A 144179-nucleotide genomic window follows, 5' to 3' on the forward strand; every position below is an offset into this window, starting at 1 on the left:
ATAATTTTTTATGATTGATATATAACAGGGAGATGGCACATTACATTACAATTCGGCTCTCCTGCAATTTATTTTAAAAAGCCCTATTAACTTTCAAAACACCACATCTTGAAGCTTTGAAACCTTTATGAATCTTTTGTTTTGAATCAGTAGGTCGGAGCGCGTGTCAAACTGGCCAAGTCATGTGACTTCAGCAAACGATACTTCATTACGTCATTCTGTTTCGAAATGTTGATGGTTCGCCGCTAGGGGGTGTTGATCTCCAGGTGAACCAATGAACCAGTGTTTGTTATCTAAATTATACACTATTTAATATTTTTTTTAAACACTAATTCATTGTGGCTAATAGAGTGCAGTGGATGTAACAACCTGCACGTGTGATATTTATACAAGTGATATTTATACCAGCTTTAAATAATGCTTATTGTTAGGTAATAGCTAGTTAGATTCTAATTACAGTTAGCTAGCCTGAGCAACATTTCACTACCTACTATGTCAGTTGGACAACATTTATCTCAAATTAATTACAGTTATTGGCATTTGTTAACAAAGTTTATATTCTGTGATTAGATTTGTTGTTAAAGTTGGACTGTTGGTTTTAGCTCGGTGTACCTAATAAACTGGCAGTTGGAATTGCAGCCCAACTTTGATTAGACTGATAAAACATTTATATGTGTACATAAAGATTTTGTTGAGTGCAACCTCAAGAGAACAGTAGAGCTTATTGGACCAACATCCCTTAAGTATTTGGATGACATTTAATTTTACATTATCTTAAGATGTTTTCTTATATCTTTATTTTATTTAGTTAATACAGGCAAATAATACAACACAACCACATGCACTTCTACATACATCAGACTTATTTATTTTTTGCATCCAAATGCTGCACAGCCAACCATTGTAAGACCTTGATCTATAAATGTTTTTTTTTTTTAATATATTTTTATAACATTAACATTATTTTTTATTGTTTTTGGCATCAAAAGAACATAGTCATACATACAATAACGTTTTATAAACATTTATAAACACAACCCCCACCCCACCCTCAACATTGAACATTCAGGGGGGGAAATAAATAAATATAATAATATATAATAATAAACGGTACAGTATTTTTTGTCACTATTACTAGTATTGTATTTTTCTGTCACTTTATTTATCAATTTCACTCATTCATTTCAGCCGAATCGCTTTCCAGGAATTGCATAAAAGTGGCCTGCTTTCTGCCATCTTTCTCTCACTGTAGGAGGTGGACTGAGTTTCAAATATAAAACTTATATACCCTCTCCCTGGATATATTATATAATAAAATGTTTTGCTGAATGCCATTATTCACCTTGTTTATTTTGCACTATTGACTTCTTGGGTTAAAATGAGCAGTTACTTGCATTCATTGATATTCACTTGGTGTGCATGCTTATGTGAATGTCTTAACATAAGATAACATTAGGATGTGAGTAATTATGCCCACAGAAGCAAGATAAAAAATATTAATGCATACATACTGTGAATGTATTCTATGTTATGGGAGCAATTCCCTTTTCCTCCAAAAATTAACACAGAAAATTGATTAATGTTGTCTTTCCATCACTCCCCAGAAAAAAAAATTTAATTGTTACTGTAGTGTAAATGTAGTCAACGTAGTAAGCAAAGCACATTATGTGTTAATATTTACCGAAAACTGCTTCAAATACAGTCGCTGCTGCTGTCTGTCCCCTTTAAACGAGTTCAAACAGGTTGACAGCGCGGATTTGTTTTGAACTATTGAGAGCTACATGAACCACGTGACTGTGCTGCGGCGAGATCAAAGCGTGTCGCAACTCTTTTCAACAGCGCTGGCACATGCGTAAATGGACCAATCTTAAAACAGCCAGCGGAATCAACTCAACCAATAGGATACTTCACATGGTGGGTTGTGCCATGAAGCTAATTTCCTGGTTTTGATTTTTTTTTTTATTGTACCCACATTCAGATAAATCCTGCCCCCTATGTTTGTATTGGCTAACAGTCGAGAAAGCTGGGCGTCATATAGGTTTCCTGTGCTCCGATTGGCTAACTACTTTGTGATTCTGAACATCGCTCCAACCGGTAAAGCGATCATGCTAGGCCTGCAGGCTTGTACATTTCAAGACCGGCAGGAAGGTCGAAAGTAGAGCGAGAGGTTAGACATTTGTTTGAGCAGGTTTATGACTGGTTTGCTTGACTAGACAAGACACTCACCTCGGAGAGCTATCTCGGGGGGAGTAACGCGAGTATTGTGTCGTGTCGGGCCCTAAACACTTTAGTTTGTTTTTAAGCCGCGGTTAAGGAGCAGTGATCATGGCGTTGGTAGGACTGAGAGCCTCCTATCACAGGGTTCTGGGCCAGATCGAGCATTTTCTGCCTGCCAAACTGAGACCTATTTACAACCACCCTGCAGGTAACACAAGAGCTGTTCGTGTGCTGAGTTTTCATGTCTTCCTCGCCGCATTGTGTGTTTGTTTACCGGCCAGTTTAACCGCTTTTTTTTAACCTGCTAACACAATTGCAACTTCCGGAAGTATATCTAAGCTGGAGCTGAAAGTTGAGTTAGAAACTGAAGAAGAGAGGTTCTATACAACCCAGATCTCGAGCAGTATGATTATGACCCCAGAGTCTCTGGTGACTGGGTTGCTATGTGAACAGCTAATGAACAAGAGCTAGCTTGAATTAGGTGAAATGGAAACGACCTTGGTGCCTTTACCTTGCGTCAGTTAAGTAAATCAGCCGTTCAGTGGCTTTGGGAAAACGTATAATCTTATAATAACCTAATATTTCTTAGTTTTCAGTATAGTTGTTACGGGAGGTGTGGATTCGAGTCAACTTGTACTCAATAATACATTCAGTGGCGTTAAGACTTGTTCTCACCTCGGGGTAATACTGCTATTACTGCCATGTAAGAGACATTACGTCTAAATATTCAAGACTGCAGCTCATTTAATAAATGCAAATATGAAATAAATGGCGCCCCTGTTGTAGACCATCTTATTCTCAGACTATGGCTCTGTCGGAGTGCTGACGTGTTTACTCTCATTGCATGATGTTGGATGTTAGCCGTGCACTAATTTAATTCCCTAGAATAAATATTGCAGTATTTATGCACTAATGTCGACTGACCAAAACTCAACAACGTTTGAGATGTTCCTCCTTGTATTAGTTCACAGAAAAATATCAACAGTTCAGCGTGTAGAAACATGAAACTCCTAATCAAAGCGTCACTGGTAGTATAGAGTTGTCTTTTGACTAGCTTCTTATGAAAGAAAGTAATGCTGTTATAGCCTTGAGGATCAGATGAAAACACTGTCAGAGACACTGTATGTACCAAGCTTTAGAAAAATGAGAAAAGAGACAAGCCAGAGCAAGTATAAGGTCATCTTAAGTACTAGACTAGTATTTCTCGGTCCTGGTAATCAAGCTCCCTTGCATTACAGAATTCTTTGTCTAGTTCTAACACACCCATTTGAACCAAAGGGAAGGTAACAAAGCATTAAAAGGTGTCCTGTATGTATGCCTGGTTGGGTATGGTGTATTCATCTTCTGTACTACAGTGCCTTCCAGAGGTATTGGCATGCATTAAAAAAAGAGCAAAAATATAAAACATTATAAAATTAATATTATGATTAATAATGCAAGTTTTCAATAAAAAAACAAGAGACTGTATCTTTCATGTAACAACCTCAATTCTCTCTCTCTCTCTCTCTCTCTATCTATCTATCTATCTATCTATCTATCTATCTATATATATATATATATATATATATATATATATATATATATATATATATATATAATATAATATAATATAATATAATATAATATAATTATATAAAATCTCATCTCACAAACTATATTTGTGCCAAAATTACTCACAAACTCCAGTCATATTTGAAATAAATTCAAACAAATTATCATTTTGGGGGGGGGTTTGGATTTTATTTATTTATTTATTTATTTGCTTTCAGTCCCCAGAAACTCTGTTGCTGCATTTAACCATGTCCTGTTCTATAAATATAAATGAGGTTACACGTGTAAAATATTTATGCCATGCATTACCTTGAAGAACACCAAAGAACTTTAAAAACAAGAGAGTCTGATAATTTTATTGTTTGCCCAATATCATGACAGCACCAGATGTCTTGTGTTAGCACATTGTTCATAGGTCCTTTATTGTTATTCTTTATATAGCATTGTCAATTAGGGATGCACTGAATGTTCGGCATATGTCTAGGACAATTAATCAATTAATCATTTGTTGTGGGCCCATCCACTTTTTTGCACTCTTGTCAATGTACTTTTTTGTTGTAGGCTGCAGAGTGTTACATTCTTTCAGCAGTCTGTTATAGGCCTAACATACATTCTTTGAACCCCCTATTCAAGGGGGGTTCAAAGATGACCACAAAAAAATATTTTTATTTTACTAATTTATTTATTTAAAGTTATATTGTGCCTTGTTGGTAGCCTATGCCTGCTGGAATGAAAAAAAATGTTCAGTGTTAAATAAATATTTTGAAATTGTAGTTTTTGTAATTGATTTTTTTTTTCTTTGAAAAGCAAGACAAAATAGTAAAAAGCGCATTTTGACTATTGAATTTATGCAATGGTGAAAATGGAAAAACGTGAAAAAATGTGAAAAAACGCATTCCGCCTTCGGAAATGAATTTTCATTTCGGTGCATCCCTATTGTCAATGTTTGTAGCAAAGATTTATCAACATGTTCCACTGGCCTTAGTCTGATGGCAGTAAACATTCTGTTCATTGTGTAATTACACTGCATACAATGAGCACTGTAAGCATGAATTTATTAAATGTCTCTCTCTTTAGGTCCCAAGACGGTTTTCTTCTGGGCACCAATGTTTAAATGGGTACGGGCCATATTTCTTGATACAACTAATGTAGCTCTTTATGTTGATTGTATTTTATGGCTGTTCCATTAGTGATAAAAAATGAATGCTTAGAAAGAGCTGAGGATTTACATCAGAATGTTCATTTTCATCGTGCTCTGTTTCCTCCCAGAGCCTGGTGATAGCTGGTTTAGCAGACATGACCAGACCAGCTGAAAAACTCAGCGCATCGCAGTCTGCAGTGCTGACAGCTACAGGTGCATGATTTTCTCACTAAACAGGATGTTGATTGACAGATTTTCAATTAAATTAAATCATCTGATATCCTGAAATACCTGTTTAAGAATATGTCTCCCAATCTTTCACCTGTGTTTGTAGGTCTTATCTGGTCCAGGTATTCACTGGTTATTATACCAAAGAACTGGAATCTGTTTGCTGTCAACTTCTTTGTTGGATGTGCAGGTGGATCTCAGCTCTTCAGAATATGGAAGTGAGTTTGGTTTACTGGAAATCTACTGCCTTCTTTTTTTTTTTTTTTTAATAGTAACAGTCTTATCAATAATCCCTGGTTTGTAATCAGTGCACCCATTATTTGAAGTACTTGTTGTAGAAGGAGCATGCTCTTTCTGAACATACACAACTTCTATGGGTGCAGAATATGTAAAGAATAACAATAACTGTGCAGAATATGTAAAGAATAACACATGCCAGATCACTTCATGATGGCAGTGGCAATCTGCTTCACGCCCTGCCTGCCGTATCACACCACCCCAGCATGGATGCTTTTCATAACACTGGATGATCCGGAGGGTGTTATTCTGCTTAAACCAGCGCTTATTGCCAACAATTAAATTTAACTTATTACTGAACGACATGTACACTTATAGTTAAGTTGATTGTTGTGGAATATCTCTCTCTCTCTCTCTCTCTCTCTCTCTCTCTTTGTCATTTTATTGTGAAATTGGAAACCTTATACTCTTCTTTCCTGAAGATCTTTCCATGCTGGGAAACTTTGCAAAGCACCATGACTGTTACAAAGTGCTTATAGCTGAGACTCCTTCCATAAATGTTAATTAAATATCTCCTTTAAAAAAAAAAAAGGAGATTTTGTTAATCCATTTATTATTAGTCTTAAATTATGTTGGTCATCTGCCATACAAGTCCCTGTATGAGCTGTTACTATAGAGGTTCTAATGTATTAGAATGCGCATTAATATTAACCTATCGTTCATGCTCCTGACGGAACTTCTGTCCGAGCTGTGCTGGTGCTCAAAAAACATGCACACCCCCTGACCAATCAGATTTGAGAATTTAAACCCTCTGTGGTATAAGCAAAATTAACAAAGTTAGCACAGTGTGTTAGATTGTAAATTACTCAAGAATCTGTAGTTTGCAATGTGCGGAATCAAAGCAAATATTGATGAATAATCCTCATACAATTGTAATGTTACTGATATGCAATTCAGTGTTTATATACTGCACTATATCGACTATGCATCAATGCAGTAAATAAACACAACAGCTTGTTTGCAGGTACTAAGTATATACAGTAAACTGTAGAACTTATTTTGTCAATATCAACCTGTTTCTCCAGGTTCAACCAAGAAAAGAAAGCAAAGAAGACTGCAGAGGCTTAATACTGCTAACACATAAGTGCCATATGATGGACTGAAAAGGAATCCAGGCTAAGTTATTCCTCAGAAAACTATGGCCACCTTTTTTAGTGTGTTACATTTTAATCATTTAGTGTAATCCATTGTTATTTAGTAAACTCTAAATGCTCTCATGAAACAAATGTCATTGACGCACAATATATACAATATTAATACAGATAAGCAGTTTTCTATATAGTAGTAAGTTCTATAAGGGAAAGAGTTGCTGTTCCTAATACTTTAGAAATTCAATCTTGGTACTTCCTCTAGACTATTTATTAATTAATACAATGCAAGGAATAGGTCAAAATAAATTGGAATTCTTGGGGAAAGTTTGTATAGCAGTTGTACACATTAAAAATGTTTGTTTTAATTTGTAAGTCATATAAGAAATAAATTTGTTAGTACTGATGCATTTCATCATCCACAATGAGTAGAATTGTCAAACTGAGTTCAATTTTGAGTTAGAAATAAAACCACATTAAAGTCAACATATTCCTAAAGCACAGTGTACTTCTTTTATAGTTGCTTTTATAGCTTATTCTGAAGCAGTATTACTAGTGAAACATTTTTAAAGATACCACTATAAAAATCGAATAAAGGAATTTTTTCCTTCAACTTGTAAAAAGAAATACTGAAAAGCAAATGTATACAACAATTTTGCATTTTGAATGTCATTTACGTTAATTCCTGTGTTCCTGTTTTGAAGCAGTATAATCAGCTCCATATTCTTCATCCATCAAACCATAGAGAAGGTGTATAACACATGTTTAGATTCAAAATAAGTTGGCTGAAAAGACATTTTGATCCTGAAGTATTTAAAATCAGGATGTCTAAGAGCAGTAGCGTTGTCTGATAAATAAATAAATAATTTAGAAGTATTTATATGAACTAAACAACACTTTCATGTAAAATACCTTTCTTATCCATCAATTAGGGGAACCCCAAAGAGTTTAACACAAAAGATAGATACAAATGGATACTGAGCTGGTTTTGGGGGAAAAGGTGTTCCATTTCAGAAACCAAGCTGAGTAAGTCTAGGTTTAGTTACTATGGGCAACTTATGCTGTGAAGCTAACCTGCTTGTATTGAGCCTAAGAAATTGGCACTCGACAGATGTCAGAACGGTCATGCCTTTTTCCTAAATAATTCAGTAGATATCACTAGCATCTACTCACAGTTCTACATTGATTCGAGGTGGTAAGCTATTGTTTGTGGTAAGCAACTGATAACTGCTTTTCTCCCATGTATGTATAGAACAAATGTGTAACAGTGAAAGCCATCCCTTGATCAAATTGTAGATTAGAGCAGAGCAAAACACAAGCTTAATCACACCAATTTGTAAATTATCTAATTACTGTCAAATGATCTGTGACGCACACGTTCTGTTGCAACTGTAGAGCTGGACAGAGTTGTAATGTTTAATCTCGAACTCTAAATTGGAAATGTAAACAATTGAAGCAATAATAATAATAATAGTAATAGTGTCAAATGCTGTGACAGTTTTCCATAGATACAGTCTACAATACTCGTTATGTAACTTTTTTTTTTATTTGCTTCTTGAAATGGACTTTTTGAACTTAAACGAAGTGACAATCAATGACATGCTTAAGCACAAAAGTAGTGACAGCAAGATGAAGCTTCATGAATCATTACAGCTAACTGTTTAAAAAAAAAAGTTTTTTTTTATTTATTTATTTATTTTTTTTAAGCTTCAAGTGTCCAATACAGGCCTCTAGTGGTCAAAAAGAGTCCTGTATCATGCATAACTTTTTAGATTGTAAATTTCAATTTACTTTAGATCTCAATCTGCCTAATTTTTTATTTGTAACAATGCCTGTAGTTGACCTTTCTGTAATATCAACTATGCAAAACTAATTCCAAGCTTTAATTATGTCATATTGATTATTGTAATGCTTTCTTTTTTGGGCTACCAGATTAAACCTTCAAGTTTCAACAAATTTCAAGAGACTAGTTGATCAGCTCATATCACACATCATCTTGAAATCTCCTGTCCACTGGTAACAGAATGCTTGCAGTAAGATACAATATTGCATAAGATACAATAGAAAATAAAAGCCTTTTTTATTTTCGTAAATGATGTTACTTTGTGTTAGGTGTGTGTAAAGTGAGGCACTATACACAGTTGCCCCAAAAAGTATTCGGACACTTAAGTCACTCTTCTAAATTTCCCTGCAAAAGAAAATATGTCAAAGACAGTGGAATTTATTTTAAAGAATGGTATACAAAGCAAACTTTATAAGTTGGCGCTCTCTCTCTCATTCATATATAAAAATAAATTACACACACACAGAGAAAAGTATTTGGACACTAAAAAGTAATTTCATTAAAGATCACAGTAACTGTATTTGAGTATTTAGTTTACCATTCTTTGTTTCACAGAATGTCTGGGCATAGTGTCAGCCAGTTTCTGTAACAGTTGCATTAGACAGTGCAGTTTTAGTTAATCTCAATTCTAGGGCTTTAAGCTATGAGTACATTTCAAAAAGGAACTGGAGATAATACAGGCATTTCCCAGCCAACTACAAGTTGAACTATGACATTCGTTCATATCGCTCGTGCTGCAATACTTGACTTTTCCAGTCAAAACCAGTCTTGCCATTCTTTGTGGACCGCTCTCATCAATAAGGCGTTTATGTTCGCAGAGCTGCAGCTCATTGGATGTTTTGTCTTTATTGATGTTGATGTGAACATTACTTAAAATTGCTGTTGTGGAGCTGCACAATTTTGTGCATTGTACTGCTGCCACATGATTGGCTGAATAGATAATTGCATGAAGGAGCAGGTGTACAGGTATTCCTAATAAAGTGCTCAGTGAGTGAATAGCATTCATTCATCTTCAGTAACAACTTTATCCTGGTCAAGATTGGGGTGGATCCAGAGCCTTTGCTGGAAACACTTCACAAAGCCAAATTCAAGCCACTTCAGTTAGTACCTAAAGTAAAACTAGGTGCTAGCACCAGGAGCGGAGCAAAGGTTTTGTCTTGGGAGGGAATGTGCGAGAAATGTTCAGGGCCCCCTTATTATTAGCATCTTAATTATTAATAATAAAAAAGTGGCAGTATGTGCAACTTCATATGAATGGACACATGTAGCCTATCTATTCAACAGTCTGGATCGGCAAAACAATGTAGGCTAGGCTTAGGTAGCCTACTGTGTTCAGCAATCTTTCAAATCACACACATAGTACACACAAACGGTCAGTATCGTGGGTTTATTGTTTTTGTAAACAATACATTCCATTTAGGGTCAAAATAGTTCACAAGAAACACTAAAGGCGTTCAGCAAAGGTCTACATTAGACCAAAACACAACAGTGCAGTATTACCAACTACAAACAAACAGGTAACTTAAAAACCCATTGACCGCTCCAACCTGTTGTTATCCGACCTAAACAATCAATCAGACAGTTTGATTAAGAAAAACGAGCAACTAAATAAACTCATTAAACACGTTCAAACAGGGGAAAGTTTTTTCAAGTGAGAACAATGCATTACTGAAGCAGGTTATAGACTACACAACAAATGCCATTTAGACTATTTAAAGCTTCATCTTCCTCGCCTTTTCTTTGGCAAATCTGGCAACTTCCTTGTCAGTGTCAATTTCCCCTTCAACGCAAAGGAGTGCTAAATTTGATCGCTGCGACTCACTCATGCTTGACCGGAAGTAACTTTTGGTGAAAGGAAATGACGCATTTGTAAACAAATTGTAACACACAATTTAGTAGCCTGCGAGCTAATGGTTTTTTTGGTTTTTTTTAAAAAAAAAAAAACAATTTAGTAATAAAATTATTTGGAATGGACATTTGATCTATACGGAGCCCCCGTAGTTTCCGAATCTGAGGGCACGGTTTACACATGGCTGTATTTTTTTTTTTATTAAATGAGACTTGGGGGCTCCGTTGATCTATGTTCTGCTCATAAAAAAGAAAATACATTTACAAAAAAATCTTCGCGATCAGTAGGGGCCTCCCCTAGAAGGTGGGCCCAGGGTTGTTCGTGCCTCAGATCCCCCAAAACTCCGCCAATGGAAAGGTCAGTAAGAGATGTGTATTTAAATCTCTTATTTAATATCACAATTGGAAACAGAGCAAATTCATAAACCTCAAATCATAAAATAAGTAATGAAATAAAAATAACAAGTGAAGTAATTTGCTTCAAGTTACCTCAAATTGTTCAGATTCCATTCAAGTATCAATTGCACAATCATTAAGCAACAGTTCAGTGAAAACTTTACTGACAAAAACACATATGTTTGTGTGAATTTGGCATTAGCAATATTAAATATGTTTTCAAGCCTGTGCCATTCATACAAAACTACTCTATGCTATGCACACTTCCATCTGATGTAAGCAGATAACGAACGTTAACTGTTTAACTAATGGCTTTTGTGCCTTGATCTAACAGGATAGTAAGCTGGCTAGGTCTGATTTACCCAAATCTAATTATCTAGATAGTTTGATCGATTATCCAAGCTACTGTATAAAACAACAGCGTTTTGAAGGCTCCATGAAGTAAACGCTTTTCATCACTTCAGTTTGGAACAACCCTACAAACGATGCCCCTCGCACCCGGTTCATCACTCCGGAATGGAACACAACAGGAAAGAAAACACACAACTACTGAATCCTTCCGCCGATGAATCGATTCACACGAGTCGGTTAATAGAATCGTTTGAAAGACCGATTCTTTGGAGAGTTTTACCCATCACTGTGTCGTATTAAAATAAACGGTAAGGCGACCGGTATAATAATGTAACCATACTGGAAATAATCACAGCCAACAGCGACAATGCCTGCCATCATGGGAGCCATTTGCTCAGACTGGGAGATTGGAGACAACACGCCAGGTAGGAACAAATCATGTCTCCGTTTGGCTGATTAAGATCACAAAAGGCCACGTATTTTAGAGTATCTTCTCCAAAGCTCTGTTCCCTGAATCGTTTGAAAAACTTCTCTGTCTTCTCTGGTGGAGATGCAGGCGAAAATCGCGGCTCCTTTTGGCTGGATATTTACGTCAGTTCGGAGTAACGGAAAAGGATCCGTTCAGACACCGAAATGACGCTAGCGCGGTGTCCTTGTCGGATTACAGCAGAGAAAAATCATCTCACACACTGCCCTAATGTGGAAGCGTGAAACGGAGCTTCTCTATATAATTATGGGCAGGTCGTGTTGACCGTTACTGAGCCTGCTTATTGTAGATTTGCACCTCATGATCGGTTGCTGACATGGCGGAAGTAAATGTGCATGGCAAATAGTAGCCTCAGTGCATTTTGCAAAGTGTAACTTTCATATATTCTAGATTCATTACACATAAAGTGAAATATTCCAAGTCTTTTTTTTATCTTGATGATTACGGGTTACAGTTTATGGGGAGTATCTCAAAATATTAGAATAAATAATTTATAGTACAGAAATGTCGACCCGAGAAGAGCTCTAATCAACTAATTAACTCAAAACACCTGCAAAGGTATCCTGAGCCTTTAATCTCTCAGTCTGGTTCAGTACACACAACCACAATCATGGGGAAGATGAAAGTACATTTTGCATTTCATTTGGGAATCAAGGTCTCAGAGTCTGGAGGAATAGTGGAGAGACACAGAATCCAAGTTGCTTGAAGTCCAGTGTGAAGTTTCCAGAGTCAGTGATGATTTGGGGTGCCATGTCATCTGCTGGTGTTGGTCCACTGTGTTTTCTCGAGTCGAGAGTCAATGCAGCGTCTACCAGGACATTTTAGAGCACTTCATGCTTCCATCTGTTGACAAGCTTTATGGAGATGCTGATTTCCTTTTCCAGCAGGACCTGGCACCTGCCCACAGTGCCAAAACTACTAGTAACTTTTTTGCTGACTGCGGTATTACTGTGCTTGATTGCCAATCAACTCGCCTGACCTGAACCCCATAGAGAATCTATGAGAGACACCAGACCCAACAATACAGACGAGATGAAGGCCACTATCAAACCAACGTGGGCTTCCATAACACCTCAGCAGTGCCACAGGCTGATTGCCTCCTCCATGCCACGCCGCATTGATGCAGTAATTCGTGCAAAAGGAGCCCCGACCAAGTATTGAGTACATAAATTAACATACTTTTCAGAAGGTTGACATTTTTGTATTATAAATTCTTTATTTTAATATTTTGAGATACTGCATTTTTGATTTCTCTGAGCTGTAAGCCGTAATCATCAAGATTAAAACAAAAAAAGGCTTGAAATATTTAACTTTGTGTAATGAATCTAGAATATATGAAAGTTACACTTTTAGAATTAAATTACTGGGGTGAAAAATAAACTTTTCCATGATATTCACATTTTTTGAGATACACCTGTAGGATAACGTTTGATTTGAATGAGCTAAGGAGAACAGTTGTTTGACTGTTGGACATTCTCCAGACATTCTGCAATAAAGATCTGTTTGTTAACAATAACTAAAATGTACACAAAAGTTCTGTGATGAGTGAAACATAAGGAGAAATGTAAATCATACACAGTTAAGCACTTGAAACATTTGACTTGTGAAAATAGATTATAGTTAGGATTTCCTATATATTGCGTTATATGACCTCTAGAAGATCAAGCTATAGGTTAGATATAGAAGCATCTTATTTCGAGATACATCAATTTGCAGCAGGTTTAGGACAAAAGTTTTACGTTTATTCATTTAGCAGATGCTTTTACACAAAGTGACTTACAAATGAGAAAATACAAGCTTTACTCGAACACCACCTAGCCTGGAGGGTGTAACAGAATGAGGTGATCTTACAGCTCCAGGATGTCTTGCATTTACATCAGCATTTTTTATTTGTTTAGTCTCTTAATCCAGTGGTTCTCAAACTGGGGGCCATGGCCTCCTAGGCGGGAATTCTACAGTCTGTATGTTCTTAGGCTAGTTTTAGGAAACTAATCACATGATTCCATATTTTTTGCTGCCTGGTTATACAGTTCATATAACCATTTATGCGTCAGTCTGCGTTGACATGGATTTTAAATAGGAAACCTTTTAAATATATGCATAATTTATTATCCCATTTTAATAGTTAATATATCATGACCACTATAGTATTTAACAGCTGTCAATGGATTTATAAAGATATTTTTACATTTATAGACCTACATTCCCCTCCAATAAAGGCTAATTCATTTGTTTAGATGAGACATATGACTCTTGAAAATGAGAAATAAACTCTGATGCAGGTGTGGCCCTCTTATGTTGTATATTTATTGTGTTTTTCTTCCTGTCAGGTTGTAATAGTTCTTTTTGGGGTTCGCTGATGGCTAACTGGTGCTGTGTCCTGTAATGATGAGAATGGCATCCAGCCATGGAGAGACACATGCCCAGATTTGTGACTGCCTTTTTTCTCTTGGCACTATCAGGGTTTATAATACTCATCTGCAACATCACATCTCTGGAGGTGAGTAAAGCTGTTTCAATGTCACACATGTTCACACAGGCAGCTCTTTACCAGTGGAAGTGGATGCTAAGTTCCTTTTATGTCAGAGAATTCAGGTATCTTCTATGCTTCACAAGGAGATGACAACAAACGTATCTACATATGAATCTGTACATTGAATGAATGTTTCTGGTATGGGCCATATTTCCGGATAACCTTATCTCTTTTACAGAATCACTTTACTTAAATGGGATTCCTTTGCAAAGAGTATCCTATTTATGCATGGAAGAAAAACATAACGTTTTTAGCTAGATGTATTGAATCAATAACTCCCCTGCTGTGATTGTGATGTTACATTTTTGCATTTTATGTCATTATACAGCAAATGTAATTCCAAATATTCTGCATTTGCTGGTGAGTTAATATAAATTATGGTATATTTTTATAATTGTCAAATACTGAGGTACAATTTCTAATTTGTATTGCAGATCCTTAAAGCTAATATTAAAATACATGCACAGATTCATGATTGTAAATGTCACAGGAAATATTTTTTGTGAAATTTTCCCAAAATAGCAGAGGACACATTCATGTATAAATTCTAATTTACAAATAACTAGAGCTATTAAGCCTTGATTTGTGACTACTGCTTTGATTGTACATGCAAATTCAAATGTCCCTTATTTCTCTGCTCTCAGAAGTTGAGTGGACAGGTTATAGCTACCTTCTACCAAATACAGAATAGCATCCACTCAGCGTTGAATCCCCCTGGAATCTTGTGGCCACTAGAGTTAAACCACACATACTGTGCACACTTTGGCCAGGAGCCCACAGCAGAAGAGGCAAAAGAAGAGAGATATCTGCTCAATTCCATTGCATGGCCAGGCCCCTTGGTGCAAGGCTTGCCTGTGGAGCTTAGCAGTGACCCTTCAAAGAGCTACTTTGTGATTCAGGGCCCAGCAGAGCAACGCATAGGTGGTCAGCTTGTGGTTAACGTTCATGTGCAGAACTTCCTGGGTCTGCCTAAGAAGCATGGTGGAGATTTCCTTATAGCTCGGTTACATTCGCCTGAACTCGGCGCTGGCGTTGCAGGGCAGGTGCACGATCATCATGATGGCAACTATACAGTGCTGTTCCCACTGTTGTGGTCTGGTGTAGTGTGGGTGGAAATCACCATGGTGCATCCAAGTGAGGCAGTGGTGGTGCTCAAGAGGTTGCAAGAGGAGCAACCCAACCGGGTGTTTTTTAAAAGCCTGTTCCGCTCTGGCTTCTTGTCAGAGACCACTGTGTGCAACCTGTGCCTGCCAGTCAACCAGCAACCACTCTGCAACTACACCGACCCTGAAACCAGAGAGCCCTGGTACTGCTACAAACCCAAAATGCTAGGCTGTGACACACGAATAAATCATTCTAAAGGGGGCTACAAGAAGAACCTCATTACTGAATATGAAGCACAATTCTTCCAGAGGTGAGATGGTAACTGGGGTCTGTTTGGACAGATCTTTTTAAATAGAGTACTGTGCAAAAGTCTTAGGCACATGTAAAGAAATGCTGTAATGCAAATGTGCCTTTAAAAATATTGAAATAAAAAAAATTCTATATATACTATTTAAAAACAGTAATATTTAAGGAATATCGCACAAGAGTGTGTTGTTATACTGAATATTGGCACAGCTGTCATTCGGCCGTAGGCATGAGGCCACAGGCCAAGCTCTGCAGGTAATCACAACCGTGCTGATATTCAGTATAACCGCATGATTGCATGTCAGTTTTTTCATGTCCAGTAAATTGATTGGACGAGTAGCATTACGAGTGCGCATATATTTACTATAAGCACACTGGGATATTTCACTGTTAGTATCACACTACTCTTCTGTGTTCCCCCCATAAAATTTCAATTCTAGCGATAGTTTGAAACTATTACTATAATAGAGTTAGAAACATCATCAACGGACATAAAAAATGATACGTTTTTCATGAATATAACTTTTGACTTAAAATATCAAAGCCCGTCAGATGAAGATGAAAAGAAAGAAGGGAAGCCAGTTTCACCACGAGCACCTTTAATGGGAATGTAGAAATCGGTGTGAGCTAGCTAGCCAGCTGATGGGCTATAAAGTGAGTCCTTCTTTAGGATCTATTTCTTCTAGCAGAGCCATATTGTGTCTGAAATGTCAGTTACTCTATGAATTTCTTGTTTATGAAACTGTTGTATTAAAGCAGCATCACACTCGCAATCGTGTGGTTAAACTGAGTATCGGCACCTGCGGCCTCCTGCCTGCTGCCAAATCACAGCCATGCCAACATTCAGTATAACTGCACTCTTGCTTGTGTGATGTTGCTTAATTATAAACAGTAATAAACTAAACAGTAACTGGTGTGACAACCCTTTGCTTTTTAAAAATGCACTTTGTGCAGTATAAGAAAATTAGCTGGTAAATTTTTCTAAGCACCTTCCAGATCCTGCCTCGGTTCTGCTTGAGACTTTGACTGTCGCACTTTGCTCTCTGACGGCCTTTAGTTTTTATTATGTTTTCAGCTTGTCCGTAGTTGAACGTTTGTAGGATTTATATAAACTTATCATTGTAACCAGCAGATAAACTGATTAGATTTAGGAATTGATTCAAACATGGTCTACGTAACAGCAAGGTCAAAAGTTTTTCTTTAGTAGCTTCCTTCATGTTTGAGGTCTAATTTAGGGGTAGTTCATGCATACAAGTTAGTCAAAAGAAGGACTAGGCTTGGTGGTAGAGGTAGCCCTGTCAGCACTGTTGGCATTGAGTCTGACTTCTAAATCACTGAAAAGGGCTTTATTATGTAATGTTACTTTCTTCACTGACATACAAACATTTTTTCTGTAATTGTTTTTTTTTTTTTCTTTTCCCACCTTGGGCGGGGGGGGCTGCGGGGTGTTTGAGGGGGAAAAAATTCTCTGACTCAAAAATTAAGAAGTCATAAAAATAACATCTATGATAAAACTTGTTTTAACATTTTTAAACAAAAAATAAAATAAGACTTTTGCACATTACTGTAGCCTTTTTATAGTTTGCTTTAATTAATCTGTTATTAAAGAAAATTGGAAAATAGAATTTCAGCTCAAAAAAAATATCCTGAGAATTTTGTATGATTGTATTTTTCTTACCCTAAAAGAATAATAAAATCATGCTATGAAACAAAATAATTATCCAATTGCTTTGGAGACGATTATGTATGTTTTATGTTTTGTTTCAGTGATGTAAATATCAAAGTTCCTATACATGCATCAGGGATGGACAATGTGACTGTATTACCTGCAGAAAAAGGTAAGTTTTTTTTTTTATATATTAAATTTGTTTGCTCATAAAGCATTCATTTAAAATTCAACCCACACAGTATTATGTTACTAATGGTTTTGTATATTAGAAAATATAGGTGAATACCAAGCTATAATGCAGGAATCATGCTTTCTGTAAGCCAAGGTACAGTCATCAATTCTTGTACCTGTTGTCTCGCCATTCTTCATCTCGCCCTGAATTGATTGCTCAAGTCTACAGCAATTAAACCAACTGTGATGGAACTTATTGAAACTATACTTCTGGTAGTGGGACAGTTAGGCCCAGACACGGTGTTTCTCTGCAGACTGGTTTTTGGCTGGTACCAGGTATGGTTAGTGCAGTTGTCGCTGCCGGGTGTGTGCAAACCTACAGAACCTGACTGATACCTGACCTACAGAAGATACCCCCTACAGAGCCTGTCCTTAATGGACAATGTCTGTATTTGATCAGTCGGCTCTGTTGACTTTGTCACAGAGATACAACCTTCAGTTCTGCCAGCAGCCCCCAACTTTTTCAGGGCTCCTGGACTTGTTAATTTTAGATCAAATATTCCACTATGTTCTAACAGGCTTATTACCTCTTGGACAAAGTTGTAATTGAGAGGGTAGATCCCACTGTCCAAAACAATGGGTTCTAATATATTTGTTCATATATTTGTACATTATATATGCTCATATATTTGTTATTTCAGAAAAGGACAGAGGTTTTTCATCCGACTCTACATTTCAGAGGAATTCGCTAAATTCACTTAAAGACCATATCATTCCATATGTTGAAACTGAAAGTTTTTTTCTGCGGTGTAGCCACAGGTTCGTGGCAGTGGATCTGTGCTATGCATATTTTCATGTCTATATTGCTCTGGAACACAAACATTATTAAGCTTGAATAAAAAATTTGGGCAGGTGTGGTTTTCGGCTCCTGCTAAGGATGTTTGAGTTGTTAAATGCAGCTGCAGCAGTAGTTCCCATTAGGGCTGCTGGAGTTAAGAAACCTTCAGAAATGGGCCTACTGCTAAACCCCAAATACCACAAATCCAAACATGTTCTCATTTCAATGAATAGGGGCACAAGCCCTAACTCTGGACTGGCAAAGCTCATCTTCAAGGCTCAGGGAGCATTACATCATAGGAGAGAATTAATGATTGCAGATGTTTCAGTCCTTGGCTGGGGAGGATTGTGGTGCCACAGACTCACAGGAGTCACATGGTTCCCTAGTGTGAGAATGGAAAAAAATCAGTCAATTGAAAATGTGGGAAGCCTATCTATCCTTCAGATTCTTCTTACCAGTTCTGAGACAGCACTCCATTTTTGTACGCTCAGACAATGTTGTGTTGGTTAAATATATCATCTACTAGAGTTACATGAGAGTGGATGGTGAATGGCATCTACTCCCAGACATGTCACAGATCTGGGAGAAGTTTAGGAAGGCACAAGTAGACCTCTAATCCAATGCTACAATAACTCAGTCTGTTAAGCCAACATCCACTGGCCCATACATGACCTCAGTGCATAATGTGACTGCAATGTGTTTCCACCATTGCCATTTATTAAGCCAACACTACACAAAATTTAGCAATCAGGCCACAGATTCCTGCTCGTGGCACTGAAGTGAATAGCAGGGTGCCAGTTTCCCCCTCTGCAAGATCTGTTATCTAAATCAGATGGGACTTGGGCAAAAGTGTGAGTGCTGCATACTTAAGCCCATCTTGCATACACTGGTGGGCAGAAACTGGTCTGAGGCTGTTTTTCAGGGTCTGGGCTAGGGTTTAGTGAAGGCTAATATTAAAGCTACAGCATACAGGTACATTTTAGGCAATTGTATGCTTTCAGCATTGTGGCAACAGTTTGGGGAAGACCCTTTCATGTTCCAGCATGACTCTGACCTGTGCAGAAAGGGAGGTCGATAAAAACATGTTTTGGTGTTTGTTTGGTGTGGGGGAACTCCAGTAACCCACACAGAGCCCTGACCTTAGCCCTTCTGAACAAAAAATACATTGTATTTTAGTACAACAGTTTTAACCCAGTGCAGTCAAAATGCAGTAGCTTCATTATTTGTGTTTTACTGTTGAAATTTTCTAAAACTGTTGATGCATTTTTTTCCCCTTTATTTTACAAAGATAAAAATCTGGGCCTTCATTTATCAGCACTGCATAGAAAAGATCCTAAATTAGCTGTGTAATTAACACCTCAGTTAAGAGTTAGTTATAAGAGCCCTTTACACACACAAGTCAAACATTGAAATCTCCCTTACACACAATCATATTCTCTGATGCCGTATCAAACACCTTCACACAGTCATACTGCTCTCTCACAAACTACCAACCCTCTAACCTTTGATAGTATGAGAGAAACTTTGAGTGTGTGTGTGTGTGAGAGAGAGTTTTAGTTCATGAGAGAGAGACTTTGATAGAGCGTAAGAAAGATTTTGAGTGTGTGAGAGTTTGATGTTCATAGTTTCTGATTGGCTTAGAGAATCCAGTGCCATTTTCTCTCCTGCACTGGGCCCCTCCCCCAATCCTCAGTCAGATGGGATGCAAATCAATGGCAAAATGAGACCATGCAATGAAGTAAGCCAAGCAATCTGTATTTTGAACAATTTTCAGAATTCGCCAGAGACCAATATATTGAACGCTCTCTGTCTGAAGTAGGGGTAACTGAATATGAACGCATTATTCAGATTGAACAGTTAAAGCATACTAAACAAATACAAATACCTGAACTGTACATAGATTATTCTGGGTGTTTTTAAAGGATTCAGACTAGGTGTGTGCATCAGAATCCTGCAGGACAAACAAAGTTTAGTTGTGCAAGCACAAGGTTTTTACTTTAACTGTGCAACAGTAAAGAACAGCTTGCAAAAGCTCGTGAGGAGGGTTGCCAGAAGAATGTTTTTTTTTTTTGTTTTTTTTTACATTGCTCAGATATGCATTTTTCTGTCAGTGTATTACAACTTTATTCCAGAAAGATTGCAACATTTTTTTTGTCACGAACTAGTCATCAACTCTGACCAAAAAAAATTAAGATAATCAAACTTGAATATCATACGCAGGTGTGTAAGTGTAAGAAATGAATCTTAATTGCCACTAATCATCTGCATTTCACTGCTCATTTAAATGCAGACATGCCCACAATTAACCATATATGGTATGTAGGCATCACTTCAAAAGGTACTTAAAAAGGATTCCCTTACCCTAAGCACAAATGTACATAAACATAGTTATCTATGTTTATGTATAAAGTTTGTACACTCAAATTACATACAGATTAATGAATATGCACTGTTGATAAATGAGGTCCTGTGAGCAAATTAAAGTTGTATATAGTGGTATGATGAACAGTTTTTACACCCCCCTTCCCCTCCCCCTCCCCCTCAAAGGACAAGCCAAGGTAAAATATAATTACAATGTTGCTGGCTACTACTTTCACAATTCCTGGAGGCCTTTGAGTGGTGCCATCATCCAGCAGTTCAATGACTCCTCAAGCATAACACGTTGTCTTAGAGGGAAGGTCATGTACATGTTTGGAGATTCCACTGTGCGACAGTGGTTTGAATACCTCACTGCTTTTGTTCCTGGTAAGAGCAGGTTTATAAACTATTAATTTCATTTTGTGAGTTACAGTGGCCCCAAAAAGTATTTGGACACTTAAGGCACATTTTATGAATGTATGAATTCACTGCATTAGAAAACGACCTATCAAATCAAGTGGATATCTTTTTTTTAAAAGATACGACAAGCACACTTTTTAAACAAAACATTTTCTAAAAAAATTCATTACGATTAAAAATATTAAAATTATACATGTGCTGTTTAAAATTAGACAAAACATATTTGGACACTTAAACCTATTCTGATTGTCACAGGTAAGCCATAATTAATGTGATGAACTACAGTGCACCACATGTTTACTCTGCTAATAATATTAAAGGTCATTGATGTATACACCAATGAGACAAAACATTATGACCACCTGCCTTATATGTTGGTCTTCCACATGCCAGAAAAATAACTATCATGTTCCTTACACTGTTCCTGAATAATGTGTGCTGCGGCAGGGCGCATTATCCTGTTGAAAAAGACCACTGCCATCAGGTAATTTCATTGCCATGAAGAGGTGCACCTGGTCAGTAAGAATGTTTAGGTAGGTGTCACATAACAAATTGATTTCCTAATGAATGCCTGGATCTAGGGTTTCCCAGCACAGCATTACAGAGATGCTGGCTATAATGATTTAGCACTTGTCAAAGTCACTGTGGTCTTCACTTCTGCGCAATTCTCCCACATCCAACAAGTATACTATGAGAAGCAAATGTTCACTTACTGTTTACACTACAGCACGGTTTAATACTTGATTCTGATTGGTTGACCGACATATGCATTTATTTTTCAGTTAATGCACAGCTAAAGTATTTCCAGGCATTACTGCATTACAGTTCCATACAATTACAGTTCCATATCACTTTGTGGTGTGTATTATTTATCTAAAAATTCAATGGCCCGTCATCAGTTATTCCTTACCCAATATTATCCCAGACCTTGGCATGCACTGTTATGAGATAATCAGTGTTATTCACGTCATCTGTGAGTGGTCATAAGGTTTGGGCTCATCAGTGTACATCTACTGATGCAGTTGTGGCTTAATGGTTAAGGTTGGGTTACTGATCAGAAGATCAGGGGTTTAAGCCCCAGCACCATGAAGCTGCCGCTGTTGGGCCCTTGAGCAAGGCCCTTAACCCTCTCTGCTCCAGCGGCACCATATCATGCCTGACCCTATACTCTGTCCCCAGCTTTCTAACAAGCTGGGATACGCAAAGAAAATAATTTCACTGTGCTGTAATGTATATGTGACAAATAAAGGCTTCTTCTGTAGATTACATTAGAACCAGCTGGTTAAAAATATTTGCAAAAATGACCAATTTTTTTTTAATTATTATTATAATTTTTTTTTAAGCTTTGACAAAAGGTCTAGCGTCATCTGTTTGCACAAAGAAGGCCACTCTAGTCACCAGGTCAGAAAAAAAAACCCTTAAATCTTACTTCCTCCACAGTTGGATATTTAAAAAAAAAAAAAAAAAAAGGTGAACAAGGAATGACGTGAATGAAAGAAAATATACAGGTATTATTGTGAGTAGCAGATTGTCAGGGCTCTAGTGTGGATTAACTGAAATGTTTCTAATCTAACTAGCGATTAATTTCATAATTGATTAATCTATAAAAAAAAATAATAATAACCACATAACTTTCAATACCATTTTTTCATTTTTTATTTATTTTATCATGGTGTACAATTCACAAACTGAGTGTTACAAATATAAACTTCAGACTAAACTTGTATATAAACATATTTATATAAAGTTTATATTATTTAATAGTATTTATGCATTTTTTTATGGGTGCATAAAAAAGCACTGATAAACTACAGTACTACATTAATAATAAAAATCTCACTTTCACTGCACCTCATGGTTTCTGTTCCTCACTGCATTGTTTGACTTATGTTTACTTTGATTGTACCCTTTTAATTTGACATTATAGATCTTACTTGCACTCCCACTGTTTATCACCATGTCTACACTTCGAGTGAGGAGCAATGTGGCCTCGTTACTAATAAATCGCTCCCGTTATATTAAACAACAGAATTTACACTGCAAGTGCACTAATACAGCATATAATGACAGTAAACTTGAATTAAACTAAATCTTTTAAGCAACTTGCACCAGTTTCTCCTGCCCCTTGCACACAGTGGACTATTTTGGATATAAACACAAGTTAGTGCTTTTCTGCTAAAGCTAGTGGCATCGCATTACATGTGTTTGACGTCATGTGCCATCAACTAGGAAGCGGCAATACTTGCGGTTATTAAAAAAATTCTCCATTTGTACAGAAGCCCTAAGCTAATGTTACTTCACCAGAAGTAAAAAGCTAATGTTATAAATGAACTACACCTTATAACACATGACTTCACCGTCACCACTGCTACGCTTCTGACAACTCTTTTGATATTTATTAAAAACACAACTGGAAAATAGTATAAACTGATAAATCTACAAGTTGGAAAGTTTGAGTTGGAATAGTTTGCAAGAGCGTGAGTATGAACACGACGAGGGTGTAGTAGATGAGTTTTCCTGTTCGGCGTAATGAGATTTAATGTCCCTGACAAACTCTGTAGTACCATTTAGCCACGTGTTAGCAACCGTCTTTTTCAAGACACATAAAAGCTTAACAAAATCACGAGTGGGGTATTACTGATGTATTTTATGTCATGGTATAAAAACGTGAACATATATCTTGAGAGTGTGTTAACCACAGACCTTATTTCAGGCATTTAACCAAAAACCCATTCAAAAAACGCATTGACTTCGGGGCAATAGATGTCGAGTGCACAGAAAAAATTAAGTCGAGATCATGAGAAAACAACTTTTGTTATGTCGAGATCACGAGAAAATTAAGTCGAGATCATTAATACTGTATGGTCGCTTAGGGCTTCCATACATTTGAGACTATACTACACTTAGAGTAGAGTGGATAATGTAAGTGTATAATATGTCATTTGTGACACAACATTAGTATTTACAAATTTGGCTGACTTCCTGCCCAGATGCTGAAGAAGAGTTTTCGTGAAACAAAGGATGGCAAACTAAATACTAAAACACTGTAACTAAAACAGACTATTGAGTGTCCAAATACTTTTTTGTGTCAAATTATGACCAGCCAATCTATTATTTTTATATTTCTAATCATAGTATTTTTTTTGTGAAATGTTTTGCTTGAAAAGTGTTTTTGGTATCTTTCTTAAATTAAATGCCACTTGGTTTGATGTGTTGTTTTCTAATGCAGTGAAATGCATACTTTTGAAAGTCTGGTTTAAGTGTCCAAATACTTTTTGGGCCACTGTACCTTGGTCATTTTTTCATTTTATACATTTTTCTTCTGTCATACCTGTATCCTGCAGAACTGAAGGAGTTCAATCTTCACAGCCCTAAGAATGTGGGACCATTCATGGCTGTGGACAGCAGAAACAACATTCTAGTGAGCTACCGCTGCCATGGGCCGCCCATCCGCTTCACCTCAGTGCTTTCCTCTGAACTGCGCTATGTAGCAAATGAGCTAGACAGGATCAAGGGTGGGCCAGACACAGTGGTTCTGGTGAGTGTGTGGTCTCACTTCAGCACCTTCCCTATTGAAGTATATATACGGCGCCTACGGCACATCCGCAGGGCCGTGGTGCGGCTGCTGAACCGTGCGCCAGCAACCCTGGTGGTGATTCGCACTGCCAACCTGCAGAAGCTTGACCCGGAGAGTAGTCTATTCAACAGTGACTGGTTCTCTCTGCAGATTGATGCTGTTCTGCATGCAATGTTCAGAGGACTCAATGTGAAGCTGCTGGATGCCTGGGAGATGACGCTGGCCCACCACCTACCCCATCTTCTACATCCACCTCCCACCATCATCAAAAATATGATGGACCTGATCCTCTCTTATGTCTGTCCAGTTGGGAGAAAAAAGATGAGTCATTTGTAAGAGGAGACTAAAATATAATAAGCATAGGTGAGGGTCTGACTCTTAAGCATTTGCCACAATTCACAGTTGACTCATTGAATGACTAATTCCACACCAATGTGATTAAATCTTTGTTTATATATATGTCTAGAGAGTCAACTGTCTCTGTGGCCTTATCTAATGCTGTTCTTGTACAACCCCAAGTCTGAAAAAGTTGGGACAGTATGGAAAATGCTAATAAAAACAAAGAGGCATGATTTGTAAATGCATGAAGCGCAAACAGATGAAGACAAAGGTATTTGATGATTTACCTAATCAACTGAATAGTTTTTTGAAGATAAATGTTTATTTTGAAATTGATGCACGCAACACGTTCCAAAAAAGTTGGGACGGGCAATTTAGGACTAATGGTGATGTGAAACAGGTGAGGCAATCATCTAATCATAGTATACAAGGAGCCTTCAAAAAAGGCCTGGTCCTTCAAGAGCAAGGATGGGTCGAGGCTCACCAATCTGCCAACTGATGCGTCAGTGAATAATCCAACACTTTGAGAACAACATTCCACAAAGACAAATCGGTAGGATTTGGGGCATTTCTATGGAGTTAAATTTGTGCCAAAACTAAACAAAAATGTAACATTTCGCAAACAATCTGTTTTGCAAAGGAAAACTCAGCACTCAAACAGAAAGCGATTTTATCACAAATGCATCAGTTTAATTTTCTCACAAATGTGTAGGCTTGATTTTCTCACAAATGCAGCCAAGCAACTTCCTCTTTCAAACCAACAGATGGTGCTATCGGTCAATTTGCACTAGTCTTCTGAGAGAAGCATTACAACATGCATTAAATTACACCACAATAGAGTGCAGTAAATAGTGTTTTTTATTAAATCCTGAAATAAGGTCTGTGATAATCACAAGCTCAAAGTATTTTCATGTTTTATCCTACGACAATAACAAGTTTATGCTCAAATTATCCCCGTTTCAAACCTCAATTACCCCAAGAGGAAATTTTTATTGGAGGTCTCTTATTGATAGATTCGGTGGAGGAAAAGTTGGTTGTTGCCATATAAGTATTGCATCCCAAATAAAATTAAGGAAGTTCATTTTAGAATCCTGCACAAAATCTACCCATGCAATGCACTATTATCAAGATATTGTGATGTAACTGATACATGTACTTTTTGTAATAGTAAGCGTGAAAACCTGAATCATTTGTTCTTTTCATTTAAAGTGTCTTCATTTTTTTTTGCTAATTGAGTAATTACTGTTTGTCTAAAGTTAATTGAAGTTACAATTTAAGCATAAACAAAGTTATTTATTATTTTGAAAACAAAAACAAGGTGCTAGAAGCTAGGTTGAATTTCTTTATTCTTGGGCAAAATTTTACTGTCACAAGCAAAGATTTCTTAAAAAATTACCAAGGTTTGTGCAATTTTTATCTGAAATGGAGTATTTCATTTAATCCTTGAGGTGACTTGATAACAAAAGATGTGCATCTGTGAGGGCACCATTAATGCAGAAAGATATGTACACATTTTGGAGCAACATATGCTGCCATCCAGAGCAGGACAATGCCAAAGTACATTCTGCCCGGATTACAAACACATGATTGTATAAGCAGAGAGTGAGGGTGCTAGCATGGCCTGCCGGCAGTCCTGACCTGTCTCTGGTTGAGAATACGTGGCGCATTATGAAACCCAAAATAAGGTAATGAAGGCCTTGTACAGTTTCGCAGCTGATGAAATGCATAATGGATGAATGGGGAAAAATTCCACTTGCTAAACTTAACCAACTGGTGTCTTCAGCACCCAAACGCTTAATAAAGGTTATTAAAAGAAAAGGTGATGTTACACAGCCACAAACAGTCAATTGTCCCAACTTTTCTGGAGTGTGTTGCAGTCATCAGATTTGAAATGAGTGTATATTTTCCAAAATAAATTAAATTCACAAAGTAAAACATCAAATAAAGTGTTTTCAATATAGTACAAGGTGAACTGAATTTTCAAATGATTCTTGTCTGGGTTTTTGTGCATTTTCCATACTGTCACAACTTTTTCAGAATTGGGGTTGTATGTGTGTTATGGAAAAATTTGCTTTATATCAGAAGTTGAAGCAGAGTATTTTCTACTATTTTAGAATAATATTTAAGACATTATGACATAACATATGGACTTATGCAGTGACCAAGTAGTATTAAGTAAATCCATTTTAAATTCAGTATTCCTGATGATGCACACTCTTAATATCATCTCAGTCAGCTTCATGAGGGAGCTTCCCACAGGAGGCCTTTAGTAATGATCCCAAATAGACTGAGGACTTGTTTCTAAGTAATTAAAACAATCTAAATAAAAACTGCTTGCTTGGGGACAGTGTAAAATATTATATCCTAATAATCTCTGCAGAATCACACACACAAAGCAGATATGTACACACACCAACCACCAAGTAGTGCTGTGATGGTGGCCATGACAAATGCACCACGCAAGTGGAGTTAATGTTAATGGTTAATTTTTCTGCTTGAGTGGGAACTATGACAAGTACAAAGTAAAAGTGATTGAGCGCAGCAAAATCCAGTCATTGCAACAACAAAACACAACCCAACAAGGCTGTATTGAGTTGTTTCACAGACAAAAGTGCACGTTTTGTTATGAAACAATGTCCGAGCCTCATAAAAAACAATTTGTATTTGGGTTTTTATTTAATGTAAACCTTTAAAAGTATATATATTATTATTGTTATATAGATGGATATATCTATCTATCTATCTATCTATCTATCTATCTATCTATCTATCTATCTATCTATCTATATATATATATATATATATATATATATATATATATATATATATAGTGATAAAATCCCCCCTTTCAAAACACAAAGCACTCTTTTTCAAAATATAAAGAGCACAACAACAGCCACTGACTAAGCAATTTATGTCCATTTCATCTAATTACCTTACAAAATGAAATGATCCACAAAACAAACATTTCTCAGAAGCTGCTTGCATTACAAAAAAAAGTAGTGCAAAATCAGAGGAAAAATGTAGCATTGGTACTGGGTGTAAAGTTTGCATACACAAATATGATCAAAAATAAAGAAAACTTAAGCATCATCTTGTCACTCATAAGGATTTGGCCACAAAACCTAATCTACAACACTAGTTATGTTCTCCCTGGCCAAACAGCAGGGTCTTGTTAAAACTAAGTGGATAATTATGGTGAATTGAGTTTTAACAGGTGAGGCATGGTTTCATTCATTAGTACACTCAGTTCTGATTGTTGATTCCAGTGGTTAGTAAAATGAGACCGTTGTGTTCCCAATGAGATGTCCATAGTGCCTTGAGAAGTGCGTATTGAATTTTGCTAAATGAATGCAGCAGAACTGCAAACTATGTTGAATCAACGAGAATGAGTTTACATTTGTGAAGGAATATTGTGTGATTATGGGATGTTAGCATAATGAATCAATTATTTGGTCTGTTCATTCAATTATAGTGTGTATCCAAATGAGAAAAACTGTAACCGCAATTAACAGAGAGGGCAGGGTGTTGTGAGTTGAGCACAAAGCAGTAAATCAAGCATGCTGAGAAACTTGCACAAATGTACATGAATGGGCAGGCAAACAACTCAAAAGCTGACCCAAACTCAGCTATGCAGAATACCTGCGCGACCCACTGGGTAAAGTTAATGTCACACATACAGCAACAAAGCAACCACAGACCATCCATTTTCAGAGAGCTGGCCACTTCTAGCAACATGAGTGAGAGTGACTTGATGTGGGCGTGTCCAGCGCATTCAGGCTATGGGGAGGTCACGTGATGAGCGAACGACTAAAACCCGAAGACTCAAGAGGTGAAATAATCAGTTCTGTTTCCAGGGAACAGACGTGACAAATGTGAAGAAGAACGACTCGGATCGGGAGGTGAGGTGAACTAACAGACTGCATAGCCTGAAGACCCAGCTAAGCTATTAATGAATCATTTCTGTTTCTCATAATCCGGCCTTGGTTGCATTAGCCTATAGTTTATTTTTTATTCCAAATGTGATCAACATTTGCATAAGTACTAGATGTGTTGGGAATTTTAACATGTAATATTTTAATTATATTCTGCTGAAATTAATTAAATGACTTGGAAAAAGATTCGTTCATTTTGCTGAATTAATTAATTTTATTTTATTTATTTATTTATGGGGGGGGGGGGGGGGGGGTGTCTTAGTGGCGGCAGGTCCTGATTTTGTACAGTGAGCCTCATTCCTGGGTCAACAAGGGTGGTGCTTAAGGTAAAATTGTTCAACCAGTGAGAGTAAGCATGTGTTTTGCACCAGTTTTAAGTTAGCGTTAGTAATTATTTAATTGTGAAATTTAAATCGGTACATTATGCTGAGCAGAGAATGCAGCACTTTACAGAAATGCCCTTACCTCTACAAAATGATTGAGATCAGAGGAACTTTGATGAGATGTGATTTGAAGGCTGAATGTCATGTATCAGAGAAGGAACTGTGGACTACAGTTCCCAGCAGCCACTGCACCTTTACTACATCACAGTCACATGACCACCTGCACCTGAATAACGGTCTTGTTTACGAGCACTCCTGTGTATATAGCCACAGTTTGCACTGTGCTCCTTGTTTTACGTTTGTCTTTCTTTGCCGTTGTCTTTGTCACTGTGTTTAGGTCTTTGGTTTATGTTTAGTCTTTGCTATAGTGTTTGCCACAAGGTCTTAGTGTCTTGTGTTTTTGTTATGGTCTTTATTAAACTTACTATCTGCACTTGCATCTGTCTCAGTCTCCAAATCGTGACGCTGAAACTCAAAAATTGGCACGCAAACCAGTTTTGTCCACGTGACAAACCAATGTCACGTGATTACTCTGATACTCTCATTAGATGCAAAATTGTAGTTGTTTGAACTAAAAAGGGTATTAGCACGGGTTGGACAAAAGACGGGGTTTGGTATAATATGATTAAATATGCAGATGAAGCAGTGGTCAAAATTGTTTTAAATCTCTTCAGTAAGGTATGGGAAGAAGGAAGGCTTCTTAAAGATTGGGAACATGTAATCATAATTCCGATTGTTAAACCAGGGAAAGAGCCGTCAATAGCAGGGAACTATAGACCAATAGCCCTCAAATTTAACCTATGTAAATTGATGGAAAGAATGATGGCAAATAGATTATATTATATTTTGGAAAGCAGAGGTTTATTAGCATCATATCAGTATGGTTTTCGGTTTGGTTATTCCACTATAGATGCTCTTATAAGGCTGGAAAGAGATGTTAAAAAAGCACTAGCAATGAAAGAAGTTCTGGTGGCAGTATATTTTGATATTAAGAAAGCTTAATATCCACATGATGTAGGAAGAAGGACTGGTATAGAAGCTGCAGAAGATTGGAATTTGGGGAAAATTATATAATATAGGTTATTGAGTTTTCTATTTGGCCAGTTCTAGTACAGGTTGGCAATGTCCTTTCACAAATTACATATGTGGAGAATGGTACAACTCTAGGAAGTGTTATAAGCCCTATTTTATTTAATGTTATGATTAATGATATTTTTGAATGAGTAAATTCTGGAGTTAGAACAGCATTATATGCAGATGATGGAGCAATGTGGCAAAGGGGAAAAATGTCTCTATTATTATCCATAAAATCCAGGAAGCAATAGGGAGAGTTGAGCAGTGGTCATTAGAATGGGTTAGGGTTCACATTTTCTACATCCAAGTTGTGCTGCCAGTTCTTTACAAGGAGGAAAATAGGACAAAATGTTCAGTTACTTATGTATAAACATCCACTGAAACGAATGACAAAGTTCAAATATTTAGGAGTATGGATGGATAGTAACCTGGCATGGAAAAATCATTGAATATATTGTAAGGAAATGCAACAAGGTTCTTAACTTAATGAAATGTGTAGTAGGACAGGTATGGGGTGCAGGTAGACAGTCATTGATGGGCATATATTATGCACTTATAAGATCTGTTTTAGATTATGGGTGCATTGTATATGGGTTTGCATTGAAATCCTTAAATAATAAACAGGATATAATTCAAACCAGAACATTAAGGTGTATCACAGGAGCCATCAATACAACTCCAGTAGCAGTATTGCAGGTTGAACTAGCAGAAATGGCATTAAATATTAGGTGTCAGAAATTATCAATGGCATATTGCATAAACTTAAAGGGACATAATGAACATCTCACAAGTAAGAAGAGAGTTGGGAAACCATTCATTTAAAAGGATCAGGATTTGCATGGAAAGCCAAGAAGTGGGCAACAGAAATTTTATTAGATCCTAAAAGTTTTGGACCTACAGTTATAATATTCCCAGTGCCCCCTTGGATATTTAGTCAACCGGTAATTGACCTTAACGTGCATAAGTGTATTAAAAAAGGTGACAGTGGGAATGAAATGGAACACGTTAGAACTTCCCACCATATCTTCCTGTATTTACTGATGGATCAAAAAACCCACATACAGGACAAATAGGTGCAGCATTTTATGTCTCGGAATTTATATAGGAAACTACAACTGATAGGTTGTTGGTTAACTGATAGGACATCAGTGTATACTGCAGAGTTGATAGCTATACAGATGGCACTTGAATGGTGGAGGAAGTGTTGCCAGATAAAGTAGTAATCTTCTCCTCAACGGCATTTCTTCTAAACTTACAAACTTTGCAGTCTTGTCAAGGGGATATTTGAATGGAAATATTGGACAGTTTATACAGATTAAGACAGATAGGAATTTCAGTACATTTGATTCCAGCACATGTTGGGATATTAGGAAATGAGAAAGCAGATGAAATGGCTAAGGAAGCACTTAAACTAGATAATGGAAATATTTCAGTTAACTTAAGCAGAGCAGAAGGAAAAGTATTTAAGGAGCCTGCTATAACAAATGGCAGAAAAATTGGGATTTCTATCAAATATAAAATAAAGTGAGACAAAATAACATTACTCGTGACTTAAGTAGAGATGATGATATCATGCTAACTCGGTTAAGGATGGGTCATACCAAACTTAACTCAACACTTCACTTAATGGAGAAACATAATATAGATATGTGACATCTGTCAGGAAAAGGAAACTGTTGAACATGTTTTATTAATTTGTAGCAAAACATGTTTTATTAATTTGTAGCAAATAATAATAAATTAATAATTTAATTTATAAGAGAATTACAGGTGTAAGAATGTTCGAAATACACAGTAGATCATTTATTGAATATAAGATCAGGTAAAGGAAAAAATATTAAAGAATTTTGAAATTCATTAAGAATAGTGGGATTAAACATAGAATATAGGGAAACAATATAAGTATACACATATACGTCATTCTCATCATACTCCAGCACAGTAGGTGGCAGAATACAGCGTTTTAGCTGCTTGCAACCTGACAAACAAACAAAGAAGAAGAGACGTGTGTAAAGTGCGTAATATTTTTCTAAAATCTATTTTCGCGAGCATTGTTCCACAAGACGTGGCAGAATTCACCATAGACAAACTTTATGGGAAATCCTCATGTCTGACAGCATGTTTGAGTTGTGTTGATATGACATTTGTGATTACTGGGTAGAAGTCCTGCTCGACCATTGTATCACGATTAAAAGCGGAAGTTTACGCCCTTTAGAAAAAGAAAGCAATCCACGATGGTGAACGACGGCCTTTCTCTTCTGGTATACTTTGTAATTTTTAGTGTCGGTAAGTTAAATCCTCAGTATATAAATGTATTCAGTGTTAATAATGTAAACGAGATATAAATCGTTATAGCTACACCGAATAATTTTTGCTAATCTTAGATTAGATAGATTAGCATAGCTAGTTTTGGGTGGGGACGGTCAAGTCGAAAAACAAAAGAAAGTAAGAAAAGCCATTTTAAACTCCTCAATTATTTTCTGTCATATGTGTCTGGGGAGTGTTTTCTTTTTTTTCTTTTCCTATTTTGTATACTATAGCCAAGTAATCATTTATAGTAAATTTCGCATTGGTCTGTGCCAGTTAGCCGTTTAGCTCGCGCCTGTTTGTTTTTTTTTTTTTAAGAAAAAAAAAATCTTAATTTTTAACTTTATCAGTATGTAGTAATGTACATAATGTTTTGTAATTTGATATTTTGAAATGTATTATGACCCATACACATTTTCATTCTGTATTTTTCCTTTCATTCTGTTTCACTCTTTGTTTCGGTAGACTATGTATACAGTGAAGATTTTAAAACTGGGACAAATCACACTTTTCGTCCATCGATACAAGGACCAATTGAAAGAATTGACTGGAGATATAATGGGAATTTGGTGGTTGATTGGGATAGTGGCAGTGATCCAACGTGGTTTCGACTCAAAGAACGAGCAAGTCTTGACATTAAGACTGGAGACTTAACACTTCAGTTGAAGAAGGAGGACAGTGGTTTATTTAAAGGTCAATTCCAGGTGAACGGTATTCTACACTATTTTGAACGTACGATTACAGTGATCGGTAAGTGAGTCTCATTCTGTATGTTGGTTTTAGTTCTTGAACTTTATACCACCACAATGCTGTTGAAGTTTTCTGTAACAGTGCGGCTCTGACAGAAGTTTCTACTGCAACTCCTACTCTCATTCGTACCTTTCTGTAGTAACAGCTCATTCACAGGAAACTGTCTGATCCTATTAATAAACCATTTTAGAAAAATTTATAATCACTGATGATGTGATGTTTTCTTTAAGTAGAATTTTATTTAACATTTATTGAAGGTGTTACCAATTGGTGACGGTCAATAAGTTTTCAACCACGGGAGAGTGTTCAGGGTCGAGTACATTGTGATTTGCGGTTTCTCTATAAAAATAAAAGTGGCGTTATTTTTTTCATCTTATTAATTTCATGAAAGAAAAAAAAGAGAGGCTGTGAGGAAATGAGTGTTTATAGTTGCTGTAATGTAAGTGAAAACAGGAAGTAACTTTTGTTGCAGAGGCTATACAGTTAAATATAACTGTTAAATTCAGTAATCAAAAAGCGGATTGCCGTGGTGTAAGAGCAGTAAAACACTGAGGTATGAGAGGAATAAAACACTTTGGGGTGTGCTGTTCTAAGTAGCACAGTCAATCATGTTCTATTCTTTACACATCATATTTGTACATTTTTATACAGTTTTCAATTGGGCTATGTTTTACTATGTTGTATGTGGCCCAAAAGTACATGCATTACAGTATAAGTTGTTTTAGTGAAAAGATTTTACGCCTTTTACTCTACAGATCCAGTCCCTAAGCCAAAAGTGACTTGTGAGCAGAACGGCGTGAACATAACACTTAGGTGTTCAGTGGACCCTTCAGTGCAGGCAGAGTTTACCTGGTCAGGACCAAATGGCTTGTCTCAGTCTGGGAATAGTCTTCATATCACCAAAGAAAGTGAGGAGAGAGTCTATTTCTGCACTGCAAAAAATAAAGTGAGCAACAGCGAAACAGAGTTCAGTCTTAAAAGCTGTCCCCCCCAAGGTAATGTTTATTTTATTATTATTTTTAACATTTTTTTTTCTTTTTGTATAAAAACAGTTTGCTTCACTGTTTGCTAACTAAATATAATGCTTTAAAGTTTCATTGATCATGTATTGTCAGTCTTGTATATAATAATTAAGAAATACCCTGTTCAGCACAAAGCACTTCTTTGGTATGATTGCTAAAGTATATTGAATTTCAACATTTTAGTGAAGTTAATTTGATCATTTCCTTACCATTGTTGTTGTTTTCAGCTGAAGATGATGAAAAAGATGCATTTCCCATTGGTGCTATTGTTGGTGTTCTCATTGTACTGGTTCTTATTGGTCTAGTTTTTGTTGGAGTCTTTTGGAAAAAAATAAAAGGTATGGCAGATTCCAAACAGTACTCAGTATCCAAATGTGTGTTTAATGCAATTTTGCTAACCTTGCATGGTATACACAGATAACATGTATTGTTTTGTTCGAGAAATAAGACTCATGCTTAAACTGACTTTTAATTTTTTTTTAATCAGTACATTTACATGGACAATAACATTCCGATATTAACCCGATTAAGACGATACTCTGATTAAGAAACTACCGTGTAAACCGTGATTATTGATTACCTTAATCCAAGTAAAGTCATACTCGAAGTAAACACAAATCGTGTTAAGACATGTGGAGTATTCCTATTTTAGAGTTTTCACCGCATTTTGCGACAGGACACGTACACACACGGCAGTGCTCAACCGTTTGACTGCAAACAAGAGAGCATGGCTGCGTCCAAAACCACGTATTTACCTACTGTATAGTAGGTGAAATACATGTATTTCAGCTACTATCTAGTAGGTAAATATGCGATTTGGGACGCAGCCCACAGCTTCAAGCAGTCGTCTGTTTGCACGTATAGCATGACAATTACCTTCACTTTAAATTTTTGGAAAACTAAAAATGAAACTGCCAAAGCTGTATATGGTACCATAACGAAGACGAACTGTATGTCGATACGTGAAATTCTGGAGGGAAAGTCTGACGGCGTGGCGTGGAGACGTAATGACGTGTGCCGTTAAACGATCTGTGTTCTATAACATGTAAGGAATATTCTAAATGCAACTCATGTAAACACCTTAATCACAATATTGTATTATTCAGAATAAGGTCAATAATTACATTATTGCTGTCCATGTAGATGTTGATCAGAAACATACTATAACATACATGTTGTAATAGGAGTTTAAAAGTGAAGCCAAAATATGCATCTCCTTTGGGAATAGAGTTCTGTTTTTGCAAGTTCAGTTGGCCTTGATTATGCCCTTCAATATTTTTCTTATTGAAAAATAAGAAAATATATTAAAGCTGTTCTTGAACCATTTGGAGTACATGCATGGTTTTGGTCTCTGAAAGGTGGACTAAATATTTTTACATAATTAGATTGTTTGGATCTTTGCCATCTTTGATCTTTGGCCATTCACATGTCATCTGTGAAAAAAAAACCTGTCATCTGATAAGAATGTTTTTGTGTAGTGGATGAATAAGCCATACGAGGCTTCATAGTCGGGTTCCCTTTAAGTCATTCTATACTCTCCCAATCCCATCTAAAATCCTTTTTTAAAAAAAAAAAAAACCCCACACACAAAAAAAAACCTTCTCAGCTTATTCTTGCAGATAAATCTGCACTTGTCTGTATGTAAGTAAACACTTCTGCAGCACTGCTTGCTGAATTTTTACCTATGTATTTGTTTGTGCTTCTTTAGTTTATTTGCCTGCAGGATTTCCTGGAGGTACCGCTGGTGAGTGATAAAACTCTATCATACTTTGACCTGATTATTCTTCTGTGTATGAGCATGTTCACCTAAGTGCCTACCATTTATAGTGTACATTACAAACTTTCTTATAATTCCAATGTGGGCACTAGGGGATGTTACTTAATAAACAGAAGGTGCAGAAAAAGAAAATTGTTTGCACACAAGGCTTCTGAGTAATTCAATTAGAAAGCATCTTTTCAATCATTAGAAGCTCAACCTGATGATGCATCAGTGATCAGGAGTCCCAAGAGAGCATAATTGTCCTGTTGTCTGGGTGGGAAGGATGGTGTCACTGTCTGATCAGAGAAACCCTAGCAGATAGTGCATGTCTGAGCTCATGTATGTAGAAAAGGAGCGTTCAGTGCTCTCCTTTGTCTGTTTAGCTGCCCTGTGACGAAGCAGGATCAGCAGTTTGAAAAAGATTACGTTGCTGGTTTCATATGTCTACCATCCTGGTTGTTAACTGTTGTGATAATAGTGAGTGTGAACTGGCAAAAAAAAAAACACCAAAAAAACAGTGGTATGGTGAACAGAGGTAGTAAAGGACTGGGTTTGATCTGGTTGTTTAAATTTTACTTATGGATAATGTATGCTAAAATATGCCTTTTTTCTATGTCTTGCCTTAGTTCACTAACAAAAAAAAGTTGTTTAGTTTTTGACTTGAGGCCATGAGCTGGATAGAGAGAGAAAGAGAGAGAGAAAAAACACAGTCGAGATAAACCACACATTTTTGAGCTAGCATTTCTGGATCTTGGTATTTTTTTCTTCTTGAAAGCAAAGGTTACATAGTCTTATTGTTTTCTGTCAGTTCATGATTTGGAAGCTCAGGAATTTATGTGAAGTTTAACCTAGATGAACTTGACACGAGGAGAAATAAATTACAAATATATTACGGGCAGGTATTAGTAAAGTGTGCCTGGGCTGAAAAAAGGTACAGAGGCTATTGGAAAAACTTTTGGCATTTGCCTGACTCACAGCACTGCAGAATTGCACAACACATTGAGATTTTGGAGGTGTGCATGTAACACAGTTATACATGTATGCATCAACACACAATATTAAATCAGCCTTTTTTTTTTTCCAAAGCAGGATTTGTAATAAGTCATCATTTGTTAAGCTTACTAACTCTACACTTATTAATTGTATTAATGATTACTTATGACAATAACACAACTAATTTCTTCACATTGTTTAGGTGAAATTGAAGGAATAAATCATGTTTTTTCCCCCCTTTCGACAATGCATCGTATTTATATGTTCTATGCATGCTCAAATAAGTGACTGTAAATGACTACAGTCAATAGTGAATTACATAATAAGTAATCTATATTCATCATGTAGCTTGCCTTTACTTACTTAATTACTTACCTGCTAACCAGGTGGAACTTCAAATGAACCAATGTCAAATGGGGAATGTGATCAACCTTTAACTGCAGGAGTACTGAACCGTAATGTTGATCCACCAAAATAGGACGAAGAAAGTGAAGAAGCATAAGTTGACAAGATTTATCTGCATTCAAAGGAGGAACTACGTGGAGTCAACCAAACTGAGCTACAGTTTGTTCCACTATTCCCCCCCCCCCCCCCCCCCCCCCCATTTTTTAATGTTGGCTGTGGGCCAAATGACAAAAACCTCTTTAGACATTTTAAAATGTGTCCATGTGCACCTGTATTAATCACATGTATTTTATGGTGTTTTAAGGAATTTATTCTTTGTATTCTTTTTCCAATGCAAACTTGTTTTTTTTTTTGTTAAGTTATCTTTATTCCAAAACTATAGACTGATGCTTACAATAGCTTGATACTCACTAACTAATAGTCTGAGAATTAAATGTAGAAATAAAGCTAAAATTCTTTTCAGTCACAGCCTCTGAAATCTCTCGTCGTTAGGGATGTGTATGTGGACGTTTGATGCCCACAGAAAGAAGCAGAATGTTGTCATGCAGACACTGAAAGTGCATGAAGCAGACATTTTAGAAAATGTGAGGTGGCTTGAATGTAGGTGAAGACTGGAACATTTAGCTCAAGACATTTTGTTACCCAATTTGGATATTATTACTGTGAGGCAAGAACTAGCCAATACTCCAGGACATTCAGAATTGTTTTCTTTTTATTCTCTTTCCTCAGTAGTTTTCTTTAGGCACAAGATAGAAGTGGTTGTGGTGTGGAATGTTCATAATTAGGCTTTGTTAAGAAACAGGGAGATATGCTGCAGTACAGTACTTGTGACAGTATGTGCTTACTGTACGTGCGGCGCCAGATTTTTCTAACCACATGCAGTTTATAGCAGGTCACACATGCACATTTAATTCTTTTGCACTATTTAGTTCTTCCACAAGGTGGCAACAGGGCAGTTGATTCACATGGTAGTTGAAGAAAAAATGGAATAAACTGAAGGGACAGAAACGCATGCAGGTTAGAAAGAACCTGCATTTGTATAATTCTAGTCTTAGTGTATAAGGATTTGTATATGGGTGGTAATTGTGGCGTGAGATTGCCCAAGCATAATTCATGTTTTTTGATTCTTCTTCGTTGTCATCCTTCGCACCAAAAGACCTGCTTTACTGCTTTGTACTAACTCTTGTACACAGAACAATAAAACATATAAAAGTTAATAAGAATTACAATGTTAATAATAATAAAAGAAGACATCATCAGCAGTCAAATGCAAGTTTAAAAAAGTGTCTTAAGTTGAGCTTTAAAAATGCCAAAGGTCTGAGCTTCCCTGAGTTCAGGAGGAAGAGAGTTCTAAAGGGGAGGAGCGTAGACAGAATTTATAATAAATTTAACAGCTTTGGATAAGACTGATGTATATGTACATGTTAATTTCCAATCAGGAGGATCTTGGGGGTAGCAAGGCCAGGTGGGAAAAAAAAACTTCTTGCATTGTCCTCATGAGTATGAAAACTTCTCATTTTATTATTGTCCAGTAAATCGTGGATTAAACCAAACAAACAAAAGAATCCTGATCAGCAGTTAGATGATTAATTTCTTTGTCTAGCTTACAGATTTTTAGCATAGTTGCTGATGTATCTCGTATTATTGATGTTACAAGCAAGTGCATTGCACTGACCTGTAGTAGTAATGACCAAGGTAAAAGGCCTTAGGAGTTATGTATACTTCATCAGCTGTACAAAGTGCTTCTGACACCATATTATGTGAAACTATGTTCAGCATGTGTTAAAGTACCCTGCAGTTACTCCCTGGATTCTTCTCCTCAGAGAATGTGCTGTTAAACCTCTTGACCACTGTAAATTTTGCAACAAAACTTTAATGGTGGTTTTCATCTGTTTTCAAAATAGTAAATGGTAATTGCCATTTTAATGTATGTTTATTGAGTTTAAAACAGCTTGCAGTGTATGACTATAATAAAGTAAACTTATGTGCAAATTCATTGTATAAATTGTAAATTTAATAAAGATGCTACTGAGTTTCAAATACCAGTTGCACATGTGCATTAAATCTGTTTACTTTTGTCTTATCCTTTGTAGCACTACTTACATTTTTAAGTCTTACATTATATGCATATAATGTTTATTTGCTCTATCTAGGGTATTTTTAACACTAGACAACTATATTTGTGAATTTAAATTTTTTTTAAAGAATTTTAAAAAGTATTTCAGTCTTGTTTTTAAATGCCTTGTAGGGTTAACTAATCCAGCTACTGAATGTGTCAGAGAAGGGCAACCCAATTTGCAGAAAATAATGATAGAAATGGATTGAGTTCGTTTGAACTCCTTCAATTTCTTTGTCTAAACCTGATCGAGATCTGTTCTAAATTGAATGACCTCCAAAAGCTAGTAACATCATTCAAACATCAAACTCTATTGATCAGGGACTCAGTCAAGAGCTGCCAAGAGAAATCTACAGAGATTTAGTCCAAGGCCTCTTGTCGGCTCAGTGGTACTCCAAGGTTAAATAGAAGCTAAAACAATGATGGAAAATCTTTTAACACTATTGTTTTACTATACAAAAAGAAAGCAGGACTGTTCAGTAAAACATTCTTCTGTTTTAGCTAGTTTTGTCAACTTCTTCCTATTCAAACTGTTCTTAAAAGAAAAAAGACCAGAGTTGCAGAATTTATTCACACTTAATACATTAATGGGAAATATTCAGTAATCTTGTATTACCACTAAGAATGTTCTAATTGACACTTAAAAGGTTCATTTAAAAAAATAATAAAATACTTCTCAAAAATGCTCAAGAGGAATGCTGTGGTAGCTCCTGTCTTTCATGACTGATTGTTGGCACTGACTAATGCAATAGGCGGAACTTCTGCAAGGCGGAAGATTTCATCCAGGATGTGATGCCAGTTCATTGCAGGGCACCATGAACACACATAGTCACACCTACAGTTTACCATAGCCAATCCACCTACCTGCACGTTTTTGAACAATTTGAGTAAAACAGAGAACCTGGAAGAAACCCACATGAACACAGGGAGAACATTCAAAACAGTGCAGACAGTAACCAGAACTTAGGATCGATCCCGACCCTGGAGCTGAGGCAGCACTCTCCTACCAGTATTTTTTATCAGATACTATATCATATTTTCAGTCATTTTGTGACTTTTTTTTTGGATAGTCTAGGTTTGCAAGTGCACAAGAACTTATTTTAGTGAATCTCCCTGCCCTTGCCAGTGGCATTTTTTTGGTGTGCCTTCTGCTGGTTCAAGAAACAATAGAAACTTTAAAAAGGGGGAAGTAAAAGAGGAAGTAGATACATCACACATGAGGAAGAATACCACAAATATAGCACACACATTAAAACAGAAGCGCAAAATTCTGAAAGAAATCTGCCTCTTACTTCCCACTTCTGGTAGAGACTTACACTGGTTCCATCCATCCATCCATCTTCTACCACTTACTCCTTTTCAGGGTCACGGGGAACCTGGAGCCTACCCCAGGGAGCATCGGACACAAGGCGGGGTACACCCTGGACAGGGTGCCAGTCCATCGCATGGCACAATCAGATACACACACACACACACCCATTCATACACTACGGACACTTTAGACACACCAATCAGCCTACCATGCATGTCTTTGGGGACAAGACCAAAGGGGAGGAAACCGGAGTACCCAGAGGAAACCCCCGCAGCACGGGGAGAACATGCAAACTACGCACACACAGGGCCCCGGCAGGAACTCACATTGATTTTAGAGTGTAAATCAATTGTTCAACCAAAGCACTATTTGGACGGGACTAGTTTTCCAGGGGAAAATTCATGTTTCACAGACGTACTTCACGATTTTAATCCCGTCCAAATCTGCCAAATCTGTCAGTACATTTACATGGACAACAATATTCCGATATTAACCGGATTAAGACGATACTCTGATTAAAAAACTACCATGTAAACAGTGCTTATTGATGACCTTAATCCGATTAAGGTCATACTCGAAGTAAACACAAATCGTATTAAGACATGTGGAGTATTCCTGTTTTAGTCACATTATCGAAGTGTATTACAGACATGTAAACACCTTAATCACATTATTAACATCGTGTGAGAGATTTCACCACATTTTGCGACAGGACACATACACACACTCCAGTGCTCAACCGTTTTACGGCAAACAAGAGCACGGCTGCATCTGAAACCGTGTACTTACCTACTATATAGTCGGTGAAATACATGTATTTTGGTTACTATATAGTAGGTAAGTATGTGGTTTTGGACACAGCCCATGGCTTCAATCAGTCATCTATTTGCACGCATTGCATGACAAATAATTAACTGCACTTGAAGCTTTTGTAAAATTAAAAATGAAAACATCCAAAACTGTATACGGTGCCATAATGGAGACAAACTGTATGTTGATACATGAAATTCTGGAGGGAACGTCGGACGGTGTGGCATGGGGACGTAATGACATGTGCTGCTAATGGATCTATGTTCTATAACATGTAAAACAGGAACATGAAAGGAATATTCTAAAAGCAACTCATGTAAACACCTTAATCACAATATTGTCATTCAGAATAAGGTCAATAATTACATTACTGCTGTCCATGTTAATATAGTCACAGTTTTTTTCACAAAACCGCTGTACAAATTCCAGAGCAAATTGTCTAGTGTTTTTCGGCTAACTCAGTGACTACATTTACATGGACAGCAGTAATGTAATTATTAAGGTAATCAATAATTAAGGCAATCAATAATTACTGTTTACATGGTAGTTTCTTAATCTGAGTATTGTCTTAATCCGGTTAATATTGGATTACTGTTGTTCATGTAAACGTACTGAGTGATCCTCTGAGAAATCTAATCCCGTCCGAATGCAAATGCCTGTGATATGCCGATAATATTTTTTCACAACGCTTTTCCTTGTGTTTTGGGAAACGTCAACTAACGTCGAAGCTCTTACACTCAAAGTATGTTTCACTTTTTACAACGTAACGCAAATTTCGTCATCAGCAGAATACGCGCGTACTGTACGCGCAGGTAGCACATGCGCATTTAATACTTTTGCACTATTTAGTTCTTCCACAAGGTGGCAACAGTAACCCAGGGCCGTTGATTCTCAAGGTAGAATCGGTCTGATTTCGCCGTCCCTCGCTCTTTTCTGGTTGAGTGGTCGCACAGACCATCTTCTCTCTCTCTCTCTCTCTCTCTCTCTCTCTCTCTCTCTCTCTCTCTCTCTTTTATTTAAATTTCTTCTTCTTCCAGTAACAACAAGTGAAGCAGCATGTCTTTCTCTTCCACTGTTTCTCGTGTGCACGCAAAGGTCTCTGTGAGAGAGCCAAATCACGCAAATTGTTAAGACTGGCCAACGTAATATCAGTGTCAGGTGATTACTCACCTTCATTTCTGCGCTCAATTATATCATATTTTAATTATATAAGTAACCACGTCTTTATTTCAGTGGGTTTGTTACAAGCAGCCAGTTCTATGCAATCATGTGTAATTTATTTTAGTCACTTTTTAAATAAGTGATTTAAATACATTAAAATTAAATAAATAAATTTAAAGTACTTATGTATGCAATGCACACATCCAGAGCATGCGAATTTCTGCAACGCCCAGATGTACAAACCAGAAACTCCCACCTAACGGAGACGTTAGTTCAGTCTGAATCGGTACAGAGAACCACAGACGTCGGGTGATAAGAATTGTAACTCAAACTACGTTTAGAAAACAAGTCACGTCTGAACTGTGATACTGTGATACAGAAATGAAAGACAGACCTAAGGCTTAACCGCTATACTCTCAGTCTTTCAGATTTCATTGGGGATCCACTGCTGTCACTGCACACAGATTTAATGTCTTAAACTGACCTAGATGCCGCCCCCCCGTGGTGGCTAATCTTAATACATCATAGTTCTCCAGCAGCTTCTCACCATATGTTTGTGTATATGAACATAGTGTTCAACATTGGTTATAGAACATGTTCACCATGATTATTAATTGCATGAACCGAATGGTCAGTATAATTTAACAGCAAATTAAGTTGTCTTACTCTATAGAGTCTATTAAAACTCCATGAATAGTAAAAATCTACCCTCTAGATGGCAGCAGGAGACTAGCACACTTGTTTATATTCTTTGAAGTATGCAGTTCCCAAGGGGCAGTGAATTGCCCAAACACAATTTATTTATTTAGAAAAAAAAACAAATTTCCACACACCAATGACTAACCATTTTCACAATAACACTAATTTGGGGGACAAAGTGAAAGCGGAAATAGTATCATTTGTTTAATTTTTTAAATATGTGATTAAACCTAGTTTCATTGTACCTCATATCTATCAGGTTACATAACGAAGCTTGAAACAGGCCTATATCTTCCATTCTTATGAACACAGTCAAAGATTAAACGCACAATAGGGAAATATGAACAAAAAGAATTTCACAAAGTTTTCATAACATTTCCATCCAGCTGGGTGTGCCTCCTTCCTCTCTCTCTCTTGCTAACTCACTCCCCTTCAGCGAACTCCACAGGAGGTTCAACCTCTTCTGTTCCCAGACTTTAGACTGGTGGGAACTTGCTGCGGGTAGTGCTGTAATTGGGTGCTATTTTTACATTCAACATGCACAATCTGTCAAGGTCTGCTCCTCAGGGATGTGCCACCAGCAGTATACTTAAGCTGCGGAATTTCACCCAGGACAGCATTCCAGATGTGATGGAAAACATCTGGTCCCAGCTGCTCTTCCCCAAGATTAAGTACTCCTTAGTCTTTAGTATGAACAATATGAGAACCCCCATCTTGCTTTGGATTATGATTTTTTAAATACAAATGGTGGATTAAGAAGTGCTAGGGTGGGGAGGAAGATGGACCAGATGCTCACTCACAAGATGTGTAGTCCACCCCATTCAGCTCATAGTTAATATAGTTCAATGAAGTCTGATCTATGCCCCCCCCCCCAAAAAAAAGTGACTGAATTTCCATTCTTACCCCTACATACTATCTGATAACAAGTATAGTGATAATCAATGACCGTGACATCAAACCACATTGATTTGCCTAACTTATTTATTTGTTGTTGCTTTAATTTAAAAAAAAGCAAAGAAAGACTGCTTTTACTTTGTTGCATGTAATCATTATAGAAACACATCAATGTTTTCTTGATACACCAGGTTACATTTAGACATTGAAAACATACAAAGTTCTTTTCTCTTGAACTTCCTGACACAAAAGAGATTAACTATAGTATACTGCATTGAAGACTGAAACTGTACACAATCAAAGAACACAAGTAAATTTGCACAATTTCCCCATGCATCCCTCATGAAAAGGGAACAATAATCTATTCGTCTTGACTATTGTTTAGTGTAAAATTACATAATCATCTTAAAAGCTTGAAAATCATTAAACACCTGCAGAAGCAAATGTTGAACCTTCTCCCAGGGGCTGTGTCTTCAAAAATGTCTGCCAAGACCTTCATAAATTTAACAACACAAAATGTACACTGAAGAATAAAGAGGAAATATTATATTAAGTATATTTAAAAGCAAAGCACCCACTTTCCTGATCAGTGACTAAATCTTAAACTGAACATATAGTTTACCTGTGTTTTGCTGGTGTAGATCATACTGTGTTAGCATTCAGACATTTGAAATAATTCAATGTATAGTGCTTTTCACTCAAAAACATCTGGATTAGTCCCAAGTAAATCACTGCATATACAATTTGCCAGCTAAAAAAATAAAGTAAAACCACCCATCTTCAAATGGTGAGAATGTGAAAAAATAAGCAAGAAAAAAAGAAATAACTAAATAAATATCAACTACTATTATTAGCCTTTTACATACACAAAATTGGGTTTCCTGAAAATCATCCCTGTTGATTTATGAATAGGCAAGTGTACATGCAGTTATGAGTAATTAAGCCAGATGAGACGTCCTTTTTTGGGGGGGGTGCACAGCTTAGTCTCTGGTGTACATGGATTCCTCTCAGTCATTTCCTCAAGCTAGACATCAGATTAACTAATCTATTTCCCTTAAAATCAGTTCAGCAAGCCAAAAGTACTTTTCAGGTACCTCAGTGAGGTTGACAATGCTCTGTTCAAACAACTGAGAATGTCAATCAAGCACATTGTAGGAGATATGGTGGTACTCTGCTTTTTTGCTTTTCTGTCTGTTTGTGCATGAGTTTAGAAGCAGCTGTACTGCATTTTGAATGCTGGTAATGGAACAAGTGTTTATAGTTGATCCACAAGATCAAAGATCCACATTTGAAAAATAAGTAGTAAACAAAATTATTTTCTATTTTGAAAAGGTAGATTTTGATCAAATGCAAGACTCAGAAGGCCTTTGGGTTTTCTTAGTTTACCTTCAGGCTGTAGAGATCACAAGTTATTTGGCTTTGTAAAGAACAAGGGTAATATATTATGAAATAAGGTCTATCTGAACGGATCAGTTGTTACAAAATTATAAAAACTTTGGCAATTCAGCTAAAAGATTGTGCACTGTGAGAATTAAAAAGTGTAGGGGACAAAAACAAGAAAGACAAGACAAACCAATCAAAATGTCTTTTCTTACCCTTGTGTAAGCAAAACAAGTGCAACCTTAGTTTAGATTTTTTTCAGCAGAAAATTATCCAAAAGTCTCATTTGCAATCTGTGTACAGCACTTCACATGAACATGATGCCCAGACATTGCATGATGTCAAACATCTACAGCATCATAATTCCAACCATTAATATTAATGCCTTGATTAAACAGGAATTTTAAAATGTATTCCACCCAAGACAGTGAGGAAAGCATCACCTCCCATCTCTATCCCAAGGTAAATATGTGGTATGCCTTATGTAGCCAAATACTGCTGTATGGAATATTTGAGTCAACAATGCACTGATTAAGTCTTTAAAAGTATAAGATTTGGCAATGACAAGAACATCATAATTGTACAATCATTTGGTAACCGTCTTTAAGTTTGGGTTTGATGGTGAAGAGTCACAAAATGGCACCCTGAGAGGGAGTGAAGATGACTGGTCATTATGGGGATGGAACAGACACTTCCAGAAGCCGGTTGTTTTTACGCTTGCAGGCGACTTGATTGCTGCTCTTGGGTCCGCCTTGGATAAATTTGACACACACTTTATCCTGCTTGAACTGCACAAGGAATCTGCAAGCAACATTGGGAGAATCAAGAATTACTAAAGTACTACAGTAGTTATGCTCACTATGTATGCATAAAAACAGTGTGAAGAACACTTACTCATCTGAGATGTCAACACTGATTGGTTCCATGTCAGCTGAAGCAGAACCTGTGCGATAGAGCTTGGTGATGATCTCTATTAATCGATCACTGCTCAGCAAGAAGTCACCTTTGGCTGCTGACGCAGTGCCCTACAGAGAGAGCATTAGAATTCTAACGTTAAGATAAAGGTAAATCACTAAAATCACTTCATACACTGAGGCGAATTTACATTTTAAAACACATTCAAACCACAAAATGTTGGAGTACTTTAAATGAAAAATCCAACTTCCATATTAATCTTTATAAGTAACAGTCTTCAATGGCATCCAAGATTTATTTTAGTTTAAACTTGTTTCATTGACATGTTGACTTCGCTTTGGTTAATGGTTTCCTACATTACCCGCAAATCTCATCAGATCAGGTCAGGTTACAGAGCTTCAACTTTCATGCTAATACAGCCTTCAATGGCATTATGCTTGTCATTTCGCAACGGTGTCCAATAACTGCATTGTGTTTTTGGATCTTTAAGTTCAACATTTACTGTCGCCATTACTTCTACGATGATTTCTCATTAATATGATACTGAAGGTCACTGGGAAATGGTAACAGAAAAGAAGCGCTCACTCTTATTTTTAGGAGATAATGAAACCAGACTGTTATCCCTTATGTCTGAGATTGTTGAAATTTGTTCTCCTATAAAACACCACTGTAACTGCACTAGCAAAGTCCTCCTTTGACAGAGTGGCACACAATGGCTAACCTCTCAAGGGAATAACAAAAATACAGCACCAACCAACAAATTAGCATCAGAATTGCGAAGCACATCACACATATTTCTACATTAAACAATAAAATGTCCTTCAGGGTGGAGTTTTCCTTTAACATCATATTTAAGATCAGTCATTGTACAAAAGCATGATGAGTCAGGGCTTTACCTCTTTGAGTTTGAGAGCAAAGAAGCAATCATTCTGTGTGCTAACAGAGACACTGGCGAGATCAGGAAGCGGGACACTGGCTTTTAACTGACCAGACTTCTGATCAGCCAGAACAAAGTTTTTCTTGGTGAGGAGGAAGATTCTGGAAGCACCCTTAAAATGTGACACAGCAGTAAACGGTTAATTAAGCCTAATATTTGTATGAAGCTCTGACTCACTGAGCTGCTATAGCTGATTTTAGACAGCTCTTTCTGAAGCTTACCTTGCCATTGGCCCTGTTGATTTTATTGACCACATCTGCAAGAAGCACCTTCTCATCTACCACGCTGTTTAGCTTCTGGTACTTAGGGTTTTTGTTAATCTCCAGATAATCTCCTTTGAAAGGCTGTCCCACACTGTGGAACAAATAAGAATCAACTTGTACAGTATTAGACAAAAAAATGTGATACACATGAATACAGTGTAAATGTTTGCTCATACCTGCTGGGGTACAGAGCCTTCTTGTCTTTGAAGATCTTACTTGCTTCCAGTTTCTCTTCATAGATGGCTTTCTTCTCTTCTGTGAACTGGCTTCTGTATTTCTTGCACTGAATTTTAGGATGTAGTGGGGAAGATTTATAGAGGGTTAGTAGAGCTGTCCCCGATTAAAGATTTTCTTGTTTGACCAAAAATCTCATGCAGACAAATTATTCCTGGCAAAAGGCTCATGAATGAACACACTAAACACATTATGTGTATTATATAACTTGTTAAACATATTTCATATGAAAAATATGCATCAAAGAAAAATGGGCATGGGGTAAGCTACATTATTAGTGCACTTATTGGTTATTTAAAATGGAAACTAGCATGGCTAGATGACTTCTACCATGCTAGTATCTCCAATGTCTTCTATAGTATTAAAAAAAAGTAGTACATCATCTGAATTTGTGCAGTGGAACACTATTAGCAGAGTTTACATTCCACCTTGTTGGACTAATCAATGCCTCCCCGTGGATGTGATACAGAACGCATGCATGTGAACAACGGAAAGAGAATGATGTTTTCAACTTGTACAGACACGGATTACATGGCTCATTTGTAGATTCACAGACACATTTGCAGATCGAATTATAAATATAAATGTTAAAAACATTTTATGTTTGGTCTTAGGTGCAGCTCTAATGGCTAGATCAATGTTTTCTAAATAAAAAAATGTTGGTGTTGATTGAATAAGAGGACTAACCCTCCATAGATGGAAAATCTTTCGGAGCTCCTCATGTGTGCCCTCCAGGAACAGGTAAGACCTTGATGGCCAGCTCTTATCAATTGGTGACATTGAAGGCAATGTCTTCTTCAAACCAAGGAAATACTTCTGCATCTATAGATAAATATATGTATACCAAGTGTGTGTTTAAACATAGCCATCTCTCAATAATGCAGAAAGTAAATGCAGGACAATTATTAACAGACTTACAATTCTCTGAATGGTGAAGTCATAGATCTTCTTGCCAGCATTCGCTCTGAAGAACTTCCTGTATTCCCGTCGGACCTGAAAATGAAGAGGAACCTAATCTATCACTTGCAATCAATCACACTGATGTTTGTTCGACCATTCTGATGAAAATCTGTGCAATGATCCTTTCAGGAAACAAGGTTAGTTTTAAACATTTGTTAGTAGAAAACAGGGAGATACACATACAAATGAATGCAGGGAAAAAAAATGTTCTGGATCCTGTAACAATGAGAGAGGAAATTTTGCTATTCCTGTTGTTATAATATATAATAATAATAATCATAATAATAATCATAATAATAATAATAAAAGTGTTAAAAATACTAAGAATACAAAGACAGTGGTCTCCTTTTTCGATAAATCATACAACAGCTTCTCCTCCTAAAAGATTGAAGACGCTGCTAAAGCAAAATAAACTAATCATCATACAAAAACATAATACCTACAACATTTAGGAGAACTCAAAACCAAAATGCTAAAAAGCAACATATAGCAAGTTAGTTTGTTAGTTGGCAAAGCATGCACACATCAGGCTGGAGGACAAATACATATACAGATGGAAAGAGACAGGAAGATAGGTGGACAGATAGACAGACAGGGAAAATCTCCAGGCAAACACAGTGGTGTCAGTGAAGGTCAGACTTTCTGAAGATTCAACATATAAATTGCACTCTTATTTGAAGGGCAAAAAATATCTGCCTTTCTTCTATCCAGAAGTGGCTTATCTAAAGCCCTGGATTATGAGAGCAGATTTGAATCTGTTTCATGAAGCATGGCTGACAGTGCACGCTCAGGGCACATATCTAAAATCTCATCCTTACTTTCCACACATTAATCCATGTCAGATCAGAGGCAGCATGGCCCTTCGTACTGTATACTAGGGATTCCCAACCTTTTTAAACAAAGCAGACCAGACTGCAGCCCACAACATTTTTGAGAGAGAAATGTGTGGGATGCGGGGCATAGGTTAGGGTAGGAGAGGCATCATAGTGCAAGAGGAAATGATATTGTAATGGTCGAAGTTTGTTTTGAGATACTTGCTGAGGCACAATGTGAATGGAATTTTATAGTAATGTTAGTTAACTAGCTTAGTGTTTGCATATAGTGCTATGCCTGGAAATGCTGATAAGGGTTAAAAGTTTAATTAACAAATGAAACTGATGTTAAAACCTGGAACTCATTAATCTTTCAGTTTCAGTTATCAGATTTATTTGTTTAATGGCACACTTTACCCTTACATAGTGCCCCTACTACTGCATTGTTACAGCTTGGTACAACCTCATAGCCTTGTACTAGTCTGCAACCCAGTGGTTAGGAACCTCTGCTGCATACATTCAATGGTTTATTTTATATTTGGTCATTAGTCAGAGGCATGCAGAAGATGGTTTACACTGGACAAAATTTAATTTTATTAAGCAGACATTTGCTGCAGAAATGAATGGCATCGTTGTATGTTTTATGGCTAGCTTCCTCATCTGACAGTGACACCCTGAGGCAGGATGTTGGTGTTTCATATCCCCCCTTTGACAGAATGGTTCATGATGGGACAGGGCCAGTGCACTAGTTGGCAGGTACCTTGAGTCCCAACCAGTAGGCCCAAATGACAGCGACAGCATGCTTACGCCTGGCCTCCTCCTTCAGCCGTTTTAGCTCTCTGCGTGCCTGTGAGAAAAGGAGGGAGAGGGACGAGGAATGCAGAAGAGAGTGAAGCTGTTGAAAACAGTAGAGCAGTATAAAGAGGAGGCACATAACCAGCCTAGAGCAGGAGCAAACGGGTGGGCACTCACACAAAGATACACTGTATTTCCATTACCAGGACTCTCAGATAAGGTGTTAAGCAGAAGTTATGCATTTAAATCAGTGGGGTTATCCCTCTGAAATCACAATTTCATTTCAGGGGACTGAGGGAATGGAGAGAAACATAAATCACGAACAGACTTTCAAGCTGCTCATCACACACAAATATACATACACACACTCAGAAACATGGACACCTGGTAAAAACCAAGCAAGGCCAAACAAAGATGTTTGGTCAGATCATGAACAGAAATGTGGTAAATGGAATGGACTCTTAGATATGCTAAAATCATATATACCTCCTCATATACCTCATGCTTTTGTTCTTAGTGGGTGGACATTAATCAGCCTGAGAAGCCCAAAATAGTTCTTGCCTGCTACATGGCAATTTGCCCATATACCTGGAAACATGTCTGCATGAGATTAAATCCTGCCAGAGCAAAGAGGCTTAAGATTGGATCCTTAAGCTACAACTTCATGTGCTATAGGTTACAGTTAGGTGAATGTGAGCTATGATACAACACTCTTAGCATGCATTAGATGAGATGGGATGGGATGGGTTCCAGGGCAATGAGGCTCATGGTCCTCTCAACCTCAGTGCAATGCGGAGATGAAAAGAAAAAAAAAATCATGGACAGTAGCCTCTCACACTTCATCAATACCTTAGTTCCTTGCCAGCCGGCCCATATGATGGACACGGCGTGTTTATTCCGAGCCTCATGCTTTAAGCACCGCAGTTCTCTCCGAGCCTTGTTTTTTTAAAAAGGGATTTTAATGGAAGGTAAAGAAACATGAAGAAGTTAGAAACACAGATCAGGTAAGGCTATTAAGAGAAAGCAAATGAAAGCAGACAGCATTAAGCATTCAGAAAACCATAAAGATGTATGATGCAAAGAGTCTACATTATAATGTAGACTGTACATACCGTTTACATTATAATGTCTTTGATTATAATGTATGTTCAAGCAGGATAACACTGGCAATGCATGACTATCCTTGCATAATACTGCAACTCAAGATAGTCAAGCATTAAATGTGAGTAAAATAGTGTTTGATGCTTATCTGAGGGGGAAAAAACGGTCATGGAGCACAGAGATAACATGCTGCTGCAAAGGGCAAAGGATGACAATAATAATGCCTTTGTCTGTGACTAAGATTTGTCAAGCTTTGTTTTGACTATAACATAAATGTAGGCACAAAGCTTACTCTGTGTACTCAATACATACAAGAAGTAATTATAATAAAACATCAAATAATCTGATCCTTTAAATTGAGATGGCATTATCATTTCACCCAACATATATGTTAATGCTACAAGAGTCAAGGTTTGAATAAGGGGTTAGTATGTTCCCAGAATCCAACTCAAAATGTAACCTACGAATGAGCAAAACAAAATTAGTCAGACACCCAGCTACAGGAAGTTAGTAGATGGATAGACAACACAGTTTCACTGGACGGATGCTCGGAATGTCTCAGAAACTAACTAGCCGGCTGGTAAAATACCTTCATTCCCAGCCAGGCTGCCCAAATGGCAGACACAGCGCGTTTATTCCGAATCTCCTCCTTCATACGATGCAGTTCCCAGCGAGCCTGCAGAGTTTAGCCGATTAGGCCAAGCAGCAGCACACACAGGAGGATAAAGATTAGAATAAAGAAGAGAGGAAGGACTCACTTGAAATAAGCACTGAAATAAGCAATAGTGAGTTTAAGAAGGAAAAGCAGTGGCGCTGCTCTCAAAACCAACAGTGTAATGTGTTGGCATAAGCCAGTGGCGTTTGGTGGATGTTGACCTGAAAATGAGATGTTTGCCCAACTGGTGGTTTCCCTTTGTGATTAATTTTTTTTTCCAAATGCGACTCAGTACCTGTGTTCCATGCCAATAGGCTGCAATAGTGGTCACTGCCTCTTTGCATCTCTTCTGGTATTTCAGTTCACGCAGCAACTTGCGTGCCTGTGAGAGACAGAGTGATGAAGGAAAGGGAATAATGGCACAATTCTCAGAGACATGGTGCCCAGAATTAACTGAAGAGAAACACAGAATAATGCAGAGTTTTATTCCTACCTTCCATCCTCTGATGAAAGACTGAACCACTATGGAGGAGCTCTTAATCTTCTGGTATTTCTTTTGTTGCTGTAATGAAAAGTATCAAGAAAACACTGTGCTAAGTGCCACGGAAGTGCTGCAAAACAGCAATACATTTACTAATAAATAAATCAAAGCCAATAAGACAAGAAAAGGCAATTTGTGCATGGAAAGGAAGATGAACCTACAGCATATCTACGGTACCAAGCAGACACCACCACCTGGCTCTTCTTCAGTAGCAGGAAATGTGTGCGGCACTTCCAGCCACGATAGATCTTCTGGATGAGTGTGGCCAAGTCCTCCAGACACTGCCTTCTTTTCTCCTCCAGGAAAAAGAGCTGAGAGAAAACAAAAACCACAGTATGAACATGAATGCCAGCAGAGAAACAACGTGACAGTCACCCAAAATCATGGGAGCCTTATACTAAATAACCAGCATGAGACTAAATTATTTATAATGATTTCGTGAAGCAAATAATATGTCACAATGGTAATATCTATTAAGCCCAAGAAAAGCACCACAATGAACATATTTCATTATGATAAAAGAATATTAAGGCCTAGAAATTAAAATGCCAGTGGATGGCATTGCTGAATCGCAGATTCAGGGGCCCAGGTTTGCATGTTCTCTCCATGTCTGTGTAGATTTCCTCTGGGTTCTCCAGTTTCCTCTCACATCTCTAAATCAAGCTGGTAGCTGAATTGGCTATGCTAAATTGGCTGTGTGCGTGCAACAGTGACTACATTTACATGGACAGCAGTAATCTAATTATTGACCTTACTCTGAGTAAGATAATAATGTGATTAAGGTGTTTACATGAGTCGCTTTTAGAATACTCCTGTCATGTTCCCATTTTACATGTTATAGAACATAATTAGATTAACAGCCCGCGTCATTACTTCACCGCGCCACGCCGTCCGACGTCCCTCCAGAATTTCACGTATCAACATACAGTTAGTCTTCGTTATGGTACCGTATACAGTTTTGGGTGTTTTTATTGAATTTTTTTACGAACACTAAGTGCAATTAATTATTTATCATGCTGTATGTGCTAATAGACAACTTGAAGCCGTGGGTTGCGTCTCAAACCGCGTACTTACCGTCTATATAGTTAGAGATACATGTATTTTTCCCCACTACAGGCAGGTAAGTACGCCGTTTGGGACGCAGCTGAACTCGTAAAACTGCAGTGCGTGATCGTGTCCTGTCGCAAAATGCGGTGAAAACTCACATGACGTTCATAATGTGATTAAGGTGTTTACATGTCTGTAATACATGCCCATAATGCGATTAAAACAGGAGTACTCCACCCGTCTTAGTTCGATTATTGTTTCCTTCGAGTATGACCTTAATTAGATTAAGGTAATTAAAAATGGCTGTTTACATGGTAGTTTCTTAATCAAAGTATGGTCTTAATCGGGTTAAGAGTGGATTATTGTTGTCCATGTAAACGCACTGAGTGTGTGCAGGTGTGTGTATGCATAGTGCCCTGTGATGGACTGGCATCAAATTCAAGGAGTATTCCCTGCTTCGGGCCCAGCGTTCCTGGGATAGGCTCAGGATCTACAGCAACCCTGACCAGGATAAAGTGGTTACTGAAGATGAGTGAATGACAGGACCTGCAGAGGTCTTATAATTCATTCAAACTCTGGACCTGCCTCATCACACCTGGGGCATGACTATAATTTATCACAAGCTACCATCCAGTGTCACCCAAATGAGGATGGGTTCCCGTTTCGAGTCTCCTAAATGTTTCTTACTTATGCCATACTATGGGATTGTTTTTCTTGCCACTACATTTGGATTGCTCATTAAAGGATCATTAATTTTAAAAGTGCGAAATAGAACTAAAATGTATTATCATCCCAATGAATATGCCTTTCATATATTATTCAGTATATATTACTGAAAATTACAAAAAGTTTAGCAACCAATATCATCAATCTAGGCCAAATAGGTGCTAATATCCTAAGATTAGACCAATACTGACAATGGCTGCCAAGTATACTCTATTCCTGGCATTGGTGTTCAACAAATAGCTAAATAATACTGTTTTATCAAATATCTGCAGAGTTGGAAGCTCTTACAAGAAGAATCAGAGGAACCTGAATACAAATCACTTACTGATAGAGTTTTAAAGAACAGTTGGAGATAAAGATTACAGAGGTTGACTGTGCATGAATAAGATCACATTCTGAATATTTTTCAGCCATTTATGATGTTGAGGCTCAGCACAAAGCCATTTTTTTCACTCCATTGAAGCCTTTTAACTACAATCTGCTTTCCCATGTTAAATGGCAAACAGGAATGTATAAATGAAACCATGTGTTTGACCTCATCTTTTTTTGGTGGAGGGCTGATAATATTAAAGAAAAACAACTTCCTGTCTGAAAAGCTGTTCAAAACTATAGCATGACCACACATTTTGTAAAAGCCTTTTACCTTAGTGATCTTATTTCTAAATCTTTTTCAGCATAGATGTTGTCTGTGTTTTCCTATTAACCATCTAATTTCTGTGATTTCTGTGATATCTGCTTATCACGTTTCACAAGCACAGTGAAGATAATTTAAAGAGTCCAACACTACTCACGGTTCTTGGATTCCGGATAAAGATCTTGGAGCGCCCGTAGGAGAACTCCTCTTCAGGTACAGCCAAGTTTTTCAGGAGAACCTCCACACCTTCCCTGCATTCACGAAAGCCAATATTCACTCCCTCATGGTTTTGCTCAATGTATCCACACCAGTAGGCATGACAGTAACAGGCAAACATCAGCAAGAGACAAAACAATGAAGCAACTAGGGGTACTGGTAGCATGACAGGGCAAAGAAAAAATGCAGCAAACACTACAATCTGCCCCACATCTAAAGGTAGCACAAGAGAACAAAGATGTCAGCATACCACAGAAACTACTTGAACAATTCTAACATGTGATATGATTCAGAAAGTTATCTTCGTTTTCAATGAAACTTGAATGAATTCCTGGTGGCAGTGATGTGTGGGAATTCTGTCCCAATATGTCTAGATATAGCTGAGATCTTAGCAGTCCTGTGTCTGGATATGAACTGTCAAATTGTTGCCCTAGATAAATCAGGAAGGACATGTTGACATAACTCTCTATCTGTTGGATATCAGAAGGGTTTTTTTCCCCCTCAAAGCAAGAACAAGACATAGCATGTTTGCGTCAAAGCAGACAATGCCGATCTTGCTAACAGTGTGTAGCACATTTTAGCCCTAATTCATGAAGCTGTTCCTTCCATCCTCATATTCTTGTATATTTTTGCTCAAACCAACTGGCTGCTTAACTGACGTGTTCTTTGAAAATAAATTACAGCAGGGTTAAATTTAGACACCTAGCAGTTTTATGGTCATTTTGTTGTTGAAGTCAGGAGAACTGTATGCCATGAGAACTGTGAACAGTTCTCACATGAACAGTGGGCATCTGCTCCATTGACCTAAAAAATTCTAACACTTGTAGCTGGTGGTCTGACCTGGCAGGGCCTTTCCAACGGGGCCAGGTCTGCTTGCAGAGCATCTTATAGCGTTCCAGGCAGGGTTCGTAAGCTTGGCGAAAGGCATATCCTGCACGTCTAACACGCACATTCTCCATCAGGCCCAGGTAGTGCACTTGGTGGCATACCAGTGACTCTGTGAAGATCTGGGCTGACTTCTTGTCATTGGGTTTGATGCATCTGGAGTCACAAAGGACAACATAAGGAGGATTACTGAAACTTTGCCTACGTGTTTAACAGCAAGCTTATAAAACAAGTGTCTTGACTCAGCCACTTATGTGTTGGGGTGCTGCTATTTGCTGTTCTTACCTAATGTAGTTAGGGTTCTTGGTCTGCAAGTTCCTCATGAGTGTGCTCACTGAGGCTTTGAACTGGAATCCGGCTGTAGGAGGCCTCTTCAGGTTGACTTTGGCAGGGTTTCCCTCTGGGAAAAGTAATTTCATCAAGCTGTGTTTGGCCTTGTACATAGCTTGTGACAGGTCTCTGTATAGCAGGTCATTGTTTTTGTCCACAAAGCCCTCAACCTGATACAGCACCTACATAGGGAATTAGAAATTAGTCATTTAGACAGATTCCCATGGTTTGGTTTTCATCTACAACATATTTTTGGGTTTTGATTAACACAGTATATGCCATATTTGTCTAGAGTGATGAACTAGTTATTAAAGCTGACTTATGGAGATTTCAGAGCAGCACAGATCTGTTGTATTATTGTAATTGCTTTCAGTTTTACAAAATGTCTCTAAGAGGTTAACAGGTGACTCATGAATTTTCAAACAAGCAGCAACACATGCATTTTGTATTCATTGACATATCAACAACACACAAGGCAAACAAATGATGGTGTAAGCTAAGGTAATGTTTGCATCAAGTAACAGACAATGCAATTGTGCATGTATGTGTGGGTACCTCACCTTGCCAGCATAGTGCTGGATACGAAAACAGCTATGAGGCAAGCTGTGGTCTGTGAGGAACTTTGAGTTTTTACTCAGGCGGCTCTCAAAGTGCTGATGTTCAGCACAAACAGTGTTCAGCTTGTCCAAGAAGGTCTCATCTGTCACGGTCCCGGGCCGCAAACACTCCTCATCAAGCATGGCCAAGATCCCATTCTGGTTCTGATGGTTATAAAACAGATTATAGACCAACTGAAATTCAAGATAGCTTGCTCAGTGAATGATGTCATACACCAAAAAGCACTGAGTGAATGGAGAATAGTGTGTTCTTATGAACTAACACACCATCACATTTTGAACATGATATATAATTTTTTGGTAAAAACATGGAGTCAACATCATAAAAAATGAACAAAGAAAGTATTTTTATTTAAAATTAATTACAGCCTGACTTACATTTTCAATGAGGTCACAGATGATGGCATTATTGAAATACTCAATGTTGGTCCATTCAATGCCCTGTAATAAAACACAAACAAGAATCAATATTTGCTGTGAGTGTCTTAATACTATCACATACAATATATGGCCAAAGGTTTGGACAACTGACTATCACAACTATGCGTTCTTTGAACATCCAATTACAGATTTAGTCCCCCTTTGCTATTAAAATAAGCTCCACTCTTCTTGGAAGGCATTCCACTAGATTTTGGAGCATGTCTGTGGGGATTTGCTTAATCAGCCAGAAGAGCATGGAGTGAGGTCAGGCACTGATGTTGGACGAGAATTTCTGGGGTGCAGTCGTCATTCCAGTTCATCCCAAAGGTGTTCAGCTGGGTTGGTAAACCATGTCTTCACAAACCTCACTTTGTGCACAGGGGCACTGTCTTCCTGGAACAGGTTTGGGCCTCTTAGTTCCAGTTAAGGGAAATTGTGAGACAACTGTTGGGGGAAAGCCAATATATGGGTGTGATGGTCAGGTGTCCACATACTCTTGGCCATATAGTGAACAATCTTATAGATTTCACACACAAACCTTAGAGGTTTAAGGGGTAAAGCCATGTAGGCTTTTTATACCAGGTTTCAATACAAATTTAAAGTGTTGTGGGGAAGAAATAAAGATGACGTTTTCATCAATTAAATGAAATAATTAATCATAAAAGCACCATCTGTCAGGTTTCAACAACAGCCCAAAACATGAGTCGACTGTGAATGTAATGAGCTGGAAAACTTCTGTAGGCTAATTTGACTATGTGAACAGCTTCATGAGGAGGGAGTGAGTGGAAGTGGGAAGGCAAGTAGTGGAAGGGGAAGTTGTACAGTGTAGAGTGGGTGGACTTCTCCCCAGATCACTGCATTTTCCTCCCCAGTCTCCAACACAGAGGCATTTTCCCATGTACTGGCCTGGAACTGATCCAGAGAGCTGAATATTACAATGTGGAGGTCAGAGCTGCTTTAGGGCACATAGTGCTCAGAAAGTAAACACAGCCCGTAAGCCCTCAGGGATCATGCTGTTTACCCATGCTGTTCTGACGGAATACTTCTGTGTAAAATTCACAGAGATAGATTGAGCAGCATTCAAATGAAGAAGTAGACAGGATGATGAAATGATTTGGCAATTAAAAGGATGCTGAACATTGTGTTAATGTCTGAACGCTGATAAAAGACTCGCATATAGTTACTTCATGAGGTTTTATAGTTACATAAATGTGTGATGCGCTGCCCCAGATGACATTAGTTCTCAGTTAATTAGTTCTCAGTTCTCATGTAAATCATACATGAAGATCAATTAATTCTGAAAGCAATTAAGGTTAAAGCATACTACTACTATTGATCTTAAACACTTCAGATACTGTGTGATTGCGGAAAAAATGTATCTTACCTCACGCACATACTCCTCCTGCTCCTCACGCAGGGTGAGTTCGATGAAGATCTGCTGAAGCTTCTCATTGCAGTAGTTGATGATGAACTGCTCAAAGCTGTTGTCCTGTGGAACAAACCAGATGCAGTGTGACTGTGTCGGCCATTTAAATTGCATTTGTACTGGGATAATTCAGATGCACACAGCAGCCAAACCATTAAGCACAGCAAACCTTCTGACTGAAATAGGCCCACCTATGTTTGGCTACAAATCACTGTACTCATTTAGACTCCTTGTTCTTTTTTTAAGATTTTATCTATATGCACTTAATACACAAAAGACAAATAATACCTTGATATTTCCAATAAATAATGTATCTGCATAATTAAAATGTATACCATAAAAATTTAGTATAACTAACTCTAACAACCTCTCAACACAGTCCCTTGTGACGTGTTAATATAGCAACAGCAGTTAGCTTAGTATTTATTGTTAAAGGTTAAACAATGGCTGTGTTAGTTACGATTCAGTTGGTACAGGTTAGATGATGATCAGGTTGGCATTTTGCTAAATTATGTTCCAAACTACAAAAGATTTGTTTTGTCTCTTTTTATAAGAGGCTTTTGTATGTTCACCTCTGTCATTCAGAAACAAACCTGGTGTACCTTAGACCAAAAACTACTGGTGTGCTTTTGGCACCAGACAAAAGCTTCAAAACTAATTCAAAAGACTGCATATGGTACACTGGAAAGACTCAGTCATCTCTTTGTTTAACTTGGCAGCACCAGTTTACAGCTGGCCTACCTACAAACATAGCCTATTGGCACCTCAGTCTGAAGCTGACAAAGTAATGGTGAAATCGGGTTCAACAGCTGCTTTTTCAAAGTGCAAGTGTAAAATGGCTCCACGGTCATATTAGCTATTCCCTGTACGGCAACTACATGAAAAGTGCTGCAAATCTTGGGCTGTTTCAGCAACTCAAACCTGGAGGTGCAACTTTACTACAGCCAATGATGCAATGGCAGGTACATAAAGTACACCGACACTGCCAACACTGCAGCTAATGTTGCACCTCACGGCTGGTCATGCACCTTTATAGTATAAAATTATAGAAAGAAAGGCTAAATTAAGACTAGGATTAAAGGCTTTAATCGCAGCAAGCACAGTGCCACATCACATCCTCAGAGGAGTACTTACTCCATCCTGTTGTCCCAGACACAACAACAAACAACAATAACAACATCAAGGAGAAAGGAACACAGTCAGACAGCAGGCAAATGTAATGGGCAGATGCAAATAAACAGTGAATTTTACAGACGGGTGAATATTATTGCCATATCCAGAGTTAAAACAAGCACAGTGCTGACATACTGCTAACTGCAAGCAAACCAATAAGCAGTGAATATAACCATTTCCTGTTAGGCATGCTTGTCGTAAGCAAATCTGAATGGTACCAGATGGCATAGCTAAATTGAATACTTTACAAAATAGTATATTTGCTTATAAGGTCACTTGGAAAACACTATATTTAATATTGTGTGCAGAACTGACAACAAACATTCACCAGAGAAGAATAACGTTCATGTTATGTTTAAGACAACATAAGATTTGGTATAAAATTTAAATAGAGAAGTATAAAGAATTTGAAATGTCTTGTTTAGTGTTGTGTTAAACACTGAACAAGAATTACTGATATACTGGAGGTACTGTTCTTATAAGTGACTTGATAGTATGTGATGATATGTCTTGATTAGTGCAAATAGGAGGCGTTTTAGATCTCATGTCATATTTAATTAACCAGACAGGTCTTTCTTGTTGTTGTTACTTTAGCCTTAGTCATTAACCAACAAGTCTGAACAGAAGCAGTCTACAAGCAGATGACTCATCCTGGATAAACCTTACCTCAAAGATCTCAAAACCATAAATATCCAGGACCCCCATAACCTTCTTCCGGGTTTTGGTCTGAGCCTAAACATAAAAGATGACAAAGTGTTATTCAGTATTGAACAGTCAAGATGATAAAATTATATGAAACAACATTGGGTTCATACCTTGATGCTTTCATTTATTCGATTCACAAGCCAACTGAACATACGGCTATACAAGTTTTTGGCAAGGGCATCACGTGCATAATAGGCCTAGGAAAAAAAAGATCATTTCCAGTTATTTGCTTAAGCTTTCATGTTAAATATGCTTTCATTATTTCAATAAAAGTAGTGAAGGGTTAGAGACTTTGTGGACAAAGTGCAAAATACAAATATCTAAGTTTTAAGTCTCAGCAGCTGGCACTGGGCCCCGACTGTGTCATCCATTGACATGTCAACGTAGCAGCAGAATGCAGTAAGAGGTTGAACTCTAGATGACATTATGTTAACGACACGCAAATAGAACATTACTTGGCTAGTGTCACTGAGATTATTATCACTACAGGTTCTGACAGTGATATGAACACTATATGAAGCTAAAGGTTAAAAAAAAAAAATCCATGTTTAGACCTGTAACTATGAATTCATTGCAATTTCCCGCTGTGTTTCCTTTATCTTGTCAGATGTTTGCAAGAAGAGGGTCTGACCTTTAGAGTAATGCTCCAACTCTCTGGAGTTGCTTCTTATGAAACCAAATCTGTTCTCAGGACTAGCACCTATAAGATGTGCCAATACCCCTCATACTATTTTTCTGAACGCCATTTAAAATGTGAAAATAATATTAATTTACAAACAAGGTTCTGACATTACCATGTGTGCATTTACATTGTTTATGGAGCCATACTGATAAATATTTCAAGATACTATATTACAGGAATGATTCCACTAATGTAATGTCTGTCTACTGTCAGACTGTCTACTGTCTACAGTTGTTTACCCTAAGGAGAAATGGATAGAAAAAGTACTATGTAAAAACTAGTAAAGGCAAAGGAGGAATAATGTGTGGTAAGAGAGGTGAGGTAAGCCAACCTGAGCAACGTTGAGTGTTGTGGATACTTTCTCCATCTTAGCTTCCACAGTGCGAAAACTGAAGGCTCGTTCCAGCACTGACTGATCAATGCCCAACAGCTCACACATCTCCTTCAGATCTGGGACAGGAACAGTGCAGACGAGTTACACACAGAACAGAAAGGCTAACCACATTGTTAAAGTAAAAGAGAAAATAAAACTTTAATGTATGGAAATCGTTATCCACCAGACAATACAGTTTATATTTAATTAAATTGGCATTTTTTGCTTTCTTCATATTCTATAGCCTATTAGAGCAACAAAATAACACAAAATGGCCTCATGACCAGTCACAATCTAGTATTGCTGCAGGTGGGATTTTTGTACATTGAGTGCTTATGTAAAAGGTTAAGCAGGAAGCCTCTTAAAGTGCCCCACTGAGAGCTTTTTCAAAAGATCTGGTCAATATCAGACCTAGGTCCCCTTGAGAAATGTAGGCACTACAAAAAATGAATCCTTTTCCAGACAACTAATTATTATATGTGAAAGTGTTGATAGGGGTTGCAGGAAGAACTGCAAATCTGCAAGTGAATGAAGATGGATACTATTCCTCACAAAATACTACCATGCAGGCATTTAAACTAATATGAGTTAGCTTCTTTTTTTTTTGAGTCATGAGAACATGCAAATTACTGTCCATGACATATCTGCTCAGCTATTTATAGAACTATGGCTTGCATCATCAACTTTAAGAGCAATGTTGTGTTCCCCAATTAAATACTCCCAAATACAAATTAGTATCAGGTTTTTAAACCTCCAAGGCAAATATCAATAGATGGCAGTAGAGTTTAACCAGGTGCACCAACAGTCATAGAACTGTATTAGACATGGGGCCAGTTACCCCACATCTACTACACGTGACTTCCTTCTTCAAGCAAATAGAATAATTTTATCAGATTTTTCTGCCTAAATATAATTTGCATTGACCCAACTGCACTGGCAAAAACAGGTGGATGAACAAAGCTTTTTCACTGGATAAAATGCTCACCATTCTTGTCCTTAACCCGGCTCTCATCGAAGCCGTTGACACGTGACTCAGGCTTGAACTCTAAATTGCCCAGCTTGAGCACAGCAGCCACCAGCTCCAGCACTGACTGCACTTCATCCTCCATGAAACCCACAATCTGCATGGCATTCTGGATAAGAGACGAGAAAATTCCCCAGTCACTAGAGCTCTGATAATAGATTTTATGGAAGAAATCAAGTAACAAAGGAGACCCAACTCACAACAGTGTTACACACAAAGCTTGTTGTGTAAAAACTATGTACTAATATGAATACACTAGACATTATGGTCATTATACAGAGCCCTTTGTGTGGTTATGGACCCATAGGCTGATGCAGGTAATCTTAGCGTAGAAAGGTCATGATAAGGAGGAGACCCTGAGATGGGTTTGAGAGGAAGATTTTCGTGAAGGAGAAAGCATTTAAGCAAATAATTTAGGAACTATATGTTTAGTTTATCCTACTGAAAGCATTACTACAGCACATATAGACTGAACCCCTCCAAAATTAAATGCATTAGCAAATAAAAAAGTGGAGAGGATTTTCACCGATTTATACAGAGCTTTGAATATATACCCATGTCCTTATCCTAACTTACAAGATAAGTATAAGCATGTCACAAAAAACACAGAGTAAGCCTTCAGTAAATATAGCCTGTTCTCTTTTTGTATATCTGGCATGTCAGAATGTGAAACAAGACAGAGATGATATCAAATGAGTAATTTCCGGTGTGTGGAGTATTCTGTGCATCTTACCAAAACTAATTTCCGATTGTTTTGGTAGTTTTGACAGACATTTGACAAACCCATGACTTGCTGTTATTTTCTGACAATGCAGCAGTGTGAATAAATCATGAAGCACAAAAGGTAAGTATTCTCTAAATATTTGGATATGATCGCTCAGTCACAAGGGGCAGAGACAGACATGGAGGGCAGAACTAGCTGAACTATGGTTTTCTAAATGCAGAGCAAAGCTGGGCTTAGAACTATTTATTCAGGAGAACTGCACAGCATTGTCTGCTGCAGTCACTAATTCAAACCAGTTCTGTTGGATGCAGACATCTACTCATCATGGCCAGCACAGAACCTGATAAACAATGACAATGTGAAATGATAAAAATTGTGAAATATAATCTTGCCAAGACATCATAATCACATTTCGGTATGAATTTGGTTAAAGGGAAAGAGAGAGTGAAGCTGGAAAACCTTGGGAACGACACACCTGCTATTTGCTTCTGCTAAGTACTGGTGCAATTAAATTAATCTTTCTTTTGTGTAAAGCTGCTGCATGTAATACTACTACGGACACCTGCTATTAAGATCTCAGACTCCATCTTAAAGAGCACGGACAAAAGCAGATCTACGCTCACACCATGGAACAGCTCAACTGGATATAAAAACTCTGATCTCTACCAAGGATGGTGTGTCTAGTGGCATGGTTATTGCTTTGGTAATTTACCAAATAATCTATAAAACTATTAACTTTACATTTTTAGTTTTTCAAATGTTTATTCAGTATTAAAGCTGATTTAAAGCTCTTTACATTCTGTCAGCTGTTCAAAAGTATATGGTCTTAGAATAGAAGCCTTAAGGTGTAAAGTACTACTTTATATATTTTTTTAATAATAAAATACTTTTGTTTGGCTCTATGACTCTGAATACAGACAGCTTTAATTGTGCCATTGGAAATCAAAAGTTAACCAAGTAATACTGGCCACAGACATCCCACAACAGGCTTGCAGCACTTGTTTGCAGTCGGAAACACAAAAAGGCATCTATTGGGGGGGGGGGGGGGGGGGGGGGGGGGGCGCCTTTCCTTTTGGTCGAAATTAGTATAATATGCGACTTGGTTGGTCTTAGGCAGTATGTTGTCATATAGACACAGTAATTGTATGAACCCAAGATCATAGCTTACTATGAGAGGTGTTTGACCCTGTAGCTCGCTCAATGTTCTTGACACTGCTCTAAAATTGGTGAATCCAATTTAATCAACACTCACAAAGTTTTATCCATTTAGAGCTATTTCAAAAGGATCAGATCACTATTGAGTGGCAAAGCCCTGTCCAAGTCCACATTTTGGCTGTTACAGACTGTATTTTGTGTAGATGTAACTAACTACTGCTAACTTTAGCTCATCTTTTACGTACCTATTATGTAGTCAGAGTTGTTGATAAGGTTAGCCATGTTGCTGTTGATCTAGTGGGTTATGTATGTGTATGTATGTATGTATGTATGTATGTATGTATGTATGTGAAAATATATGACTGAATAACTCACCCTAACTGTCCTGAAATTTGCAGCATCATCAAGTCCATTGACTGTGGCAGAATCAAGACTTAGATAATTATATTTGCTGATGTCTCGGTCCAACTTCAGTTTTTCTGGTGGGGAAAGAAAAAAAAAAAGAGCATGATATATTCTAGAGGCAGTTTGGATCAGCCCTAAACTCCCAGATTTTCTACTATGGGGATCCACACAATTCCCATTCAATTCCAATATTAAATACCCCACAAACATACTTATGGTTAGCTAGGATTTCAAAGGCACACTGCCTCCAGGGTCCTTCAGCTACACTACATTGTTCTCTTACAGTGAGCATGTCAACAATGGACATGGTCCAGTTTAAAAAAAAAAAAAAAAAAGGCAGAACAATAGCTGCTGGCCCAGATACTCAGGGTTTCCCCTTCTGTTTAAAAAAAAAACCCCGAAACAAATCTTCTCTTAACTCAGCTATGCATAACCCCATGCATAAGACTAATGGTCATGTGTAAAGCTGTATGTCCCAAGCCCAAGAGCAGAGCATGTAAGTGCTTGTTGTCTCTTACTGAGTGTTTCATCTGATGCTCCAGATAACAGCTGGTAAAAGACATGGAAATTTCTCTCTCCTCTTGGCTGCTTCACAACACGAGATTTCTCCAAAAGATCTGAAGGAAGAAAGCATTATAACATTGGTATGCACAACATTTTCTCATATCAGCTGAATATTCAACAAGGCCACCCCCTTCAAAGTGCTTCTGAGATCTGAAGAACACACAAGGTGTTTGCTTCCAGGAGGGACAAATATTTGCATTGTCAAGGTGTCTGCAGTGTATGTAGCCACTCATTGTCTATTGTGTTTGTGCTAGAACAGGAAATCTCACAGGAGAGATCTATCTGGAAGGGAGGGAAGCGTGTCTCACTACACACTGACTGATCTGAATTTTGACTAGCATAGGCACACTGTATCCCTGTTGCAAGGTTATTGGGTTTTGTCCCTCTTCTTGAAGCATAAAAAAGAAGAAAAAAAAATCACCTAAGATAGAAGGCCTCAAGACCTGAAATATATACTCCTTCACATCACTGTGCTGATGATATGAAAAAAACAGCACACTAACCTCACCTATTTATATTATACACTTCATTTGAATATATTTACACTTAACCTTTGGGGAAATGATGAATACCAAACATCAGACAATAATAAACACCAAGGGTTAGAGGAAAGATGTTTGTTGAGCTGGTTTAACCCATGCCAGTGAGGGCAAAACCTCAAATATAATGCAAGAGTTTATTAATCTAGTCTTTAGTCCACCTTCTCCAGACTAAACTGTAATCCAAAACGCGTCATGAGACTTTTCCCCACTTTCTTTTTACATGAGCTTCATACATAAACTGTAGAGAAGTTAGAGTAAATGAAAAGAGAGAACGAGGATTATGAAAGTTCAGAAAGTCTCATTCAGACAAAGGAGACTCTTATCTGCATGTTCAGCTTTTGTACATTCAGGAAAAAAAAATTTAATCCAAGAAAACCATACAATCAACATACTTACTTGGTCTATGTAACATTTGAGGAAACTCACCTTTAATCCAAATCCAATAAAAATATTGATTACAACAAGACTGCTAATATTAATTATTCTTAATGTTAATCAGTAATATGCTACAATGAACCAAGTGGACATTAGCAAGTATATATTTTCCAAGTGCTTGTCTCTGGTTGGGTTAATGGAGTCAAAACAATGGAAAACAGTTTTGAAGCAATGAAGCAGACCTGATGAACCAGAAGAACAGGTAAAGAGTAGGGATAGAAAGTAGAGAAAGAACGAGAGAAAGTTTGGCTGTGCCCATGAACTTTCACTGGAAAAACACAAACACTGGTTTATTGATCTTATTCACTCTCTGTTCCCACCTCACATGGACAGGGACATGCCACATAATCTACAACTTAACTTGAACACAATCCAGATTACACAACATCTATTACATCAGGGCACTACTGATTTCATTAGCAATGTTTGTGGAATAAAGCAAAACACCCAATTGTGTGTTCGACATATGCAGCACTGTTTGGGCAAATGAGTTAAGGTCACAGGGAATTTATAGTCACTTAATACACAACAATGGAGCAAATGGTGGCATTCAGAATAGCATAAAATAGGTTGTGTGGATACTGTATCCATGGCAGACGATCTGGGAATGTGTGAGTGTCAGACAGAGTAAGACGTGCAGGAAAGGCTAATCCAAGCCCGAGCTCTTTTGAGTACACCCTGTATTTGTCTGTGTGTCCCAACCCACTAGCATAACTGCAGGAGGAGAACACACTTTTGGGTGGTTTGCAGCAGGGCAGAGCTCCACTGCTGTTTGCTGCAGCCATCACTGTGACCACACAGCTGGATCTGAGAACCTTGTGGAAAAAGGGCAGCTTCTGTAATAGACAGTGAGCCTCAGTGAGGTACTGTTTAATGGGTCAACCCAGTATCGATCCTGTAATTATACTCACAGTTACTGATGACGCCACCCAATGGATCCCCTTTGAAGTCAAACTCGATATCCATGTACTTCCCCTGTGAACGAGGAGAAAATATTTGCATAAAAAAATAAGGAGCTACAAATAAATTGAAATAAAGGGTTTAAACTAGCTGTTTAAACTGTTTTAGCCCTACACAGTCATAATAAGATATGAAGGACCAGTGTGTCCCACCCTGTGATGAGATTGCACCAAGGCCTTTAATATTGCTTAGTGGCATGACATGAAGAACCACACGTATTCACTGTGGCTTTTAAATGGCAGAATAAAAGAGAACACAGAGAAGTGGTAGTGACTGAATCAAGCTAAAAACACAAGACTTCTACAAGAGAGCAATTAAGAAAAATGCCTTCTCCCCCCCAGCTCAGTCTCTTGGTCAGGTTTATTCATAAAGTAGACCATAAATTTTTGCTGGAGTAATGAACTAGCAGTGAGGAAAGTGTGAAGGTGAAAGAAACTACTCTCTGTCCTAACTTAAAACTGAAAAGTAACAGTAAGCTCACTGTCTGGAAGTGTCTTTCACTCACTCCCCCCACAGTTAACATCTCTTCAAAGCTACTACCTCAATAGCTGCAGCCAAATTCAATAAAACGTTTTGCCAGCCATGGGAAGCAACTGATTATTACCCCCCCCCATTGTGCAGAAGATGATGACATTATAATACGAGTTAAAAAAGCATTTGAAGATCTGACAGCAGTAGTTAATGGGCTTGTGGAGTTCTTATGCAGAACATGTAGTGACTCTGGGGCTCTGGACTAATTGAAGAAGTCTGGAATCATGAGATGACATCAAGAAGGAATCTGAAAACAGCCCACATACCCCCACTCTTTTAAAAGCATGTAGTGAGCGTGAGAACACTCCTGCACAACTCCATGTCCCCTCAGATCTGCACGCTGGAATCTAATATTTTTGTTCCCCCACTGGATGGTCCCTCTATATGCATTTACGTAACACTGCAATACTAGCATTAACTTATACAAAACAGATACGGCATTATTAATAATGCATGACCATGGTTTGCCTCTTTGTGGAATTTATTCCTATATTTATTCTTTTTTTATCTCACATTTATCGAGTAGATTTTAGATAGATTTCAGTGATATTGCTGAAATCTTTTAGCAATTGCTCAGCCATAGCCCATTACATAATGCATATCCATTGGAAAGGAAAAGCACCTTTAAGCACCCAAGTCCTCTGAACAGGCCACACGCACACACACAGTTTTGCCTTGATGATATTTTTCAGTGTAAGCTGCTCTGTGCATTGCTCTGAAACTAAGGAGTGTCTGCAGACACACCCAGCGAGTTCTGATGCATACTTGTACAGCTTGATGTTGTTGCCTGGAAAGTTTCAACTAGTGTTTTGGTAGAATCCTGCTTTTTGCATTAATAGTAACTATGTAACAATGACAGTCAATCAACAGAAGAATCCATTTAAAAAAAAGAAAAAAAAAAGAATGAGGTTTACGGTCAATAGCATTTTGGACTCCTGGATTCTTCCTTATAAACTATATAAAGATATAAGGAGCTGTTTTGGTAGGGTTTGTTACTAGATTCAACACTCTACATGAGCTTAATCTTATATAAACAAAAGACACTTAGTGGAGTGATCCAGCCACAGAGCACATTGCCAGAAAGCAGACGGATAGACAGATACTCACAAATCTAGAGGAGTTGTCATTCCTCACAGTTTTGGCATTCCCAAAAGCTGCAAAAGGGAAACACGTACCAAGTGAATGACAAGTAGTAAATTTCTCTACTGGTGGCTATCTAAACAATGCAGTAGAGCAGGGGTTTTTTTTTGTTTTTTTTTTTAAATCTTGTACATTTTAACTGTCTATGGCCCATATAGTGATTTTAAGCCAGAGAACCTAATAATTAAACTTCTTGTAACTTCATGAGCAAGATTGATAAGAGCCAATGTTTTAAAATTGGAAGTAATCTTTTTTTGGACTTTGGAATACACCACTTTATTTCTGGCTGCACAGAGCAAGTACAGGAGTGAGGCCACGGTGCAGGAAGTCTGCCGAGCCTCGGGAGTGGAGATCATTACAGCCAGCAGCTAAACTCTCACAGATGTGGAACTCGGCTGGGCACTTCATTGCTCATGGGCATTTCCTGTGCATGGCCCCACGTTAAAAAACACACATTCCTGTCTGCGATCAGGCAGCAGAGAGCTTTGTGCTCCATTAACAGTCAAGTCAAAGGAAGACAGCTGAAGCAGGGGCAATACTCAGAAAAGGAGGGGCAAGAATGTCTTAGCACCCCTGTTCTCAAACATGTCAAGGGATAAAGGCATGGTTACGAAGTTTTAAGCTCACCGTTTGGTTAGAGGTGAGATTCAGAGCCATGTGAACTGATTCGACCTCAGTAGAAGATGCAACAGGCTTTGTGAGCTACATAACCTGCCTTTGTGGAAACCTACTGAACACACATGTGCACCTGGTAGAACAGACATTTCCTTTGCGTGAAAATCAAATGTCTATTCTATCAGGTGAAATTTGCTGAGGTTCTGATATCTAGTATTGGTGCTTGAGGTTGAGAGATGGTTTTAGCACATGGTCACTTTTGAGTGGTCAGGCTAACAACAGTTAAAATAAAACCTGAAGGACAATATACTTCATAATAATTATGTTTTATATAATTTAACTATAATTTGCAGCTACTATGCTTGTGATACCACCTGTGTTATCTAAAAGTTATATTAAATTACACTGCATGCCAAAGCCAAAAATCCTAAACTGCTAATTAAACATTACATTACGTATATCCTCCCTTTTATTTTTGTACTACCTTGCTACAGAATCTGATAATTATAATTGTGACATAACTACATAAAAGCAGAAATACTGGTCATTTAAACTGGTTTTAGTTTTATATTTCAGTTCGGTGTGGACTCATAAAGAAAAAAATTTACAGATAAAATGCATTATAGATAAAGATGAAGATATAAATGAAAACAATGTGATGAAGGTGAAAGAGCTTTACACATACCCTCTAATACAGGATTGGATTGCAGCAGCTGCTCTTTCACCTTGTTCACCTCCTGGCCCTTCCCACACACCGCAGCCACATATGACATCACCAGCTTGCTGGCCTCTGGAACACATAGTATAATGAGATGGGTCAGAGGTCACACTATTCCAGATGAAACAAGGCCGCACCCCAAAATCCCCCTTACATCATTTTCGTCAGCTCAGCTTTCCCACTCCACCCTAATTCATTACAGAAACACACTACCTCCGCTCACAAAAAAAGAAAGCTAATCCCATTTAGCCCACATTTAATATCATAGTAATGAAATGACAATTATTATAGTGGTGGTACAGGTCCAAATCCCTGAGACAGTGTTCAACAAAAGACTCTCATGTAATTAATCCAGGATGCAATGTAAATTACTCTTCCATGTCTATATTATGCCGTGCTTGAGGATATGGCAGACTTTGGTAAACTGTTAAAAAGACCCCGTAGGAGAATCTTCCTGGTCGTGAAGAGGGATGAAAAACATACTAGGTTTGGTGAATGTTAAAGCTGATCATTCCATGACGATTATGATCATTTCTTTTTACATTCAAGAATACATGAAATACATTTTACATGTAGAAAATAGCTGAAGATAAAAGTAAAAAAAAAAAAAATAGCTAAGAGAAAAAAAAAAGGAGACAACAGGACTTCCGAAGACTTAATATACGCAACAACAACATATGAAGAAAACAGTATAGTTGACAAAATCAGTGATTAATTCATTATCCCAGAAAATTTGGGCACTGGAAAAGGGAGACACATTTTCCATCTTTTTCCTCAGCCTTTGGGTGAGAAACGAGGTCGTCATGGTGCACACACGTTTCTGAGGTACGGACATTATACATTATCCACTTTATTTCTCCCAATCTTAATATTTTACAATAGAGATGGTTCTCTAAAGTCCAGCTGATATACAGAATATGCATTTATGGAAGAACCACCTGACCAAAGTAGAAAACAAGAACTCTGCAATTTAATTCATTGTGGAACAGATTTTGATCATCAGTGAAGCACACTTATAAATGAATTCTATGACCTAGATACTCAAATAGTTTCATCAGCTTTTAAACTACACAAATGAAAAAGCGATTACAAAAATAATCCCAAATAATCTCATTGATGTTCAATGGACTTCCTGAATTCTACTACACCAAGGAGTTGTGATGGATGGAAAAAAGTAATTAAATGCAAGATCAATAAATATGCATGCTAATAACACATATCATTTCAAGTTCCCTTTATATGTAAAACAGCAAGTCATGTTGAAAAGACTGCTTGTTTAATTTTTGCAGCAGTATTCCTGGTTAAGCATCATAGTGAATTAGGAATCCATCAGTCAGCAAGCATAGGAAAAAAACCTGTAAATGCTGACATCATTCTCGGCAGCTCTCTAGCAAGCCCAAGCAAAGCTCAGCTGTGCCAGCACTGAAGTGACCGGCTAAAGTGGAGCATATTCACACTGAGAGAAGACCTCAGTATAACCTTATCCACTTTTAAAAGCAGTTTGGACCTGGCAGACTACGACATCACATGGGGGCTGAAATCATCTCAATGTTGTCCAATAAGCACTCTGTATTTGAAGATGGGCAGGAACTATCATGCAGGAGAACCATAATTAGTTTGTAAAAACAAATGAACTGAGGAAGTTTATGACTAGTGAAGAATTAGGCACTATAAACAAAAACAGACATACAAGCCCTGGCCTTTAGGAGAATATAAGATGGCCACCATGTGTGAAAATTAAATGGAGACCATAAGTGATACCCATACCAATGAATAACTCATAACTTCTGTTTGATGCTAGACTACACCTGGCAAACATTTACAGTTCTTTATCTGACTCCAGATGCAGATGAGAAATTCACCACACACAAAAAAGCACAAAGAATATAAATATCTAATTCTGCTTTATCAAAGAATCTTTAAAGCAACTTCTGTACAGTTTTATATATACAGTATCTCACAAATGTGAGATAAACACATTTTTGCAAATATTTGATTATATATTTTCATGTGACAACACTGAAAAAATGACACTTTGCTACAATGTAAAGTAGTGAGTGTACAGCTTGTATAACAGTGCAAATTTACTTTCCCCTCAAAATAACTCACACAGCCATTAATGTCTAAACCGCTAGCAACAAAAGTGAGTACACCCCTAAGTGAAAATATCCAAATTGGGCCCAATTAGCCATTTTCCCTCCCCGATGTCACGTGACTTGTTAGTGTTACAAGGTCTCGGTGTGAATGGGGAGCAGGTGTGTTAAATTTGGTATCATCGCTCTGACACTCCCTTATACTGGTCACTGGAAGTTCAACATGGCAACTCATGGCAAAGAACTCTCTGAGGATCTGGAAAAAATAACTTGTGCTCTATATAAAGATGGCCTAGGCTATAAAAAGAATGCCAAGACCCTGACACTGAGCTGCAGCACAGTGGCCAAGACCATACAGTGGTTTAACAGGACAGGTTCCACTCAGAACAGGCCTCGCCATGGTCGACCAAAGAAGTTGAGTGCACGTGCTCAGCGTCATTTCCAGAGGTTGTCTTTGGGAAATAGACGTATGAGTGCTGCCAGCATTGCTGCAGAGTTTGAAGGGGTGGGGGGGGGTCAGCCTGTCGGTGCTCAGACCATACGCCGCACACTGCATCAAATTGGTCTGCATGGCTGTCATCCCAGAAGGAAGTCTCTTCTAAAGATGATGCACAAGAAAGCCCACTAACAGTTTGTTGAAGATAAGCAGACTAAAGACATGGATTACTGGAACCATCTCCTGTGGTCTGATGAAACCAAGACCACCATCTTGGTTAAGATGGTGTCAAGCGTGTGTGGCGGCAACCATGTGAGGAGTACAAAGACAAGTGTGTCTTGCCTACAGTCAAGCATGGTGGTGGGAGTGTCGTGGTCTGGGGCTGCATGAGTGCTGCCGGCACTGGGGAGCTACAGTTCATTGAGGGAACCATGAATGCCAACATATACTGTGACATACTGAAGAAAAGCATGATCAGTATGCAGTATTCCAGCATGATACCGACCCCAAACACACCTCCAAGATGACCACTGCCTTGCTAAAGAAGCTGAAGGTGAGGGTGATGGACTGGCCAAGCATGTCTCCAGACCTAAACCTCATTGAGCATCTGTGTGGCATCCTCAAACGGAAGGTGGAGGAGCACAAGGTGTCTAACATCCACCAGCTCCGTGATGTCATCATGAAGGTGTGGAAGAGGACTCCAGTGGCAACCTGTGAAGCTCTGGTGAACTCAATGCCCAAGAGGGTTAAAGCAGTGCTGGAAAATAATGATGAAAATATTGACACTTTGGGGCCAATTTGGAAATTTTCACTTAGGGGTGTACTCACTTTTGTTGCCAGTGGTTTAGACATTAACGGCTGTGTGTTGAGTTATTTTGAGGGGACAGCAAATTTACACTGTTACACAAGCTGTACACTCACTACTTTACATTGTAGCAAAGTGTCATTTCTTCAGTGTTGTCACATTAAAAGTCATAATCAAATATTTACAAAAATGTGACTTTTGTAAGATACTGTGTGTGTATATGTATGTATATGTCAATATATATATATATATATATATATATATATATATATATATATATATATATATAAAAATTGCTACAACTATAAGACCAGCACAGATTAAATTAAGATTTATTATGATCTAATAATGCAGTGCAAAAGTGTTACATTTTGTTCATATACTGTACTGCCATGCATGTCCTGGTAGATCAAATAATTAAGCATATTCATTCTCACAGGGCTCACATCAGCCTTACCAGTCTTTCCTGCACCACTTTCTCCAGTAATGAGGATACACTGGTCCTTATCTTGATCCCGAAGAGACCGATATGCTTCATCTGCCAGAGCATAACTGGAAGACAAAATATTACATAGGGTATGAATATATAGGATATATAGGATACTTAGGAGTTGAAAAAACTATAGGTCATAAATATGGTTTAACTGGTTTTTGCATAAAACTGTACTCTGAAATACATGCACTCATTGAAGGCTCCCAGTTTAAATTTAAATCAGCATTAGACTTCCCAACCTCATAGAAAAGCTTTTTTCATCTCCTACACTTTTGTGTGAGAGGAGAAGAAATGAATGGTTAAGCATACCACATGTCCGCTAAACAGCAGCACATTGCAATCCTAGACAGAATTAGGTCGCATCTGCATAACAGTCAACAAATGTGTTGAATCAAGAGATGGCATTTTGCTTTACTGGTGGTTTAATCTTGGCTGATATACATTATAAAGTTCTCACACAATCACTCACAGAAAAAAAATATTCACAATATACTTAAACATGTAACATCACTTCTAATTCACCACTGAATGTTGCATCTTGAGTTCTCACATTTTCAACTCTCAAATAGGCAGTTACAGTTTGTAGAGGTGGAATGAATGGAAAAATGGGTCATATTGTCCTGCACTGAGGAGGCTGTACAACAATAACCTGATTGTGATTGATTTGCTTGCATGGAACTGTACAAACAAAAATGCCACCAGCAGAGAGGAGAGAGGAGCGAGCATATGGGTGATGACGTATGCTCTAAGAATCATAATCAGACTCAACCAACCCACATTCTATGTCAAAGCTATTTTATTTCACTTCCATTATGGCACAACACTTTAATCTAGTCAGCCAGGCAGCTAACTCGCTCAGTCTCCCAGTTTTCCCTCTGTCTGTACTTTTCTACAATCATTACCCAGGAATGTTCCAGAACCACCACTAATAATAGCTCTGATTGTGAGGGAAATGTTGCATGTAGTTTCCCCTTCTGTAAAACATTTAGAAACACATGAGGCTCAAGTCTGCAGGGAATTCTGTGTTGCCTGTATATATGTTATATACACACAATCAACTCCAGAATTGCTGACATCCCTCATGAAAAAAGTAAAAATTTAAATAAAATAATACACACAAGGTGAAGATGGATCATTTCCAGTAAGATTTAGATACCTGATACTTATACATGGATCTTAAACACTCCTCCATTCAAAATATTTCAAGCTCTATTTATATTTTCATGTTTGCTCATATACATTTTCCTCTTATTAACTCATACCATTTCAGGCTTCAAAATAAAACAACAAAACCATGACCAAAATATTCATCATTATGCCACTAGCTTATTTTACATTCGGTGTGGATGCTTGACTCTGCATGCAGTCCCATTTATTTCAATGAACATAGCAATGACAGCTCAGTTCTGGTCTCATCTGGCCACAACACATGATTCCACCAGTTTTGATGATGTCTTGTGAAGTTCAGGCACTGCAGTTTGTGGGTTGATTCCAGGAAGGGCAACCCCTCCAGTCAGTTCTCCTGTACATTGTGTCTTATATTTTAGTTTAAACTTAACAATCCCAAGTATCAAATAAACTATGATAATGATTACTAATTCTTTCACAGAGCTGGCACAACACAACTGCAAAGCAGGGCTCACAAAAAAAAAAATCCAATTATTCACAATCCCTAATATAGCTTCATGCTACTCAAAGCAAAACCTTGCTGAAACAAACCAAATGATCCTAACTGCAAATGGATATCCAACTGTGCGCTGTACAGAAAAGGGAAGCCAAAAACTGGAAGTGGCAATAGAAATGGGTGGAGGCTTGGCACATGTGGAAATAGGCACAGCACAAGAAAGAGAGAGAGGGTGACAGAGGGACATTGAGCATTACATCATGAAAGAAATGTGCAGAGTCTAGAGAACAGATGTTGGTGCTTTGTGGGTAAATGTGGAAACACAACCTAAGCCATACAAAGGAGGACAATAGCAGAATTACCCCCAACATTGCATGGGGAAGCACAACAGCAGGGATGAGTAGAAGGGATTGGTTATCATGATGAATATGAAAGCATTAAATCTGAATATGATAAGAGCCTACAGTGGGGGAAATAAGTATTGGCTGCGTCATATATATATATATATATATATACACATACACACACACACACACACACACACACACACACACACACACACACACACACACAAGACATCAGTATTAACTCAAGAAATCTGGAAATATAAAGAATTCCCAACATTAAAGCCAATAAATAAAGTTGTGTGTAATAAAGCGGAATGACACAGGAAAAAAGTATTGACCACGTTAGGAAAAAACGGTTCTCCAAGGCAAGGCAAGGCACCAGCTGAAATCAGTCAGTAATTCTACCCCCTATCTGTGCAAATTTATATCAGCAGGGTTAGTAAATTGATGGTCTATAAAAAGGCTTTTCGTTACCAAGGTGTCACACAAGAAACATCTCATGATGGGTAAAGGCAAAGAGCTCTCCCAAGACCTTCGCAACCTTATTGTTGAAAAACATATAGATGGAATCGGATATAGACATATTTCAAAACCTCTGAATCCTCTAGTAAGCACCGTTGGGGCCATTATCCGCAATTGGAAACATCATCACTCCGTCATCAACCGGCCACGCACAGGAGCTCCTCTGAAGATTTCTGGCCAGGGAGTCAGAAGAATAGTCAGAAGAGTAGCCCAAGAGCCAAGGACCACTCAGAAACAGCTATAGAAACACTTTGAGGCAGCAGATGCCATCGTCACAGAGAAAACAAAAGGCAATGCACTCCACTGCTCATGCTCACCACTCAAGACTCAATTACTAAAGAGAAGGCATGTTGAAGCTCGTTTAAAGTTTGCTACAGCTCATTTGGACAAGCTTATGAAAAACTGGGAGAGTGTAGTCTGGTCAGACGAGAGTAAAATTGAACTTTTTGGCTATCATACTACACACCATGTTTGAAGAAGAAATGGCACTGCACATCACCCTAAAAACACTATACCAACAGTGAAGTTTGGAGGTGGAAGCATCATGTTGTGGGGCTGTTTTTCAAAACATGGTACTGGCAGACTTCATAAAATTGAAGGAACGATGAACGGAGCCCTTTACCGGAAGATTCTTGAGAAGAATCTGCTGCCATCCACCAAGATGATGAAGATGAGACGTGGGTGGACCTTCCAGCAGCACAACGATCCAAAGCATACAGCAAAGGAAACTCTCAATTGGTTTCAGAGAAATAAATCAAGGTGTTAGAATGGCTAGTCAATCACCTGACTTTAATCCAATTGAACAAGATTTAAAGACAATATGTTTAGAAGAATGTGCCAAAATCACCCTTGAATTCTGTGGCTGATTAATTTATTCATACAGGAAGCGTCTTGAAGCTGTCATTACAAACAAATACAATTTGTAATGACAGCTTCAAGTTTGTAATGTCATTACATTACAAACTCAGTGGCTTCTCCACTGAGCATTAAAAAAATTTCAGTTAGCGTGTTCAATACTTTTTTCCTGTATCATTCCACTTTATTACAGATAACTTTATTTATGGACTTTAATATTGTGAATTCTTTATGTTTCTGGATTTCTTGAGTTAATGAATGAATGCCTTTTATTGTCACTATACATATGTACAATGAAATTAAGAGCCACTCCTTTTTTGTTCCGTGCAAACATGTACATTCAATAAACAAGAAGAATAAACAGATAAATACACAGATAAATAAACAAGATAAATAAACAAGATATGCAAGATAGATATGCAAGATAGATATTGGGGTGGATGGGGGAGGTACTATGAAATGCACAGTTTTGAGACACTATATACATATGCTATGGACTCAGTACATGTATTTGTTTATAATGGTAATAGCTTTCAGGAAGAAACTATTCTTAAATCTACTAGTCCTTGTTTTGATGCACCTGTAACGTCTCCCTGAGGGCAACAGATTGAACAGATCAAAGCCAGGGTGAGAACTGTCCTTAATGATGGTTTTTCCTCTGCTGAGGCAACGGGAAGTGTAAATATCCATCAGGGAGGGGAGAGGGCAGCCAATGATCTTCTGTGCTGCTCTTACTACTCTCTGAAGCCTCTCCCTGTCTGCTGCGGTGCAGCTACCGTACCACACCGTGATACAGTATGTCAGCAGGCTCTCGACGGACGAGTGGTAGAAGATCAGCAGCAGATTGGAGTCCAGATTGTACTTCCTGAGAACCGTCAGGAAGTGTAGCCGCGTTTGAGCCTTCTTGATAACCGCTGTGATGTTGTCCGTCCAGGAGATGTTTGCAGAGATAAGGACGCCAAGAAACCGGACGGTGTGGACCTTCTCCACACACTCACCATTAATGAAGAGGGGGGCCAGCTCAGTATTGTGTTTTCTGAAGTCTACAATAAGTTCCTTGGTTTTCTTGGTGTTTAGAGTCAGATTGTTCTTTGAACACCAGGCTGCCAAGTTTAGGACTTCCTCTCTGTAGGCTGCCTCCTCTCCTTTTGAGATAAGTCCGACCACTGTGGTGTCGTCAGCAAACTTGATGATAAGATTATTGTTGTAAACTGGTCTACAGTCGTATGTGTAGAGACAGTACAGGAGGGGGCTCAACACACAGCCCTGTGGAGAACCTGTGGTCAACATGCGAGTGGAGGAGAGGTGGGGTCCGAGTCTCACTGTCTGGGACCGGTTGGTGAGAAAGTCCTTTATCCAGGCACACGTGAGGCGGGGGAGGCCAAGGGTGACCAATTTGGTGACGAGAGTGTCCGGAATTAATGTATTAAAAACCGAACTGTAATCCACAAAAAGCATCCGGACGTAGCTCTGTTGCTTCTCTAGATGTCTCAACACGTAGTGGACAGCTACGGCGATAGCATCCTCTGTGGATCTGTTTGCACGATAAGCAAATTGAAAAGGATCGAAATCTGGGGGGAGGTAGTCCTTGATGTGCTGAAGAACCAATCTCTCAAAGCACTTCATGATAACTGGAGTGAGGGCCACAGGATGATAATCATTCAGGCTAGTGGTGGGCGACTTCTTTGGCACTGGGATGATTATGGCTGATTTTAGGCAGGCCGGGATGACTGCTTGGGCCAGGGAGAGATTGAAAATTCTGGTAAAGATGTGGGCAAGCTGGTGGGCACACGATCTGAGCACGTTACCAGGTACACCGTCTGGGCCAGCAGCCTTCCTGGGGTTCACTGCCAGAAACATCCGTCTAACATCATGTTCCCTCACAGTAAGTAGAGTGGTGCAGGAACCAGAAGGGGATAGAGGCAGGGCTGGACTGGTACGGGGGCCAGATGAGGGTGGAGGTGGGGGTGGAGCAGATGAGTGCTGTTGTTGTGATGTTTCAAAGCGAGCAAAGAAGCAATTTAGCTCTTCTGCCAGAATCGCACTCAGGTCTCCTGTTGTCGCCTCACGGCCTCTGTAGTTCGTGATGTTCTGTATGCCCTGCCACACCTCCCGTTTATTTTTGCTGGACAGGTGGGACTCTATGCTCCTCTTATAGGCCGCCTTAGCTTCCTTAATACCACCTTTCAGGTTGGCACGGGCAGCTCTGTACAGAGCTCTATTACCAGACCTGAAGGCAGCGTCGCGGGCTTTGAGTAGTGTGTGGACCTGTTTGGTCATCCATGGTTTCTGGTTTTGGAAAACCCGGATGTTTTTTCCCACAGTCACATTTCCGATACAGAACTTGATATAGTCCAGTACTGTTCCTGTTAATGTTTCTAGCTCTTGATGTTCAAACAAATCCCAGTCTGTCTGTTCGAAGCAGTCCTGTAGTTTGCAGAATGCATCATCAGGCCAGGTGGTAACAGTCTTTATAGTGGTCTTGACACTGCGTCTGAGGGGGGTGTAGGCAGGGGAGAGCAGGAGGGAGAGATGGTCTGATTGGCTGAGGTGGGGGAGAGGTATGGCTCTATACGCGTGCTTAATGTTGGAGTAAACATGATCCAGAGTGTTCGCCCCTCTAGTAAAACACTTAAAATGTTGACAGAATTTCGGGAGTACAGTCTTCAAGTTTGCCTTATTAAAGTCTCCTGCAATTATGTGAACACTGTCGGGGTAAGCCCGCTGCTGTTCGTTTATGGTGTTCAACAGGAGAGAGAGCGCCGTGTTCACAATGGCGTGGGGTGGAATATATACAGCCGTGATAATCACTACTGCTAGCTCTCTCGGTAGAAAAAAGGGCCGACATCTTAAAGACATGTACTCGAGGTCAGGGGAACAATGTTTATCTATCATTGTTCCGTTGTTACACCAATTCTCATGCACATACATACAGAGCCCCCCCCCGCTCTTACCGGAGTCCTCAGTCCTGTCCCAGCGAAGCATAGTACGACCTGCTAGCTGCATGCTAGCATCGGGTATCCTCGGATGAAGCCAGGTTTCAGTAATAATCAAAACACAGCAGTCAAGAACGTAGCGATTTCCAGCTAGTTGTAATTCCAAGTTGTCGATTTTATTCACTAGGTATCTGGCATTGGAGAGAAACAGGCTCGGTAAAGGTGGCTTGTGTGGTTGTTTTCTTAGCCTTAGCATAATACCGGACCTGCATCCCCGCTTTTGCTTCCTCTCCCTCCTCCGTCTGCGCCGCCTTCTGGACCCGACAACAATCCACGGAGAGCCCGGCAATCTCGCTATGTCGTCTGGGATGTTGTGCGTGTGATGAAACATTCTCGAAATAGGTATGCGGTGTTGGTCCCCAATATCTATAAGGTTCTGACTTGTATAGCGGATGTTCGTGGAACCGATAATGCTCAAACAAGTAATAAAGAAATAATACAAAAACAACGAAAGAGAGCACTGGAAAGGAGAGCCGTGAGCCGCAGCAACTGTGTGCGCCGCCATCTTGCGCAGTAAGTGCATTACACACTTGGGTCACACTGATGTCTGGTGAAAATTTCGTGTGAATAGCCTCATTGGAAATATATTTACTGAAAAAAATGTTGATACGTCCAATACTCATTTCCCCACTGTATATGGTGATCCATGCATACACTGCATACTTCAGTGGGGTGTCTGCTCAATCACAACACCAAACAAAAGGGAGGGGATACGTATCAGATTTGTCACAGACTTCCGTACATAGCTCTGAACTGCACAAGGATAAATAATTAAAAAAGAAACACTAAATGATTGTGTGTGAATTTATATTCTTAAACAGTATGCTACTGTGAATGATACAAAGCCTAGCAAGAGGAAATCAAAGCAACATCTGAGAACACCAAAGCAGGCAGTTGGTAAGGCTATACCCAGAGGCTTCCACATCTGGCCAGAGGCTGAAAGAGGATGTTTGTGTGGAGGATGGGGAGGTGCCTGGCACACCCATCAGCACCATCTTGCAGGAGAATGACCTGTAATTTCAGTTTCCTTGTGGTAGGGTTGAGGCCAATAGCCACAACATGATTCAATGTTGAAAATAGAAAGTCCTTCCACTGGTAGCCTTGCGAAGGTGAACGTTTATCACCCAAGATAAACTTTCAGATGGAGAATGCAGTAATTAACCTTAGTGTCAATTTTTTTTTTTTTTTTTTAATGACCAACTTGAAGAGCTTCAGGAAAATGACCCAGTGATCTGAAACCAGAACTGGTTTCAAAAAGTCACACTTGTAATTACAAAAATGTAGCTAATTAATGCAGGATAATACTGCACAGCCACACAGAAGCATAATGTTCCCAGTCGGGCCAACATTGGTGAACAGATCTGAGGCGGAAACTCAGATAATTAGTGATCCTAAAGACATGTGGACACTACAGCTAGGTCTGGCACTAATAATCTGGCTAGGCTCAGAACGAAACTGCAAAATAGAGTCAAATGAATATTGGGGATCAGGTACAATGCCAGTATCAGCCATGTCCCACTGTATGGAGAATCAAGGGAAGGGTCCTAGGTCCTAATTTTCTTTCTCATATCATCTTCGGGAGTTTTTCCTGGCCACCGTCTTGCTCAATAGGGATAAACTCAAACACTTAATTTAATTGAATTGAAAGACCCAGTACCCACTGGAGACTCATATTTGGCTTTAGAACATCTGGGGATCCCCTAGGATGAGCTAGAAACTGTGGCCACAGATAGAAAAGTCCTGGCTGAACTTCTTAGTCTATTGCCACTTCAAGCCCCCTGAAGTAAAATGAATGAATGAATGAATGAATGAATGAATGAATGTATACTCTACACAATAGAAGCAAGGCTAACAACTTCATACCTGCATGAAAAACATTTAGAGCTAAATCCATAATTTGCTCCTATCACTCAGGGAACCTATACATAGCAGCTTATTATTCCTGGCCTCTATTGAAATAGCCAAATACCATCGGCTGGGCATGATTCTAAGGGTCTATGAAACCTGACAGAGACCAACAGCTTCCAGTTCCCCTTTTGACCTGGAGGTCATGAAGGCTTTCCCATCACTACAGGATGTGGAACCAAGGAGAAGACCAAAAAATATGGACTTCCTCCAACCACTTTACAGTATGTGTCTGCAGGACTGATCACATGCAAAAATATTGTTATAAATAAAAATAAAAAAACCCCAAACAAACAAACAAAAAAAACCCTTTGATTTAAGCAGTGCCAGAATACACCATTGTATGGAAACCAGTAATATGTTTAAGTGTTTGGTGATGAAGTAATTGCACAAGACTTTGACAGGGTAGAATTGTGAGACACAATGAGCTTTGCCCAGATGTCTGTACTCTGCAGGATTTCCGTATCTTGTGTTGAACGAGCTGCAGGGGAATTGGAGGTGTTCCTTGTGAGATGACCAGGCAGCATCGGGAACACAGTCTCTTACAGCAGACAATGGGCTACAAATAGCTTACAGGACCAAAAGGTTCAAAACACACATGTGCAATCAGCCAGGTGGCAGTAAACCTGTCAGCTGTTTCCTACTGAAGCATGAAGCAGTTCCAAAAAATTTGTTTAGATGAACAGCTAGCCTGTGTTCTAGGCTAATTTGTATATGTAAGCCTTGGGAAGCTCTTATGTGGCTTCAGTTAGAGACCTTACAAAACAATAGGTTTTCCCAAAATCCCACAGGTTTAAGCCATTTAGCAGTTTCTATTTTCCTGGCTGACATACAGGCTGCCTTATTTCCAACATGTACATACATCTTAGATGATAAGTTTTACACTTAAAACAATGGCAGTATGTGAGACACACTTGAGGAAAGCCCCTAGCTCCAAACAACACACACGACCATACTGCACACACATACAGGAGATCAGGAAGAGAAAAGTGTGAAGCAGGCTTTTTTTAGCGTCTACACCTTGGATGGCTACAGTATTTCCCTGTCTACTCTGAGTCAGGCTTCCTGACTAAGGCAGGAGTTGGAGAGCTGCAAACTGGGTGATCTGGGTGTGTGAAGTTGGCCAGCTGACCTTGAATCAGAGCTCCACATGAACTGTTTCAGAATGACACACAGTACAATACCATATACTTGAGTGATGGCTGGCCACATGCACCATTCAAATTAAAGGCGTAGAAGTGTGTTGGCTTGGGGTAGTAGTTTTGACTAGGGCAACAGTAAAAAGTTGCTCCCTAAATAGAGGGGGCAGGTCAGCCTACTCTGTCTGGTGCAAAGCATCAGTGTCATGATTTGCATTACAAGACAGGATTAGAAAAACAGATTTAATAGAAAGTTGCAAAAGTTTAGCTACATTCGCCAAGTAAATGGCACCCACATACACCAAAAGTCCACTCCTTTAGGCTGTGTAGGTAAGGATGGAGAAGGCAAACGGAAGCACTAAGTGAACACTGTGTCTTTCAGTCGAACATAAGAGCCTCTTTTCTAACATAACACACCACTCAAGTATACAGTGTCTCTGTGTTCTAGTGCCCTGATGCCCCACAGTGAGAACATCCTTTTCTAAAATTTAAAATTAGATTTTAAAGCAGACCAGATTGCCTTAGATATGTGAAATGAGAAAAGTCACTAAATGATGAAGCAGATACTCCCCCCCCCCATACACACACAAAGGATACATAGAGAAAAATGCCAAAAATAATGCATCATTTGACTTCTCTCTGGGGGAGGCGTGACCTAAATGTAACCTTTTTTGGATCCAGTGCTGATGGGTATGAGACCAGTCTCTGCTAGACTACAGTTGGAGCTATTGTAGCTCATGTTGAGAGGCTTCAGGAAGGCCAATCTACACGAAGAAAACCTTGTTTATCCAACTAGCCAGCAGGAAGTGGAGTGGGTCACCAGACCGGGACTGGGTCACCACTGCCTTTGTTTGGCAATAAATTAACAATAAAGGCAATAAAATTAAAAATAAATATTGTTACTAAAACACCAACTAATGTAGTAGAGACACAACCAAACATAATAACTTTGCCAGTGTAAAGCTGGTGCCAAGATGTCTGAACCTGCAGAAAATGGTTCGATGAGAAAACAAAGGATTCTTATGAAAATTAACATTTGAAATCTCTCCCAAAGAATTAGCAAATTCATCTGAGATAACATCACACTGAGTGGAGACTGGAAGATCACACCTCAACATTGTTCTTCTACAATGCTCCCTCTCCCTCCCTCTGCCCCCCACCCCCTCTCTCTCTGTGTTGAGATCACCTTAAACTCACCCAAGGTCTATATGCATTAGACAGTATGTTTAATATGAATAAGAAGTTGCCTATACATGTTTAGTATCATTCAAAATGTCTCACTGCATCTGGAAAAATGGTCTCATTCCCTCAGCAGCAGTTCAAACCAATAATAAGAAAAATACTGCTTGCCGTTGAAAGTGTACCCTCCCCGGGTACCTCATACAAATAACCTCCTGTATGTAAATAAGGTACATCCTTCCACAGACATCGAAGACCCATTGAATAGTGGGCCCAAATTCGAATTAGAATCACAAACACCACCATTTGGTGGACCTACAGAGTATCTGGGTATTTAGGGAGGACAAAGCTGGACAAAGATTCAGGGGATCTGTAGACAGATCTCCCACGCAATTGTTGTGTGCCATTTCATTGCCAGGTAAACATCTCTAATTGTCTTGTTTGTGTTTTATGTGATGTTTATATATCTTATTGATTACTGCTTGTTATATTTTGAATTGGATTACGAATTATTATAGAAATTAAAGGTTAATAAATTGTTAAGTTTGAATTTGTTCAGATCTATCCTGAAATCATAGTCATAATCAACAGATTACATTAAGTCCATGTTACTGCAAATCTGCGACCAGGTTAGTACAGGCTAAAATCCAGGTTTAGGTGGAGCATTGGGGCATGCCAACTGAGATTTTAGAGTCCAGGCTAACAGCTTGTCTTTAGTTAAGTGTACTTCGAGTGTAAAGGCTAAAAGTAATTTCCCTTTAAAACAACATATTGTTGATTGACCAATCTAAATAGGGTGAGCCTTAATCTCCGATTATTGTAATATTATTCTAGTTAAGTTTACATGGTAAACCATGTCATAATTATAACTACTATATATAAAAATAACTAATTATAACTACTATTATAGATAAGTAAAATTGGTCGACTTGTTCAGATAGTAGTGGTCATGACCTCTGACTAGGGATAATGTTATTCTAATTAAATGTGTACAGATCTATGGGGAATAAAGAAAGTACTTTTTTACTAAAAGGGCAAGCATGGGTGGCCATCTAAATTGTATTAGTCAATTACCTCTGTCTAATGACCAAGACTGGTGAGTTTGTGACCGTGAGATCCGCATACACGGCCGGTGCAAGACTCTGAGTGACATGGAATCCGAATGAATGAGCACTACCTAAGTAAAGGGTTAAATAGGATAAGCAAATGTCGAGATAAATGCAATGAGACAGATTGGAATTTTAATATCTCTTAAAATCATTCATAATTGGAGTTAGATAAAGTAAAAAGAGGATAATATTTAATGCTGACAAATTGTTAATTTAAATGTTGCTCCATCACATAAATGAAAAACAGTATCACGTAAGAAACCTTCTGCTACGCCATTGGATACCGTCATTGGACCAGCAGGTGGTCCTCCCCTACACCAGAAAGATTTGTTTACCATCTCTAATAGGCTTTGTGACAATGCTATTCTGAAGATCTCTGTTAAGTCAATACTGAAACCCTGAGAAACAAGGGAACTCAATGGACAGGAATGTAAGCAATGGAAAAAACTCCACACAGACTAAGGTCATGTTCAAGACATACAGGCATATGAACTCAGCAATCATAAATCCAAACATGGGTATAAAAATCTGAACAGCAAACTGAGTTGCTATGCCTTCAAATTATAGTGCTTATGTTTATATCTAAAAGCATTTGAAAACAAAATGAAATAATTTATGACTTATTTGGAAATATAAAATTGACTGCATTTTTAATAAATAGCAATGCTTATGGGAATTAAGTGAATAACTATGGGGGGGGGGGACCGTGGACATGTATTCCAAGCGCTGAACTAAGCATTTGTTTGTGTGTGGTTCATGTTGTCATATGAATGTACCTTCTAGTTCAGTTTTACACAGCTTATATGAGTTCATTTTCCTAGAACTCTTGCAACAAAGAGAGGGTACTTTCCAGTCCCTTTATGCGCCTTTCCCCATCTGCTTCTCCGGGGACTTATAACACATGTGGAGACCAGGCCACTGCTCCTATAGCTGGTAGCCTTCCAGAATAATTAGCTCAAACTATAGACTGGTTGATATGAAAACAACAATTTGCTTTGTATTTCATGTGCAGATGAAGTGAAGGGTGGGTGGCCATACTTTGATAAAGAGAGATGCCACCGCCATTATCTAGCTGGCTGAAAGCACAATCTACCAATGCACACGGTCCAGAGAGATCACCTCTCATCCGCCTACTCAAACCCCTGATTGCGGAGATGACACACTACTTCAGGAGTTAACAACTATTTGAACAGCTATTTGACATTTTTATCAAACAATTGCAATTCAGGGAATGCAAAAAGAATGGCATTTTTGTACCCAGGTGGCTTAAACAGATTGTTAGTGCATTACAGTGAAGCAAAAATGTCAGAGGCGCTTGTGCCTGCAGCCATTTAAAGGAAGAAGCTAGCCAATAAAATCCTATTGGATCAAGAGATTCTGGGAAAGCAAACAACTATCCCAAGTGTGTAAACAAACAGATGATAGAAAGAGTGAAGTTCCTTATTGCCTCAGCTGCCTCTAGCCAACTTTTACAGGCAACAGATCACTACTACATGTCACAGTGGCTGAGTCTAATTTATCACATCAAGCAGCATAAGTGGTGTTGGTCCAAGATCAGTGCAGTTTAAATCTTTGACCTTTGCTCAGTAGGCAGTAGTATGCTCTAAGCAAATAACTGTTTGCTGATCAGTCCATAGATTGTAGCATGGAGCCAGGTAATATAATTGTTAAGAGTTTTGCCACCACTATGCAATTGTGATGGTAGAGAAATGACAAACACACCAGAACATACATGGAACAACAAAAAATACTGCTTTTTCCAAATAGAAGATATCACAGTGACGTAGTTTCAATCAAACATTTATCCTATTAAAAAAGAAAGGGCTTAGGCCATCTATGGCTCTGTAATAAGGGGTTGGGCAGGCATCTCATCTGGTCTATACTTTCTATGAAGCTTGTAGCACATGCATGTGAGATGTGGCAGTCAGGAACCAAGTCAAATACAAAGTTCTCTTCAAATCTCTCTCTCTCGCTGTGTAATTATGGGGTTAGAGAGAAGTCCTGGAAGACTAAGCCTTTAACCTACACTGAATATTGTGCATGTACAGTAATTTACTTATTTCTTTTAAAAGAACAGAGCCAGTATCCGCCAACGCTGTATGCTAATGTAGAGCTGTATGAGCAGTCGGGGATACTCCCTTTTTGAATGTGTGTGTAGTATTCAGAAAACAGTAGCTCCTTGGACCCAGTCAGTATAGATTTATTTTATAAAACAAATCAAACTTTAAATATTAGGCACTCTATTCAAATGTGTACAAAATATTTTGGAGCAATATATCCAATATAATATATTGGAGCAATAGAGCTTTTACATTTCTGATCTTTGCACTCACAGGATACATCTTTATTAAAATTGTCATTAGATTCAAAATGATATTACATGCCTACTTGTTTTTGAGTTATTAAACCAATTAACCTTAATAGTGTGCCGTCAACCCCCCCCCAAAACAAACAAACAAACAAACAAACAAAAAACAATAATGAATACAATCACATTACTAATGGTAAAATTACAATAACATTACTATTACTGGCTACACTTCACAGACCCCACTTTCAGAACCACCGGTGTAAATGGTCCTCTTATCTGTGTTAACACACATGCACCTTCTCTTAGAAAGTTTTTTAAAAACCTGTAAATACTGTGTTACCAACTTACAGGGCTTCCATTAAAGAAAGGCTTAACAGAAAAACCCATCACTCATGTGCAGAAAGCTTGTTTGCAAATTTTGCATCTAACCACATTCCCTTCTAATCTAATTTAAATAGTCATTTGCTTGACACATAATGTAATGTACACTACACACATGATGCATATTAAATAAACAATCAAAGAAAAAAACCTAACAGCTCTTAATTTCTATAGTGAATTATTCAACCTGAAACGAATGACAAGCACCCTGCATGGCCTGGCTGAATGTGGAACACACAGAGAGGGGAAGGTACGGTATAGCCACCCATGGTCTAAAAATCCCCAGGTGTTCAGAGCTTATTTTTCCTTAAACAGAAGTGCATGTGCAGCCAGCTATGGCACCCATGATTCAAAGAGACTAAATGTCTAGATGGGAGGCAGAAACAGTTTCATGACTTCAAGGTTCTGCCTTTCAGCTGCTGCTGAATGAACATTGATAACTCATTGCCAGGTCAAAACCGGAACATGTCCCCCACTGACGTGTCAGCTTGAAAATAGTGAAATGTTTGTGTTAATGGTGGATGTAAACTGGCTACTCTAACACCTTTCACTTTGTGTTGTTTACATTGGCAAATTAAGATAATAATATAGATTTTATACACTGCAAACTCACACTCTCACACTCACACACACACACACACACACACACACACACACACACACACACAATAACAGAGGTTAGATCTACAGAAAACATGACGTAAGAGTTTCAGGAAAAAGACCCAGGTTAATCCCCCAAGGCTGTCATTTATGTGGGACTGGCTGGTCCATCAGCAGGGTGTGTTCTCTGCATACACAAAACCCTAGTGATGCTCGATATCAGTGTACTGGGAGAAAGAGGGGCTGAGAGTGCGCCCGGGTCCCATTACCTTGTTACAAACACAGTAATATAATACTACCCCAGGGACCTGCCCCAATCCAGCACAATCTGGGCATGTCGTTCAAGGAGCACCAAGCACCTGCACCATAACCTCCACTGAGTCATGATACATACTATAACTCTCTCATTCTCTCTTTCTCACTCCTACTTGCTCTCTCTCACACTCATTCCAATTCATTCCAACATTCAAGCTTGGCAGATTTGAGTGATAAAAAATTAATGTGAAATGTTTAAAGATGGTGAAAGCCCGTTTTGGGGTAAAATGACATCATGGATATGGACATAATGGCTACAGTTAACGCTCTTCTGTGAGCAGACAACAGCAATTTGGTCCTAATAGCCCAGGGGGCCAGCTGCACAGTTTTTTTCTATTCTCTGTAGACCTGGCTTTATTGGGTAGCAGGTGTGCGTAGGCCCCTAAGACACTGCTAAGCCTCAGTGGGACAAAGAAGGAGGTTCATGATTGCAGATGAGCATTAGGAATGAGACACAGATTCACAATGTGTCTGCTCAGACAGCACCAGTCTAATTCATTTGTAAGAGAAAAAACAAGGATAGAATTCATTGCAAATTGTAAGTACAGGAATACCAGCACTGGAAAAATGACAAATAACTGAACAGAAAACTGGTAACAGAAAACAAAAGAAAAGTTATAACAGCAAACAGAAAATTCCTGGCCCCTGAATGTCTATTAGCTAAAAGTCTTTTCAATGAAAAAAGTAACATACTATAAAGAAAAATTCAACGAAATTTCAGTAAAGTCTATCAAACAGTTTAATGAATAATTAAAAAATATACATTTTTGTAAACAGTTTCAGATTAGTACGGCATGTTAAAGAGAAAAATATAAATGGATATTGTTAACTGAAATAATAAGAATATTTGATTATACTTTAGGGTGGCCACAAGCATTACAGAATAACTGACTATATGACTGGTTATAGCCAGTGGGTTTCTGTTTGACTCCTAACCTTACATTATACATGTTTCACTTTCACTCATCATCATTATATATTATTGGTTGTCACCTCAACCAAGGTTATAGTAGTTTTGCATTTTTCATTAGTTTTTATTTTTATTTAGTTTAAACATAGTAAACTATGTTTTCAAATTCAGTTTAGTTTTAATTAGTTTTTAAAGTGGGTTTGATAGTTTAGTTTAGATTTTTTTTTTAAATGCTTAGTTTTAGTTTAGTTTTTATTAGTTTTAGTGTTAGCTTTAGTCTTTTGTAATATGGGTTATTTGTCAAGACCAGAAAAAGTATTGTGTAATAAAAACTCAACAAAAACATCATACAATTTTAGAAATATGTATTCAACAATAACACCAGTACATAAAATGTACATATGGGCACAAATAAGCTGACACACCCATGAAAGATGCTGTTAATCCTCTCTTGCTCCAACCATCTACACATAGGGTTAGCTTCCTCGCATCCTTAATGATCTCTTTTAATTTCTGCTTTGCCGTATCCATCTTAGCCCCAATAAGGCTGTTGACTCTTGCAGCTCCAGGTTTTTTGAACTTTGGTTCGAGTAAAGTGGCAAACTCTTTGAAGGCAATCGTCTCTCACAGTCGTGTAGACATCCATAAACATATCAATAAACATACTAATCAACGCTCCCTCCTGCTTGTGGTGTTCCAGCATATTTACTAACCAGCAGCTATCGGTTCGCTGGTGAAAGCACTGCTGTAGTGTTCTCTGTCCTGCGGTTGTCGCCGTCATGCTGCCTAGCCCTGTACTGGGGTTAGCTTCTGTTTCGGGGGAAGGGGGCTTGGCGTTCTCCTTTCCCTTATTAAGGTAAGCTAGGTTAGCCTCCTTGTGTGCGCTTCTCAAATGTATTTTCAAATTCATGTGAGATTTCCCTTTAATAATTTGTCCACATATTTCACCACCTTCCACTGCAAGACACGTACTTTTATCTAACACGCAGTCATATTCAAAATAATCCCAAATAGTACTCTGCCACTTTTTACCAACTTTCGGTATCGCCATGATGCCAGGTGAGGAGCATGGACTATGCTGTGTTCAATTTGACATGGAATATCGTAATTTCCGGGTTCCCAGTCTGAAATGTCAACTCTGAAAGATATTTGCTCTATGAAAGACATTGACAAAGACAAAAACGAAGGACATTTACTCTATAACTGTATTTTATTTTAGTTAGTTTTGCAAACAGACAATACAGTTTTAGTTATTTATCGTTTTTTTTGGAATGCCTCGTTTTTATTTAGATTTCAGTTAATGACAATGTTTTTTCACACCTAGTTTTCATTATTTCGTTCGTTTTCATTTATGATTATAACCTTGACCTCAACAGAACCATTACGCTTATGGGACATCTGACCAACTGTGTGTTAGTGCTAGGTATAGATTTACTGACTGTGACTAAATTGAAAATCACATTACTGTGTTGAACTACAAAACATGGTTACAAATAGATTATTTCTATTAGCCTCTGATTGAGAATAGTGATTCAAATATGACAGGAGAATTTGTTTATGTAGATGAACTGATAACAAACCACATGTGCAGATGTGTTCATTCAACAACATTCCTCTGACATTTATATGGAAAGGTATGATTGTAAAATCTAAAGCGGTCAACATTGTCATCATATTGCTGAAATTCTTATTTAATGTTAATGCTATAATAAACATATCCTGATGATGAATAGTACCAGTATACCATGCATACCATGCCTAGCATGCCTGATGATGAATGTGTCCAGTACCAGTATAACATGTTTCTCTACATTCAGGCACTGCATCACATATTCACATCAGAGTCAGTATGCAGATATAAGCTACAGCTTCATTTTCATACCTACAACATTTTGGTTAAGGAGAATGAACTATGGATGGAACTAAGGTTCGGGAAACACTGTGCCAAGTTCACTCCAACAGAGTGGCGAGAGAATCAAAATTTTCTTTCTTGGGCACAAGCTTTCCCTATCCAAGACTTTAAACAGCACATTTTACAATTTCCTTCTCGTATAAATTCATTGTTCCAAGATACATTGGCAGAGCAGAAAAACGGTCATGCTTTCCAGGTCCTAATGTAAACTATATAAGATTTTATTCCTGAAAACAGTCTAAACGATGAGGTGCTGTCTTCAGTAAACTAGAAAGCTCAATGTGGCGAACACATGTGACATCACACCATCATCCTCAGCTGGGAAATAATTACTCACTATATTTACACACCAGTTTCACGGTAAGGGCATTCCTGACTGAACTGAATGAGGGAAAGTCTAGATTAAAAGGTTAAAACAAGAATTTTTCAGCTACCCTTGATGCTGTTTACTATAAAGTAAAGCGTGCCAAGTGGGATATTTACCACCGACAGTCCTGCCTGCTTCACCAATGAGTGAGAAAGTACGCGAACGTATTCACACTCAGCTGGAATTATCTCACCACACTAGTATGGCCACAGAAACCCAGAGTCAGCAATGCAATGTGTCTCTTCCCAGACCATTCAGGATGTGCAGCATAGGCTGAGGGCTTTGGAAATGCAAACACTGTGGCAAGTTCAACTACCATGGTCTCTAAAATGACATCCCTAATTGTTTATTCCAAGTCATTAAATAAAACTAGAATGACACCCAAAAGTAAACACCAAATTTTGGTGGTTACAAAAAAATATGTAAGTGGAAAATTTAATTTAAAAACATGTATATTAAACATTCTCAACAAGTTACCTCTAATGATTCAAGGGAAATAGTTTCTAATATTTTCAGAGCTATGTAACTAACTTTTTGTCCAGTCCTTGAAAAGTTCAGTATGAACAATAATATGTAGAACACAAGGCAACACAGATCCTACACAGTGCAAAGGCTCAAAACCTACACGTTAATAATAGGTACTAATAACTACTGTCTAGGCACACTGTAATTGGATTTCTGTAGATGATTAAAGGGAGATTATGACAGTGCCATCGTGTAATAAAGCCACCTTTGGGTGTCACCAGGAAAAACAGACCACTGTACTCCCTTCATTATGTAAACACTGGTAAAATGTAGGGAGTGTTATCACTACTGTGACTTCACATGCCTTCTCTCAGTGAGTCTGTGTGTACAGAAACATTGCAGTTCCTCAGGCACGTTGCTATGTGACAATAGGTGATTACATGTGACTTTAAATACCGCAGAGACACACCTGTACCACAGTATGGTGCTATAACAGCAGCTCAACACAGGTCTTAAATTAACACAGGTGTAATTTAAGAGAAGACATTTTTACAAAATGATCAGCTTTATTCTGTGTCTGTATCAGTGTTTTCTATTTACTACTCTCCATTTACAATAATTTACTAACAGGACCTGGAAATATGCTGACTTTCTATTGTTACTGCATTGGATTCAATACTCAAGAGAAGGGGACTGACCTGTCCTAGCCCCATTAAAATTAACATGACTGGTCTCTCCTTACCCCAGTACAGACAAGCAGATTGTTTGGCATTTATGAACTGTGGAATTTTTTTTGGTGATGGCTATAATGAAAACACAAAAGAACAAATCAGAGACCAATAAGGGACATTTCCACCCTATTAGAACTAAGGATAACAGTTAATATCAGCTGAGATTAAATGTAAGACTTCCCCAGATTTTATTAATGTATTTAAAATTAACGTATTTAAAAGTAAATATAACCCATATAAAATGTGTGTCATCATAGACAGCTTCTTGGAACACTTTGCTCTCAGTGCTTGTATGAGCAGAGATTTTGCTAAGCCAGGTAAATGTTTATCTGTCATTTAATCTGTTTTACTCTGTGGGTGACCTTTGTAGTGTGCAATGTGGCAAAATAAACAGTTCACTGTGGTAGAGCATGGAAAGCCCAGTTAAATCACCAATAGCTGAGTAAATCTCAAAGATTTCTCCACTTTACATAGCAGGAAAGTCATATTATTATCACTTCCCCTTTCCTGTTTACATATTCTCACAGTCTCTACTAATGCCCTTTCTGTACTATATGGGCAAGAAGCACCTTGAGGATGAATTCACAGGATGTGACACACATCAGAGCTCTTAACCAAACTGTAGATATTGCTGCAAGATTTTTTTTTAAGCTTTCAGTCTTGATTGGCTCACAATTAAAAAGTTTATTTTATTTAAAAAACAAACAAACAAACAAACAACAATTTACCTAAGGGATGGTGGCAGTCATGTTGACCATCCAGTTTATTAGTACTAAAAGTCTACATACTTGGACAATACATTCATTTACAGATATAAGAGAGGTTACCGGAAAAGCGTGGGATGGTTAACATTGTATTTAAGAAACTTTCACTGCCAGGTTGTCTGATTGGTGGATTGAGATCAGATAAATTGTATTTTCATTATCTAATTAAAGGACCTTAGTCTAGGACTCTTCGTTACTGCAAGGGCATGCGTTCTCACAGCTAGAGGACACCAGGGATCTACTAGAGCTATATACAAATAGCAGATTCATTTAAAATAATGATCTATTAATCTTATAACTAATCAAGTTTTGATTAGCAGCAATTGTGTCTCTTTGGTGAACAAATGTTAAGTCTAAACAGCCTTTACAATGTTTGTTAATATTAACAACACTAGTAATACTAGTAACTCACACAATTGATTATTATTGGTTTCAATCCAGACTGACATCTTCTAGCAGGAGAGAGTTCTTAAGACTGGTTTATGCTTTGTCAAATGTGCTTCTAAGAACCAATCAAAAAGCCTGTAATGTTTATCAGCACAGTAAACATCTTTGCTATTTCCAGTTTATCCATCAAACAAAGAGGTGGGGTATAAACAAGTAATAGATGGGGGTGTGAGCCTGTGCTGACTGGAGCATTAACTTGCCTTTACACTTCATAAAGCAAAAACAGGCTTCAGAATTTCCTAGAATGTCATGCTGAGATCAGTGAATAGAGCTATAACAACTATCAATTGTTGCCTGGACTGAGCCTCTACATGTTCTTTGCTTACACTTTGTGATTGTTGATGGTATGCATTTTATGAGGTGTTAACTATAAATATAGCTCAGGTTTTTTTCAGCAAACAGAAAAACCCATATACAAGAAATAGCATGAGGGTAGGACAAATACTTGATCAGGTTTGCAATCATCAATTTGATGACCAATAACCATGTTTCCATACACCTATTTTTATGCGCATTTTGGAATATCGCTTAAAAAAAAACGCTGGCTGGAAACGCCAAGATGCGCATAAACTCTAAAAATGAGCATAAAAAACAAAAACCTATGCGCACAGTTGAGTCAGATAAATTCTTTAGTTGAGAAGATGATGTGCACATAAAATTACATGATGGACACACATTTACCGAATAAATTTCTCGAGTTCCTGTAGTATGATTGAGGGCCAATCTTTTCTATTCACGTAATCCTTGTAACCCTCAGCGGGAGCCAAAATGGGGATATTGTTTTGGTCATTCTAAAACGCTTTAGCCAAAGTCTGTCGTCAAAGTGGTTCGGTATAATTACCTGCCAGAATTGTCTTGCACGACTGCGTTCTCAAAGACCAGGCTCCCGTCTCAACGCAAGATGACATGACCGTGTTTATTGTGTTTCGTCTGCGCGCAGTGAGATGCAAGAAATAAACAATAAAAAAAGACCCACAGTGGCTTCTTCAACAGCAACAAATACATTTTTATTTTTGATATTTGGCGCCAGTTCATCAGGAACTGACGCATTTGTTCTCTTCGACTCACTGGATGGAAACGGTGCTTTATTCGCAAATGTTTTATTTGATATTCCAGTTTTGCGCACAAGTTAAATTCACAACTTTGGATGGAAACATAGCTAGTGTCACAGAATATAAATTTTTCTTTGTGTATGACTAATGAAATGAAATTGCAAACATAAAACACACAAACACAAAAAGAATACAAAACATGATAACTACACAAACTAATTTAGGTACACATACTCATTACTTTGCTGCACTTTTGACAATGAAGCTGGTTATGGCCCTTTTATAGCCTTTGCAACTTTTGGTTAAATTTCCATAATGATCTAAGAGATCTGCTTCTCAAGCATGATTGCTGAAGCAGCTGTTTTGGTTCAGCTCCGGACTTGGCAATAGATCACAAAAGGCGCGAACATCAACCCTGACTTTAGTCTAATGTGGGGGTTAAGACTGGAACAAATAAGGAAGACAGGAATAAAGGATGAGTGAGTAACTCTGCAAGCCAAAAGAAATGTTGAATATAAATGGGGAAAAACATGGAATGGACCGAAATTCCTGGAGTTTGTCTAGAAAGAATGCAAGTGTAAGTTGACAGAAAACTGTGAATGCTATTAACAAATACAGAAAACAGCAAACACATGTATCTGATAAAGAAGTGAAATGAAGAAGTGAGTGAGTGAGACAGCATCTGAGTTTTAGGTAACGGCTGAAATCCCACTGGTTTATTGTATTTGACACTCTTGGCACTGGGCCGCTGGTCTTTTACAGGGCCTGTGTATGTCTGCTGATTTCTATAGAAAGCAGAGGCTAATTGCACAAAGCAAGCTGCTTTGTTTTGACTCTGACAGGCCGAGAGAGACAGATGGCCATTAGCTGGAGTGTGGCAGAAAAGGACATTTCATCCCCCCACCTACAACTACAGCAGGTCTCAGAGGTCACAGAAAGCAGGAAGAGGTTTGTGGTTTAACCATTTGAGGTTATGTATCATATATATTAAGAGCAGTGACATTCATTTGATACATTTCAGTCTGAAGAACAAGTGAGACATCTGACCATCAACTACAACTATAAAGTATAATAAAATCTATAGATTAAGAGATGCAATCTGCATTCTGAGTACTGAACAATACAAATGAATACAATCTTTAAGCACTTTTGCTCATATGTTTTCTTCTATTGAACACTGATGGTGCTGAAAATATTGCTTGTATTAGAGAAAAATATTTTCCATTGAAGGTACTTTATCTGGTTGGTGACATTTTACATCAATGCACATCATTTGTATCTTTAGAATACATTTTTCACCTGGAAACATAAATATAGAATAAAAAGTAATGTATGGTACATAATTGGGCCTTAAGTACCACTGATGTACCTTTAAATTTTTTATTCTAAAACCAAACACCTTCTCAAATACAAGATACATACAAAATGCACAAAAGATGTACCCTTGATGGCACCACCCCCACAACAAAGAAAAGTACAGTTTAGTACTTTTATTTCTGAGAGCATGCCCTATACAATACAAATAGGCCAAACAAAAAAAAAGGCTTGACTTACATGTGAGGGCTGAGCTCATAAAAGTTCCTGTTGCGATACTCTTCCACCTTCTCGGCTGTATAGATTGGCAGGGACTTGTAGGGGTTCATAGAAATCACCACACTACCAATATATGTCTGCAAAAAAGAAACTAAAGCGTTAGACAGAGGTAAGAATTAATAAACACAGAAAGTCTTATCATGATGTTTTCCTTTTGTGTATTCTCTGTAAAAAGTGTACACCATCAAATGTGCACAGTAATATTGGTGGAATTAATTGCAGTTGAAGCAGGAAATACATCAGATCCTGGCTAATCATATTAATGAGAGACGTGTCTAAAGTACTTTGTAACATCATCACATATCAGTCCATATAGGATTTCGCAGAGGTTTTTTAAAAAATTGTTGCAGCCAAAAATGCATGATTTTGCTGCTTATTCAACTGTCAGAGTTTTTTGTGCTTTTTTGCGGAAAACTACTTGAATTGGCGAAATTGCAATTGCACAAAATTGTTTTGCGCAGTGATGTTTGTTGGTAAAGGAGACCTTAACTGTACTCATGTTTGGTCACGTGAATCGAAGAGGGCTTTGGCTTAATGCACGTTATGATGACGTCACATGACGTGTCTTGGCCCAAATCTGTGGAAAATCTGTGGTAATTTTAAAAAAATTGCAAGCTCTGTTTTTCAATATAGCAGAGATTGCTTAAATTTGCATTAAATTTAAAGTTCAATCACAAAATTGTGAAATCCTGGAGGGACTGACATACTGGTTACAAGGCTATATAAGCAAGCTATATACAAACCCTAGACATGTGACCCAAAGACCGCTCTAAAAACAGTCAAACATTCAGGAGGCTGTTGCACTGAGGTCAGAGGAACTCTGCATTTGTTGGCATTTTTCATCTGGGAATTCTTGGTGTATTATTTAGACATGCACAAGCACATGAAAACACAATGAAAAATGTGTGGAATCTTGTGTGGAAAATTGTGGAATCATCTGCTAAAATGCTTTGAATTTGTTTCCATTTTTGTTTTTCCCCTCCCAGTTGCATTTACCAATATTTCCTTTTATATCAAACCTGTGATTTTAAAAGAAAAGAGGGTGGACATGTTTATATGGTTAGAGACTTGAGCTGGCAGTCTGATTCTTGCAGGCTTTACTTACCTTCTATTATAAAAGGTGTTGCATATTCCATTCAGCTGGATAGTCAAGGCTCCACCATAGCAACACAAGCCACAGCCTACTTTTCAGTTGAAATGGGTGGCATAATGATATCTTTACAAAACTAAATGGAAGGTGTTTTATCTATAAATATAAACAGTACCCAGTGTAGTGACAATTTATATGAGAGACGCATCTCATAACTACAACTCTATGTCTATCCTTATATACAAGTGAAAGAAACACACCTAAAAGATGTCTCTTTCAACTTCCTAAAATGAGTCGAAGCAACCTCTCGCTTCTCTGAGGGTTTAACATCATAGTCATAATAGAATGAACTGAGGCAAGATAAAACTCAAGGTCATCTGGCTAGAGATAGATAATGAGGAGCATGAACATTCAAATTAGCTTTAACCTGATAATAATGTTGCATTATTAGACTAGTTAATCATTATAAATAGAGGAACAGAAAAACTGAGCCAGTCAATGCTTCCATGCACCGATCTAATGAAATCTAACTTTTGAACGTAATTCTTATTTCAACACTGTAACAGCCATCAGAACTCCTTTTCTTTACCTACAAGACTTGAAGAAAGTCTTAAGATCAAGATCATTTTCTGATGGACTTTGGTACTTGATAAATATTATAACCTACTAAAACTGATACTTTATCTATTGCAACAGTCTATTCGAAAGATTTATATCTCTTTCAAAAGTTAGACCAGTTAATATAAACCAATATAAGGCAATCAGAAGGTCAAAGCTCTAAGGGGGTATAAAGTATACATAAAATAATGAGTAATTGGAATTATCAAGTGCAAGACTGCAGCCAGGCTGTGCTAAAAGTTGTATATGGCTGGACATAATTGGTGGTGGTGATGAACCATGCCCTGCTTTCAAAACGACAGAGCAAAGTTCTCATTACCTGAGAACACTGAATGTCAAATTTCCGCTTTCCAACACACCCAAAATGCGCTACTAAAATTCAATAGTTTATAGAGCTATAAAGTCTACTACACAAAATCCAAAAACCAATTATTGTCCGACCAAGTCATCAATTCTTAATGATTTCTTTCTATCGGAATAGACACAATCGTTAACTTCATTACTAACAATCCATGTCAGTTGAAAAATACTGTAGAAGTGTATTGGAGAAGAAAAAAAAAAATCACTGGCCATAGTTCAGTGACTACAGTGTTTTTTATACAGGGACTATCATGACCGATTCTCTGTTGCAGCCAATCATATGAATTTATGCAAATTATCTACCTGGTGGCTCACTGCTAATGGCAGAGTTCTGACAGATGGTCTATGGTCTGCTAAGTAGGTAACAAAAGTGGAGGATGAACAGAATGTTTAAATATGACTGGACAGAGAAGGATGAGATTATTCTCCACATTAAGTTCGTGAGTCTGTGAAACATCATCAAACATGGTAACCTAAAGCGTAACAAACTGATGTGTGTTATTCATAGCCGTAAAACTTTAAGCATGTTAGTTGCTTATCTGGACCTTTCTAAGCAAGCAATTGCGTGTATCTGGACCTTCAAAAATTTTGAGTTGAATAGCTCTGATCTAGATGATCTGCTTCATTTAAGACACCATCTACATTTCAGGCTAATCTAATTCACTGACTGATCTGGTATGTGGTCTCTTCTGAGAGTCTCTCCTTCCAAGACATGGTCTAAATGGGCAGTTGTGGCTCAGTGGTTAAGGCATAATGCTCAGACAATCAGAACATCATTAGTTCAAATCCCAGCACCAAAAAACTTCCACTGTTGGGCCCTTGAGCAAGGCCCCAATGGCTCAGCTGTATATCTCGACTTCAAGCAGCTTTACATAAAAGCATCAGGCAAATGAGGTAAACAAATGAATGGCACATGTTGAGGGAAATGACAGACCAAGAATGTTAATTTATGTCCTCTTAATTTTAATATTACTATATTAATTGGAAGTATGCAACTTCCATTCCAAACACAACAACATGGTGAAAGGGATCTGGGCTAAACTTAAGAGGAAATGATGTGATGTGGTATGAGAATGTGGGAAGAGCCTAACCTAGTGCACTATATGCCCAATGGAAATCTATTTGAGCTCCACTCTTTTAAAAAGCCAAAAAGTAAAGGAAGTGTGTGGTAGACTTAAGTGACATAAGATACAATGCAGAATGGTGAATAAATCAATGAAAATGTTTACCCTTGAATATGTAAATATAGTGAAAATTTGGATAGTATTTGAACAGTCAAGTTGACAGTGACAGCTCTTCAATGGATTTGTTTTAGATAAGGGTAATGTTCGGTCATGGTTCAAAACATATTCAAAACAGACAACAGGAGCAAAAAATTAAGAGGTTGCCATATGGTGTGTCGCTTTTGTTGACTTAGTTCTCCCTAGTGACTGTATATACAGACGGATGACAAACTGAAGGGAAAACAATTTGCATGGCTTCTCTTCCTTTATATTGTATTGGTTTTCATTCATGATGTTGTTGTTGCAAATTTCTGATGTCAAGAAGTGTCACATATTGAATTATTGAATCAATATTGAAGGGGGGGGGGGGGGGGGGGGGGGTCAATGAAACCTGTTTTTACTGTCAAACCAAGCTGCATGTCCAGAAATTATATAATATGTCCTAAATCACGTGAAAATGTGGCTTGAACCGGACTGAATAAAGTCAGACTTCATTTTCCTTTACCAGTCATTTGACCCAAATCAGATTTGAGTCTGAACTGCCTTAGATTGCAAGACAACAAGTGTAACTTACACTTTAGCATTTAAATATGCTATTGAAAAAAAAGTCAATTAAACTAGTAAGAGCATAAAACTTGACGAGCAAAATGCAGTCAGAATACTAACGCATACAGTTAAAGATAACCAATTTGTAGAACTTTCAGGAGAACTTACATAAATCTCATTGTGCTCAAAGCGTTTCTGTAGGTTCCCGATGAAGGTTTCCTCTGACAGGGGCTCAAGCAGGACCATGTCGCCTACCCCTATCATGTTGTCGAGAAGTGATGTCTTTACCTCCATCTTGGACATTCCCCCCCTGTGGAAATGCAAAGACATACATACATATGACTTAATTTATAGCACTCACAATTTTCAATGCATTTAAGTGAGTTCCACATACAGCTTTAATCCGAGAGGAAATGAACCTAGAGATACAAGATTTCTAAACATGGTCACTGCAAATAAAACCACACAACATATTTACACAGCAGTAGTTTTGGGCCACAAAGGACATTATACTCAAAAGCTCTGTTTAACCCAGAACACTAAAGACTTCAGAAACTCCACTGGGAGTTATGTAATAGAAAAACACCACACTCCCTGTTCTTGATCCCTGCTCACTGGACATGACATGTATGGTTTAGGCTCATAAAATGAATCCACATTCCTACTTAACAGATAGGTCAAGCTTAGTTTTACAGAAAATGTTCAAATGTTCACGACTGTACTATACTAGGTATGGGAACCATAGAGTATTTTATTCCTAAACTTTCCACTCACAGAGCATTTTTTTAAATTAAAGTTGTCATTCGATTCAAGTTGACTATATGCTAGCCATTTCGCTTTTGAGTTATTGAGGTTTGCAATTAACATTTTCAACCTACATGACCAGTCATATACATGAATAACTATAAGAGCTCAATAATAAATATAATTAAAGCTGCAAGCAGCATTTAAAGGGGCCAAGCACCAAAGGCGCAGCAAGCATAATGTGAAGCCTGAAGAACATGAATAGGAGAAATAGAATGTACATGAATGAATAAAAGATAGTTCAAAAACACAGCTGAGAATAAGATTGTACAAGAAATGAAGATAATAGAGACATTTATTTGCATGACAAGAGGTTGAAAGGTTACTGCAGTGTTGAGCCACAAAAGAAAGGAACCGAAAGACAAAACATTACACAAACTTTTAAGTTTTCAAAAGTTATGTTTTTACAAAAAACCTTACACAAGGTGGCGCGGTGTTAAAATTTTCAGGTACCTAGAGAACATACTATGAATGATCCTAACAAAATTTTGCGCTGATGTCTCAAATATTTGAAAAGATATTACAAAATATGACAAATTTATTAAATGTAGAACAGCCAGTTGGCCAATCCTGGCAAAATTGGTATCCATGGATTCACAATGACACAATGAATCTGCAGACACCAAGATCATAATGTTCTGTCAAAGAATTCAATGGTTACAAGCAAACATCATAATTTTTCAAATCTCATGACCTATACGTGGCACTGTTCTCAAATTCGGCATGGACCCTCATTATGACTGATCAAAGTCTGAACGAGATACAGCCTCTGATCCAATTTTTGGTCAACATCATTAAATTTGCGACATCATAACTTTTGAACAGATATGAATATCAAAATTGTGTTCAGTAATTTTTGAGCAGCTCTGTCCACTGACCATCTGAGCTAATTTTGGTAAGGACAGGACAAAATCTGTACGAGGAGTTAAGAAAGAAATTTATACTGTACATTCCAAAACTGGTGACTACTGTAATGGGTGGAGTCTTAATATAAGATATGGATTGTGATCCATAAAGTAATCTGATGAACTAAATTTATTTTCTCTAGGACAAAGTGTTCAACAATTATAACCACTTGAAAAGTGAATTTTGAACTAGTGGTGGCGCTATATAGTTGGCCCTAGAGACGCCAGAATTGGTCCAGATACTATTCATGGTCATATCTATGAAGGTGTTAAAATTCATAATTTTCCTACTTATGGTTCATAGGACTGCCATAGACTCCCAGTGGGGAAGAAGCAGAATAATAAGAAAACTAACAGACACAATATGTGCCTACGCACTTTTGGTGGCTGGCCCCTAATTACTTTGTTAATGGTGGGCTATGATTTCTAACACTGTAAAAGGTTAAAAAGGTCTCCTGGATATGCCTCATGGACTCCACTTTGAGATTCAACAAGAATATACAACAATAACGATACATGTATTTGGACTAAAGACATGCCTTGATAAATTTGACATTACTGATTCTACATAATAAGATAAAAATAAACCGGAAACCTACAGAAAATAAGGCAACAGCATGGGTGTTCTGTACATGCCTTATATAAAATCTAAGAGAGCCAACAGGTCTGTGAATATGGTGGATTATCAGATAGGATCAACTCCTCCAAACACCAAACAGCTACAACTGCCAAAGTGCTGGCCTAGCATGAACAACCTGTTATCAGTATCCCAGACTGTGGTTGCACAACTTAATGTGCCTTATCATAATCTGCTGTGCCCAATGACAACCGCACAAGGTCAATTATAGAGCCTCCAATGTTGCTTGACATGAAAATTCGAGCACAGAAAACTTCTGGGTGGAAAATTTTCAACAAATTTTTTTTTTAATAAGAATGAGTTGACTACCTTGTATTTTCCCAGTAAGGTTTTAACTACAAATTCTTCACACAAAGTCTACTCACTTTAGAACTGTAAGCAACTACATTGTCTACCCACTTTTCCACCAATTAAGCTTTATATTTTCATCAAAATTTTCCCCTGAAGTCTAGTCATGTTCTGGTACATTTTAGGTCAATCATCCCTGTTCATTAAAGTCAGAAATTAGCTTTGAAGATTGTTTCCCCCCCATATTGAATTAGAAACTGCTTCCCAAGTAAACTGGTATAATCACTTAATACATTTGCATATTGGAATATGATAGTACTGAACATGTAACATACAGAAGTTATTCATTCATTCTTCTCCAGTAACTTCTTTTTTTTTTTATAAGGGTTATGGTGAATACAGCGCCAATCATGGGAACACTGGAAATGAATGGGAAGCCAGTGCCTCTCGCGCGCGCGCACACACACACACACACACACACACACACACACACACACACACACTTACAGTGCCCTCCACTAATATTGGAACCCTTGGTAAATATGAACAAAGAAGGCTGTGGAAAAATTCTCTTTATTGTTTAACCTTGATCTTTTGCTAAATAAATACATAAATAAATAAATAAATAAATAAAATAAAATAAAATACTCTGCTCTCATGGATATCAAACAACTGCAAAAAAAAAAAAAAAAAAAAAAAAAAAAAAAAAAACACCAACCAACCAACATTTACATTTATTCATTTAGCAGACAGTTTTATCCAAAGCGACTTACAAATGAGGAAATACAAGCAAAGGCTGTATTCAAAAAAATATTTGTTAAATATAGGTGTACAACAAGTATTAGCACCCTTTTACTCAATACTTTGTGCTAGCTCCCTTTGGCAAGATAACAGCTCTGAGTCTTCGCCTATAATGCCTGATAAGGTTGGAAAATACATGGCAAGGGATGAGAGATCCTTCCTCCACACAGAATCTCTCCAGATCTTTCAAATTTCGAGTTCCATGCTGGCAGACTCTCCACTTCAGTTAACCCCACAGGTTTTCTATGGGTTTCAAATCAGGGGACTGGGATGGCCATGGCAGGACCTTGATTTTGTGGTCAGTAAACCATTTTTGTGTTGATATTGATGTACAGTTGCAATCAAAATTATTAAACCATCATTGAAAATCAGGTTTGTTGTCAAAATGTACAGACTTTCAGCTCTTTTCCATGGACAAATCAAACACAAGCAATTTCAATAGTTCAACACAACGAAATCTTTTAAATTCAACTGAAAATGCAACTTATAATGACTTCTCCAGTTTCAAAACTATTCAACCCCTGAAGAGAACCTCTCCAACAGCACAAATATATAAAACAGGTGTTGTCTCAAGCACACCTGATGCAACTAATCAAGGACTTCATTAGTTGCACCAGGTGTGCTTGAGCTTTAACACATGAAATACCTGAACTGGCTAGGGGTTTGTTGAGTGTACACTACCTGGACGGGGCAGAAAAAGGAAGCTATCAACGACTGCAACCAGATTTCTGAGAAGGCAGGTTGTGAAAAACCCTCAAGTGACTGCAAAATACCTGCAGCAAGATGTGGTGGCAAAAGGCACTGAGGTTTCAGTGTGCACAGTAACACGCATATTAAACACAGAAAGTTTCTGTGCCAGAAGTCCAAGATGAACACCACTACTGACCTGGGGCTGCTTTGCATCCTCTGGCACTGGAAACCTGCAGCGTGTGGAAGGCAAGATGTATTCACTGAAGTATCAGGAAATACTAGGAGAAAACATCATGCCATTTGTGAGGAAGCTGCAGCTTGGGTGTTATTTGGCCTTCCCACAGGACAATGACCAAAAGCATACTTCCAATTCCACCAAGGCTTGGTTGCAGAAGAAGTCCTGGAAGATTCTCAGGGCCATCACAGTCACCTGACTTGAACCCCATAGAAAATATCTGGTGGGATTTGAAGAAGGCGGTTGCAGCACACAAACCCAAGAATATTACTGAACTGGAGGCCATTGCTCATGAGGAATGAGATAAGATTCCTCTGGAATGCTGTCAGAAGTTATGCATCTTGTTTGCAGCAGGTCATAACCTGGGTGCTCTACTAAATGCTAAAGATGCTTGCCACGAAATGGTTGAATAATTTTGAAACTGGAGAAGTCATCATTTTGGGGCAGTGGTGACTTGGCGGCTAAGGCTCTGGTTTACTGATCTGAAGGTCGGGGGGTTCAAGCCCCAGCACTGCCAAGCTGCCACTGTTGGGCCCTTAAGCAAGGCCCTTAACCCTCTCTGCTCCAGGGGCACTGTATCATGGCTGACCCTGTGCTCTAACCACAGCAAATATATTTTTCTCATACGAGTTAACTGTCTTCATGTAGACAGTAATCCAAATTTAGGATTGAACTGGGGACCCTGGATGCTGTGTCACAGTTTCACCACATGCGTTATTGCTTTATAAAGTACAAGAGCCTAACTCTTTCAGTAAAAATTAAATGTCTAATACAGAGATACATAGCTCAAGTCTGAGGGTTTGGTGGAGGGTTAAAACCAATGTTGGCCCACTGGTTAAAGACTGTTTCAAATTAAAGTCTTGGATACTCAAACAACAAATCAGAGAACATAATTTTTAAAGGAATAACAAAGAGTTGCTATTCCACAAACTGGAACATTAAATGACCCATATTAAATCACTTTAAAACAATTATTTCCTAACCAGCTACTTCTCACATGGTAACTGAACGTGAAGCTTAATTTATATTTGGCCCACCCTAGTGCGGGTGTGCGCACTGTTAAATTGGCGTAATCTTGTTAAATTGTGGTGGCGCTCTAACCTTGCAGCTTTTGGCCACCACATCATGCACCTGAAAATTATTGTTACTAGTTTTTGATAACAGGGAATGCTTTTCTCTGACAGGGAAACTTTTCTCTCATTTACACAACACTCAACGCAAAAGCAGAAACCATCTTTTAAGCAGTGAAGCTCTGCAACCCCATCGAAGTGTGAACAACAACTCTACAATAAGTAGGGAGGTACATCAGCTTGATTGAATTACTTGAATCACTCAGCGTGATTGAAACAGTACTTTGAAAATCTACTAGTTGACAAATTTCTACCCAGGCACGTGCCTTTCTTTGTTTGTGAATGGTTGATTGGAGCAGGATTACTAAGCGATAATAGATTAGAACAATAGATAACAAAACATTAATAGAACCTGCACACACATCCTGCAACCTCCCACTTCCCATAGTTACAAAAGTAGGAAGCTAATGTGGACTGCCTATGATCAATATTAATATTTTAAGGTTTAGACATTGTTAGTCTTATTTGATTTGTTAGTCTGTTAGTTTTATTTGATGGATTTTTTAAATGTCAATGTATACCTTGTACTCCACTATTCAACTGCATTTACAGGCTGTTTCCATCACAAATAAATATTTGACTACTGGCACATTTTGCATAACCTGCAAGAAGTTTTAGGTCATATATGATCTCATCAGTATACAAGAAGTTAGTATTTAACAGACTTCTAATAAGCTAGACAGCTGAACAGAAATAGTAGAAAGACTGAAATTGCTCCGGTAGTCCGAGTGCTGTTGGTGCAGAAAGACACCCAGTGAAGTAACTACATTACAAGTGCTTGGACATGTGGACTGATTCCGAAAATCCATTATTGAAGAGTAGGTGAAAAGTTTTCCTTGAAAAAGGTCAAATATTTTCAATACTTGGATATTTCGAGGTCCACAACCTTTATTAGATTCAGTGATACAGGAGAAACCAGGGAAACGTGTAAATTCTATCACAGTTATCCCTCATAATTTCTGCTTCATATCGGTTAATCCTGCACACTGTACATTATGGTTTTTGGCCCATGACAATAACACATGCCATTTGTGGATTACTGTACTATAATGGTGTCAAACAGACTGCATCAGGTCAGACAGTGCAGCTGAATGGCATGTTACATTCAATCTTACATTCATCACTGATGGCATCTGTCTTCATATTTGTGTTTGACTTTTACTGAAATACAACCACTAGGCTGGATTAGACTGGATATTTTTAGATTTGCATTTGCCCTAAAAATTAAGCCAGGTTGAACAGTTGATCAGAAGCTACATGCTTGGATGGCACATCACACAACCTTTTGTATAGTGTTTGGGACACATCCAAAACATTACAGCTGCTCTTAATTTTCTTAAAGCAACAACAATAATATATAATTTAGAATTCCTGGAGTTGGGCCATGTGTGATTTTCCACTAGGTAAAGGAAAATGTTCCCCTTTCTCACCCTAGGGCAGAATTACCCCTCTCTCCCTCCTCCTACCTTCTTTCTTTCTTTCTTTCTTTCTTTCTTTCTTTCTCTCTCTCTCTCTCTCTCTCTCTCTCTCTCTCTCTCTCTCTCTCTCTCTCTCTCTCTCTCTCTCTCTCTCTCACACACACACACACCCACACACACAGTATATAAAATAAAATGTGGTTTTACCCATTTAAATTAGGACAGGTCTGAATAAGCACCGATTCAAGCCAGCATGTACATGGTAAAAATGGGAAACAATCAAGAATTTATTACCATAGTAATTTCTACCCAATTGTCAAATTAATTTCCTTTCAAATTGTTTCTCTCTTGCACCCTTTCTTACCCCCTCTGAGTGCTTGCGCCCGTCAGTCAAGATGAAGGAGGTGTGGCTTCTGTATCAGTCTGTCCTAGTCTAGTCCTAGCCCCAGTCTTTCTGACCGCATTAGATCATCTCAGAAAAACAAATATGCACCTTTAATAATTACCTATTGGGAAGGAAAAATAAAAAGAATGGACAAGTAGAAAAAAAATATTTCCAAATATTTCTTTTTAAACTGTCAATTATATTAAAATCACTATATACAAATATATTGTTTTAGCAACCTCATGTCCTTAACAGACACATGAGCAAAAATAAATGATACTGGTTGCTCTAATGGAGTGCAAAGACAAAAATGATGTGGCAGCCAGACTGCATCCCAATTTGCTGGCAAATGTGAGAATCAGGAGCAACTCCAAATGCAACAGCTTTAGAAAGACACAGACACTGACTATTTGTGTGGACTGGCAAGCTTGCTCAGTGACCTGAAACACTGCTTCATGAGCATCTTCCAGTGCCAGGGTAAACTCAGAGACAGACTTTTCCACTGTACTGACTCAGCACTAAAATGCATCAACTCTTCTGAACCTTTTTTAACCACTTACCACTCATCAGAGTACCATCTCTACCATAACACAATTCCCCCACAGTCAGACTTTATAATGAAGTTAATCTACATCCTGAATTACCATTACATAATCTTTATGCATGGAAAACTCATTTTTGGAGACTAATACTATGGAAAAATCTGAAAGTCAGTAACCAAATGTTTTTTTTAAATGAATAGAATAGTGGTACATCTTTTAGGATGTATATGTGTATCAAACAAAAGGCAGTTTCCAGCTTTCCCTCTTTTCTGGCTGTGTGCAGAATTCATTACGTGACATTCAAGGGGTTTTCCCAGACTGCCACACTCCTCCTGCCTGACACTGAGCCCAAATTTGCAGCAACCCTCAGTTAGCCATGTATTTGCCAATTAGTGACGAATCTGCTCCAGTGATTACTGACACCCCCTTTTCAGACCTAACACCACACGACGCTCTCTGGACAACAGGGCTGAGCACAACCTGCCACAACCTCAACCTGCCACAACCAATGTTAATCTCAATTAACACTGGTTACGAGGCATGAGTCAACTTGTACATGCCTGCAGTGGAAAGCCATCCAGTCAAGCAAGTACAACCGACCAACATTTATTTGAAAGGTATGTCTAATACGATTTAAAAAAAAAAAAAAAAAAAAAAAAAAACAGTGGAAAAAAACGTCTGCATTTATTTCCAATGTTTGGGCTGTCATGATATTGCTCAGACAATAAAGTTGGAAACAACCAGTTAATCTGCCCATAATTAATACCTTAATTAAAACTTTTACTATACAAATAGCAAAATTGCCCCCCCGCCCCCCAGTACATTTTAGGTCACACCTGAATAGTAGAAACAGCTGTACTGTTGACCCTCAGTTACACAGAACACTGTTTCCCTTATATAAACACTACTACACCAGATAAAGTGTGGGTTGTAATGTTCCCCCTACAGGCTTATCACCTGTGCTCTATTGTCCACTTTACCTGAGAAGTGCACTAGAGTAGGTGTTGAGTTCTGCAGACAATTTATATACATTAACACTACGTGGGGGGGGGGGGGGGGGGGGGGCGACATATAGTTTTCATGTACTGTACATTTAGTAAGAACAGTCACTCAGAAAAAAGCCACCAAACTCTGAAAGTGTGAACAGTATAACAGCTCGAGTGTTTGCAGATCACATTTATTTTAATTCTCAATCATTACAAAAACAGATTAAATAAATTGCTTCACATTGTAAATAAATAATCCTGCAGTCAAAAATAAACAGAATAAAAAAAACTTCTGATCTGGCCATTAAACAGACTGAGTGACCAGAACCGTATTCAGCCGTAACTTTTTAACTATAGGCTATGAGCTCTTACTAGTAACACTTAAGATGGAACAGAGTTGTAGCAGGGCCCTTTGTCTTCAGTATGTCTCACACGGCAACCCAACCGGTAACTAACACTAACTAACACACACACACACACACACACACACATAACCCTACACAGACTAAATGTAACGCAAGCTTATTACACTTACTTTCTTTCTTTCTTTCTTTCTCTCTCTCTCTCACCAAAAGTAGCGCAAGCTTAGTACACGTACACACACACACACACAAACACAACGTATATATAGACCAAATGTAAGCTTATTACACTTTCCCCCCTCACAAATGTCCTCCCCAGCAAATTTTCCTGCGTTGAAACCTGTGATTAATTTTAAAAAAATCTATCAAATGCCATGCAGTTTCTTCAGTTTTTAAAACTTTTGTAACTATTTTAGACTTTGTGTTCTCCCTCCACAGAGATTTTATGGTATAAGACTGCATTTCAGGATCTTGAGCATAAAGTTCTTCAGGGAAAGGTTTGGTCTCACAATCAGGACAGAGTTTGGCTGCTGGAAAAATGAGCCGCTAACTGTGAATGAGAATGAAACTTACCTCGTGTGCAGAATGAAATTCCTTTTTAATCCACTCCAGAAGGGAAAGATAACATCCAGTCGTCTTTAATCAAGTGAAACGGAAGTTCCTCGATGCTTTTCCGTTTTTGTCGGAGTTGTTTTGTCCCTTTCAGAGAGCCGGGACGCGTCAATGTAGCAGCTCTGCTCACTCCCGGTAAAGAAGCTGTGGTGTGTCCAGTGTGTGTGAATGGAGACAGCGGGAGTGGCTCTGGATCCCAAAACCGCCCCGAGTCACCTATCTATGGTTCACTCGGAAACGACTCTTTTTAGGTGAATCGAGTGCTCTGATCAATTCAAACAAATCGAAAGCTTTGGCAAAGTTGTGTTCTTCACTTTTTGTTTACTATTTACATATAAATTTGGTCTCGGGCTATTTTTACACAAATGAATGTCAGACTGCTTTTATTAACAATGGAACCAGTATGAACCTGTGCATGTGGGATAAAGTAAGCGGAAATGTAGCATACATGGTATTTCTAAATGTGGTGATGAATTAGAATTGTGTTCTTTCATTCACCTTGAGGGGCGAATCACTTACACTACTATAAACTGCTCAGGTTTCATCCGAAAGCTTGCAGCATTGTCAGTTGGCGCTACACGAGGACGTGTCCGATACTGCCTACAATGCACCCTACAATACTGCCCTCGTGCGTCCTCTCAGAGACATGACATATCTACTACACAACGGCGTGAGACAGTAAAAGTAGGTCTACTCTCATCAAATCAAGTGTTGTGAGATTTGCAGTAAACTAAACAGTAAAGTAAATATCTTCTTTATGCGTATTCATGGCAATAATTGCGGTTCAACTTGAACTCATTCGTCTTCACAGGCTATTTACTCCAAAGATTCTCATTTCTATAGAACATCTATATAATGACTTTCAACCAGTCTCAAATTCAGTAATTAAGTAAGTAAGGCCTTGATTACAAAGAATGTAAAACCTGTTCTATTTTTATAAACCCAACACACCAGTCACAACATAGCATGCAGCTGAACTGCCACACTTTAATTGTTTTATTGTTGTTGTTCGTTTGTTTCCTTCGCACCATACTTTGTTAACTGTTTTGTGTGAACATCCCAATCAGCAGTTTCTGAAATATTCTAAGCCCATCTGCCACCAACAACCATACCACTCAAAGTTACAGAGCTCACATTTTTCCGGCTGATGTGTTAATTTGCTGTCATGAAGTATAACAGAGAGATGAAGAGATCAGGAAATGCTGAGGTGTGTGGGAAATAAAGCTTCACATTACACTGTATTCCAGTATTTCTGAACTGAATGACACAACAAACGTATGGTAAACCTATTGGTCTTAACTGTCAGCTGAGATAAAGAAGTAAAACATTTACAGCAGAGCTACAATATATATAATTGGTATGGGATTGTTCTTTAAACTGAGTTTCGCCTAACACTAAATTTGCAAAAGTAATATGAAATAGCTGCTCTTGACTATTTGTACTTTGTGATGTGTGTATCAGCTGGGGTAATAGACACAATAATAAATAAACAAGAAATATAGTTAGTGTCAGATCTCAGTTCACTGACACATGTGCCTCTGTTCAATAGGATCCATATACAATCGCTGTGGACAAAACCAGCTGACCATGAATTTAACTGCATAATTGCCAGCCAGCCTTCAATGACCAGTATCTCAGACTAAATGGATTGTGGTTTCATTTCTATGTTGTAGGCCTATACATGCACAAAGATTGTGAAATCTGAAATCACTGTTCAATGACTATATACATTATATATAATCATATACCTATATCTAGAGCACAGTCTGTAGTCAAATATTTATATTTACATTTATTCATTTAGCAGATGCTTTTATCTAAAGCGACTTACAAATGGGGAAATACAAGCAAGACGTCTGAATGGGCATGGTGTTAATTCATTTTAATGTTTCAGTTCTGGCCTACGCTGTCTCTATCATTTGGTATCAGCCTTAAAATGTTGATAGCACAAATCAAAACTCAGTCAGATAACATTCCACAGATATAGCTAAACATATTTTCTTTGATGTGACAGAATAGGTCTACAACCTCAAACATATCTCAGTATTCACAGTACCAGTACCAGTTCCTTTGTGGAAGGAGGTATGCTCAGTGGAAAATGAAAATGCTACTATGGAATTATAGGTAAAGTATGCTGAGTCACTGTGTGGTTTATATGTGATGACTAATACTAAACACATGTTTGCCTCGCATCTTTGGGGTTAGGGGTTGAATCCTGCCTCCACCCTGTGTGCGCAGGGGGTTTCCTCCAATTTCCTCCCCCAGTCCAAAGACTTGCGTTGTAGGGTGATTGGCATTTCCAAATTGTCTGTAGTGTGTGAATGGATGTGTGAATTTGTGTGCGATTGTGCACTGCGATGGGTTGGCACCCCCTCCAGGGTGTCCCCTGCCTTGTGTCCCGAGTTCCCTGGGATAGGCTCCAGGCTCCCTGCAACCCTGTGTAGGATAAGTGGTACACAAACTGTATGACCATTTAATAAACACAGAAGAATTCATGTCTAAATCCCTTTCTTTATGATGGAGTAGGCTTTATTTTGTATGTTATGGCTCAATGGACCTGATGGATCATTGATTGGGACCTACATGTGTAATAATCTCAGGTTTCCATCTTTCTATAAGAAAACAAGATAACAGCTATAAATAAAACAGTATAGCAATCATTATCAAATATTCCATTTAATAAATAATACTAGATTTTCTTTTCCAAAGAATTCATTCACTATACCTGAATATGAGCTATTATTATGGACAAGAATACCCCTTAATTACTGAATATATCCTGAATCTCTAACCGAATGTAGAAGAGTGGACTCTTGAATACCATTAAGGATTTGAGAGAGATATTCTCCAGATTACCACGACCAGGGTAACCCTAAATGAAGACGACTGAGTGAATAAAAACAGTATAGCACACGCTGAGATAACGTTAATGAGATGTGTATTTGAAGCTACCGCTAGCAAAACTTTTATTATGAAGCTCGGTCTGTTAGTAGTTCTCCGCTAGGGGGCGATGAATAATTCACGACTCAGTGTGAAAGCAAATGATGTGAAATGCTGTTCCTGGCTAGTCTCGACCGTTGTCATTGTCACAATGTCTGTGATGTCGAAAAAAGAGTCAGATGGCTGTAAAAAACTTTTGGAACTGCTGCCAAAGGACGACTTGTTTGCACTGAACGATACAGTGACCAACCGGTTAATTCGCGTAACGAGTTCCAGAGGTAATCTCGAAAAGACTTGCTAGCTTGCTTGACTGTTTAGCTAACTTTGCAGCGAGATAGCTAATGTTTACTAAGAGTTAGAGTAAGGAAATCAGCAGACCTAACCAGTTTTGATAGGTTTTAATTAATTAATTAATTAATTAATTAATTTTTACAGACATTGTTAATGTGTCATATGCATTCTGTTCTGTGTTAACAGAGGCAATTGAAGCTATCATAGCCTACTCTACGAATGCGGAAGAGCTTCTCAAAAGGAAAAAGGTTCATCGGGATGTCATATTTCAATACCTCGCTAAAGAAAGTGTTGTTGTACCTCGAAACAGTGAGAAATATCAGTTGGTAAAGAAAACTCTTGAATTGTGGTCATCTGACAGCCAGGTAAACAATTTATTACCCCTAACTCACATAAGGTCCTATATGACTGTGTACTACATTTAGCACTTATCCAGAGCGACTTACATTTATCTAATTTATACCTGTCCTGTGCACTGTTGACTATAGACTTGTCATGTATTTTGTTTTTGTATCGTAGGTTTCCAAATCAGATTTTCAGAATCAAGACGGTTTGGGAGAACTGACATCTTTGGGGAAGCAGTTTTGCCAGTGGTTCTTCCAGCTTTTAAACTCTCAGAACCCCCTGGCTGCTCAGCCGGTGCAGGACTGGGGTCCACAGCACTTCTGGAGTGATGCCAAGCTGCTACTTCTCTCTCATGCAGAGGTTGAGCAGAAAGAGGAGTTTGTTGGAGCTGAACTGGTGAGCCAGCGGCTTTTGGCTCTTGTCTGGGAGGAGAGGTTACTCTTCTGTCCTAACCTGGCACAAACAGGTCTGAAGTGTGTAGCTTCGCTTCATGGGTTGGTGCTGGTGGCCGTCGCTGGCACCATCCATCGGGAGAGCGATTGCCTTGGAGTGTTTGAGCAAGTGTTCGGGCTGATTCGCTCTCCTCTGGACGACAACCGCTGGAAGATAAAATTTGTGCATTTCAATGCAAAGAGACAGATTGGTAAGGAGACATTGCCTGCAGTGACCTATGATTCACAAGAACTGCTTCAATTGTTCACTCAGTAGAACTGTTTATATGGACATTTGTACATGACACAAAAAGCACTTCAAATAATGCATGATAGTTACATATTATTTTAACATGGGTAGCTTCTTGCTTATATGCAGTGTGACCGTTTTATGAACTCTGTTTTTCCTTTAAACATTCATTAAGATAGGCATAATGTTGAAGGGTCTGTGCAAATTGATTACCAGTTTCTGTTTAATTTGTGTTGTGAAGCTTATCTGGCCATTTATTTCTTCAGTTGTATAGTTTTATTATACAGTAAATTCATTAAAATGACAGACTTAGCTACTATAAATGGTACACTCATATAGCGCTTTTATCCAAAGTACTTTACACTGTGTCTCATTCACACACACACCAAATGGTGGCAGAGCTGTCATGCAAGGCGCTAACTTGCCATCAGGAGCAACTTGGGTCAGTGTCTTGCCCAAGGGCACTTCGGCATGTGGAGTCATGTGTGCCGGGAATCGAACCGCCAACCTAACGATTAGTGGACAACCTGATCTACCACCTGAGCCACAGCTGCCAGTCTGTCATTTTAAAATGTCATTGATGATGGTGAACAGATTTGTTTTAACCCTCAGTTCCCACAGTATTATGTCCCACATAATACTATATCCCCCATAGAAACAGCACACCAACCCTGAGTTCCCAGGCCAAAATTGGCCCCAAAATCAACATATTAATTTTAACATTGTTAGGCCTTGAAACAACTTATAATAATGTATTTGTGCAATATTAATTTGAAAATGAAGCAGTTCAGTGTTTTCACTCCACTTAGAGCACAATTCTTAACTAGAGAAATGACGAAAAATGCTCGCTAAAATCCTTATACTCATTTAGAAGTACCATACGAGCATCAGCGTGGTCAATGCCTTTGAATAGATTCAAGTAAATAATAAATAAATAAATGAACGAATGAATGCATTTTAGCGCCAAAAGTCAAGTTTCTGGTGATAATCAGACCAGCAGGTAGTGTTTTCACAAATGCACAGAAATGGTCCCGTTATGACTCCAGACCCCTGCAGTGTCGGTCGCACTGGTTGATGCTGAAGATGAAGACGGATCAGGGTCTGAATCAGGAGTTTGCGTCTCTATTAGTTTCGGTTTCAACATCGCCTGAACTTTCCCTGCTGTCACTATCTAGAATCCTCGCTCTCGCCTGTGTAACTGTATGTTTTCTCTTTTTTTCACTGTTTTAGATGTACCTGTGTTCACTGTAGGTGTAACATTAGCTGGAGCACGATTAGCTTTTCGCTTTGGCATTTTTAGTTAACTTCTACTTTTACACCAATATTCACGCTTGGATCAGCTTCATCGTTATGCCGGCGTAATAACGTAATCACGTCGTGACGTCATCAACTTTCCGGGTCAAAAAAATAATAATAAGTAAGGAATCATAGCAGAGTACTGCCCTTAAACCGGCCTTATGGGGAGAACGTTTACACTGTAAAGCCGCTATATCCGCCTTACGGGTATTTGGCATAGACGACCAAGCCGCCGGTATATCGTCCTTACGGGAATAGATCAAAGACGGGCAAGCCGGTTTTTAGGCCATACGGGGTAAGAGGGTTAAGTTACTGGTCAGTGCTTGATATTTAAATGAGAATTACTGAATCAGTATAATTTTTTTTCCCCTCCAGTCTATTTAAAGACTAAATCGCTTCATTCAAATTTGTCAGGCCTTTGTCTTTCATTTTGAGGCATTTAAATAAAAAGACAAAATTAGTTAAATATTGTCTACACGTATTATTTTATTTTTGTTAAATTAGTAAATAAACATTTCACTAACTAGATATGCTCACATTTAAAATGTTCTAATCTTCCTTCTGCAAAACAGAGACTTTTATAATATATTTTATATTATATACTACACTCACTGAGCACTTTATTAGGAACACTATATAAACACTGGGTAGAGCCTCCTTTTGCTGTCAAAAGAGCCCCATGTCCTTGTGGCATGGATTCCACAAGATGTTGGAAACATTCCTTTGAGCATCTGGTTGTTGTCATGATTGTCTCATGCAATTCCTGCAGATTTTTCAGGTGCACTTTAATGCTGCGAACCTCCCTTTCTACCTCATCTCAAAGGTATAATATAGGATTCAGTGATTGGGAAGGCCACTGAAGAACTCATTGTCATGTTCACGAGCATTATCATGCTGGAAGTAGCCATTAGTAGATGGTAAATTTTAGCTATGAAGGGATGCAGATGGTCAGCAACAATACTGAAATAGGCTGTGGCATTCAAGTGATGAATGATTGGTATTAATGGGTCCAAAGTGTGCCAGGAAAACAAAACGCTGAATGCAACTGTTCAATTCAAGAGTGATTGTTTTAAAGTATTTGGTAGAAGTGCACTAGGAAGTTGTTAAAACAGCTGCTGAGATGAGGAGCTCTCATATAGTTTGCACAACATATTACATGTCTCTTGTTGCAGGATACATCCACGTTGTCTTTTTAACGTTTAGAATTTTTTGCAGGCAAATTTTTCTCCTTTTTCACTATTATATGTAAGCGTTTGCATAATAATCATCATTATTGTTATGGTATATATTATACATCCAAAAGATCAATGAGAACCTTTTAAATAAAATCTAGCTCATCCTATTGCATGCAGTTAATCAAATATAATCTGATGAAAGTATGCACGTTTGATGTGTAGGAAGGATTTATTAATTAAATTTATAAAAGATCATGCAAAACTTTAATTTTATTTATTCTGTGGAGATGCCACAAACAAATACAGCTGGTTATTCTGCCACCGTCCCAACCCCACTAGAGAAGAGTAGGAAATGAAATGTAAATAATCTGTGCAAACCAGTAGATGTCCAGGAGCTTGAGTAGTCTTGGTTGTGTTTAAGTAAAACAAGGTGAAAGTAATGGCACATAAAATTTGAGCATGGTTAACATACACTCAGTGGTAATATGAACACAGCTATCACAGAAAGAAGTCATTTGTATTTGGGATTGTTGTAGTTGTTCTATGCAAATAAAAAAAAATGGTGTGATTTTACTGTAGCATTCTGGAAATACTTAGCAGGTTAATCAACCTGACTCAACTTTTCAATATTTTGTAGTGTTACAACATGGAACTAAAATGTACTTATCTAGGATTATATGTCATGAACCTACACAAAATAGCCATAATACTGAAGTGGGAGGAAAAATCTAGTTAGAAAGTTTGCAAAATTATTTGCAAATTAAAAGCATAAAAGTTGTGATTGGATGTTTTCACCATTGATGCTGTAAAACCCTAAAATTTGCTCTCGTGCAAGCCGTTTTGATCAGAAGTTTCATAATTAGGTGGGGTTAAACAGTCAGCAATTAACGTGTCACTAGACTGCAATATAAATAAATAAACCTGTTAGAGAACATACCTCAGTGATTAAAGAAGCTATGCCACTATACTTATTTGTGATTTCAAATACTGTAAGTGGCCCAGGGGAAACAAAAACCTCAAACTGTTTAAATCCTCAAATATGTTGTTCTGTTCCACATTGTTAAAAAAAGAGAGAGCTTTTGTCAGCAGAGGCCAAGGAGTTTCACAATGAGGCATCAATAGTAAATACAGAACTAGGAAAAAGTGAAAAAAAAAAATATATATATATCAGCAGGTGCACTCTTATAGTGCTCATTAGCTGGGAATAAAGTATACTCCTGACTTTCAAAATGCCTATATAGAGTTTTACTTATGGAAATTTTGACATAAAATTATTCAAAACAATAATCTTTTTGGATTCCATTTCTTCTTTTAATGATATAAGAGGGATACAGTATTACTTGATTTACTGTCAATTATTTTAGTCACAGATGAACATTGTCATGTTTTTTTGTAGGCCAAATTTAAACAATTGTTTTGTGTAGTAACTTTATATCTGGAACTATTTGCTTGTAATATAAGAAACAAAACATATATTGTTTTTAACTGGGTTTTTGGAGACTAGAAACTTCTTAGACTCGTTGACCTCTTAAGGAGTAGATAAAGTAGCTCTCCCCCACCGTGTTGAAATGTGTGTGCTGGTGCTGATGAGAGGAGGAGTGTCGGGAACTTCAGTGCTGAGTGGTTTTGTTGGGAAACGTGACATTTGGGAAATTATTCTTGGCACTGGTTTCAAAGGCTGAGAGTTCTTCAAGTTCTTCTCTTGAGCAGTCTTTAATGCTTATAAGAGCCATAGCTGTGGCATAAGAGTCCACCACATCCATTGATGTTTTCCTGTTCACCTCACAGAAAGAAAAATAACAAGCTGCCTGTCTTTAGTTTTTATGGCACTTGGCCTACCCTATTTTAATAAGTGGTTTGGCCAGTTATGACGTACACTTTCAAAAATACAGTTCACTGGCGTCTGCAGATCACTGTGACTTTGGGGTTTCTTTAATGGGGATGTGTGTTTCTCATAAAGCCCTCTGACAGCAGAAACTTTGAACTATGTTTCAGGGTGCTGAACTGCAGTGAAAGTTCTAATTGGCTTGCGATTTTTTATTTTTGTGGTCAAAAAACTTAACACCACCAACTAAAGGATGAACACCAAATACCAAATGATTAAACATTGTTGTGAAAGGATTGTAAAGATAGTTCTGAACTTCTTATGTAGTTCTGAAGATTTAGGACCTGGGAAAGGATCATTTTTCTTAAACGCTCTATATGAGTGGTACAGGTTGTCCCATAAATAACACTGGCAGTTCCAATATAAATGACAATATGGTGTTCGACAGAGCAATGTTAAATGCATTACATAATTTTTATGATAGGGTCACGGGGAACCTGGCGCCTCTCCCAGGAGGCATGGGGCACACCCTGGACAGGGTGCCAGTCCATTGCAGGGCACAATCACATACACATTCACACACCTATTCATACACTAGAGACATTTTGGACATGCCAATTAGCCGACCATGCATGTCTTTGGACTGGTGGAGGAAACCAGAGAACCCGGGGGAAACCCCCACAGCATGGGGAGAACATGCAAACTCCACACACACAGGGAGGGAATCAAACCACCAACCCTGGTGGTGTGAGGCAAACGTGCTAACCACTAACCACCATGCGCACATCAATATATATTCCCAGTGATTATAGAAGAGGCCACATTAGCATCCCCATGTCTACATGTCTTAATCAGCATCAATATGCAATTCAAATAAAAGCCACAAGGCGGCGCAGCAGCTTTATTAATAGCAGGAATTACACATTAATCACAGTCCAAAGCAAAAGCTTTTAAAGCAATTGATTGGAAATCATCAGACTCTATGCTCTCAGGCAACTAACTATTAAATTATTTCTTAGTGAATTTATGATGACAAGAAAAATTGAAAGTGTCAGTTATTTTTGCTTTGACAATGTTGTGAGCAAAGCACAAGCATAGATTTAAGATCTGCAAGTCACGAAGCATGTCAGCCTTAGCTACTTCTTCTACTTAACTTTGATTTAAAAAAAAATATAATTAAATGTAGTTTATTAGTGTGAAAAGAGTTGTGCTGCTGAAAGGAAATGTTTTATTCTATCAGACTCTGTAACTGTGTGAGAGGACCTGAAAAATGCCAACATTTATCATCTGTTCTGTAATAAAATGTGTAATGTTCATTGGGACACTGTTTTAGGTTTGAATTAAGATATTGTCTGTGTCTCTGTGTGCAGACGTTATGCATACAAACCAGGAACTTGAGTTTTAAGGCAAATGTTCAAATGTCAGCTTTATCTCGTGCATTTTTAATTCACAAGAGTCTGTGGGAGATACTGCTGCATTCACATTCAAGAGGAATGAAATGACTGGTTTTTAAAAGGAAGATAGTATTTTCCTTTAAAAAAAAATTGTATAGTGTCTTTCCAATATCTACAGCTATTTTACAACATAAAAAGTGCATCTAAAAACCAAGACTCTTAAACCTGAAGTAATAAATTATTGTTAATACCAACAGATTTTTTTGTACAGTAGCTCACTGATTAAACAGGTGTGATCCTTCTTAGGTTTGTTAGTGTGTGGACAAGAAACAAGCAGAAGATGCTAATAAGGCTTTAACATGGCTGCTGATAGGAAAATTATCATTTTATCCGAGTGTGCCAGCAGACTGTCAGGTTGTTTTTGGTCTCGGCTGGTGTCCACTTGCTCATGCAGGACATCTGCTGCTCTGTGTGGTCACTCTGCATTTTAATACTCATCTTCAGCTCACTGGTAGCCTGTTTATATTAATTGCCCTTGCCTCTTTTGCTGTTTGCCACTGATTACACTCATTAATTTCAATTTCCCTTGAGCCTCCCATGACATCAGTGCACAGACTTTTGGAGGCCATTAGTGGCTAAAAGCCACAGTGATCATAGAATTGTTTGTGCTCTGTGACTACCAAAGAATGCTTTTCTCAGTCAGCCTGAATCTGCTTTGATGTCTTGAATTTGTGATGGCATCCTAAAAAACAGCACTTTATAATAAATCTAACAAGTGTATGATCAATCACATTACCATAAGCTGTTATATGTACTGTAAGTTACAGACAGCACATATAAGTGCTGTACAGTGCCCTCCACTAATATAGACACCCTTGGTAAATATGAGCAAAGAAGGCTGTGAAAAATTGTCTTTTTTGTTAAACCAGTTGATCTTTTATTAAAAAAGAGAAAAATCACAAAAAATACTCTGTTCCCATGGATATCAAACGATTGCAAACAAAACACAGGTTTATTTAAAAAAAAAACTTTATTAAATATAGGTGTGCAACAAAAAACTCTCCAAGGATCACAGCTGGAGAATTGCAGAAGTTAGTTGCATCTTGGGGTCAGAAAGTCTCCAAAACTACAATCTGGAGTCACCTACATCACCACAAGTTGTTTGGAAGGGTTCCAAGAAAAAAACCTCTACTCTCATCCAAAAAACAAACTCAAGCATCTACAGTTTGCCAGACACTGCTGGAATTTCAAATGGGATCGTGTTCTATGGTCAGATGAAACAAAAATAGAGCTTATTGGCAGTAAACACCAGAGTTAGTTTTGGGGCACACAGAGAGGTAGCCATATGGAAAAGTACCTCATGCACACGGTTAAATATGGTGGTGGCTCTTTAAAGTTTTGGTGCTGTTTTTCTGCCAGAGGTCCTGGACATTTTGTTAGGATACATGGCTTCATGGAGTCTATCAAATATCAACAGATATTAAATGAAAATCTGACTGCCTCTGCCAGAAAGCTTAAAACGGGCCATGTTTGCATCTTCCAGGAGGACAATGATCCAAAACATACATCAAAATCAACACTAAATTGGTCTACTGACCACAAAATCAAGGTCCTGCCATGGCCACCCCAGTCCCCTGACTTGAAACCCATAGAAAACCTGTGGGGCTAACATGAAGAGGAGAGTCTGCCAGCATGGAACTCGAAATTTGAAGGATCTGGAGTGATTCTGTGTAGAGGAAGAATCTCTCATCCCTTGCCATGTATTCTCCAACCTCATCAGGGATTATAGGGGAAGACTCAGAGCTGTTATCTTGCCAAAGAGAGGTAGCACAAAGTATTGACTAAAAGGGTGCCAATAAATGTTGCACACCTATAATTAACAAAGATTTTTTTTTGATAAACCTGTGTTGTGTTTGCAATTGTTTCATGTCCATGAGAGCAGAGTATTTTGTATTCTTTTTTTAACAAAATATCAAAAAGTTAAACAATAAAGACAATTTTTCACAGCTTTCGTTACTCATTTACCCTGGGTGCAAATATTACTGGTGGGCACTGGGCACTGTATATGTCATGTTTAATGTAATGCTTTTTGTAGTCAGTGAACTAGGAGTTCTTCAGTGTCAGAGATAAGTTTAAGAAAACACTAGGGACTTTAATGCAAATTATTATAAACACAGCCTAATAACTACTAATACACCTATTACTACTATCTACACCTTATTGACTTTTACAAAAGCTTTCATTTGCTATGGTTAAATATAATTTGCTTCACAGTATAATTTAATATATTTTGCGGCACATCTGTGGAATGCTACTTGTTCTGAAACCTGCTGCACTACACACATTGACCAAGGGGCAACTTGATGGTAGAACTAGACAGATTTAAGGTGTATTTTGCACAGAAAACAAATCTCAATATTTATTGGGCTTTGTTTATTGGACTTTGCTCTTCCTTTGTCATGCCTGGATGGATGACCTCTCCTTATGATTATTGGTAGACCTTTCAAAGGGGCAGAACATCATAACCAACTGCTAGTCAGTAAATCTGGAATATGACTGATACCTCAAGCTTAAACATATCCGCACCAGTGCTAATCACTTGGAGCATGCAGTGGATTTTGCTTGTATTTCCTCATTTGTAAGTTCCTTTGGATAAAAGCGTCTGCTAAATGAAAAAAATTAAAATGTGGATTTGTAAAACTCCGGTTTCCTCCCCCAGTCCAAAAGACATGCATGGTAGGCTGATTGGCGTGTCTAAAAGTGTCCGTAGTGTATGAATGGGTGTGTGAGTGTGTATGTGATTGTGCCCTGCGATGGACTGGCATCCTGTCCAGGGTGTACCCTGCCCTGTGCCCGATGTTCCCTGGGATAGGCTCCAGGTTCCCCCGCGACCCTGAAGAAGGAGTAAGCGGTAGAAGATGGATGGATGGATGGATGGATGTAATTTGTAAATATTGTAAATAAACTGTAAGTATAAAGTTCTGTTTGATCATTTGCTTTCATTTATGAAAGTTGTTGTTGCAGCCAACTAGCAGCTTAGCTGCTTTTTTTTGGGACAAAATGGTTCAGAATGTTCACCTGATTTTTAGAAAAGTCTTTCATAACTTATGAGGAGAAACTGAAAAGACTTGTAGCTGTCTTGGTAGAGTAAAATTGATTGATTATTATTAGTCTTAGATTCCAAATCCCTGTGAATGAATGACAATGTTTTAGAATGTACGCATTAATATAAACCCGTTGCTTATGTTATATATGTAACAAACACTCACACACACACACACACACACACACACACATTACATACATACACATATACCGTCATGTGAAAAAATAAGTACACCGCATGGAAATTGTTTTTTTTTTTTGTTTGTTTGTTTAATATTTGGACAAGAAAACAAGAAATTTGATCCTCTTTGAAACAGTACCTATTAATAAAGATGATACACTCTATCAAATGACACATAAAATTGACATTTTGTATTCACTTTCACAATTTAAATAGACAAAAAACAGATCAGTCACATGGAAAAAGTAAGTACACATTTATCACACCTTCAAATTCATAAAATTAGAATCAGGTGTTCAAGATTGGGTTCCAGTGATTAGAACCTGTTTAGGGAGTACAGGTAGAACCTGTCCTATTTAAACCTCTCATATCTAGTGTCTGGTGTTCCCTTTGCTATTGAGGTGTGTTTTGACATCATGCCGAGATCTAAAGAGTCCTGTAAGGCCTTCAGAAAAAAAGGTTGTGGATGCCTATGAGTCTGGCAAGACTTATTTGAAAAACTATTTGAAATACATCATTCCACTATAAGGAAAATCATCTAGTGGTGCAGATTTCAAACGTCTGCGAATTTGTCCAGGATTGGCCGTCCCAGCAAATTCAGCCCAAGAGCAGAGAACGTTTGATGCAAAAGAAGTCTCTAAGAACACCAAACTTTCATCACAGGATCTGTTATTAAGTTTTGTAATTGTTGGTGTCAAAGTGCCTGCTTCTACAACCAGAAAGAGATTGCACAAATTTGACCTGCATGGGAGGCGTGCCAGGAAAAAGCCTTTGCAAGATTACAGTTTGCCAATGAGCATATAGGCAAAGACCAGGCATTTTGGAATTATGTGCTCTGGACAGACAAATCAAAGATAGAGTTGTTTGGCCACAGTAAGAGCAGACATGTTTGGTGCATGCAAAGACAGCTTTTCAGGAGAATCACCTCATACCAACTGTGAAGCATGGTGGGAGAAATGTTATGGTTTGGGGTTGCTTCACTGCCTCAGGGACTGGACAGCATGCATTCCTTGATTCAAGTATGAATTCTGCAGTGGACCTTTCCACAGGATAATGATCCTAAGTACACTAATTGCCTAGTCAAAGCCCGGATTTGAATCCCAATGTTGTGGGGGGACATGAAAACCCTCAAACATCTTGCAGCTGAAAGAATATTGCAGGGAACAGTGGTCAAAAATTGCAGCAAGCCCTGTGGACAATTATGCAAAACACCTACAAGGAGTTATTTCTGCTAAAGGGGGCAATACTAGATTCTGAGGCCGTGGGTGTATTTATTTTTTCCAAAGAAGAATAGCACATCTATTGATATTTTTGTTGAATAAATGATTTGAAAAAGCTAATTTCCTTGTGGTTTTGTTCAAGTATACCAACTTCATTAATAGGGACTGTTTCAAAGATGATCAAATTTGCTCTTCCAAATATGTGAAAAAAGCCAACAATTTCCATGGGGTGTACTTATTTTTTCACATGACTACATACATTTTACTTTTAATTGCTAATAAATGGAATAGCAAATAAATTTATGATTTGATATCATGAAGTCTGCCTAGGACACAGCATTTTCTCCCTAGTCTGGTGAAGTGCACATAAACATCATGTTTTTATTCATTTTTTATATTTCTTCCTTCTCCAGCCTTTAAGAGCATACTGTGCCACTTACTCAGACTCTATGCCGTCTTAAATATGGAGCCATTCTGGCAAAGTGAGTATGATTCTTAACGTGACTGGCCTCATGAGGGTGACACTTCAGGGGTCAGTGCCTTTTTCAGTTTCCGCTGAGGGAAACACTCCCAGCCCCTGAAGCTTGACTTTCTATCAAAGGCCTAATCCAATTACTGCTTCTTTTACAGAGGAATGGAAATGGCAAAGTCAGTTTGCTTGCTGATATGTGCATTGCCTAACTGTCTGAAGTACTTCCTCCTTTGGAGACAATTTGGAGATGATTTTCATTAGCCCCTGACTTACCCAATGGCTCTTGAAACAGATACACCATGTCTCTTTCACAATGTCACCCCAGCAGTAAGCTCAAATTGTTTCAGTGCAGTGTTCCCTCAGGTGAAGAGTGGCCTCTCATCCTGCCTGGGGATGAAGGCGTCGTTCTGAATAGGATCCAGGAACTGGGTGAAGGTCATATTAATTGATCAAATATCCCATGCTGAAGTGTGAGTTGTCTCCCTGAGGACTCCTGCTGGTTGTTTGTGTGTTGGTAAAGAGCAGTCTGCTGCTGGCAGCCTTTAATAATTTGAAAGAGCAGAAAGGAAATCAATGAGTACTGGGATCAGCTTGTGTAGCTCCAGCTGCTCACTGCATGTCTCCACTGGGCAAGATACAGAGTGCTGCTGACATCCAGGAATGTATTTATCCTAATCTAGCCCAGGAATCACCGCTTTTAACTACTTTTAATGCTTCTGCAAATTGAATTTTCAGTCTTAGAACAGAAATGGAAAGAAATTCTGTCAACTACTATATCTGTCAATATGTTATCATGTGGGCTGTTTGGCAGCACATGTAACAGACACAACAAAGATAGATGTTTCAACATATTGTTTTAAATATACACTCAACAAACACAAAAATAACAGGATGTTATCTCTTCTTTCTCATATGCACATCTCTTTTCCTCACATGCACACTATTGTTCATAACTCCTGATTAAAAAATAAAAGGTGAATAGTTCTATATCTAGTTTATTTCCAGTAACCTACTTAGTAAGCAGTTCTGTCCAAGGGTTGATTTTGTGGACACAGCAGTTTTTTTCAAACAGTGGAATGCAAACTCATTCCTGAGATGACACCATAAGTGTAAATAATTCAGCAGTGCCTTTATTCAGAAGTATGTGAAAGGAAACAAGATGAACATTTTATTCTTGAATCTTTGAGTGTTTTTCTGTTTCAAAGACACCAAACACTGAAAAGGTATTGTCACGCTATCTCTATCAAACCTGCTTTTTAAATATAAATACACTTCAACTATTTAAGTTGAAGTTCTATACTGTTAAAAGTGGTGTTTGAATGGTGAATAGTGCTAGATTTCTCAGTGCTAGGTTCTATATGGAACATTAAGGATTCCCCTTGAGGAATGAACCAAAGAAGTACAAGCTTTAGAGTACTACAGAGAACCTTTCATATATGAATGTTTTTTTTTTTTTTTAATTGCATAACATGATGCAATTCTGCGTTTTTTTGATATGTAGAAATCTCATATAGTTCTTTACGAACCTAAACTCTGTGGCTTTTAGGCTCATTTCAGGCTGTCTTGCTGGGAACATAGGTCTTTGCTCCCCAAACTGCACTATCAGCAGATAAGCTGCGGTGTTGTAACTAAGGCACCTACAGGTCAGAACAAACTGAAGGGAAGTCTAAAGAGATTTGCTTCTTCTACTCAGCAGCAAAAACACTTCCACTCCATTTAGAGAAACATTTCTCATATTCTGCTGACTAAACACACAAAGAAGGAAACCAGATGAAGAGAAATTATGCTAGGCTTAAACTAAGATGATGTTGAATTAACTTGAAGTATTTTGGAAACATGTGCCACACATATCGAATAATTTTTTAAATAATAAATCTTCTTTGTTTATAAGACTAGCAATTTTGCATTTATTTATATATGTTGTAATTTTCTGACAGTTATATTCTACATTAATCCATTCATGCTCATAGTGGAATTTTGAAATTTCCATTACTACAGCTGTTCTTGGGGCCCAGCTGAGTCCAAAGCTTTAAACACAGAAATCAGAAAAATTGCTACAGGTTTAGTTATCATATTTTTAGTGAATTTTCAGTGAATTTCACATTTATTTCATAGATAGACTTTTGGGACCAAAAAAGGACAAAAAAAAAGGACAGCAAGAAATTGTCTCAGACATGAAATCTACAAGGGGTTGAAATGAAAATTGGTACCACCTGATTCAGAACAAGTCAGACTACTATAATATGAAAAATGTGCAGGTAGTTTATTTCACATATGGATGTATGTGAACTTTTGTGAAGAAAATATTCAGTTATTTTCCTAGTTTGCCAAAATTCCACCTGTGATCAGTGTTTGAGTTGTGCAACATAAGCGAAGAAAAACTTTAAAATGGTTGGATAGGCAGTGGCACAAAGTGTTCTGAAGAAAAAAAACTCCTTGTTGTACTTTTATAGTGCTTAAGCAAATATGTCTTAATGCCTTACATAAATATTAGTATGGAATGGTGCTTTAAATTTACTTTAAATTAAACCTAAAATTAAAAAACAGGAACTCATTGTCTTTAGTTATTTAATCACATTGTGAAATCTGTACATATACAATAATTTCACTAGTGTTTACAACTATTATATAGTACAAATATTGTTGATTTCAAAGTAAGTTGCAACTGTATGGCACAGATTAGAGTACATCTGAATATGTAAAAACAAACAATCTGTCCATGTGGTTTATGTATTAACGTGAATTACATTGTGACCTTCACTGTTACTTTAATTAGCCACCTTGTCACATGACATTTTTCTTCAGATGGAGGTCATTTATCTTCATTTTTCTCCCTCTGCACAGTTTGAGCAGTTCAGGGTGTTTAAGTAACTTTGTGAACTTGCGTAATTACGGCAAACTGTCTAAAATGATGTCTATCAATCATAAAGATTCACATGGGTGTTGGGTTTCTTTGGATGTTGCTGTAACACTACTGCACCTTCAAACAATTAATGAACTACTGTCAGAGCAAGACAAATTATAGAAAGAGCATGTATCTTACTGTTATTTTATTATGCATGCCATATTGAAACTAAAATTGCTAAAAGGACTATAAATCCTCCACAAGTAGCTTCAAGGTGGCTACAGCATATGAAGCCATAGTTCTTACAAATGATGTAGTGAAGTAGCTCTTATATAAAGTTTGTTATCCTGGCTCACTAGACACATTATTTATAGTTGCTTTAAATCTCTCTGTGAAATAAAGTCATCTGCTCTCAGAAGACCCATAAATCTAAAGACATTAATGGTGTGAGTATAATCAAAATATCAGCTTTATGCTTGATGCTGAATCAAGACTCCAAAGGCACTGATTGGCACTTTATAAAGTCACTGCATTTTAGAACTATTGATGGCATTTAAGTTAGCAACAGGTTCATTAAATTAAAGTGCTGTCAAGCTTGATGATTTCAAAGTGCTGTTAAGGAAAGTAAAGAGTGTTAGAGAATGTGAGGTCAGGATTTGCTTCAGACTTTTGTCAGAGACAATCAGTAGAAGCTGTCCCATTGGGGTGCTTTTAGTTAGAATAGGAATAAGGAAGACTTATTTTTGCAAGCTAGGACCACGTAATAATCCAATGAACCCTTCAAGAACCTTTCAAGTACCCTTTTTCTAAGACTGTCTCCAGCATGTAAATCTTTGCTGCAAGTGAGAGAGACAGTTTGTGTCAGAACTATTTAATGACTCATAGTAAATCAAACACCTGCAGGTCAATACTATGGACCACTTTCTTGTTTTTTTTTTGTTTTTGTTTTTTTTTATACAAAAAGCATTGTAACAAGTATCATCCTACCATAAAATTTATTGCAAATCATACTTTTTTTGTCCTCTAATTTAGTAAACTATCATGTTCTCTTTTTTAGTTTTCATTTGGACACATAACAAATGAACACACTATGTTTTAAAATATTTCTGCATGAAAGTGAGATTTATCTCTTCTATATTTACCCATGACTGTAGTAGTTCTATGCAGTAGACCCTGTGCTTTTCAAACAGAATTTTGCACTGCTTTTGATTTGGCTGTGTTTCTCTATAATTTGACAGATCTATGATGGTGTAAAGAAGCACTACATCTTCCAATAATGTACAATTTGAAGCACAGCATAGTTTATTTTAGGGGAGGAGGGCTATTAAAGGCTATAATATTTCAGTACAAAGAACCTAAAGTTAAACATGTCTAATGTTATAAATGATAGTGATTTGAAGTGTAAATATTTTGCATATTGATCTACTGCCATATTGTTAATGTAGTACAATACCATGCACAAAAAATTCCTAGGCACATCTAAAGAAATTCTGGAGAATTTCTAAAGAGAATAAGACTCTAAATGAAGTCTCTAAATATCAAAATAATTGCTGGATTGAGCAGTAAACTATAAAGCAACCAATAAACATTACATCAAATCATTATTTGCCTTTGCATTTAAAACTGCATATAGTAATGTGTTGGTTTGGTAGGTTGTTTCAGACAAAAATGTCTCATAACATTAAGTGTTTTTAAAAATGTAACATTCTAAAATATTTTTTCTACTGACACACTAATTCAGTAGGCATATAACACTAAATCTATATAAAAATATAAAAAGACTTTTGAACCATGCTAAATATCATGAGCAAAAACATTCTTATTGTTAAAAGTTAGCATAAACTATTATTGATGAGTTGAGTGCTGTGAGTTATGTTACTGAATTACTAAGAATAAATTTACTGTAGATGTCTCTTGTTCTTAGACTGAATGTGTAAGTGGCACACAGCTTAGTCTAGACAGACGACCACACATGGTGACGTTGGTTTCAATCAAAGCCACTTACCGTCATATGTGTTTACTTAAATGATGGAAAAAGGCATGTATGTGGTACACATGTTCACCACACCACTCGAGAAATCTCTTGTGGGTAAATGGAGACTTTAACAATCTCACTAAAATAATGTGCCTGACATTTAAGCCATTTCATTAAAAAGGGGCCATTAACGTGAGCTACTGTAGATTTAATAGTCAGTCACAAAAAAGGTAGTGATGATTATCTATTCTAACCTCTTAAGTGTTGTATTTATTTTTGTACACTGAAATTAATCCCCACTTGTGGATTTTGGTAGGCCTAAAGGCAAAGGTAATTAGCTGTATTCTGACACATTGAGCTTTGCTCTTTGTATCTGCAAGGTTAGAATATATATTGTATGCAGGAAGTGATTTTATGATCGATGGATATGCTGGATTCAGTATAAGAGCATATAAAATGTTCCAGGATTCTGACCTGTTGGTACAGAATCAGAGAGAGAGAGAGAGAGAGAGAGAGAGAGAGAGAGAGAGAGAGAGAGAGAGAGAGAGAGAGAGAGAGAGAGAGAGAGAGAGAGAGAGAGAGAGAGAGAGAGAGAGAGAGAGAGAGAGAGCTGTGCTTTATTATTAAATGGTGCTACTCTGTAATGGCAGGGTGTGAAGAATATCTTTGAGAGCACTGCATTAGCTGTATTGCCTTCCACAATGTTTTTTTTTTTTTTTTTTTTTTAAATAGAGAAAGACAGAGAGGTGGGAAGCTCTTGGTGCCAGCCTCTTATCACAAGAAGAATTAGATGCTGACAGCATTCTCTACGTGGTTAATTGAGGTGATAGATATCCTTGACATTTATCTGGAGAGATTAAGACCATTTTTTTCTCTGGCCTCATCCAGAGAAAGGTCACAGTCTGGGATCCTTCTAATTTGCCTATCTAATTAATAATGCCTTAATTCTGAGCCATATCACTGCTGGTAAAGATATTTTTTCATGTATGAGATGAAAACACTAGCAAACCCACATTATGAAGATGAAATTGGACTAATCTTTTTCACATTCCTCTGTATGGACACATTCCTCTCTCCCTCGCTTATCCAACACAGAATGGAATAAATGAAACTCCTACCTTACACCTTCCAGGCATCCATCCATCCATCCATCCATTTTTGGTACTGCTTCTTCTACGCAGGGTCGCGGGGAGCCTGGAGCCTATCCCAGGGCGCTCGGGGTCCTGGACAGGGTGCCAACCCATCACAGGGCACAATCACACACTAAAGACAATTTAGAGATGCCAATCAGCCTACAACACATGTCTTTGGACTGGTGGGGTTAACTGGAATACCCGGAGGAAACCCCCAAAGCATGGGGAGGGCATGCAACCTCCACACACACAGAGAGGTGGCAGGAATCATGCCCCCAACCCTGGAGTTGTGAGGCAAGCATGCTAACCACTTAGCCAACATGCCCCCTCCTTCCAGGCATAAAGCTGTTTATTTATTTTGTTATTCACATCACATTTACATTGTGCCTTCTGATTATTCAAGAGCATGAGAGTAATCAATTAAGGTGCAGCCAGTCACCAGTTTAAGTGAAGTTAAGTTAAATTAAATGAGACCTTAGTGGTGACCATGTTGTTTAGCCAAAGTAAAGCTGGGTCATGTGCTTTCCTGCTGTTTTTGATATGCCATGAGTCACCACAGAAATTTGTTGTTTGATTTGTTTTGTTTTGGGGTTTTTTTTCTCTGTATGACCTTCTCAGTGTACAGGATTTCTTACTGGCTCAAACACACTCCACATAATGGCTTGATTCACCCCATGTAATGCTTTTAAACAACTTATGAGCAATTTTATTGCTTTATTTATTATGTTGGAATTTCCTATATGTCATTTCAGTGCTGTTATTCGGATGTAACAGAAGATTTAAGAGAATCAGATAGTTAATGTGACTTGCATGTGGCTGAGCTCTGTTAACATCTGTTAAATGATATCCCGGAGTGCAGGACCTGTACACTTATCAAGGTCTGATTCTGCAGTTGGATAATTCACTTCTCAGACTGCCTGTGATGGGGGATTGTAAACAGCTCATGACACAGTAAAGCAATGCTGTGATCTTGAAGCTGGGACATATATTGGAGGAAACAGGGTGAGTTAAAAGGATCTTGGGCCCCTCTGCAGCTTTCAGCTTTCTGCAGGCGATACACTTAGGTCAACATGTGTTGATTTATTCATCATTTTTAATTCATTACAGGATTTCAAACCTGTAGCCTTTATCATTTTCTTTCTTTATCCAAATATAAAGGGGATTTCATATCTGAAAATGACTGAAAATATATGAAGAAATCTAAATTGTAAAAAAGGTAAAAGGAATACAGTACATACTTTATGATTTATGATTAAATTAGTCTTGTTTGCGCTAAGCTGAAAATTATGTTGACTGTCAGTACTATGGGTGCCATGCATTCAGATTCTTCATAGGCATATTTTTATCTTTGATAGTGCAATTATCTAGCAGTTGGCCATTTTTGTGTAATGAGGCACTTGTCTTTTCTCTTCGTCTGCCATCATTTTATCATTACAGCCTGTAGTGGCATCATCTGCTATTGTCCCCCTCACATGTGGTATGATTTATTGAATGTGCCAAAATGCCATAGTGTTATAATTAACCAGTACCCTTCTCCATCTCAAGCAGCTTAGGCACTCTTAAGCTGAACTCCACTGCCACATGAACACACTGTCATGCAATGTGGAAGGGTTTCTTCCTCTTCATTCCAAATGGAAGTTTGTTAGAGTTAGATGAATAGAGAGGCAAGGACACACATTAAAGTTCACATCTCAAATGGCAGTCACACTTGGCAACAGCACTCATTATCTCTGTCAGAGGGTGTGAGAGTATGCAGTATACACCCTGCTGTGAGACACCGTCTGCCGCATCTGAACTTATTCATTTTCCTGTTAGTGAGAACTATCTGTGCACCTTAAAACGCTAGTGATTGGAAACTTGTCAAATTTTCACTTAGTTATGGTGGAACATACATATAAACATAACCTTCAAAAATGTTTTTCTCATCTTGAATATAATTAGGGAAGTACCTAACCTTGTTCCTGTTGTTTAAATGTATTCATGCACTTCTTCTAATATGTTACGATTTATATATATATAATAAGAAACAACCTACACATTTAAACATGTGAAAAAATAAGTACACCCCATGGCAATTATTGGATTTTTTTTTTTGGACAAACAAATATTTGATCATCTTTGAAACAGTGCCTATTAATAAAGTTGATATACTTGAAAAACCCATAAGGAAATTTAGTTTTTTCAATCATTTATTCAACAGAAATATCAATACATGTGATATTCTTCTGTGGAAAAATTAAGTACACCCTTGCACTCAGAAGCTAGTATTGCTCCTTGTAGCAGAAATAACTTCTTGTAGGCATTTTGCATACCAGGCTTGCTGGAATTTTTATTTTTTTTTACCACTCTTCCATGCAATATTCTTTCAGTTTCGAGATGTTTGAGAGTTTTCATGCATGTACTGCCTGTTTCAATGGTATTCAAATTCTGGCTTTGACTGGGCCATTCCATAACCCTCCATTTCTACTTTTTGAGCCATCCCTTGGTGGATTTGCTAGTGCGCTTAGGATCATTATCCCATTGAAAGGTCCACTTTTGGTTCAACTTCAACTTTCAGACAGATGGCCTCACATTATCTTCAAGAACTCTTTGATGCAGAATTCATAGTTGAATCAAAGAATGCAAGTTGTCCAGTTCCTGAGGCAGAAAGCAACCCCAAACCATAACAGTTCCACCACTGTGCTTCACAGTTGGTATGAGGTGCTTCTCCTGAAAAGCTGTCTTTGGTCTGTGCCAAATATGTCTGCTGTCACTGTGATCGAACAACACAATCTAACCCTAACCCTACCTGGAGGAAACCCCTGAAGCAACGGGAGAAAATGCACACAGGGCAGAGGCAGGAACTGAACCTCCAACATTGGAGTTGCAAGGAAAATGTGCTAACCACTAAGCCACCATGTCCCTGAAATGTACATGTTCTTTAATAAATTCAAAATTGTAATTGTTGGCAAATGGTATAATAGGAATAAAACACTAAGTTGTTATTTAAAATAATAAACTTTGGGGTGGTACCACATCACACCTCCCCAGTGTTTTTCCTATAACAGCACGCCCTGTCATCTTTTATTCGTTAATCATCATATTCTGTTACACTGTAGGGTTGTTTTTACAGCTCCAGGGTTTGGGAAGGCAGAAGAAGCTGTAGTACATTCAAGTTTTCTTTTTTAAGCCTTACTTACTGATCAATATCAGCCAGCAAGAGTAAGGTTTGATGTTTAAAGTTGTAATAGATTTTTTTGCATGAGGAAAGGTGAAGGAGTAATTGATATACAGGGTTGGGGGAAAGATGCACATCAAAGAGGACTGGGTGCAGGAGATGGAGTGAATAGAGAAGTAGGTCAAAAAAGCAGCATGTCAATCTTCTCTCCCTCTGTCTCTCAATCAGTGAATGTTGCATGGCTTACTCTGTTCACCTAGCTCAGGGATTTCAGTAATCAAGAGATGTATTTCCATCTGTTTTGGCATTGTGGTATATTACATGATTGGTGGGTTCCTGGCAAACAAAACATGAAATTGTCATAGAATGTCAATGGAATAATGAGTCCCTTAACAAAGGGGGGGTTGGGGGGTGTCAATATCAAAAGTAACAGTCAGTATGTGGTGTGGTCACACGCTGCTTTAAGTCCTACAGTGCATCTCAACCTCATGCACCGCACCAGATTTGTCAGTTCTTGCTGTGAGATGTTACTCCACTCAGGGCGATCAGCTGTTCTTCCTGTCTCCCTGTAGCACTGTCTTAGGCGTCTTACATTACAGACATTGCAGCTTATTGCTCTGGTCACATCTGCAGTCCTCATGCCTCCCTGCAGCAAGCCTATGGCATGTTCACGCAGGTGAGAAGGAACTGTAGACATCTTTCTTCTGGTGTTTTTCAGAGTCCGTAGAAAGGTCTCTTTAGTGTCCTAAGCTATTGCAACTGTGACCTTAATTGCCTACCGCCTGTAAACTGTTAGTGTCTTAAAGCCTGTTCCACAGGTGTTTATGGTTCATTGAACAAGCATGAAAAACATTGTTTAAACCCTTTCCAATAAAGATCTGTAAAGCTAATTTGGATTTTACAAAACTATCTTTAAAATACAGTCTTCTGAAAAAGGGACATTTCTTTTTTTGCTGAGTATATAACAATAGGGGAGGGGGAAATGTACCACTGTAATTGGTTGTTATAGACTACTGAGCATCATAAAGAGGTCTTTTAACCAGATTTGACTATGAAAAAAAAGGCTGCCCCTCTAAGTAAGTATTTGCACGCAAACTAGTGATATTTGACTCACCTCAGTGTCAAGCGCTTCCGTAACTTTAAAAATTAAACAGGAGAGAAATCTCCAGTGGCTTTCAGTGGGCAGTTTGATTCAGATTTTACTATCTGCAATAGTTCTATAATAAGAAGGAACTGTCTTTTTGGATTAGCTATGCTTGGGAGTACTGTGTGCCTCCCCAGCTCTCACTTAGTTGTAGGAAATGGAACTTCCCCTGCCTTAATTTCTCATAGTGAGTGTGAAGTAGATGGAAAAGAGCAGCAAGCAGACTTTAACCCATGTATGCCTTCTCTGTTGCTAAGCTAACATGCTATACCCATACACAATGCAATGGAAGGAAAAACAACACCACAAAGAACACAATAATGACCAGTAATTATTTCTACACTCTCACATGCATCAACAGCTAAGTAAGTGATAGAAATGACACCAAGTTCTGTATTGATTTGGCCTATGCATAAAGGGCTTTTAGTACGCTTACTGTAATCAAGATTAGTTTTTATGGTTAGAGATTTGTTTCTTAGATATAAGATGCTGTACATTGCTCCATGCATAAATGATTTTCTGCTTGTCATGATTTGTAGTAGTTATAATTTTAGGAAGGAAAACTACCAGATGCTTTCAACATTTCTCTCTCTGCTCACTACTGCAAAACCATGATCGGATACCCAGGGAGAATGCACAGCAGATGCTATATTTAGAGATGATTGTGCATGATGTAACATATTCCACACCATTCAATGCTGCACATATTGTCATTTTGTTATCAATTTCACAGAAAAATATCTGATGTATAAAAAAGCCAATCTTACAAAACCAACCATGTGCATTTGTGTAGTAATAGTGATTATACAATACAATTGTTGTATAAAAGCAATATTGCATGAGCAAGTGTGTGGTTATACTGAATATATGAATGGCTGTAATTAGCTATAGCACTTAACCTTCGGCTTTGTGCCTACGCCAAATCATAGCCATGCCAATATTCAGTTTAACTGTACTGTTGCTTGTGCCAGAACCAAACGTAACTCTGACAGAATACATTTACCTATTTATGAGTTTACAAACAGTTTTACTCCACTTTAGTCAGTCTAAGTGAAGTGCATAAATTTCAGATTTTCAGAACTCATTGATTATTATCTTTAATTCTTTTAGCATATGAAAATTTTAGGTAGGTTAGAAATAGCTACGATTATTAATAGGACTAGATTAATAAAAAATAATTATTCAAAAGTGTGCAGTTTTGCTCCACCACCTGATTCACATTACAAAAGTTATCATGATAACTGATGTATTTAACATGTGTTAGTATGTTACTTCCAGGTTTGTTAGGACTGAAATTCAGAAAGGAATACATGAGAAGTTGACACATGCAAATATCTCCTTTTAAAAATGAACTGACTAGTAAAGCCCATAATTGTCTGTAATGATTGTCTATATACATACATGCAGCATTTTTAATACTAGCTACAATTAATAACTCTGATTATTTACTCCAGTTTTTCATTTGAATCTCATGTAGATAATATTACTAGGATGGCCTTCTTTCATCTCAGATGCACTACTAAGTTAAGAAATATAATGTCACTACACAATGCAGAAAAACTAGTTCATGCTTTTGTTACCTCAAGGTTGGATTACTATAATGCTTTGCTGTCTGGATGTTCCAGTGGGGGCATAAACAAGCTCCAGTAGTCCAGAATGCAGCAGCTAGAGTGCTTACTAGAACCATCTTATCCACACTGCATTGGTTCCCAATCAAATTTCACATTGATTAAAATAATGCTACTATTGACCTATAAAGCATTGAATGGTCTCATGCTGCAGTACCTGAGAAAACTTCTGGTCTTTCATGAACCGCCATGCTAACTTCAATAAAAAGGTGCAGGCTCTTTGTTGGTACCTGGAATAGTGAAGTCTACAGCAAGGGGAAGGGCTTTCTCTTACAAATCCTCAGTTATGGAACAGCCTTCCAATTAGTGTTCAGGACTCAGATACAGTCTCAGTGTTTAGTCAAGCCCTTTGTTAATAGTTTTTTCTGAGGTAAAGGTATAGATATGGAGGACTCACTGGCATAGAGTGTTTTGGTGAACTTGGAAGTTTGGATGCTGTCTCCCCCCACTCCGTTCAATCAGATTTGTTGATGGTGGAGTGGCTGGCTGCTTTATGTCCCAGGATACCCTCATGTCTTTTTTACCGTCTGGCTCCTCCTTTTAGTTATGCTGTTATACATGTCTTGCCAGAGTCCCTGCTTGCACTCTGCACACAGTATACATTTTCTTTAACCATTACATGACAATGAGCATTACTAATAATCTCTGTCTCTCTCTCTCTGTTTCTATCTCTCTGTCAACCTACATATGTTACTCCTGAGATACCATTGAGCCTGACCCCTTCTGCTCTCCTGACCTTCCTGATCCATCGTGATGCCCGATTTCTGATTGGAATTCTCATCACCAGAAAACCACTCGCTGCTGCTGCGGATATCCCCACATGGACAGAATAAAAATAATGAGATTACTGTGTATGGTATCACTTAGAAACCATACAGATAGCTTAGGACTGCAATTGCTATGAACAGTTTTGCTACAATAGCTTAGGACTGCAATTGCTTTGAACAGTTTTGCACTCAAGTCAGTTGATAACTTCTACAAAATAGACTTAATGTTAAAACTATAATGAATTGTCTAATAACTGTAATGTTTATATTCCTAAGTTGCTCATAAGCTCATAAGTTCCTAGTTACACAATTGCACTTTTTGGCGATGTAGTATACAGTTATAGAAGGGAAATTATTTAGAGTCGCACTATCCGTTGTCACCCAGGTGAGGATGGGTTCCCTTTTGAGTCTGGTTCCTCTCAAGGTTTCTTCCTTATATCGTCTCAGGGAGTTTTTTTCTTGCCACAATTGCCTCTGGCTTGCTCATTAGGGATAAATACATAAATGTACAATTTATATATGGAATATACATATTTCTGTAAAGCTGCTTTGTGATAATGTCCATTGGTGAAAACACTATACAAATAAAATTGAAAGAGAAAAAGAACAGTTAAATTTGATTTGATTTGAATGGAGTGGAACATTAAAGAAACCATCTACAGACTGTAAGGTTAATGTTATCAACTAGAATATCAAATAATTCTAAACATACACATAGAGTATTATCGTGTCCCTTTTGGTTTAATTTTATTTGGATACTGCAGTTTATTGGTCTCCATGTTTAGTAGATCATCTTTGGGCTATCACTTCATCCCCTAGTCCTATCACAAATTTAAATTCAGTTCATGTGGACTATTTATATATTTTATGACATTGCTGAAATCTAGATAAATAAAAAACAAGCAGAAAATCAGTTGAGTTAAAGGCTAAGTCATGACAGTTTATAGGTTTATGCAGTAAATAAATTAATAAAGTGGACTATCCAAATAAAATGTTAACAAACAACCATTATTGTTGATGTCTTTATAGTATACAATATACTGCTGCTTTAAGAGTGCATGCACTGGTGAAACTGAGTCACTCTCCAGGCTGGGTTATATAATTCATTGCTTATATACTGTAGAATGCTTTTCCACTGCCTTTTATGTGACAATCCAAGCTGTGCACTTATAATGCTGCAGGCTGTCACAAATATACCAACACAATCCCGTAGCTTATCATAAATACGCAGGCTTTGTTGTTCAATTTTGGTTATGAATTTTTTTCCAAGCCTTGGAGCTGGGGATTAAGCTTTGCAATGCACCACATTTGCAACTGATGCTTCTCTGGGTTGCCATATGAACTTTGTATTTGTTTTACCACTTGTAAATTAGAACCATGATGGGATAAATGTCTTTGTGTCTAAGCACCCTCCATTTCACTGCATTATTAAATGGCCCATGTATTATTCATTTTGTATCAAACAAATATTTTGTAAATTACACCTACTGAAGAAAAGCGAAAAATTGCAGACCAATGAAAAGACAGACCAATGAAAAGACAGAAGTTAAATCATCTTATGCTTTATGTGCCAATTGGCAGGTGAGCAGTGGTTTCCCCTGAGGAATGACAACTGTTTTCTAACTTGGACAACTCATCCAGCAGGACAGCAATATCCTCTCTGTTCTTCACTATGTTACTTGTGACTAGTTGTGACAAGGTTATCACACACACCCACACACACACACACAAACACACACACACATTGGACTAAAATAATGCACGCTTTAAAATTAAGTTCACTCTGAAACTTGAACTGCTGAATGTTTGGGATACATGTATATAGGAAATTACCTTTAAAATTCTGGCAAGGCTCCACAAAGCTCTTTACATTGCATATATTAGTGAGCGAACTGACTTTTTACATTTCAATTTAATGTTTACATCTAGTGTACAGAGTATGTAATAATAATAATAATAATAATAATAATAATAATAATAATAATAACAACAACAACAATTTATCTCTCTCTCATTATATATATTTTATATTATATATATATATATATAAAAATATTTTATAGAAATTACTATAACAAGAATAGTAATTCCACTATTTTCCACTAGAGGCAATGCAGGCAATAAATGTTTCCTGCCTAGTTTGGATGATCTGTCCAATCTTCTGAAGGCAGACATTTTTCAGTCCATAATTTATACATCTAACTCAGTTGCGTGCATGTGGCTGCTGCATTTTTAAAGGCTGGGTAGTGAGGGATTTTATGTCGTGCTGTCTTGCTTTGTCCTCATCATGCAAGCTTCTGCTGTTCCACATCTGGGAATGCTGCATGGTAGACAAATATCAAGCATCAATGGATCCTCACATTTCAGTGTTTTTTGATGCATAAAAGTGTAATATGTGTAAGTGTAATTATGTTTACTAATGTTAATCATGTTAATAAATTTACATTTATAATTTTTTTTTATAGTACTATGCCCTAATGCTGTTTGCACTGCTAATGCTGCTACTGACACTGCTGCTGCTAGTGTTGCTGCTACTACTGCTACTACTACTTCTAATAATAATAATGACTACTACTACTACTACTACTACTACTACTACTACTAATAATAATAATAATAATAATAATAATGACTATTACTACTGCTAATACTACTACTACTAATACTGTTACTACTAATAATAATAATGACTACTGCTACTACTACTACTACTACTGCTAATAACAATAATAATAATAATAATAATAATAATAATAATAATGACTACTACTACTCCTACTACTACTACTAATAATAATAATAATGACTACTACTACTACTACTACTACTACTACTACTACTACTAATAATAATAATAATAATTATAATTATTATAATTATAATTATAATAATAATAATAATAATGAGAAGAAAAACAAGAACAAGAGCAAGAATTGTTATTCCAAACCATTAGAAGCTGGAACCCCAGCATTTTGAAATATTTAAATATCCCAAACTGTTATTATTATTATTATTATTATTATTATTATTATTATTATTATTATTATTATTTTATTTCCCATACCATGTGTATAGGACAAATATAATTTGAGCTTTTTAAATGTATTTATAAATAAGCTTCCTAAAGTATATTTTCTAATTCTGAATTTATTTTCATAGTTTCATAGTTTTATAATTTTTATACTTAATCCTATTACAATTAGGTTTCTTCTAAGTAAACAAATTCCACTTTTGTCAGATCCAGTAATGTTAACGTCTGAAAATAAGGTCATATTTATAAAGTTAATTACTTATAATTGTAGAACACATCGATTTAGGAACGAAAACACTATGTTTTAAACAAAAAAGTAATTTCCTTTTTTTACTGGAGTCACTGTTTTTCATATTTAACTGGTTATAACTCAAATTATATTTTATTTTTTTGCAACAATTTGACAAACAGTGTTTGCCTGGATATGAATAAATTGTAATTCTCCTGATAGAAACAAGATGAAGTCTTTTATCAGTGCCGCTCTAGTGTTTAGTGTTACCTCTTCCACTGAGTCTTTTCTGCACTGTCATTTAAATTCCTTCCCACTGTGTAAATATAGGTCAGGCCACAATTTCCTCCCCAAATCCCCTCACCCACTCACGGGCACATCGACAACAGTTAGAGCCGTGTTTTACAATTCATCTTACTGGAGTGCACAAACACGCACAGAGAAAATCTGTTTGGGAGGCAGAAGTTCACTGAAAGTCTATAACTGTAGCCAGAGCAGGAAAGGCAGTCCAGTGGAAATGCTCCTCACGTCTGCGCGGCATGCCGTCCTCCACACACACCATATGGTTTTATTACAGCACACAGTGCATGTAGATTTCCATGGGCCTGATTTCTTAGACATACTAAGGTGAAAATGTTGACATGTGCAGCATGTTCAAAGCTGACAGGCCTAAGCAGCCACTGTTAATAAGATTTATAGTCACATGAATGACATTTAAGATCCATGATTGAGATGTGTCCCACAGTGATTTTCCCCCATACTGTGATGGAAACAATATGCCAATCAATATTTCCCATAAATATCATTCTGCTGTTGCAGCTGGAGGCCAATAACAAACCTGGAGTGTTTATATGTAACTATAAACAGATTGTTCTGCTGATAATGCTTTCACATAGCACATGTTGTCAAGATATTTAGTTTTTTATTTTTTGCACCAGCACAATGCTTTTCAAGACTCTTATTAAAAAGTATTATTAAAGTATTTCAGATTAACACTGAAGACAAATCCATAATTTTTGTTGATTAAGAGTGTGTGGAAAGGCACACAGTAATCCAATGCTATGATGAGATTCTGATGAGCTGCTACTGCGATATGCTCCCTGTAGGCAAAAACCACTAAATCCCACATTCAGCAGCACTATAGGGAGGAAGGACTGCTGTCTAACATAAAGATGCATGTGTCAGTTGAGAGACATTAGTTTCATATCATTGGGTGGGAAGAGATGGCACATGGCACCCGGGGGACCCAGGCAGATAGAGGTAGGGCTGTGCACAATGCTGCACCTGGCAGTGTGGGTTTCTCATTTGCAGCCTTTGGCTCTTTTGTCAATCAGGCCATT

At 37.9% G+C, this 144179-nt stretch overlaps 5 protein-coding genes across 13 annotated transcripts; 4 read left to right on the top strand and 1 right to left on the bottom strand.

The window, feature by feature from the left end:
• The first annotated feature begins 2034 nt into the window (after positions 1-2034).
• mpc2b (mitochondrial pyruvate carrier 2b) lies at positions 2035-8478 on the top strand. The gene is made up of 5 exons (NM_001200223.2): positions 2035-2425; positions 4846-4886; positions 5038-5122; positions 5244-5355; positions 6460-8478. The coding sequence occupies exons 1-5, from the start codon at positions 2326-2328 to the stop codon at positions 6500-6502; spliced, it is 381 nt and encodes a 126-aa protein (NP_001187152.2). The 5' UTR covers positions 2035-2325; the 3' UTR covers positions 6503-8478.
• A 1953-nt stretch (positions 8479-10431) lies between these two features.
• On the top strand, positions 10432-28883 carry nxpe3 (neurexophilin and PC-esterase domain family, member 3). Of its 4 annotated transcripts, none has more exons than XM_047156085.2 (7): positions 10963-11385; positions 13778-13947; positions 14625-15394; positions 17158-17228; positions 20616-20813; positions 24191-24786; positions 28620-28883. In XM_047156085.2, exons 2-6 carry the CDS (start codon positions 13855-13857, stop codon positions 24757-24759), a joined length of 1701 nt encoding a protein of 566 aa, XP_047012041.1. In that variant the 5' UTR covers positions 10963-11385; positions 13778-13854; the 3' UTR covers positions 24760-24786; positions 28620-28883. The 4 variants fall into 4 exon arrangements, with proteins under 4 accessions (XP_053536962.1, XP_047012041.1, XP_017325988.1 ...); XM_017470501.3 differs by lacking the exon at positions 28620-28883 and having other exon boundaries at positions 10970-11385; positions 24191-24384; positions 24574-25002; XM_053680987.1 differs by lacking the exons at positions 10963-11385; positions 28620-28883 and adding an exon at positions 10432-10571 and having other exon boundaries at positions 24191-25002.
• A 3254-nt stretch (positions 28884-32137) lies between these two features.
• Positions 32138-39430, top strand: cd58 (CD58 molecule). 2 transcript variants are annotated; one of them, XM_017470383.3, is made up of 6 exons: positions 32138-32440; positions 32927-33211; positions 33967-34206; positions 34461-34571; positions 35942-35977; positions 37372-39430. In XM_017470383.3, the coding sequence occupies exons 1-6, from the start codon at positions 32389-32391 to the stop codon at positions 37461-37463; spliced, it is 816 nt and encodes a 271-aa protein (XP_017325872.1). In that variant the 5' UTR covers positions 32138-32388; the 3' UTR covers positions 37464-39430. The 2 variants fall into 2 exon arrangements, with proteins under 2 accessions (XP_017325872.1, XP_017325873.1); XM_017470384.3 differs by having other exon boundaries at positions 37464-39430.
• Positions 39431-44451: 5021 nt separating this feature from the next.
• myo1b (myosin IB) lies at positions 44452-112196 on the bottom strand. 5 transcript variants are annotated; one of them, XM_047156083.2, is made up of 32 exons: positions 111967-112196; positions 102379-102520; positions 98335-98450; positions 74814-74908; positions 70990-71094; positions 69657-69703; positions 67970-68033; positions 66036-66134; positions 65488-65591; positions 63195-63342; positions 62168-62286; positions 61265-61351; positions 61116-61181; positions 59235-59339; positions 57809-57871; positions 57374-57574; positions 56769-56995; positions 56439-56639; positions 55540-55633; positions 53137-53286; positions 52928-52996; positions 52730-52816; positions 52369-52455; positions 51528-51614; positions 50644-50730; positions 49030-49104; positions 48799-48933; positions 48054-48160; positions 47836-47968; positions 47574-47726; positions 46657-46787; positions 44452-46563 (listed from the first exon to the last, which is right to left on the bottom strand). In XM_047156083.2, exons 2-32 carry the CDS (start codon positions 102511-102513, stop codon positions 46434-46436), a joined length of 3507 nt encoding a protein of 1168 aa, XP_047012039.1. In that variant the 5' UTR covers positions 102514-102520; positions 111967-112196; the 3' UTR covers positions 44452-46433. The 5 variants fall into 5 exon arrangements, with proteins under 5 accessions (XP_047012039.1, XP_053536964.1, XP_053536965.1 ...); XM_053680989.1 differs by lacking the exon at positions 51528-51614; XM_053680990.1 differs by lacking the exons at positions 50644-50730; positions 51528-51614.
• A 2819-nt stretch (positions 112197-115015) lies between these two features.
• On the top strand, positions 115016-116585 carry c6h3orf38 (chromosome 6 C3orf38 homolog). The gene is made up of 3 exons (XM_017469911.3): positions 115016-115223; positions 115423-115601; positions 115756-116585. The coding sequence occupies exons 1-3, from the start codon at positions 115016-115018 to the stop codon at positions 116287-116289; spliced, it is 921 nt and encodes a 306-aa protein (XP_017325400.2). The 3' UTR covers positions 116290-116585.
• Positions 116586-144179: the final 27594 nt, after the last annotated feature.

The sequence above is a fragment of the Ictalurus punctatus genome, chromosome 6 (assembly GCF_001660625.3).
Source record: "Ictalurus punctatus breed USDA103 chromosome 6, Coco_2.0, whole genome shotgun sequence".
In the NCBI taxonomy this organism is placed as follows: domain Eukaryota; kingdom Metazoa; phylum Chordata; class Actinopteri; order Siluriformes; family Ictaluridae; genus Ictalurus; species Ictalurus punctatus.

What these genes read in the sequence shown, in the direction of transcription:
- nxpe3 (XM_053680987.1), top strand. Translation starts at nt 13,855, where the DNA reads ATGGAGAGACACATGCCCAGATTTGTGACTGCCTTTTTTCTCTTGGCA. An exon ending in TGTATTACCTGCAGAAAAAG is followed by an intron (nt 17,229 to 20,615) that starts GTAAGTTTTTTT and finishes TCCCCCTCAAAG; the next exon opens with GACAAGCCAAGGTAAAATAT. An exon ending in CCTCACTGCTTTTGTTCCTG is followed by an intron (nt 20,814 to 24,190) that starts GTAAGAGCAGGT and finishes TGTATCCTGCAG; the next exon opens with AACTGAAGGAGTTCAATCTT.
- mpc2b (NM_001200223.2), top strand. Translation starts at nt 2,326, where the DNA reads ATGGCGTTGGTAGGACTGAGAGCCTCCTATCACAGGGTTCTGGGCCAG. An exon ending in TATTTACAACCACCCTGCAG is followed by an intron (nt 2,426 to 4,845) that starts GTAACACAAGAG and finishes CTCTCTCTTTAG; the next exon opens with GTCCCAAGACGGTTTTCTTC. An exon ending in TGCAGTGCTGACAGCTACAG is followed by an intron (nt 5,123 to 5,243) that starts GTGCATGATTTT and finishes CTGTGTTTGTAG; the next exon opens with GTCTTATCTGGTCCAGGTAT.
- c6h3orf38 (XM_017469911.3), top strand. Translation starts at nt 115,016, where the DNA reads ATGAATAATTCACGACTCAGTGTGAAAGCAAATGATGTGAAATGCTGT. An exon ending in TCGCGTAACGAGTTCCAGAG is followed by an intron (nt 115,224 to 115,422) that starts GTAATCTCGAAA and finishes CTGTGTTAACAG; the next exon opens with AGGCAATTGAAGCTATCATA. An exon ending in TGTGGTCATCTGACAGCCAG is followed by an intron (nt 115,602 to 115,755) that starts GTAAACAATTTA and finishes TTTGTATCGTAG; the next exon opens with GTTTCCAAATCAGATTTTCA.
- myo1b (XM_047156083.2), bottom strand. Translation starts at nt 102,513, where the DNA reads ATGTCCAAGATGGAGGTAAAGACATCACTTCTCGACAACATGATAGGG. An exon ending in AAGTGGTGCAGGAAAGACTG is followed by an intron (nt 71,095 to 74,813) that starts GTAAGGCTGATG and finishes TATGTGTTCCAG; the next exon opens with AGGCCAGCAAGCTGGTGATG. An exon ending in CAAATTTCAGGACAGTTAGG is followed by an intron (nt 63,343 to 65,487) that starts GTGAGTTATTCA and finishes TCTCTTATCCAG; the next exon opens with AATGCCATGCAGATTGTGGG.
- cd58 (XM_017470383.3), top strand. Translation starts at nt 32,389, where the DNA reads ATGGTGAACGACGGCCTTTCTCTTCTGGTATACTTTGTAATTTTTAGT. An exon ending in CTTTGTAATTTTTAGTGTCG is followed by an intron (nt 32,441 to 32,926) that starts GTAAGTTAAATC and finishes TTGTTTCGGTAG; the next exon opens with ACTATGTATACAGTGAAGAT. An exon ending in ATTTCCTGGAGGTACCGCTG is followed by an intron (nt 35,978 to 37,371) that starts GTGAGTGATAAA and finishes CCTGCTAACCAG; the next exon opens with GTGGAACTTCAAATGAACCA.